The sequence below is a fragment of the Melanotaenia boesemani genome, chromosome 4 (assembly GCF_017639745.1).
Source record: "Melanotaenia boesemani isolate fMelBoe1 chromosome 4, fMelBoe1.pri, whole genome shotgun sequence".
NCBI classification, from domain to species: Eukaryota; Metazoa; Chordata; class Actinopteri; order Atheriniformes; family Melanotaeniidae; genus Melanotaenia; species Melanotaenia boesemani.
The window spans coordinates 23,382,133-23,526,311 of NC_055685.1; the positions used below are offsets into that span (position 1 = coordinate 23,382,133).

The 144,179-nt window shown below is 38.4% G+C and overlaps 6 protein-coding genes and 1 long non-coding RNA gene across 14 annotated transcripts; 3 read left to right on the forward strand and 4 right to left on the reverse strand.

Moving 5' to 3' along the window:
- Positions 1-268: 268 nt before the first annotated feature.
- LOC121638178 (bromodomain-containing protein 4-like) lies at positions 269-23,282 on the reverse strand. Of its 5 annotated transcripts, XM_041982754.1 has the most exons (23): positions 23,182-23,264; positions 20,754-20,905; positions 15,174-15,414; positions 14,991-15,083; positions 14,221-14,358; positions 12,240-12,372; positions 11,631-11,866; positions 11,349-11,570; positions 10,899-11,267; positions 10,529-10,657; positions 9,774-9,995; positions 9,408-9,631; positions 9,228-9,328; positions 8,838-9,095; positions 6,417-6,515; positions 5,904-6,296; positions 5,083-5,670; positions 4,256-4,353; positions 3,933-4,053; positions 2,976-3,109; positions 2,666-2,856; positions 1,438-1,681; positions 269-1,326 (listed from the first exon to the last, which is right to left on the reverse strand). In XM_041982754.1, exons 3-23 carry the CDS (start codon positions 15,300-15,302, stop codon positions 1,258-1,260), a joined length of 4,191 nt encoding a protein of 1,396 aa, XP_041838688.1. In that variant the 5' UTR covers positions 15,303-15,414; positions 20,754-20,905; positions 23,182-23,264; the 3' UTR covers positions 269-1,257. The 5 variants fall into 5 exon arrangements, with proteins under 5 accessions (XP_041838688.1, XP_041838687.1, XP_041838684.1 ...); XM_041982753.1 differs by having other exon boundaries at positions 6,417-6,512; positions 11,349-11,866; XM_041982750.1 differs by having other exon boundaries at positions 11,349-11,866.
- Positions 23,283-24,254: 972 nt separating this feature from the next.
- On the reverse strand, positions 24,255-33,956 carry akap8l (A kinase (PRKA) anchor protein 8-like). Of its 2 annotated transcripts, XM_041982957.1 has the most exons (14): positions 33,680-33,955; positions 32,893-32,931; positions 31,563-31,782; positions 30,100-30,230; positions 29,630-30,054; positions 27,958-28,072; positions 27,806-27,855; positions 27,633-27,663; positions 27,454-27,544; positions 27,176-27,317; positions 26,465-26,570; positions 26,239-26,369; positions 25,861-25,956; positions 24,255-25,397 (listed from the first exon to the last, which is right to left on the reverse strand). In XM_041982957.1, the coding sequence occupies exons 1-14, from the start codon at positions 33,702-33,704 to the stop codon at positions 25,014-25,016; spliced, it is 1,986 nt and encodes a 661-aa protein (XP_041838891.1). In that variant the 5' UTR covers positions 33,705-33,955; the 3' UTR covers positions 24,255-25,013. The 2 variants fall into 2 exon arrangements, with proteins under 2 accessions (XP_041838891.1, XP_041838890.1); XM_041982956.1 differs by having other exon boundaries at positions 29,630-30,230; positions 33,680-33,956.
- Positions 33,957-34,450: 494 nt separating this feature from the next.
- On the reverse strand, positions 34,451-39,597 carry LOC121638579. 2 transcript variants are annotated; one of them, XM_041983432.1, is made up of 11 exons: positions 39,551-39,597; positions 39,374-39,450; positions 38,902-39,195; positions 38,584-38,817; positions 38,379-38,483; positions 38,087-38,302; positions 37,624-37,959; positions 36,159-36,416; positions 35,757-35,850; positions 35,597-35,654; positions 34,451-35,518 (listed from the first exon to the last, which is right to left on the reverse strand). In XM_041983432.1, exons 2-11 carry the CDS (start codon positions 39,426-39,428, stop codon positions 35,489-35,491), a joined length of 1,680 nt encoding a protein of 559 aa, XP_041839366.1. In that variant the 5' UTR covers positions 39,429-39,450; positions 39,551-39,597; the 3' UTR covers positions 34,451-35,488. The 2 variants fall into 2 exon arrangements, with proteins under 2 accessions (XP_041839366.1, XP_041839365.1); XM_041983431.1 differs by having other exon boundaries at positions 34,451-35,522.
- A 5,138-nt stretch (positions 39,598-44,735) lies between these two features.
- On the forward strand, positions 44,736-76,323 carry LOC121638411 (zinc finger protein GLIS2-like). Its single transcript, XM_041983171.1, has 7 exons — positions 44,736-45,152; positions 63,416-63,607; positions 67,120-67,316; positions 69,312-69,488; positions 70,271-70,404; positions 70,786-70,904; positions 72,639-76,323. Exons 2-7 carry the CDS (start codon positions 63,442-63,444, stop codon positions 73,319-73,321), a joined length of 1,476 nt encoding a protein of 491 aa, XP_041839105.1. The 5' UTR covers positions 44,736-45,152; positions 63,416-63,441; the 3' UTR covers positions 73,322-76,323.
- A 3,041-nt stretch (positions 76,324-79,364) lies between these two features.
- On the forward strand, positions 79,365-86,690 carry LOC121638412 (beta-1,3-galactosyltransferase 2-like). The gene is made up of 2 exons (XM_041983173.1): positions 79,365-79,529; positions 84,605-86,690. Exons 1-2 carry the CDS (start codon positions 79,486-79,488, stop codon positions 85,698-85,700), a joined length of 1,140 nt encoding a protein of 379 aa, XP_041839107.1. The 5' UTR covers positions 79,365-79,485; the 3' UTR covers positions 85,701-86,690.
- Positions 86,691-104,027: 17,337 nt separating this feature from the next.
- LOC121638859 lies at positions 104,028-106,767 on the reverse strand. 2 transcript variants are annotated; one of them, XR_006010091.1, is made up of 6 exons: positions 106,697-106,767; positions 105,991-106,275; positions 105,741-105,815; positions 105,270-105,415; positions 104,720-105,143; positions 104,028-104,578 (listed from the first exon to the last, which is right to left on the reverse strand). It is a non-coding gene; the product is annotated as an uncharacterized LOC121638859 (long non-coding RNA). The 2 variants fall into 2 exon arrangements; XR_006010090.1 differs by lacking the exons at positions 105,991-106,275; positions 106,697-106,767 and having other exon boundaries at positions 105,270-105,753.
- A 17,509-nt stretch (positions 106,768-124,276) lies between these two features.
- LOC121638010 (beta-1,3-galactosyltransferase 1-like) lies at positions 124,277-135,804 on the forward strand. The gene is made up of 4 exons (XM_041982429.1): positions 124,277-124,358; positions 125,370-125,509; positions 125,607-125,761; positions 134,576-135,804. Exons 1-4 carry the CDS (start codon positions 124,277-124,279, stop codon positions 135,678-135,680), a joined length of 1,482 nt encoding a protein of 493 aa, XP_041838363.1. The 3' UTR covers positions 135,681-135,804.
- The last annotated feature ends 8,375 nt before the right edge of the window (positions 135,805-144,179 follow it).

Genomic DNA, 144,179 nt, shown 5'->3' on the forward strand with positions numbered 1-144,179 from the left:
GATTTAAAAGGGGGATAAAGGGAAATTAAATAGCAATAAAACATAGCCTTTAATATAAAGTGAAAAGAAGAGTCATTTTACATGTAAAAAAAAATGTGAACAAACTTTTCAGCACTCAATAGACTGGTTTTGGCATAGAGTTGAGAAGAAAAAAAACAGAAAAGGTGTGAGAGAAAAAGACAGATGAAACAATCCTCTCAATAGAATCATAAAAAAGTTTTTTTTTTCTTCATCTTTACAGTAAATTCTACAAATTCAAAACCAGAGCTGAGAGATGAACACAGAGACGAGCTTTGCTCACCACACCAAAATCCCTCTCATTCTTTTTTTTTGTTGACTTTGTCGTATATAATATATATCCATGTATCTATTTATATATAATATGTATAATTTGTAGGGTATGATCATTATTTTACAGGCCAGAGCGCTAAGGCAAGGGACACACTGAAACATTTAGACGTGATCATTCCTTCCAGACGGTTCTTTGAACATTAAATGTGGCTGAGGTGTCCACCTCCTCCATTTGGGACTGCAGAGAAGTAGAAGGTGGTGAAGAAAGGAAAGTGGTCTTAGAAGAGTGTATACAGCCAGGGTGTTTGGCTCCCACTGTGTCCTGAGAAAACTCAGATAATGACTGAACCTGACACACTTGACCACTCCACCCCAACCCCACTCCCCTCTTACAGCCTGACTTAAAACAAAAAAGAGATGAAATTGGAGAGAGAGAGAGAGAGAGAGAGAGAGAGAGAGAGAGAGAGAGAGAGAGAGAGAAGGGGGGGCACTTTGATGGTTTTTTTGTTTACCCAGTAATTTTACACCCCTGTCCTGTCTGTCCTGTAACATGTAAGAGAGAAAAAAAATGTTTTCGTGATTTTTGATCAGTTTATTAAATTAAATCATCCTCTTCATCGTTATTTTTCATTTAACTTTTATCTCCTCTTTTTTTTTCCATGATTCCTTGAGGAGCTGCCTGTGTTTGCTTGTCCCAGTGTTCCAGGAGATCAAAAACAAACAACCATAAACACTGAACTAGGAAAAGACTGCTGCCCATTTGAATCCCCTCCCATTCATGTGACACAAGCCAGCTGTTTCAACTACTGAGAGAAAAGGACAGTAACTATCAAGTCAGTGTAATGGTGTGGGTATTTGTGTGGCAGCAACCGTGTGTTTTATAGCACTGTTATTTATATGCATTTTGTAAATCTGCTCAGTTGTGAATATAGGTCCTTCTCTCACGCCATCTTCTCTCATTTCCTCTCAGAACAGATTCTCTTCAAAAATTGCCATCAGGTCACTCTGGAAATTTATATCAATGGTGTCCGCCATCTGAAAAAACACAATGACAACAATGAGAAATATTACAGATTATTCTAAGATTATATATTAATAAAAAAAAAAAAAGAAAGGGAGGGGTATCATTAGCAGTTTAGTTTGTACCGCTTCTCTCCTACGCCTCTCCTGCTCACGGCGGCGAGCCACCTCCCTCTGATGGTCGAGAGCGTTCTGCGCAGCTGAGGATGGTGGAGGTGGAGCTTGCTGTTGTGGAGGTGGGGCCTGTGGGGAGTGAGTGGGTGGAGTTGAGGCTGGAGGTGTTGGAGCAAGTGGCGACTGCTGCTCCTGACGACGGCGGGCATCTTCTTGTGCTCGGCGAGCCTGCTCCATCGTGTCTTCATCGTCACGGCTACAACACAGAATCAACGACAAAAGTGAGGCAACTGGTTGCTGCTGGTTTAGTCACAGAGCTCTAATGACAAACCACATTATAGAAGCTATGTGTAATAAATCAATATTAACAGTCAAGATACGGACTGAGTGGAACATGTAATGAGGACAAAGTATATCACTCAATTTAAAAGTAAAAAAATAACTAAATGGCTGATCTGTAAGTAAATCTTTTAACTTGATGTTTTTAATATTGTTTTTTCCTTTCTCTATTGTTTTTAATTTTAAATTCTGTTTATTTTCTGATGTGTCAATGTCTCTGTAAACCACTTGAAAAGCACCCTGTGCTATACAAATAAACTAGGCTTGCTTTAAATAGTTTTTAAGTCGTGGGTAATATAATATTGTATGTCTTTACACACAAATTAACAAGAGAACTGCATTTAAGAGCACAAACACTAGGAGAGATGGAAACAGGCATCTTTTACATACTGAAAGCAGTAAATTTGAAACAGAATTATAATTTACCTAAAACCCAAGCAAAGTGAGGAATTTCTAAAGTCACTGGAAGCATTTATCTATTGGACACTGACAGGTACTAAACACAACATTTACAAATTAACTGCCAGCTTTCATCTTCACAGTGTTATGATTTTTGCTGACTCTTTTTTCCCAAGAAAGGCTGCCCTCTGTTGGACATTTGAGGATTCAGATGAGTGAGCATTTTGCTGAAGGGTAATAAGAGTGCAGTGAACACTGGGGGGGAAAAAAAAGACAAACATGTCTCAAGGGACCAAGTATCCAAGTTGACTGTTACTTGGTTCAGAATTTAATAAAAGCAGCAGCTGCTTTGAATGTAATAAAATTAAAAACTGCTTCTTTAAGAAGAGAAAAAAAAAAGACTGAAATATGTACTACAATTAACAGTGTTTTCACCTCTTTAAACATGACAGAATCAGAGCCGACTGCATCTTTCCTTCTACACAGTTTTCCTCCCACCTACCGCAGCTTTTCTTGCTCTCTCCTGGCTTGCTCTGCTTGTGCTTTCAGCTGTCTCTCCCTCTCCTCCTTCTCCCTGGCCGCCCGTCTGAACTGTTCGAAGCTGTCGCTGGAGGAGCGCACCGCGGTAGCCGTTGTGGATTGGGACCTCTGAGCCAGGCTGGCCCAAGAACCCATATTCTTTAACTTTACATCCTAACAAAAAAGGCATAAAGAGAGGTGAGGGTAGAAAATGGCAAAATTAACAGAGAAATCAGATAGATGAGTATAATTCAGTGTGGCTCGTTATTTTCTCATATTACATTTGTACACACCTGTATCTTCTTGGGTGCAATAGGAGTTTTGGGTTCTTGTTTGATTTTGATGTCCTGTTGGGAGCCAGGTGGGGCTGGGGAGTCTGGGAAGTGGGGAATGGGGCGAGAACCATCCAATGGCTTTATATCTAACCCTGAGGGAAGCAATAAGATTCATTTTAAATATACATCTGGAGATGTCTTCAGATGTGAATATTTGAAGAATATGAAGAGAATTAAGTCCAGATGTATGATCATGACAAGAAATACAGAGACTTGAGTAGAGTGCAAATAAGGCTGGACATGATGCAGAAACCACTGTGGAAATCAGCTTTTTGTTTACAGCATGTCCAGACTGGCTGATGAGCCTCTTTAACTATCCATAATGATGCTTGTTTTGTTGTTGACATCAGTTGCACATGTATTTGTATATATCCATAAATATTGACAGTGAATATTGAAACTCGTGTCAGCAGAAAAGGGTATGATGCAGCAACCGTTAGCACACATACACACACTTTCTTGCAGCACATGCTATAGAGAATTATTCACTGTACTGATACAGCAGGTGATAGCTAATGTTCACAAGGAGTCCGGAGTGAATATATCTGATGTTCATGCTGACATGGAGCTCCTCTGGAACATGCTTACAAAATGTTAAGACTGCAGTAGAAGTATAGAAACTGCTTTTTATATCTTGACAGGAATCAAAAACATTGAAAAATGGGTTCAAAAACTATGAAAAAGCCATAAAAAAAACTTAATTCAAATTAACTCAAAGTAATTAAGAAATAGAATATTTGTCACAGCACAGCAGAGACAGAGAATCCACTGTTTCAAATATAAAAATGTCCAAAAATGTGGTTTAATATCACCAAAATTAGCCAATTTAGGGCCATCAGTCCCATTTAAGAGTAGTTTCTTTAGCTCTATATGAACAGATTTTAGAACTAATCCAACACATGACCGTGTACTCACTGTGTTTGCTGTCTGGTTTGTGTGTGTCTTGACGGATTGCAGGGTTGAATGGTGATGGGGGCAGAACCGGTGAGTGTGAAGGCTTCTCCTCTTTAATTTCCACAAGATTGGATCTCTGCTCCTACAGAAAAACAAATTTGTGCATTTACATTTTCAAAGATCCAAATACAAAATCAATCAAAATTTTCCACAAATCATGTTCTTCAAGAAAGCTCTTTTTGTAATGTGTGTGTGGCTCATAGTATACCCTTTCAGCACCTTTGTTTTGTTGCATACATTCACCAAAAACATGCATGCATTACAATGACAAATAAATTGCTTACATGCTTCTTGGTCTGGGAGGGTGACTGCTGTCCCATTGTATGGAACTGAGGAATCTGAGGAGAATGCATCAGAGGAGAGGGGCTTTCACGCAGGCAGCCTATATGAAAAGGAGACAAGAAGTTTTATACACTACAGTTTAATTTGATTCCAGATTTAATGAGCACAGACTCAGACTAACTAATGCGACAGCTTGGCCACAAGTAGATATGATTAATAGCACATTAGAATTAAGCCTCACATAGAGCAATGAAGTCAAAACAACAACAAAATCATGAGTATAACTTGGTTACTTATTCTTGCTCATCAATAAGCAATTATTCATGCAACCGGGCACACTGACCCCTTAACGAGGATGTGTGTGCTGCACTGAACATAAGCGCAACATAAAATGAATGTGTTTTGTCAGCATTTCATATAGAAATATTTACACAAATAAAATGTAAAAATGAAGTCCATACCACTGCATCATCACCAAGTATTTGCAGGCAAGCTATGATCCTTTGTTGTTGCTTTTTACTTTCGCACACGTTTTGACAGAACATGCACACTTTTGCAAAGTCTAACAGTGCACATTGATATAGAATAATTTGTGAAAACTGGACAAACTTAAACCAAGTTTAAGGGTATCAATAGATGTAAAAGAGGTACATTGTTTTTCTTGAGAAGCCATGTGTTTAACAAATGGTGTTAAGAAGTGGGTTATATGATATATTGTGCATACTGAACTTATATTTATTTAATGCACTTTAATTTGCTGAGTGTGGAGGGATGAGAGCTCCTGATTTTTTTTATCAGTGGAAATCCTAACACAATAAAGACATCTTACCGGTTGAAAAAGGCTCTGCTTTGTTTCGTGGTGAAAGTTGTTGTTGATGTTGGTGTAGCTGCTGCACCTTCTGCTGCAGGACTGCCCCCTTCTGCTGCTGCGACACTGAAGTGTGCATAGGCGGAAATGACTGTGGCAGGTGCCCTGAGCCTGGTCTCTGCGTGAGGGCAGGAGTGGTTGTCGTCATAACCTGTGTGTGCACCAGCTGGGGCATCAGCTGGGGTGAGTGTGTGTGCAGCTGCTGCGTCTGCGTGGTGGGTCTTGCCTGAAGCGACTGTAGAAGGGTGTGGACCTGACTGAGAGGCAGGGTTTCAGAATTGGTGGGTGTTGGCTCTTCATCGTCCTCCAGCAGAGCTTGGGGAGGCTGTGCTGAGAGGGTACCAAGGATGCCATGTGATGGCGGTGAAGGGACCCGTGGGCGCGGGACGGATTGGGGGAGGTTAAGGGAAAGGGTGGGTTGAAGCTGCGGTGAGGAAGATGGAGGTAAGGAGGGAAGCGAGGATGAGGGAGGTTGTGAGGGTTTGGGCGGAAGTGGTGCAGCACGGTTGCTAGGTCTCGATGGTTGCTGGGGAAGAGCATTATGGATCGCTGCAAGCAGAAGAAGAACAATGTCAGAATACTTGACAGCAGCAAAGGGTACAGGAAAGATTGGAGAATAACCAAAGACAAAACATGTTTAAGAGCTTTTTCTGTGTGAAAAATGTATTATAGTTGTACATCGATCTAAACTAGAGCAGGTAATAAAAACATTAACTCTACCACGTTAGCGTGTTTGGTATTATTAGAAATTTTCTGGCTGAGTGCTGCTCCAGCATATTTACCTGGGGAAGGTAGAATTGGATGTTGGTTTAGAAAAGGATGCGTCTCAGTGGGTGTTTGACTGGTGGGTGTGTTTGCATTGAGAATCCCTGTTGCAACACGTGTACCGGCAGTGGTAATGGTTGCACTGGGCTCTGTGTTCGACTGTGTTAAATGAGGGTTCATGAAGTGAGCCAGGGGATCAAATCCTGAGGTCATTAGCTGGGAGGAGTCCAGAGATGGGACTGAGACAGGGACAGGGGGAGGGTGTACGAATGGTGGCTTCGATTGGACCAGCTGAGGCTGACTCTGAGACGCAGAAGTGACTGGGCCCACTGCACTACTGAGGGGCTGGTGCTGAGGTCTTTTTGTGTCTTTGTTGGTTGGCATCTTCTTCTGTTGCTTGGGAACCAGCCCTGGAGACAGAGAGAAATGAGGAGCCAGAGAGCTCTATGAATAAGGATATAAATGTTGAAGAATTGCCGCTGGTAGCTAACCAAATACGACATGCTTGTTCACTGAAATCTGTAAATTACCATTTTCAGAGTCTTCACTATCAGAGGAGTCACTGCTGCCTGAAGATGAGGATCCTGTCTTCATCTTTGTCACATTTGTCATTTCCAGAGACTTCTCTACTGCAAAAAAGCCACAAAATTGAGAAACTCTATCCAGTGATGGACACGATACTAAAAAACAAAACAAAAAAAAAGTAATTAAGTATAGTTAGCAACGGAGCTACAACATTATAAAGGTAATTAAATACTCGGAAAAGTAAGCTGCGCACACTGAATGGGTCGGCTACTTTACCGTCAGTCAGGCGATGGGAGAAGTGATGATGAATGGTGATTAAGAGTTTGAGGAGAGGAAAGCGTTTGCCAGTGGAAAGAGGCTTTACCAAAGCAAAAGAGGCATTGATCTTTCAGGGCGAAATTGATCATAAAAATAAATTTACATAAAAAGTAAATAATGAAGCTATAATTTGTATGCATTTCTTTAAGTTTGTAGTCTGCAAAGAGCAACAGTGCCCACTGAAGGTCTCTTAACATAGAAGGAAAATTAGATGGATTGTAACAGAACTTTGCTGCCTAGAGCAGCTGAAAAGATTCATAAAATCAGCAGATGTTATTTGCGGAATCATATTAATGCAGTTTTCTATTAAATAAAGAGCCACACATGAACATTATCAGGTTGGAACATTTTCTAAGTTTCTCTGAAACCGACTCTGGTTTGTTTGTTCCACCAACGTGGAGCGTTCTCGCCGAACAAGCTGTTGGATCTGAGCGGGTCATCTGGCTGATTGCCTGGTTTAATAGAGTGCGATAAAAGGTGCGGACCTATTTCGATTGCACCTGGTCACTATTCTGCTCAAGCGTTGAGTGTATTCTCCAGCTTCAGTCATATCACTCGTGCAAAACCAAAATAAATATTACAACAATAACGCGTTGTCAGTAATGTTTCCTCAGTAAAGGAAACGCTGTTTTAACGATGGAAAAAGTAATTAGTTAGATAACACTGTTAGTAACGTCATTTACTTTAACACCGTTACTCCCATCACTGATAACAGGTGCACAAATAAATAATCTCTGAATATCAACCCTCCAAACCGCTGAGGTAAGAACTTTCTACAGAGTATAGTGAGTGTCAAGATTCAGTGAGCTGAAGCAGTGAACCAAGTTAGCGTCCAGGTAATGGTCGACGCAAACTGCGTGGGGAAAAAAAACACTTTTAATTTGTCTTTTACCAGCATGTTGATTTTGCTGTAGTATGGCTTTTCCTGCCTCTGCATAAATGTCAGTTAATTGGCAAAACGTGATAAAAACAAGGAAAATGTCCATGATTTGGTTTGAGAGTTGATCATGTTTTAATTAGGATAAGTTGCCTAATAAAGGCAGTGACTGAAGTTTAAATTACAACAAAGTGTCTTGAGATGACTGTCATTAACCGGGGTTACTTAAATAAAGCTAAATCAAATTCAATTACAATTAGTTGTAAGAAGTTAGTTGTTAAGAAGATTATATGCTGTATGCAGTACCAGTCTACTCATTCAAAATCAATGAGTGGATGTGTCATAACTTTTTATTGGTACTGCATTTTGCTACACAAAACAATAACAACTGTTCCTTCAGTGAAGTTTGTGCTCTTGAAACAAACTATTTAAAATGACTAAATGGGGAATTTCAAAGGATTACGATATAATTAACAAAAAAGTTTCAGTTAAAGTCTGATCGATATGATTTTTTCTTTTAAAGAAAGTTAGGAGTGGGCGTTGGGACTCTAACGTATGTTTTGGGCTTCAGAGGAATCGTACAGACCAGTTCATAAAATAAAATCCTCCAAACTTTCCAAGTCCACATGAATTAAACAAAAGCATGATGGTAACACAATTAGGATTATTGTTATTACCATTCATTAAACTAATTATGTGAGTTTAATTCAGTCTGTGGTGAGAATTGGATTTGGATTATGGATCATAATTCAACCAAAAAGCCATTTGATTTTCTGGGCTAGTCAAATACGACTTAATAATCACAGATAATAAATGTTGTTTACTGTTACTTCGTCTAATGGCTTAATAATACAAGACAAAGCTGAAGCATCACATGAAAACTTTGTACTTACGAGTCCTTAACCCCAGCACAAACAAATAAGATAAAGCAGCACTTAAACAAAACCTCAGTCTACTTCTGCAGCAACCTTCTGAGTCCTGTGCTTGTGCAGTGATTAGGATAACAAATGCTTTCTATGATAGCCTCTTAAAAACTGCAGGAAAGCTTGCTGCAAGACTGGACTGACTGGTTCTTAAAAAGGACTCAACTCACTGTTTCTCTGAGATGACTGACAGCCCAAATGAGAACATTTAATTACAAATTTGGATGCCAGAGCTTAATGCTACAGTTGATATATGGGATTTCAGAAGGGACCTTAAAAAGTACTGGACACATATACAAGAAGCTCACCTGTTGTTTTTTTCTTCTTTTTGAGGCAGCTGGAGACATATTTCTCTAGCTCTCTCAGGGTGGAGGGCTTCAGAGTCTCAAAGTCAATCTCGATCTCATCGGGATTTGAGTTTTTCAACGAAGGCTCACGGGTTTGGATTATGTGCACGACTCGACCCAGTTTGTCACCAGGCAACTTGTTTATGTCAAGGCTCAGCTGGCGCTTCTCCTCGTACGACATCGGCTTGCATCGGTCAGCTGACATGCTTTCAAATACATCTAGAGAGGAAAACATCATGATTGACACTGGAGCTTTGAAAAATTACAATTTGCAATGTATTCAGTATATATGCAGGTAATATACAAAAATAAATGCACGCATATTGTATTTATATTTTGTGGTATGCATACCCAAATCATCCTCTGCTTCAAGAGAAGCTGAAGGGACAAGAGGGACTGGGCCTGGTTGAGGGGCTGCAGCTGGGCGACTGTTTTTAATTCCCTCTTTCTTACTGTGATTGACAGATGATTAGATTAGCTCCAGCTCAGGCAGCAACAATAATATCTTGGTTTGTTATGGCTGTCCCCTACCTGGGCTTTTTCCTGTCCTTCTTTGCCATCACAGGATCCTTGCTGCTCTTGCTTTTCTTGGAAGTCTGAAGCATCCCAAGAGGTGGCGTCTCTACAGGTTCCTCTACTCCCATCTTCTTTTTGTGCTTTTCTTTCTTTTTCTCTTTCTTGTCCCTCTCTTTCTTCTTGGGCTTGCTGGCTTGTGGCTGAGAGAGTGCTGCCAACTGCTCATGGACAGCCTTAAGCTAAAGGTCACAAACACACACAGTTGTGGTCTTATGAGAATATGAGACCTACTGAAATCTGTGCGCTCCAGCTTTCACCCAGGTTTAGTAAAGCTGTTCTGCATGGCCCACCCACCTCCCCCTTCCAAATCCATTCTCTAACCTGTTCCTGTAACTCAGCCAGTCGCTGTTTCCTCTCTTGTTCTGAGTCTCCGCCCGAGGACTCCGATTCAGAAGTACTAGAGCTGTCACCTTCTGAAACAGCAGACGGAGGCGGAACTTGTCGAGTGGAGGGTGCAGGGTGGAGGACCGACGATGGTGTGGGAATAGGGGTGGGCTCCTCAGGATCATCAGGCATTTTAGCAAAACGCATTTCAAACACATCCTGTTAAGTGTGAAGACAGCATGAGAAATGGTGAACTCGACTGGAACCACAAATATATTCCACATATTCTGAATATTCTTATGACCCCAAACTACTAATTTACAGTGTTAAAAGGAAAAATTTGAATATCCTTCTTTACTTTTCTACTATTATGTTTCAGACTCATCTTAAAATTAATTCAGTTCACTCTGTTTCTTATCACTTATCACTCAGCATGTAGTGACATAACTGTCAGCAAAGGGGACATCTTGGAAAGTTTATGATTTTATGGATTTATCAGAAAGCACAAACTAGAAAAGTCATTTTCAGCCAAACCAAACATCTACAGTCTCAAAGAACACAGCCAGCCTGGCAAGTCGCTAAAGAATTAATGAGAAGCGATCAATGCTGCCCTTTAACCCAAGAGAGGGATGAATTTGGACACACTTAATTTAAACCCTGGACATCAACATGCTGTTAGGAACTTAATTTTACGACCTAGTCCCATTTTGGTGCACAAGTTGTCTACAATGTTTTTGTGAATTGTTGTTTACCTGTAATTTGCGCGCCATGGAAACCACATCATGGTCTGGAGGATTGTACTTGTAACAATTTGAGAACATCAACCTGACATCTGCAGCAAATTCTTGGGCTTCTCTGTATTGTCTGTTATCCAACTTTTTCTGTAAAAACACAACAAAGGAGATCAGAATCTTGTATGACTTCCTCTTCATTCATGTACTTTTGTAAACCGGAGAACTGGAAATTAGGAGCCTGAAATGTAACATATTAAGCTCAATTTAAAGATCTCAGAACTTTATTTAATGCTCCTTAACACAAATATTGTACTGGCAGCCATCAAAACCTATGTAACTTTAAAATCAGAGGTTTGTGCAGACTGGCCACCCATGCTTATAAAATCACCTTGATAGTGCTGAGATCCATGGGGTGCTTGATGATTTCATGGTAGTCATGTAGGCCAAGAGCTTTTGCATCAACAGGTTTATAAAAAGGCCAGGCATATGACACGTGTTTCTTAGAAAGCATTTCTTTAACAAGGCGCGCACAGGAGCGTAGCTGCTCCTGACGCTTTGGCGTGCTTATCCCTCCGGTCTCCACACCTCCGCCCAGGTGCTGCGAGTCTGGCTGTAAGGGGTCTCGTTTGGGTTGTTTTAATGGACGACTGTTTTCTCGGCGCAGCCGAGTCGCATCTGATACTGGAGGTGATTCACTGAGCTGGTCATTGGCTGTGGGTGTTGTCGTATCCGCTTTCCTCTTCTGGCTCTTCCTTTGCTGTTGGAACATGACAGATTTAAGGTTAGAATCTGATAATATTCTTGCACCTTTTTAAAGTTGCTATAGACTCATTCTTACCTTGATGAGAGCAGGGGAGCTCTGCAGCATAGGGGTGGGATGGAGGCCTGGGTGGGTCAAAACTGGAGGAGGAACTGATGTCATGCCTTGGCCTAGGACGTCTGGGGTTGAAAGAGGGAATGGGGTTAACAGATGTGGAGCATGGTTGGTGGGTGTGGGGGGCACACGTGGGGGCTGAGGCTGGGCTAGTGGCTGGACCAAGGGCTGAACTAGGGGCTGGACTAGGGGCTGGACTAGGGGCTGGACTAGGGGCTGGACCAAGGGTTGGACCAAGGGTTGGACCAAGGGCTGGACCAAGGGCTGGACCAAGGGCTGGACCAGGGGCTGGACCAAGGGCTGGACCAAGGGCTGGACCAGGGGCTGGACCAGGGGCTGGACCAAGGGCTGGACCAAGGGCTGGACCGGGGGACCACGGGACTGCGGAGTGGTTGATGGTGATGGAAAGCCTCTTGTATTTGGGGTGGTTGAAGGGGATGATGAGTCTTGGCCTGAATCTGACTTGTGACATGTGATCAGACCTAGAAAATTAGGACACAAAGTGTAAACATGAGAGGAGCACAACGATGTAATCAAGGATAAAAATGAAAAGAAAAAAAAAAAAAAAAAAAAAAAAAAAAAAACACAACAACAACATACTTGCTGATGCCTACTTTAGACCAGTTGGACAGTAAAGGATAAACCAGTTAGGCTTGAAACAACCAAAATCTAACAAATAATGTTTTGACAATGAAACAACTGAACAAATACGAGTACAAACTAGTATGTGTACAACATCATGATGTCAAAATGCACCTGCATTCAAATATAACTGGGGGTTCCTGATCAAAAAAAAACCTTGGATGATCATTTTTAAATTTAATAAAAAGAAAAGAAACAAAATCAAATCCATACCAGACTCCCGCCTGCCTCCACGACGGCCCTTGGTAATGACAGCAATCTCAGTCTCTTCCTGCGGCATCTCTGTAATCTTCTGGAGAAAGATCTTCTCCAAGGCCTCAGCCATCAAGACAATATCATCTCCAGGCTAAACACACAGAGGCAAATGGACAGGTGTAGGGGAGTTAAGCTCACAGTATAGACACTGAAATATGAAGCATAGCTTTCTAAAAGTAAAATGTTTGAACTTGAGGCAGCATGGCATTGAGCCACAACTTGCCAACATTTGCAGGCTTTCTTTAGGAGACTGGGACACACAACAGTTGTGGCTAGAAACACTTCAGTCTGTATACTGTGCTTTAAAGATCATTATGCTTTAACATTTGACCTCATGTGATTTGCCTGCTTTTAGTCAGCATATTCAGCTATAAATGTTTCTTCTAAAGAGATATTTATATATACACACGTTAGTCGCGTGTTAACGCAACGATTAATTAACACAGTTAACTTTTAGGTTTTTTTTGTTTTGTTTTTTTTTTGCTAGCTTTGATCACAGAAACATGGCATCCATGTCTCCTTTCCCTGCTGCAGCGGTGCGTCTGATGTAATCAGGGGAGACCGGGTTTATTAAAATGATGAGACATTTTCTGTCTGGAACTTAAGAAAGAAGAAAAACCGAAGTTTCTCTTTGTCTGTCAAAACCCATGCAGATGGGAAGAACATCGTGCTTTTTGGACAGGAAACTGCTCCCAAAAGACAATGAAAAACAGTTGCAGGTGCAGGTAAACAGTCAAGCTAAGAATGAAAGTTTAGAGAAATTATAGGCCAGAAATCTGGATAATGAAACACTGAAGGTGCATGGATGGAAGTTATCGTGCATATTGTGAATATTTCTCTCTCCTCACCATCTAGAAGCTGTGAGATTCTAATCCTGCTTTCTGTCTGTTCAACTGATGCCGATAATCATCACATATTGTTCCTTCTGTTTAGAAGGAAGCAGCTTCACAGCTTTAAATTCATCCTGCTGACTTTTTACCTTTCAGTTAGTAAATCCTGAACATTTCATCTTTCTTTCTCATAAATATTTGATTTTATAAATATATATTAAGAAATATTTTAACTGTTGCTGTTTAAAGAGAAAACTGCTGCTAAATGTTTATGTGTTTAGTGCAGGGATCTGCAACCTTTCCAATCCAAAGAGCCATTTTTCCCTCAGCCAGCTAAATAAAACCTGTTTAGAGCTGCAAATGTTACGACACTTTTCAAAAAGGCAACTTGATATATATTTTTAATGAAGAGCCACCATAGGATGTTTGTTATTTTTAAAGAACCACATTTTTATTTCTATTTTCAGGCTTTAAAATAAAGAAAATAAACCTTTATAAAAAGAGGATAGACAGACTTTCTTTTAAACGCTGTAGATATTTGTGGAAAATTATGTAAAGTAAAAATTTTTAAAAAAAGTTCATGGTTTCCAACCTAATGACAGGAAAGATAGATTTAAAATAAGTATTGTAGTCACGTATTTAGAGGTATTGTGGAAGGTCCATAGAGCCACCTGCAGCTCCAGGGTCGCAGGTTGGAGACCCCTGATGCAGTGTTTGTAAACCAAAATTTACTGCATTTTCTTTATATAACTGTAGGCCTTCTTTTAAAGGAAAGAGACGTTTTGAGTGTAACAATTCGATTAATCACAGTTAAAAAATTTAATAGTTGCCCAGCACTAATAAATATATATATATATGTATATATAATCAAACAGAATCTGGCTAGTCTCCATGAGCCTCACAAATTGTGTGTTTGTAAAATTCAGATATACAGGTTGACAGCCACAGATCAAACAGCTGATGTGCTTCGAACCTGGGCCATTTGTCTGTGATGTGAAAATCTTGTAGTGGAAACTGGCCATTAATCTGAGCGCTAAAACACTTGAGCGAGACACTGTCATTTTCTTTTTTGGATGTCATGTGGGATTACAATTTCTAAAGCGGCTAACCTTGTTGTAGATGTAGCAGTTAGTGAACATTGTGTTGAAGTCTTGGATACACTCCTGGGCATTCCAGTAGTAGTTGTTCTCTAGTCGTTTTTTTATCGTACCCATGTCCATAGGAGATTTTATGATCTTGTAGTAGTCCTTGATGAAGACAGAAAGCCGGAAAAAGAACATTAGATTTAGATGGTGATACATGGTTTCATACATGAAACAATAACCTTCTCTTTCTTCAGACCAAAACAGACTGCTGCGTTAAAACAGAGGCAATTCCTACACAGCCCTCAGTCCCAGCACTGAAGCACGTTAATGACGCTCCACAGTATAACATACAGTATATTTACTGTACAGCAGATTTCAAGCACTGTAAACTGAATGTTGCCTAACAGTTTTTGTCTTAAATATGTTTTTTGAGTCGTTTATGCCTTTTATTTCCTAATATTGACGTGAACTACTCATCAGTCGATAATAAAAACAATCTCAGATTTCACTTAATCTTCTTCTGTAAGACCAAACCCTGGAGAAACAAAAATTTACTTTAGTAACTATACATGCCTTCTTATTGACTGTGACAAGTAAAACGCACAGAAAGAAGTGTTTTAATGGAGTAAAAAAGGTAAATTGGTAAAAATGACGTGACAATAATTTATTCACTGCTGGACGTTGCACTGCTGTGTAATGCTTTCTATATAATGTTCATTTCTAGCTACAGCGCTAGTATGTGCTTTGAAATATGAAGTTTGTTTACAGGCATATGAGAACAAAAAATGACTCACAGGTAAATTGAGTTTGACTGCATCAACAGGTGCTTGAAAGGGCCATGCAAACTGATGTTTCCATAATGTCTTCAACACCACTTTAAGCAGGTACTGAAAAAAAAAATTTTTTACAAAAATAGTCATCAGTCAAACTGAGGACAAATAACTGGATTAAGTTGGCACACAGCAACGTGAACCAACCTGTAGCTGGTTGGTCTGTCGTTTGGGTCTGGAAGGGTTCCATGTTTCAGGGGGTGAAGGGTTGAAGGGGAGGGGCGGTGGGGCAGAGGGAGGGTTCTGGCTGCTGCCCGCCTCCAGTCCGTCTCCCATCGCAGCGGTAGGTTGCAGTGACTGAGCAGACAGTTTAGGCAGATTGGACCTGGCAGGGGCAGGTGGAAGCGGGGGGGCCCCCCTCAGGCCATTACACTCCTCATGTGACTCTCTGAAAGGATGATCATATAAAGTGTTATGTCTGCTGTCATTAGCATGAACGTGCATATCACAGAATCCAAATTTGAATCAACTTTCACCAAATAAACATCACATACATCATTGTTTATCAGACTAAGAAAACAAACCATTATCCGTAACTCAGTGTGTAGCAATGTCCTACATGCTCCGATTATCTGCCTTACTTTCAGAAGCTATTCTGCTTTCAGCTCAAACAAAGGACAAAGTTGACCCTAATTTCATCTTTGCGTTAAGCTGCGCTGACAAAAGTTAACCTTTGGGGCAACTTTTTGTCCTTATTCAATCTGCTTTTTATCAATGAGGCCACAATGTGTTTGTTTTCATGCTCAAACAAATGCATGGATATAGCTTTTTTTTTTTTTTACCTTTTAGACTATAAAATGACTTGACACAAAAGTAGGGGTTGGGATATGATCAAATTTTCTATGTACTGCGAAGCAGACGTGGAAAATTCTGAATCAATTCACAGTAAATCGATTTTCCATAAGTTACTGATAAAGTAATGTTGATGGAAAGCAAAAAGAACTCTGATCAGCTAAGTAAAGCATTTTTTACTCCTCAAAAGCCAGTTGTTCAAACATAATCTGATCGGATTTTGGATATTGGATTAAATCTTGAAAATGGGATGTCCTAAAGGGAAAGAAGGATTCTGAAATCGGATTGGATTATGTAATCCAATCCTAGTTGTGATCTGGATAAAGTCTTCAGTTTGTGCTGATTAAGTTTTGAGTAGGATTTGGATGACTTTGATCCAAGAAAGATTATCCTGATCCCAACAGGGGGTAGGATTTTAAGGCAGATTTCAAGAAGAAAATGTGATGAAACTTTAAATTTGAACAAATAGTATCTTTTTAATCAGTGCATATGCTGATATTTACATGCTGCATTTGACTTGTTCACCCATTACAGTGATGAAGCAGATAAAGTAGACATAGGCAACTTATTAAGCCTTTCAGCAAAGTACAGCAGAAATAAAATAATAACATGATCTTGTCGCCATGAAATAAACCCCCAAACAAATAACAAACACAGATAAAATAATCCATGTTCCTGTCATTCATCACTGCATAATCAGAGAAGAACCTGTCAAAAATAAAGTCTAACAATTGCATCCCTTATTACACGTCCAGTCAGGCCCTCATTCGGACAGAATGCCAGAGGCTGGTCTGGTTAGTCAACATGAGGCTCGGGTGTATTTTAACACTGTCACAGAGAGGGACATTGAGCCTTTTTTATTTAAGACGTTTCCAAAATATCCACAGTGTAGTTGTTAATAAATTTGTTTTATAATTGTTGTGGCTTAGATGAGAAGTCATAAAATTATAAGTCGAAGTGAATATTTATGATTTCTGTGTGTTGTTTCGAAATGAAAAACACTTAAAGTAACCTCATATTGGCTCTTCTACCTGATGTTCTTCACATAGCTGGTGGTCCACTTTGTTTTAAGTTCTGGTAATCCGGATTTGGTAATCCTGAAAACCGTGATTCTGGATCAGGGTGATCCAATCCGATGCGGCTTTGAACAGCTGGGATAAAAGTACGATGGATTACATGATCCTCCATCCTGAAAATGGGATTCCCGAATCCGGAGAGCTTTTATCCAGATTAAATCTTTTGAACAACTGGCCCCACAGGTTTTAGGGCAATATACGTTTTCACTTGAAAATGTAAAAAAACAAACAAAAAAAAAGACAATATATAGAATCATATGATCATAAAGTGTTAAATAATTGTCAAAGATATCACAATCAAATGCATCCCCATTTTAATGTTATTTTAATCCACTGTTAAGTCTTAGATTGGCTGTATTGAAGCTTTTGACCACCATCTTTTTACTTCAAAACTGACATTTATAAAGGCCATATCGCCCAGCCCTACTTGAAAGCAGCCCATCATACAGCAGGAAGCACATGAAAAGTAAACAACTATTTGTCACTTGACTGTAAGAGCTGTGCTGTCTGTCTGACATTGAAGGTTCCCTTCATGCTTGAGAATGTCTTTTTAAATATGTTAGTGTCCATTTGAAAGGTGTTTCAATCAATAACAACATAGTTAATGTAGTTATATGATATATGTAGAGTCAGGGCTGAATGATATATTGAATAAACTCAACGTATCCTGACAAGTTTCACGTGAGATATACAAAATATATATATTGCCTAGGGCTGCAATGATTAGTTGACGTTGTCGACAATAAAAATAGTCGCCAATGAATTTAGCCGTCAACCATGGTCAGCAAAAAAAAAAAAAAAAAAAACCAGAGTGAGACATCGTCTTCTAATCCTATCTCTGCTGAGAGTTGGACATGCGCAATAAAGTCCGCCAGGGAAAAAATATAGCGGCCGATCACGGAACAAAACGGCAGAGGATGTCAAAAATCTGGAATAACTTCACGTTAAACTTACAAAATAAATTAAATACATGTGAGATTTGTAAAGCGGACCTTGCATAGCATGTAAGTACGTCTACATGCTGGAACATTTAAAGATGAGGAACGTCGGACTTAAATAACAACCTAATGCAAGATTTAAAAGCTGAAAGTTAAATAAGAGCCATTTAATATTTATGAGAAACATAATCCTATTAGTCGACTAGTAGTTTTAATAGTCGACTAGTCGATTATCAGAATAATCATTAGTTGCAGCCCTTATATTGCCAACATCGGGCAAAAACTGTCACAGCAGCGTTTTAAGCCGTCTAAATGTGATTTTCAAATCAAATCAAATTTATAAAGCACTTTTCATTCTGAAGGCAACACAAAGTGCTTTACATGATTAAAAAAAATTCAAGCATATTTCAATTCATGCATATTAAAAAATAAATCAAGCCTCTAACACATCAAAATAGAATTACATAATTAAAAAAATCTTTCACACAGTCGCACGCACACACATGTAAACACATACAAAGCATCCCCCTCAGTCTCTAAACTTAATGTAGGTAGGCCTGTCACGATAACAAATTTAGCTGTACGATAAATTTTCTCAGAAATTATCGCGATAAACGATAATATTGCGCAGAGCGCTAATGTGTCATTTTGAGACCATTCTCAACTAATATAGTGACATATGCCGTAATAATGCAAGTACACATTTTCAAAGGTCAATAAACTAAATAAATAAAAGCGCCTTTTTCACTGTTGCATCTTCAAATAAACTCCAGACAAGTAGACAAGCATGCCGGTTTTAATGACGAACCAAACTTCAGCACTTTACATCGAACAAAAACCCGTGTTCTTCTTCTGCTCTTCAAAATCTACTGCTTGTGAAACAAAGTCATTCTGCCCTCTGTTGGCCTTATAAGTAACTACAACCCAGCAGTTAGCTGGGATACCACATTCACATACGCCGGGACACCGGCCCAAAAGTTATGCGGCCCACTGGGAATCCTCCCAAACCTCTCGATTAGCCGGCATTGCTCTTAATGTGTATTTTGTCATATACGGTAGTATATAGGCTGATTCTATTTGCGTAATGTGCCTGCGGATTACAGGGGTTATTACGGTAGACCAGGAAGTGGGGGCTTTGTACTGACGTCGTAAGCTAGAATGTGTGTGTTCTGCTTACATGTGGGAAGCAGCGAAACAATAAAAGAGGAGATGCTTGCATCTATTATTTACATATTTCAGCATGAGAATCGGAGGTTTAGCGCGAGAGCGTGAGAAGCCACTTAAATACGCAAGTCTCATGGCCATTGCGTGTTGGCAGCCGTGCAAAACAAATGCGGCTTACCGGCTCGTGCTGCAACATGCTGCAGTCAAGTGTGACACTAGAGAGATCACTCCGCAAGAAACCAGAGCGTTTAGTCGAAATACTCCATAGTGAAACCTATTGTCATACACAGTCTATGGTAAAGGGGGGACGAAAAAAAATTATCGCGGCCGGCAAACTTATCGTGCTCTTATTTTCTTATCGTTCAATTAATTGACTTATTGCTTATCGCGACAGGCCTAAATGTAGGTATAAAATATTAACAGTAATAAACATCTGGCTTGATGCCGCTGTGAGGAAACAATATCATGGGGATCCATCCACATCAGAAGCCAGTCCACCCATGTCCTACAGTGGCTGCCACCATGGCAACCACCCCCAATCAGGGCAGACCAGGGCCCACGCCACAGCCATCAGGCTGCTGTGTAGGGCCCCAGCCACCCAGACAATGGGCAATCAACGCGGCAACAACCCCCAGACTGAACAGGCAAACCCCCTAGTGTGGAGGATTCCCATGAAGAAAACACTGGAGTTAAAACAAAGATTAAAAGATTTCTTCATAGTTTTGCTTCTCTCACTCACAGCAGACAGACAACTCACTCCCCGTCCATCCAGAATGCTCTCCTGCACACATGCGCATTGTTGTTTCAGGTAAGACAGGAAAAAACATGGACACACGGAGTACGCAACTAGCTATTTAGCTAGCAAGAAGGTTTACAAGATGGAAGCTGAATGTAAAATGTCAATTTCAAGCAGAAATTCGCCTCAGAAATAATGACAATGACGAGGACACTGATTCAGCTGTGCGTGTTTCCCAATAGATATGGACTACTTCGAACATGGCTGGCCCGTCTGTAGTCCTGCCCAGTAGGGAGATCCTAGCAAGAACAAACTCATAGCAATCTAGAAAACCTGATATTTTCTGGGGGTTTACATGTTGGATGCTCTCCAGCTGTAGTCTAGTCTACCAGAGAAGCAGGAAACTCCTTCACCTGCTTCTCCTCCTCCAGGTGCTTCTATTATTGAATAAGAGTTGATTTTAAACCAGATATTTTTGTATGTTTTACAGGTGGTGTGCTCTCTGTTTGCTAGTGGGAGTGTAGCTCACGTGTGTGCACGTTGCACGGCATGTAGAGATGTGACGTAATTATATGTCAACTAAGAGTATGATAAATAAAACCAGGCTGTTTAGTTTTTATAATAAAAGGAAACAATATAAGCCTGTTCTAGAAGAAAGGGGACCTTAGATTACTTCTCTTGTGATCTGGTGCAAAACAGAAATAACCCAATAAAATAAGATAGTATTTTAATATAAAAATAATGAATTAAAAAAATATAAAAGATATTTACTGTGTTATTATAGAAAATAAAATAAACAAACCTGAATCTTTTAGGGGTGATGGGGATTGCTGTTACAGGGTTGGTTGCCCCCCTAATATAGTGGTTTGGGAAACACTGGTTTTTATTAAAAGTTGATCATTGCAGGTGTTCAAAAAAGTATGTAAAACATTGTCCTTCATTTGCATAAAAAAAACATTATTACACCCTTTCATCTGATCATAGCAATCTTAAGAAAACCAGATATTTTCTGGGGGCTTACATGTTGGGTGCTCTCCAGCTGTGGTCTAATCCACTAGGGTTATCATATCTCAGTTGGTGAGGCAGTAGTTTCCTGAGGGTACACGGGATGTTACTCAGTGACACACTGTTGAGGCAAGGAAACCACAACCCACCGAAAGCCAAGTGTCACACCTATGACAAATGGGAAACATAAGTAAATGCAACATGCCATCTATGGGTTGTTTATATCCAACATTAAAATAACTTAAAAGATGAACATCTAGTCATACATCCACAAGTATTTGCAGTCAGAGCCCATGATGTCTGCATACTAGAGAAAGAGGCTTTTCATGCAATGGCTAAAAACAGATTATGTGTTCTTCCATAACAAGCAATGAAGGCAATGACCCCATACTTCAAATAGATCCATGGACCAAAGAAGAGTGAATTGGAAAATACTTTCAAACTTTCTAATATTTTATAACCGGGGTAGTCCAACTTATCAGAAACCAAAAAACACAAAAACCTGAGCCTATGTAAGACGACCACTATTCTCATATTTGATTCTTTAAGATTTCTTATTTATCATAATCCATCGCTTTTGCTCCTTTCTGTCAGTTCAACACCTCTGTAGCAAGTTTGAAAATATAAGAAACCCTTGAAAGCATCTTTTGATTTTGACTCTTTCTCAATTAAGAATAAAAATGATAGCACACCCACAATGTGGCTATTCTGCAGTTTCTCAGCCTTGGGACGCTGCTGGGCAGAAATGTATATGATAAATGTCAATGTGGCATCAAACAAACCAGGAATGCAGAGTTTGGAAAGTTACATAGCGTGACTTTAAGAAACAATTTGAAAAGCATCTTTAGGCATTTTGTTACTAGCTGGTTACTGCAAAGATGTGAAAGGATGTTAAAGCATGTTGTACCACATACTCACTTCAAGCCCATCAAACTATGTTTTTCCCTTAAGTATTTCAGGTTAAGTTGGCACATATCAATAAATTGTTTCACCCCACTCTTGACAATACATACAAAAATGAGGGTGGTTCAATATATGTACATAGTGACTGCGTTGAGTAAGGGACAACTCCCCCTTCTGAGAACCAAAGCAATCAGGGTGAGATCGGATGGATGAATTTTTATAATCACACTTCAGATATATTGCACAAGAATTTAGGATACATTTTAAGTGACCTGTATGGGATCAGATTTAGCACAAGTAAAATTTCCTGCTTTTTTTTAAATATTTTGAAACATTTAGAACATTAGTTTATAATGTCTAGTAAGATCAATCGGACGGTCGGTCTGTCTGTTTGTCTCTCTCTCTCTCTCTATATATATATATATATATGTACACACACACACATATACATACACATACATATATATATGTATGTACACACACACACACACACACACACACACACACACATATATACATATATATATATATATATATATATATATATATATATATATATATATATATATATATATATATTTCAACATAATTTTAATTCACCGGCAGACCTAAATAGTACAAAAACTAATAGCCAATGCCTACTTTCTCAATATCGTGGAACATTTATACAAACAAGATATATTGTTTTTAAATATTACTTTTTAGTAATTCTATATGTGGGCAATGTAACAGAATTATATTGATATTAAGAACCGGGAGGACTTGCAATATATCCCAAAGTTCCAGTATTATTTTATGCTTCTTTAAAATATTTTAATTAGCCATTATTTCATGACAACCAGTACGTTATGTGAAAAACGACGGAAGACAATGACATGAAAGCTGTTACTTCACACGGAAATCAAGTCCACAAGAACAATTTAATGCAAAATACGTTTGATAAACAACTTTTCCTTGCTAACCTTCCATGTCAGTACGTCGCCATGTTCAATGTGATCGAGTGACAGCTCTGCACGTAAATGCCGTTTCAGAATACAACTTTGACCGGATTGATATTCTTGAAATGACGTACGTCGCGCTTCACATGAGTTTCTGCGCCATCGCGCGTAATCTACGCTGCTGAGAGGACGTAACTTATGTCACGAATACGGCCTACGGGGCTACAAACAAACAGCCTAGCAGCTAACTGGCTAGTATGATACCGACATGCAGCTAACGTGCACACTGACAGCACGTAGTGTCCATTGCCACAAAATTGACCTTAACAGAAGTACTGAGAGAAGAAAGACACAGCACAAAACATTCGCGAGGATATCTTATCGTGCACAATTAAGACATAAAAAAAACATATATTCCTTGTGCCCGTACCGGTGCAAGGCCTGAGAAGACAGCTCATGCTCCGCTTGCCGAAGCGCTCACTGACAGCGCGGGAAATACGGCACTAACGATCACGCTAATGCCTTTACTGGATCCCTGGGAATATATGCTTTCGTTTGATATACCAATGTCATGTATACAGAGGCAACGAATGTTACCTTTACCTTGTTTAGTCGGTTGTCAGCGGTCGCAGACCTTCCTCGCCCCAAATCCAGAACAAACAGTCCCGTTCCACGTCAATGACGTCAGACGCAAATGGGCAGGCTGAATGCATGTCACGCGAAATGTCAGCTACAACTCCTCCTCCTCCCACGGGTAACATCATGCAATACCCTGTAATCATTTCATCCTGAAGCAGATGGATTTCGGACAAACAAAACGAATAGGTAAAAATTTAATTAATTTAATTTAATAATTCAGTAAAAGTGTGCGTGTATGTGCAGACATTCTAAGCTGAAGAATATAGTGCTATTTTTTTCACTTAGATGTAAATTTTATCAATTTACCTTATTTCACCCATTTCCTTAAATATGTGACTCAACTAAGAAAATGTCTCAAAACAATTCAAAATGTGTGCACCTTTGCATTTTTTTTTATCGTGTATATTCAACACCCTTGAAAATCTGAAAGTATATGTTCACCGTGTTAAATACTTCACCTGTTCTTGTGTTGTATACTTGATGTTTCAGAAGAGTATCATTAAAAACACAAACTTTATTTTTATTTTCTATTTGCCTTTAAAAAAATAATGAAATTGAATATATATATATATATATATATATATATATATATATATATATGGCAATATGTGAACTCTACATTCAGAGTAAGTTGCCTTATTATTTATATTTTCAAGCAGGGGGCTAAACATGGTCAGTTACTATAGAAAATTTGTGTATGTATATATGTATATATATATATATATATATATATATATATATAAAGCATTTTAAGAGAGAATATCTTATTTTAGATCTCACCCAGCATTGGTACGTGTGGAATTATGCCTTAATAGAAACCTCATTTGACACAGACATAAGGAACTGTTAGTAAAGTTAAAGGTCTGTACAGGTGTTTGGGTTGAAGGCAATCAATATCCCACCTTGTGGTAGTGGATGGTGTAAATCAAAATCAGCTGTCAGTACAGGTTAGCGGCATTAAACTGAACTGAACTGATTTGATTATTGTATTTTCATGATTGTGAAACTTCTACCTAAAATTTATCTTGAGGACACACTGCTTTATTAAAGTTTATTTTCTTAAACCTGTTACACTAATTTGTATTCTGAAAGATAATCAGAATATTTGACAATTTTCCAAGACAGTCATTTTTAACAGCAAGACTAAATATCAGTTTGAAAAATCTTCCATTCTTCATCACAGTCCAACTAAATGCTAGGACATCTTGTAAAATCTTGAAAACGCACTACTCATTACAGTGCTTATTTCTTAAACTTAAAACATTTCACAAAAGGCACACACACACACACACTCACAAACATGGTAGTTTGACATTTTCAGCAATACACAGAATTGCTTTCTTCCCAAAGATGCAATTCAACTGTCTCTCATTAACAATGGTGAGCACACAGACAGGTAATAATTTTTTAATTAAGACTGGAAAAGGAAACAATACTTGCCAGACTGCCTATAATGTCCCCAAAAAGTCTACAAATATTTCTAAAGAGACTTGGCAGGGAAATCATGCACAAAACAGGTTACATGGTCTAACGTCTGATGTTTTTTTTCTTCTTAAAAGTTTGTTTTTTCTATCGTAATCCCAACAATATAGTGAATAATGGTATCCAAAATGTGAAACTATTTCTTTAGCAAAACATTAAAGTGACAAGCTTGGACTGAGACAGTGGAAAAATGATAGCAGAAGTATGTACACTTCTTTATGCTCTAGATCAAATAGGATTTTAATAGACCGGGCATGGGGGTCACCACCTGGTCCAGAAAGATATTAGGCAAATTACACAGAAGGTATAAAAAGTCATTCGTGATCCTCAGCTCCCTCCACATCATGAGCTCCCTCCTCCTCTTCCTGTTCACCTTGTGTTGCCTCTTCGCCAAGCTCATCATGAACAACATATCCCTCATCTTCCTCCTCTCCAACTTCGAAACCTTCCTCTTCCTCCTGGTTCCCGAGCAGCTCCTCCTCCATCTTTTCCTCCACCTCCGGTGCTGCTGTGGTCGTTTCTTCCCCTTCAACTACTTCATTGCCATTCTCTCCCTCAGGCACAGGGTCCTCTTGCACTGCTGCCGTCTCTGTCTGGGTGTCAGCTTTCACAGCAGCCAACTCCAACTCTGACACATCCATCGCCATGGAGTCCTCGGCATCTTGGTCTTCCTGGTTACCAACAAATGGGTTTTCACCCTGAAAAACCAGATTCATGATTGGTTAGGTATTAAATTTGAGATCTAAATTGTGCAACCATTTTTACTTAAGGGAGATGTTTTTGGTCTCAGGAACGTTCATCATTTATTTACATTTACAAAAAAAGTGTCCCAATGTTCAAATATTTACCATATTTAACAATATCATTCAGCCTTATTTAACATTCTTTCACTCCAATTTAAATTCCTTATGGTAGCCAGACCATGTGACCTATAATTAAGAATTTTAAAATTATGACTGGGTACGAGTGCCCCAGTCAGTTTGTCTACATCAAACTCGGAAAGGCTGTAACTGGTTGTACTTTCACTGTGCTTGAAACTTGCTCAACAATTAGGACAAAATTCCATTTTCTATGAACATTTGCAAAGCACAGTTAGTATCAGATTACATGAGTATCTGTAGAAAACCTTTATGTTACCAGGATACACATGAGTGAACATACCTTAAGGTAGCTCTCCAGCTTCTTGCCAATGAGTTTGTGGTTAAGAATGCTGCGAGCAACAGACAGACTGCCCCGCTTAGACTGCTCCATCATACCCTTAAGAAAAACACATTTCCAAATTAAACAACTTAAATATTCATAGAGTACACTTTTTTTTTTTCAAATTCCATGACTGAACAATGTGAGGAATTGCCTGCTGTTATTCAAGTGTGGCTGAAAATGCTCATGTCGTATTAATCACGATTCATCTTGACAGATCCGAGTCAGATCGTGTTTTATTCCATTTTAGTGTGTTTCTTTCTTTTCTTTCCTTCTTAATAGTAGAAAACTAAGCGAAAAGAGTCCATTTAATCAAATACTACAAAAGACCTGACGTACCTTCCGGTTGTAGTTATGGTCGGGCGACTTGATGTGTTTCTGAATCAAGTGGGGCTGCATGGGAATAAAGAGGTCACATGCTGCACAGTGAGCTGCTTCCACCTTCCTCATGAAGTGCTCCATGCCAAGTTCTACAGAGCAGATGGGAAATATCTGAGTGAGCAAACGCTTGCCATAGTTTGTTTTTGGGTACATGAAAACACACAAGGCTGCAGCTGTGGCTTACCCCGGGTAAGATCCTGCTCTCTGTACATCTGGCAGATGGCAGCACTGTGGTTTTCCAACTGGCTGACCCTCTCTTCTGTCTTCTTAAACTTGTTTTTCAAGTACTCCTTTAAAAAAAAAAAAAAAAAAAAAAAAAAAAAAAAAGTTTAGTTTAATATTAACTTTTTATGTTCACCTGCAACCCTTGTGTACTCCATATTTGTACTGACAATAACTCAAAATAATCATAACTACTTCAACCAGGACATCAAGTCATCTGCTGTACTCCCTCTAAAAAAAAGAAAAAAAAAAGGGAGGGGGGGCTAAAAATGTCTCGTTTCTAAAGACACATTGTCTGAATGACAATTCTTTAGGAGAAGAGTGATTCACCATGCAGAACTGTAAGCTGTGTACAGACTCTTGAAATCTCATAAATCAGGTTAAAGGAAGAAAACAAAAGTGCAACGCAACAATAACCCATTAGAGCAACCTCTGAAGGTATTGTGTCTTGATAAAAACAGAACAGCACAATGAGGAACTTGTGTTTTTGGATAGAACTGATTGCTACTTGGAATAACAATGATAAATGTGCAAAACTTTCTGACTGGCAGCATGTGCATTTTTCTGCTCCTGGGGAGAATCACAACATGTGTTCACAGTATGCATCTACTTGAAAGTGTGCACATCTGTGAATATGATGCACACACGAAATGCACAACAAAACTCGAGTGACCTGTAAGAAGTCTGTGGTGGGCTTGAACAACTGGCTGGAAAGGAACTTAAAGTGGTCCTTGTGGAAGCGACTTTCAAGATGCGCTTCCATTTCCTCTTTGTAGAATGAACGGAACTTGCAGACGGAACATGCAAACATGACTCTGGAAGAAAGAAAGAAAGAAAGAAAAAGAAAAAAAAAAAAAAAAAAAACACAGACCGTAAAATAACACTCATCTCCAATAACACCATGGTAGAAAATTTAAACGAAACTGTTCATTTTTAAGGGTTTGTCCTCACCGGTCCAGAAATCCTCTTTTCCTTCTCATTTTTGGATGCTTTTCCTGACCTTGGCCTGGGGGCTTCTTCTTCTCCTCCTGTTTGGATGCAGCTGATCAGAAGCACAAGAGATAGATATAAGCATTCCAACATTTTAAAAACAGATTCACCCAATGTGTGCTGAGTATAATTAAGCTAACCTTTATCTCCATCTTCAGCTGGTTTTGTATCCTAAGTAAATAAATAATAATAAAAAAAAAAACATTAAGCATAAAGACACCTACAACTTTCATTAAGACATAAATAATGCCATTTTTCTTAATGGCATTGTTCAGCTTATTATGGTGACTTTATGAAACTTTCAACGACTCACCTCAGTGACAGTCTCCGTTTTACTGTCGCCACCATTTTCCTCTGGTTCTTCTGTTAAAAACAGCACAGCATCATCAGGGATATACAGCAACAAATACATGCCAAGTTAAGATTGTTTATTCTCCATAAAATCCCCCTTATGTTAGAAAATACCTCTGACAGCTTCTGATTCCTCACACTCTGTCTTATTTATCTTCGACTCTGGCTCATCGGCTGCAGTCAGAGTTTGCTTTCTTTTTTTCTGAACCTCTCGTTGTGGCTTCACCTGCTTTAGTAAACAAAAATCAATTTGCACTCATGAACACCTAATCCAAAAATAAACACAGGTCATAAACCCAGAAATACTAAAATCAAGACATCTGTGAAATCAAGGCTTAAACCTGCAGTGTAGAGCTTTTGTCACAACCCTTTAGCAGTGAACTACACACAACTGATATGTGCTTCTGACGAGTGTCTTGGGCCATGTCTGCAAAATGCTGATCATTTTTTCCACCAGGACAAGCAGAAATATTTCTTAGATGCATCTTAGGGTTTTATGCTATATGCATCGCTGCAATTCCTAACTGGTATAATCTGCTCAGCCGTTGTGTATGCTCTCCTCTTGAGCTCTAGCAATCGAATTGTTGCTGGATGACACTAAATGCATCGCACTCAGAGCTCCCATGTAAAAAATGCTACCATTCACACAAAGTCTGTGTTTTCCTAAGGACGGAGAATTATTTTGGAAACTGCGTTATGTGGACAGAATTTATGAGGTCACAGAAACAGCCTTTAAAAGGTCCCATATTATACTTTTTTTTTTTTTTTTTTTAACAATTTCATATGGGTGTCAGCGGTCCAAAACCATTGTTTTCAAAGTGTATTACCTCAAATTCAGCCTTGGTCCTTAATTTCAGCCATTCTAAAAGTAGCTCTAGTGAGCTCTGCTGTCTGAACATTTAAATGTTCATGAGGGGTGCCTGTCCATGCACCCCTGGGAGAGGATCTGGATCTCGCTGATGCCCGCTCTGTGATTTTAGAGAGCAGGCTCAGCTAACTCGGGTATCAGGTCAATGGCAGTATCCATCACCAGGACAGTGGTTATTTCCCTCCGTGAGGTCATCAAGAGAAAGATCTGGGACTCACCCGTATGAGCACACATTTGCTAAAAAAGTGGAGCAAGCAAGCGGGAAAAGTGACAGAATTTTCTAATTTTTGAGCCTCATACACAGGCTATGCGGACACATTTGACTGTTAGAAAACCTTCAGAAAGTGAATTTTGCATAATATGGGACCTTTAAAAAAAAAAAAAAAAAACTGTGCAAACTTAGCCTTAATCAGTTTTATGTGAGCTTGTTTGGCTATGACATGCACACAGTTGGTGCTTTGACAAAAGTCTTACAATGCAGGTTTAAGAGCCAACTTGTAAAATTTTTCCTTCATACTATTTAATGTAATGTTTTAATCATTTTAAAAATTGCGCGGGACAAAAAAAAAAAAAAAAAAAAGAGACAAAAATAACAAAAAAAAAAAAGAACATTAAACTGTAGCCAAATAAGTTAAAAAAGGCAAAAAAAGAAAAAAGCATGTCTTTACTGTACAAAAAGAAGTTCCATGGGATATTTCAATCCACATTAATCAAGGGCCTGATGGAGTTAGAAGAGCAAGTGATATGTCAAATGCATTTCTTTATTCTTTCTTAATGTGGCTATGCTTTACATGGCAAATAGCATGTACTGGCAATTCAGCCTGACTTGCCCATTGGTTAAGGGTAGAAACAGGAGGGAATCAGAAAGGGCTTAACTTTGCCCAGGGTCTGAGGTTTTATTTGCCTGGAGGTACTTACTTTGTTGAGGGGTCTCTTGCGGCCTCGCTGCCGGCCAGCCCGTGGCCCCCCTCCAAAATGCCTTCCAGGAAAGTCGTGAGGCCCTGGAGTAGAACCCTGGAAACCTCCGCTCTCAGGGTACATGCGGTTGGACAGGAGGGATGGGAGCTTGCCTCTACCACCTCCAGGAGAGTAGCCGCGGTGGGACTGACCACCACCACCACTTCCCCGCAAGCCTCCACCCAATGGAGTGGGGTCAGACCTGCGGCTTCCAAACCCTCCTCCAGCTCCTCGACCGCCAGTACTTCCACCCCTTCTGGGGGAACGTCGGCCTGCTCCAGCCCATCCTCCACCTCCAGAACCTCCTCCCTGGGCACTGGTGAAGGACTCCCTCATATTCTGTCGCATTTTTGCGACTCCGTAGGAAGAGGAGGGGCTGTCAAAGCCTCCCCCTCCACCCCCTAGCCCCATTCCCCCTCCGAAGCCAGAGCCTCCTCGCTGACTCAACATGCTGTCCCCACGGCCATCCCCAAAACCATAGCTACTGCCGCCAGATCTGTAGAGATCTCGGGAGGAGGAGAGACCGGAGGTGCGCGAGTCGAATGACTCATACTGGTCAAACCTGCAGGAGGGAGGGATGGAGAGGGTTGATAGAGAGGAGCAGAGAGCAAGGGGGCAGGAAAGGCAGCCAGGTTTGGATTTCTCCACCTGCTATTCCTTCTCCTCCATCATCTTGCTTTCTCAAGTTTCCTTGTCACTTCATAAGCACATTAGATCAGAAAGTAATGATCCGCTATCTTTTATGATAGTTTTTTTTTCATTTTTAAAAAACATTTTTTAGAGACTCGTGCAGATTATGAAATGCATTTTCTTTAGATCTCCATTCCTTCATAAAAGATAGGCGAGGAAACCTTTACCAGATATGAGCATGGCCCAGCAAAACATGACACCTTGAGACAGGTGCAATAAGTTAAATATCCTTGGATGTGACTCAATTAAACAGAACACTATAGTGAGGAAACGATTTATAAATTGGACAGTTTGTCAAGCATAAAGGTTTTCTTTTTTTCTTTTTTTAAATAAAGCAAAGAAACCTTCAACAAACTTTTCAGCTTTATAAAGCAATATCAGGCCAGCACCTGCAAACTCATCTCTCTTGTGTAACCAAAAGCCAGAACACAGGTTAGGTCACATGGAGGACGAGAAACGTGTGTAAACACAAGTCAAGACAAAAGTGATGTTTGTAGAAAGCTGTACAGAAGATGAACTGACTTCACATGCAAGGATGTCATTCAGGTATAAATGGAAAGTTTGTTTTGTAATTGCACCCCCAAAAAGACCATGTCTTTCCCCAGCATCTAGGGTGTTAAGGAAACATTTGTTTTCGTCCCCAAATCAGATAAAACTCCAACAACGTGAATGGGGAGTAAACAGATTCCTTAGATGTTGATGCCATCAACTGCAGGACATAAGCAGCTCCCACCCTACACCCCATGCAAGAATTGAAACATATACATTTTCACAAGGACTGGTTATAGTGTAAACAAATGTTTCCAGAAAATACTTTTTTTTTTTTTTTTTTTAAAGAAGAAACCTCACTATTCTCAAACAATATCTGCTCCCAGTGTTTGCATGATCTTAGCTTTGGCTAATGAGTCTGTAGAATCTAAATCTAGGACAATAGTTATTAGACTTTTAAGGTATCAGTGGTATTAAAGAACCATGTCAATCTAATTCAAAACAAGCTACATTTGAACCGGTTAGACACTACAACATTTAGAGACAATGCTCCTCTTCTCAACTCACCAGCTGTCATATTACAATGTATGCAAGTTATAAAACTTGGTAGGACATGGAGACATACTGCTAGGCAATGCAGTGCATTCACTGACATGCAGTTGCGACAGAGGTATTTGATGCGACAATATGGAGCAGAAAAAGAAAGTAATGTTACCTGTCACCCCGAGGTCCTTTTAACCCTCCTTCCAGTTGAGTGAGCATGTCCAGGCGCTGGTTAATCTTGGCAATGACTGCATCTGCATGTGTGCCTGTGGATGACGAGATCAAAGATCCTGCCGACAGCCCTCGCTTCATATGGCCTCCTCCTCCATAGCCCCCAAGCCCAGACATCGAGTCCTTATAACCTCCCCCATACAGATCAAAGCCACCAGAACCTTAAAAAGTAAAGAACCAAATCACTGTCACAGCTACTACTTAAAAAGAAGAAGAAGAAAAAGAAAACCCCTAAGTTCTATCAAAGTGTCTTATTTTAATCGATGGGGAAAATGTCTATATCGGTGTAATGTGTAACTTTGATACAGTGAAAGGTTTGTTTTTATAATCTAGCTCTAAAAATATTTAGTTTGATGGTCTAAACAGGATTAAAAAGTTTATTCTATATTCTGCTTATATACAAAAATACAAATATATTCTTCAATCATTAACAATTGTGTGGGTATAATATTGTATCATGAGGAAACTTGTGTTTTACATCCCTACTGTGTGTGTATGAAACCACTGATGGTCGATCAAAATTATTTACATGAACTATTGATTATTGTGTGATGGGTGATTTGAAAACTATGATCACCTGAACCATGGCATCTGTCGTCTGAAAGAATTAACTTTGTTTTTTGGTTTAAGCAGAGTTCTTTTATGTCCATTACTACAGTGGTTCCCAACCTATCTATCTTCCTTGGGGACCCCCTTCATGCAAATAATAAAAAGCCATGGACCCCCTATTTTTCTTAAAATAGGGACAATGTGTGGACATTAATAACAATGGCTCTGAAAGTTCTAAAGCCTTAGGAACCCCTACTACTCTTCAGGGAACCCCCTTGGGTGGTCCCAGACCCCGCATTACCATTTAGAGCAGGGGTGTCAAACTCTGGTCCTCAAGGGCCAGTATCTTGCAGGTTTTCATTGTTTCCCCGATCTAACACACCTGACTGAAATTAATGGGTTATTTTGAAGAAGTTGACAAGGTGTTGGATCCATTTCATTTTATTCAGGTGTGTTGGAACAAGGAAATAACTAAAACCTGCAGGATAGCAGCCCTTGAGGACTGGAGTTTGACACCCCTGATTTAGAGAAAACTAAATGCACTTTAGAATACATATAGATGTATAAATAACCTTAAGCAACAAACTGCTGCAAAAAAAGGTTCAGCAGTATTCAGTGAAGTTTACTGTTTTTTTTGTCAGCACTGTTTTTTCTCCAGCTTGACTAAAGGACAAATGACCCTGTTCGACCATACAGTACATGCTGTATTAAAGTTTGCTCACCTCTACTCCCTGAGCCTCCACCTCCCCAACTGGAGTAGCCTGTACAGGAAGAGATCAGTTTGTTATGAGGGAAGGGAGAACTAACATGCACTGATATTTACTCTTAAAACACCCATATAATTTGGTTTTGAGTAGATAGATACTCTTCACTTGCATCTTATGACCTGGAAGATATCTCAATCAACAAAAAAGCTAATTGGATTTGTTTATCAGACAACCACTTTGCTTGCTTTTTGTAGCAGGTTTGTGCAACTTTGCAATGAACAGATCCAGCACGCAGATCAATAATAAACTAAGATGCGCTTAAAATAAGGCGGCCATTTTAATCAGCCTATTCTTTTTATACATCAGACTGCGTGTATTTTAAAAGAATTGCCCATTTAGCTCAGTAGCGCATTAAGCTATTTTAAAATATCCGGCTAACGGTTCCAAAAGTAATATTAAAATATATAAAAGGCCATGTTAGCATATTAGCAACACAGCGCCATAATGGCGAATTATTGGCCTAGCTAAACATTTTACGTTGACGGTAGCAGTGGCTAGGATGTCACTAATGTTCTTATAAAAAATAAAAATCTTTACTAAGCTTGTTGTAATGTTCCCAAAATCCGCAGGAACTTAACCGTTGGTATGTTTTAGCCTCTTTGGGTTAAGCTACAGTCGGCTAGATTGGTTTATGAAGTTGGCTAACTGCATATTAGCGTAGCTAAAAGCTAACGTGGTTCTGATTCTCGGTAATAAAGCATTTAGTAAATCGTAAGAATGAAAAAAATATATATATAATCACCAGAACCGTAGCCTCTACCGTCCATAATATCGTCGTCCAGTGAGCTATTTAAACAATACGATCGACACAAACGGCTAGCTGCGGAGTGCACCTCTTCCAAGAGAACGCTAACCGACCGGGTGTTGTTCAGAATGTGCTCGTCTCTGACACCCCCTCCCCCGCCCCCCACGAAAGACAAACACGTGACTGAGTGGCAATCAAATTATCTTGCGTTCAAAATTAAACACCGTATACCCTATTTTGTAAGCAACATGCTGTAATTCGCTCATAGTTTATATTAAAATATTGCGTGTGTAATATACACGTATACAGCAGCGAGCCATTAACCATTTAGTGACATTCAAACTTTCAACCTGCTCTTGTTTAGCACAGGGTCTCTGTTGCTCCAAATTAAAACACACCTTCCTGCAATTCAATTTATTCATGTCCCAGTTTTGTCTGCTTGCTATAATGACAGAGCGATATGTTTAGCACCACAGTATTGGAACTGATCAGCACGAACTCATTCCTTGACTGATAACAAAATTAAAGGAGAACTAAATACTTTTTATACCTTCTCATTTATACTTTAGGCATAAGCAGTTATTCAACATATTCAACATCTAATAACCTTATAGGGATAAGATTTTTTTTTTATTTTCGCATTTAAACAAACAAGTGTAAAATAATGAATTCTTGTGGAAATAAATAAAACTATGGGAATAAAAATAAAGTTGGCAAAATAAAATAGATTAATAAATGGATAAACTAATAGAAAATATAAAAAAGTCACATATTTAATTATTTATTTATTTGTTTTTGATTATGACAGTTAATAAGTAAATGCCCCATAAAAGTGGTCAACATAAGAGAACTCTATTCAAATACGGGTTAAAAAAACAACAACAAGCAAACAAATTAAACAAATTAAACAAACTGATCGAATAAACGAGACACAAGGGTGAACTTAAATAGTTGCTGATTAGAACAAACAAAAAGATACAAAGAGGTAACACACAAAAATCTAAGTGGAGAAAGGAAAATCTAATTTCCCCCCCTGTTGATGCTGGTGTGTAGTCTGGTCTGAAACAACTTAAAAGAAAATAAATTATAACATCACAATATAAACTAAAATGTGCGCCAATTTTAGAATAGATGTGATGTCAAACAAACTCATATACTGGTCTGTAAATTAAATCCTACATAAAAAAAACAAAACAAAATATAAATGTGTGTGTGTATGTGTGTGTGTGTGTGTGTATTACTGTTTATTACAGGTTACCATATGTGTGGCTGTAAACGCAGCCATCCAAATGTGACAAAGTTAAATTCTAAAAAGCCTTCTTGAAAATAGCTTAATGTAATTGAATGTTACATCCTATATTAGACAAGATCAAGACTACAAAAGCAAGAATAACAAGCAATAATTGAAAAAAACATGAAAAATATAAGAAAGACAGTCTTAACTTAAAAACTAATATGATATATGGTGTGCTATTTTTATTTTCTAAATCCATAGCAATTTGGATTGTTCTCTCAGGGGAAGCATCTAAATTTAAACCACTATCAGCAGTAACATATTCAGTTGATTTAAGAACTGTGTTGCTTAACTACAGACAAAAGAAATATGTTCAATTCAACCTAAAGTTATTTCGAAGGCCATAAAAAAAGAAGATAACAGAAAGGTTGCAGATACGGTTGATTTGCCTGTATAGTGTACTGTGGTATTTCCATGCCTTTGGTTATGCTCTGCTAGCTTAAAAGCAAACAGATATTACACAGTGTCTTCATGCTCCTCTTCTTTTTCTCTCTGTGATGGGACATTTGTGTTCATGAGTGCGATTCCCTCATATAGTGGGTCTGCCTGAAAGAAAAATAATACAAATGACCAAAGAAATATACACAAACATTAGTTTCACCTTTAAGTTTTATAGTTACCTGCTCAGTTTGTTCTTTTTCTCTTTGCTCAGCAGTGGCTGTCACAGTTTTCCTCTTTCTTGGATTTTGTGTAGGGCAAGAAGAAAGTTGACCATTTGAACAACAAATGAGTAAAGTTGGCAAGAAGACGCAGAATTTAGTATATGCGCTTTTTTCTTACCTTGTCATCAGGCAGAATTTAAATACTACTGAAAGGATCAGTAAAAAAACAACCAGTTTTACTGCGTTCATTATGGCCACAGATTTTACATGGGCTGTGGAGATATGAATGTCAAAATGTAAAAAAATATATATAAATTTGTATTTTGTGAGTCTTATTTACTTAAATCACAATCATAAGGACAGAAGACTCAACTTCCTGCTTTCACCAGCTCAGAATTTTTTACAACTAACATTATGTGAAAAATCACATAATAATAATAATAATAATAATAATAAATAGCACAACCTTTTAAACCCATCTCTGCATGTGTATTTCACATATATTTGAATGTAATTTTATTGCACTTTTTGTTGCAATGACAATGAAGTTCTAATCTTTATACTTTAAAGCCATCCTCACCTTTGACCATGAGAGCCTGCTCTGGTGAGCTAATAAACTGTGAAGAACTGACAGCACAGGAGTAGTTTCCCTCATGCTGAATGCTGACAGGGTCAAGCACCATGTGCTTGTTTTGGTTCACATGGATGCTCAGATTTTGATTGTTCAAAAACCAAATGTAAGTTATGTTTTCTGCCAGGGGACAGCTGGTACTGCAGGTCAGTGTGACTCTCTGACCCTCTGTCACCTCTGCAGAGGGAATTATGGTCACTCTAAGACCTGAAACATGAAACACAGTTAAAACATCACCAATCTAAATATGGTTGCAAGAAGAAATTACACATTAACACACGTTTTCTAATTATTAAAATACCCAATTTGGGCATTGGAGGAAACAAATTACCTCAAATCTAGCAATTGAATTACTATTATGATAATATGTCAAAAGCAACTTGAAGGGGAATAAAATATTTTCTACAACCCCTGACAAAAATGATGGATTCACCACTCTTGAAGGACGCTTATTCAGCTGTTTTATGTTGTCAAAAGCAACAAAGTCATAAATATTATAAAACTATTTTATTTAGTAACTAAACACTGTGATACCATAACTAAAAAAAACAACTTTTTTTCCAGATCAAGCAGTTCAACGATTGAATAATCTTGGAATTTGTGTTTGTAAAACAGATATCTGCTCAGATTAATCAATAAACGAGTCTACAAGAGTGTGTTTGCATGTTATACCTCGCTGATTTACAGAAAACATGGAAGGGACAATAAAACTAAATAAAACAAAATTCAATAAAAAGTGTGGCGAAATATTGATTGTCCCCAGGAGCAAACAAAAAGGGAAGCTTGTAAAAGAAACATACAGGTTAAAAAAAACGATGTCAAAGCATCAGAGGAGAAATCTCAGTCTGAAAACAAATACGCACAATAAAAGGAACTAAAAACAAATGGACAAAAACAGGTGTCATTTTTTATCTAATTGTAAGAAATTTCCCAAAGGAAAGTGGTTTTTATACTTAAACACAATAAATCAAGTTTACAGAGGGCTAAAGAGACACAGTCATGGACTGGGAATGACTGGATGAAAGAAATATTTGATAACTGCAACTCTGCATCAGGCAAGGAGATATCTTGATTAATACCTGCATGAAGCAAGGTTTCAGGATTGTAATGCATTTTTTTACAGAACATAGAGCATTAAAAGAATTCTTTAGAAAAGATCCACTCTTGTTTGAATTGTGTATCTTTTATTCATGTTTGAGATTCGTTTTATGAAGTCAGAATTAATAGAATAGTTTGTCACATTTGTGGTTTATTTGTTTTTGCATGCAGCAAACTAAAGCAGCTTAATGAACACTCTCTAGCAGTAATGATTACACAGTTTTTGTCAGGGACTGTATGCAACATGGCAGGATATTGCGGGTATAGCTTTTTGTGCAGGTAATAAACACATATTTATGTCAGAAAAAAATATTACCTGTAACAATTAACATCACTCCTGGTACAGCAGACCGTTTGCATATTTCATCTCCTTGGAGACAGAACATGTACTCTGCTGAGTCATTCTTCCTCAGGTCATTAATTCTGAGCGTGCTCTTGTTCTTCTCATCTGCATGGAACTCAGCATGGCCTGAAGCCTCAACCAGAGCTGCAGCGCCACTGTCCTCTTCAGCATTTCTTATTATTTTATACCATAATTTGGTAGACCAAGAAATGTATGAATACACACTGGAAATGTTGACAGAAGAGCCTTCCAGGGCACAGATTCTCCTGCTGACATAATTTTTATGCTCGCAGCTTGCACCGTAAATGCCTAAAATAAAAATTCAAGCCTTTTAGTGATAGCTAAAATGACATCTGTGCCATCCAAAAAAACTAACTGAGCATCTTAGTGCATCTCAGATATCAGCACATCATTCCACAAGCTAGATCATACTCACAGATTTCATCAGAGTGCAGAGCTTCATTGTCTTTTACAGCACAGGAGAAGATTTGCTCTTCAGACTTTGTCACTGTAATGTCTTGGCTTTTGCAGTGATTGAATAATTTTCTGTTATAGTACCACTCAAAGGCAGTGAGAGGGTCAGCCGCAGGACAGCTGGTGTTACACGTCAGTATTATATGTTTCTTCACAGAGGTAAGCTGAACATGTATATCTGTTGGGAGACAGTAAATATACTTTTAATCAGAGCCCAAAATACATTTTGCAATGAATCTTTGTGGAAAGGTCACCTTTGGCATATGTGATGGAGCATGGCCTATCCACTGATTTCAGGTCATCAGAGCAAATTTTCCCTTTTGCATACGTCACACTGAAGCAGTTTGGAGTGACAGAATCTGCACAAAAATCAAATCCTGTAAAATTTTTTTATTGTTTTACCTGAGTGTTTTTCTTAAACTACTGCATGCTTATAAAAAGCTTTGTGATGGCACTCACCCACTGAGACCTCAGGAGCTCTGACATTTACATAATCTTTGATTGCACAGGAATATTTGACTGCATCCTGACTGGTGACCAGCTCTTGGTACCAGGGAGACCAGTCCTCATAGAGGAACTCTCTGTTCTTGTACCAGATAAAGGCTGTGGGGGTTTCAGTCAGAGGACAGCTGGTGCTGCACATAAGAGTCACAGCATGTCTATCTGTGGTAGGAAACACCTTCACCTGCAGGTCTGAGATGATGGTACAAGTCAAAATAACTCATATACAGACGTCACTCTTTAACAGAACAAAACAACAACAAGCTTCTGTAGTACCTGCAACACGAAGTTTAATTGCGCTGTTCCAGCAGAAGTCTGTCTTGTCTGTAGTTTTTCTGCAGCAGTAAGTGTTTTCATCACTCTCTCTTACTTTTGTGATTGTTAGAGTAAAGTTATCGTCCTCACTTAGTTTGTATGCTGCATCATTTCCATTTGCAGAGAACTCATTTAGGTCAATGATGGAACCATTGCTGACATACCAGCTTCTTTTGGCTGTGTGTTCAGCTAAGCAGGTGAGATTCACCGATGAACCTCTGAACACACAAATGGTCCTGTTTTGTCCCACAGCCCCTTTAAAAGATGCAAAAACATCTTTTAAACATTGGATACTCACTATTTTATTCTGCCCTTAAGTTTAGACAGCTGTACACAATATAGTTGAAATTTTTAGTCGTAACTTATTATTCTTCAGATCTTTTTTCGATTACAGTCCGTCACTCATTATTTCTACCATAAAGTCTAAAAATACCTGAGATGCAAGCAATGAAAGCCATAACCATCCATTTAGCCTCTGACAATAGCATGGCCACATCGGTTACTCAGTTTCTATTAAAAAGCAAAGAATAAAAAGAAAGACAGGAAAAAATAGCATTTTATTGCAACATCTGTATTAAGACCAGACATTAAAATATAAAATAAGACTCACCAGTCCAAACTGACAGCAGCTCTGTTGCAAAGACTGGTTTGTGTGGATGTGGTGAACAAACCACATGTAGCTATGATTATCACTAAGCCATGTCTTCCTTCCTCCTTTAACTGCTTATCAAATGATCCATTGTGAGATTAATTTAGTCTCAAAATACTGATCCAATCAAACACTAAAAACATTGATTTTATCATTTAAATGTTGCATCATCAAGCGCACAATTTTTTTTTGCTCCTTCTTTGGCATTTGTTACATTAAAATGCTTATTTTAATTTATTTGCTGATATTTTTTGCAGTTTGATTCAGAATCACAGGAAATTGTGTTACAAAAATTGCATGTCACCCTGATAATATTGAAGAGATAAAAGGAAGGTCACATAGATGCGATGCTACTTGTGAAAAATATCTGCTGCTTTAGCTGTTTCCTGATTCAAAACAAATTATCATTTAGACCATTGTCGCTCACGTCACTACAAACAGATATTCTGCAGAAAAGTGAGATATTTTGGTTGAAAAAAACAGATCATTTATGTATATGCACTGGAACATTGCAACTTAATCTTTTTGTGACTTCCTCAGTCAGTTATCAATATTGCTGTGCTTATCCCGTTATCTGATTTCCAGTGTTTTTGTAGGTATGAGTCTACATGTCTTATTTGCTGTTTCTGCACTATAACAGATGTGGACTATGGACAATAGTGGGTCACACATTTAATTTCAGTTTTAATATACAGTAAGTAGTGATACTTCATTCTTTTAAACAGCTAAAGTAATAATTTGTAAAAAACAAACAAACAAACAAACGAACAAAACAAACAAAAGAAACACAGCATAAAGTACAATCCATTAACTGTCTGTGTTTGTGACATTATGGGTCACATACTGACAGCAGCACGATTTTCCCTTCAAAGCATAATTAATTTCAACAGGAGTGATCTGTTTTGTAATGTGTCAACAAATGTTTTGCCTCAAGTCTTAAAGTAATACTTCCTCCGCTGAGCTGTGCCCATTCTTTCCTGCTTCCTTTGACAGGATTTCTAAGCTAAATAATCTATTTTCTGCAGCTGAATCAGGATTGACTGGAATCTATCCCACCTGCTATCAGGCACCCTGGATGGGCCGTCAGTCCATTAGAGAAAACACCCTCACTCGTTTAAAATCACCTTACCCAGCCCAGTGCCTGGAAAAAACACACACATGCATGGGGAGAACAGGCAAACAGAAAGGCCTAAGCTGAACCAGGAACGTTCTTGCTGTGGGGCAGCAGTGCTATGAAAAAAGAAAGAAAAAAAAAAACACAGTATGCTTTTTCATGGTTTGTGATTTTTACATAATTTTATCATTATATAATAAATTGTATGATGTCTGTATAAAGAGAAAAACAATATTTCACAGTTGTAAGAGAGAGCGGTGGAACTAAACATGTCAGGCTGCAACTTTCAGTTTCAGTTAATTTCAGTTTATTTGCTGATATTATTTTCTTAATTTACTTTATAATTCAGTAAATAATCTTTGAGCTCGGGTATATCCCCAGTGCAATGTTCCACTTGTCCAAAATCTTAAAAAAGCTATGAAACAAAAGTGATAAAAAAAAAAAAAAGTCAACAAATATCAGAGATTTTTTTTTTTTTTATCTCAATAAAGTTTTGATTTGTTTAAAGAAAGGAGAAATAATAAATAAAGCAAGTAGTAACTGCATTTAGATAGAATATAATATTACTTTGAAATACTGTGGATTATAAGAAAGTGAGGCACATGTTTTTCAAGTGCTGGTATAAGTTACATTCTGTTTGTTTCCCCTAAACTAATCGGAAATTAACTGTGGCTTATTTTGATCATCATGTTCTGTCACAAGCTGCCACTGATGTACAGAATAGACAAGAAGCGTTTATAACCGCAACCTGTTGGACCTTTTTATATTAAAACATGGTTTTATTGTAAAAATCTGAAACATTAAAAACATGAAAAATTTAAAATGTGAGACATTAATTTAAGGTCAATGTTTTTTTCCCTTGGTGGCAGCAGTATGCATCGGTATTGTAAAATACTGTTACAGGTTGCTGGGATGTATTGTTGCCACCAAAAGGGGAAAAAATGTGACCTTATCAAATTCTAACGCTTTATTCTAAAAACGTAGAACTTATTATGTTATAACATGATGCATTTTATTGTAGAAATATTGTAAAGATTCTCCCCGTGTTGCCTCTAGTTTTATTTTAGTTTTCTGAAGGCAGCTGGGACATACATGTTAGCCAAGAGCAACAAACACACACACACAGTCTGATTGCACACAGTCAGGTGACGCATCTTCGCAATCAGGTAAGAACAATTAACAAATTACTTTTATTAAATTGTTTAAATGACCAAAATAAAGGAACAAAATGAAAACTGTCAAATGACAAGCTGTTGTATTTTAGTTAACTAGCACGAACAAAGTAGAGCATAAAGTTGGATGAGTCAATCACTTCCACCACTTTTGGGGCAAAGTACCTCTTTTCCTTTTCTGATTAACTGTCACGTGAATTTGTCCTGACCAATCGCAGTGCTCTGACAAGGAACACGAGCTCCACCTTTATTAACAAGAGGAGCATCCATACATGCATCCTTGACAAAAACAACTGAAAAGTTTCTCCTATTGGATCTCCATAACATTTTTAGATCACAACAACATACTCTGCATCAATATGTTGCAGGTTCTAATAATTAAAATGTTTAATGTTTTTACAATAAAACTATTACATTATAACATGATGAGGTCCAAAATTCACCTTGCATGGCAGCAGTGCTTCCATACACCACAGCTGAAGCAAACACTGCATTAAGCACTGCAAGATAATAACATTTCATTGTATTTCCATTCACAAGTATTTGTATAAGTGAAAATGACTACAATTTGTATTTTCCTCTCAGGTCATAAATGTTTTACCATCCTCTTTATCAGGTATAAAGTTCAAATGAAAAAAGGCTTTCAGAGAACCTCCGTGTCAAATATTAGGGCTGTAAATAACCATGATAAGGGAGACCACAAACAAAGATGTCAGTTTATCTGACTCTCCAAAGTTGTAAGTATACACAAATGCTAAGAATGAACACAGTACAATTACGTTAAAAGACTATTAGATGATTATCGACCTTTGTCTCTACATGGTCAAGCTTTATGCAGGGGCTGAAGAGATGCTCAGGCTTGATTGATCCACAGTTATATTTGGAAATGTAAAGGAGGAAAACCTGAAAATGTAGTGCCACTATCTGATCAAAATGCCAATTTGTCTAATGCTTAATGTGTTTTGAGCAGTGCTTTGTGCTGTGCTAGAAAGAAAACATGATGTAGCACAACACTCATTATGCATATTACCCGTTAACCGATGTCTTATCAAGTCTCCATAGAGATCAAACATTTTACCTTATCCACCAGTGCAAGAGTAAAAAAGGTTTAAGTCCCAGAGATACAACAGTACACATATAGACATCCTCCCTCACCAACAGTGTGACAGCAGCTTTTAGATTCTAGTGGGCGGCTGTAGCTCAGGAGGAAGCGCCGTCGTCTTTCAACCGGATTCCAGGCTTTGACTACATGCTGAAGTGTCCTTGGGCAAGACACTTAACCCCACGTTGCCTCCCGATCTGCCTATCGGGGTGGAAATGTGTGTGTGAATGAGTGAATGTGATAAGTAGTGTAAAGCGCTGTGAGTGGTCAAACTGACTGGAAAAGTGCTATATAAGTACAAGTCCATAGTTTCAGATATGATTTTTACATCTTGTCCACAAAAAATGAATCCCTGAACAGCTGTTCATTAATTAAACACGGGAAATAAATGAACTTTTATTTAGCTTACTTTATTTTATTTTGTTTTTTAATTAGTTTTAAACACATAACCTACATTTATAAAAGACATTTTCTTTAGCAGCAGTGTTGAACTCTTTGTGTAGCCTTTTGGTGACGGTCTGCCTGTTAACAGCTCAACTCACTTAACTGTAGAAGGTAAACGGCTTGGTCAGTGTAGGCGTGGTGGTTGTAGTGGGAACTGATTCAAAAATTGTATGAAACAAATTATGTTAACATATGAACTATAGATAAGTATTTAGATTTAGTCTAAAGAAGCTATTTAACCTCTATTAGAAAAAAGGGCATGATAGAATTTAAAAATAAAATACTCCCCGCTGATGTACAATCATTCAGAATTTTATTTCATTATAAGTACAGAATAAACATACTTTTAATTATTATTAAAGTAAGGTTTATTTCAGAGTGGTACATTTCCCATCATCACCACTAGAGGGGCCAAAAGTGAACAAATCCTACCAGTGCTCTTCTTCCTCAGTCATGCCTTTGTCAAAAAATCATCTTCAGCATACTGCTCAAGAATCGCATTGTTATTTGTGCATTAATGCAGCCATCACAAAAACGTAGATTAGCTTTGTCAAGGTCACTTTTAAAACCCCATATCGTGCACTGGCCTGACCATATTTTCTTGGCGTGAAGGTCCATCCCAGACGCCTCTGAGGACAGAGAAGTTGATGCCAACTCTGATCGATGTAAAAGAGAGGCTTATTATTTTGCAAAGTTAGGTTTTATGTGATATTATCTAATGCATCTTTGTGTTGTTGTGCTTTATAAAAGCTTCCCATTAATCCTTTGAGCATGTGATCATATAACCTATTGATGTGTAATGTTCCTTGATAGGCTGTCATCTGAGAAACAAAAGACCACAGAGTGTCCAGCTTCTGTGTCTTCCTTCACGCTGGAATACCTTCGTATTTTCTAACCATTTATGTACCCTGAAGAGGGAAACACGTATATCCCTTTGTTTCTTTTTTCTTCCAAAATTTGATTTTATTTTGGAACATGTATAGCTTTATTTAATAGAATATTGCCATGTGTTTCAGACCTGAAATGCAACCATAATTCCTAGAGTCCCACCTTTTGTTTTTCATTTGATGTAAGATGGAGACTGATTCGTTAAAAAGCCCACGGGTGTGTTGCTGTGAGGTTACTTAAAAGGAAATGCGCCGGAGTGGAAAAAAATGGTAACAAAAACAAAACAATTAGGTCTGAGTTAAATGACTTGTGTCTGAAGATTGAGCGGCTGTCTGAGGGGGCTGAATCTCCACCCCTTCTCCACCTCTTCTCCACCAGCTTCTTCTCCTCTCCCCGCTGCTGTCGGATCAGTTGACCAGCGTCGCAACTGAGCGATGCGCCTCGAGCAGAGCCGTTGTGCATTAAGGTTTGACAATCACATTAAAAAGTGATTAACATAAAATCTAAGTGTTAGTTCGGTTTTATATCTTTGTCTTTATTTTTCACATCAGGGTAATTTTAAAAAGAAAACTATAATCAGGACAAGGTTTTTGGTCGCGTATCTGAAAACTGACCACAGTTGTTTTTTTTTTTTCTCCTAAACGGTTCCCTGGACAGAGTTTGCAATTTGAATATAGAGTTATTTGATTTTGAAACCAGCCTGATAACTCAGTGGAAGATGGTAGAGGGAACGCAGGAAAATCTCGCTTGATTTTGGTGAACTGTGCGCTCAAAGGCTCTACATCGTCTTCGGGAAGACTTCCGAGGCAAAGGAGGCGGACTCAGTCCACAGGCTGTTATAAGGTAAACCAAAACATCTGTAATATAGGCCTACACTAGACAAATACGACAGCCATTGATATAACAACTGGTTTAAGAAATGTCAGTGTTTCTTAGCCCTGCTTGCTAATTTTATTTAACATGACCAGACCCAATTCGTGGCCGGGTTTTTTAACATGAATGTAAAAATACAAAGAAGAGGCTCAAGGATAGCATGAGGTTCTCATACTCACATGAGGATGTGTAAAATCACGAACCAGCTACTTTAGAATTAATTTAATACAGAGACCTAATAAAGTGAAAAGTTTGCAAAGATGTTGTCATCATTGATTAAATTTCCACGTATGACAGAAGATAACATCTCTTTGTGCAGTCAAAAACATCTGAGAGTCATTCTTCTACTTTTAGTTTGACAAAGGAAAAATATACAATAAAGAAAAGCCCCATATATGAAAGAATTCATGAGTGGTAACTGATTTTATAACTCTAAAATGTTTGTTAGATCTAGTTGTTTTCTTTCTTTTTAATATGAAGATGTTTTTATTAATAGGAAAATGTATGTTCTCTGTTCATATACTAAAACATTTAATTAATAGATAACAAAGATAATGAATTGACTTACTGACAATGAAAAAAAATTACATTTATAATTACATGTCCCCCTTACATTTACTCTTCATAAGTATGAAGGTTCTCAAGGATCTATCCTGGGCCCACTGTTTTTGCCCTTGAGGCAAACTGCATGAATTTGATAATCTTATCAGTTTAGTATTTTCAAAGCAATACCAGGTAGTATAGAACTTAAAAACTTGGGTATAACATACTATTTTAATTCACTGTCCAATTATAATACTCTGAATTGTATGCCACGGTGCATGACAAAAGTTCCTCAACTCTTTTTCTCGTGTCTTTTACTGTATCTTGTGGTGTGGTCATGACAGCTGAAGGAGATGTTATAGACACAACTTCATTTTGTTCATTGTTGGAACTGAGACTGTTCAACTCCCCTGAATGTGTAAGTTGTATGTTCATGAATGCCAAAACAAGCTATTACATTTAATAGCTATAATATGCAACCGCTCAACGTATTTTCCGAAAAGTTTTCCACAAGTTTTTGTAGGATTTGCTTTGAATTGCCAGTAAAATGAGAGATCAGTGTGCCTGCGCCGCCAGAGCATTTGTTCATCCTGTCTATTTAAAAAATTTGACAGACAGAAAACTATGGATAATATGCATTCACTTGATAAAGTTTATGAGAAAAAAAAAGTTTAAATTTCTTAATAAGCTATGAAAGTTTTTTCTCTTAAATTAGGTCATTTTGTGTGTATGTGTGTGTGTTGATTCACCACAAATATCCATCAATCCATCCATCCATCCATCCATCCATCCATCCATCCACTTTCTTCTGCTTATCCAGGTTTGGGTTGCGGAGGCGATAGACTTTCCCTTTCCACAGCCACATCTTCCTTCCTGCTCGTTTGGACACTTCTTCCAGCTTATCTGGCCGTTCCTATGAGTTCGTCTGGGGATAAATCCTGTTTCCCTCCTTGGAACCCTAAACCTGCTTAGGTTATGGCTCATAGTTAGGGATTTAGATAAACATTTAACTTGGAGGACTTATTCAAATCCCTTTTTGCTGATTTACCACCAAAACATGTTTTTTTTCTTTTGAAATGCTGCATGTCTAGCATTGATTATTTAATTTCCTACTACACTGCTATTGGTTGGTTTGTGTTGCAGCAGTTACACTGTGAAATGATCATCCTGAATTTCAAAATCTTTAGCCCAAGAGAATAACCGCAACTCATAAACTTCACATGATGCTGTAGGCCCACCACTTAAGAGCCACAAGAAAAGATTAAATTACAGCTCTTTGGCTCCTCATGACTAAATATGTTAATTACACAGGGAAAAATATGTACATACTTTTTCTTGAGATTTACAAATCTGTGTTGTCTTTATCGACCGTAGTCATTATAGATTGGTACATATGAACATAATTTCCACTGCCATCTTTATCTGCTTAATATACCATTGCTGTGTGACAATGCTGTTAGGACACGAGTTATTAAACACAGCAGGAGACACTCATAGGTCAAAAAGTGAAAAAGTAACATGTTTTGTAAAGGAGGTGAGTCAAAAACACTCTGTCAACATCAAGGGTAGAGGATGCTGGCATAAGATAAATGAGAGATAAGGAAGACAGAAATGGTCATACTACAACAGAAATCTGGGATTCCCCAACATCTTTACAGCAGCCATCTTCACACCAAACATGATCCACAGCAACTGAGGAAATAATTGATGGAATAAATTCAAGTACTCCCATTTTTTTTTTCATTTGAATATGCGTGTTAACAGCATATAGTGATGTAAACTGTAAGGTTTGAGTAAGAGGAGCATTCTGAAGAATTTTAATGGCTTGAAAGGCCTCGGTGAGGAGGTAGATCGAGTGGATGGAGGTTTAGGTATTCAGAATTTTCTAGAGCAGCAACGTTGTTATATGTTCACACATTAGAAAATCTCAGTAACTTTTATGTTGGTTTTATGATCCAGATTTGGACCTTTGCGTATGCGTATATTACCTCTCTGACTACTGAGCCACCATGGCACTGCTGCTTGTGCAAAACCTTAAAACGCTCCCTCAGTGTTAAAAAGCTTAACAAACTCCCTCATTTGTCACATAAAAAAAACAAAACAAAAAAAAACAAAAACAACCCAAAAAAAAAACAACAACCCTCCCTGTAGAGACAGAGTGGAGAGACATTATGAAATCCCATAGTCCTCCACCCTTCTCACACCAATCATGTTCATTCTCCCTGACTGTCTTTTAGAAACACATTCAACTTCCAGCAGTATTCATTCACTTAACCTTTAAATGTAAAGGGCCCAAAAAGGTAAGGTGGACAGGGAGTGACCTATGGGTGGATTTGTCAGTCTCTCAGAATTCCCCAAACCAAGTTTTCTGAGATGTAACTAGGGATCAGAAAGGAGCTTTCTTTTGAGAATGTGAGGTTTTTCATGTGAAGCCAGCTATGTGCAGGTTGCAGGCTTGTTGCATCATGCTGCTCTCCAAAGGCTGGGCAGATGCTCTTGGATGGATTTTAGAAAAAGCCTAGAGCCAAGCAAGCTCCTCTCCAGTCACTGGTGCATCTGTCTGACAAGCCAATTCCACCCACACTGTCTGATACAGGATGGAACGGCTGCGCATACATACAGGAATCTGTCTGTGTTTGTGCATGTGTTTGCATTATAGTGTGCAGAATGAAAGGGATAAAGGGGGGAAACAAGGAAATAAGGATCAGCAGTCAGAATTTATAAAAAAAACTTTATAAAGAAATTCAAATTTAAGAAAGAAGGAGTGTCAGAAGAAAGAAGGAAAACAGTTAAAGGTGAAGGAAAGAGGAAAGATGAACATGGGAATGCAAAGACTGGTGGAACAAAGAAAACTAAATGGACATTCAGCAAACATTTCTACACTGAGAGAAGTTCGCTAACAATGGTAGCAAGTAGCAATAATAATGTAAGCATGACAAAAGGAAGGATGACACAAAGATGTAATGGTAGGTGAGGTACGGTTGAAAAAGCAGTGGGGGAGGGATACCTGCTTCTCCGTCACTCTCCTCCTTGTACATCCAATGACCCCAAACCTAAAACCCCCTATGAAAGCCCCCCAGTGTGGTTGCTGGCCTTGGCCCTCTGTTGTCTCCATACTTTCCCTGCTGTTTGTACATGATGGGTTCAGTGAGTTCAGCCCTGCTATAAAAGCACCACTCCCCCTCTTTTTCCCCCCCTGCGGCACAGGCAGGAGCAGGCCTCATGTGGGAGGAGGGTAGTGTTGGAGGAGACCTTCCTGGTTCTCCTCTTCTACATAACTCTGTGTTTTCCTCTCCTCTCCACTCCTGGCTCGTTGACTGGTTGTGGTAACGTTTTTGGGCCCAGCCCTGTACCAGACATTCATTTTTCTCCTCTTAGTTTCAAACCACTAACTAACCACTGGCTCCCTGTATCCCCCTCCCCTCTTCCAGCTTAGGAATGTCTTATTCACCTCCTCTCTCTGTCTCCCCTCTCATTCTTACATGCTAAAAGCTGCCATCTGTTTGTGCCAACACCTGCAAATAAACGGCAAATACGCAAACACGCTTGGAGTGCACCTACCTTTGCCAATATTCTGATACACACAAACCCCCCTCATCAGTTTTTGCCGACCACCTGTGAGGGCAAACACACACATTCATAAACCTCCCTTTCTTCTCATTTTCTTTTCCATTATCCTCCTGAGAGCCCAGTGCCGGGCCTTTGCTTCCAAACCAAACACAGACCAAATTCCAAAAACCCCAACTCCCCCCCCCCACCCCCTTCATGTCTCCCTCCCACCCTCTTCATATTCCTTTTTTTTCCCTCCCTCCCATTCTCTGCCTGTCTCCCTTCTTCTTTTGGGTCTTTGTTTGAAGAAAGAGGAAAATGAAATGCTGGCTTAGATAAAAAAAAAAAGCCTGGAGTGAGCTGTGAAGGAAAAAGAGAGGAAAAAAGGGATAAAGAAAAAGGGGTCTTCTCAAGGTTGAGAATTATGATTGTAAGGAGGGGGTCAAGTGCCATGACAGATGGGTGTGGGGTCAGAAACTGGGCCTCATCTGTGTTAGACATGTGGACTACAATAGGAAGATTGTTTGCTTCTTTATTCTTGTGGCTGCTTTGATCATGCTGAATTACTGTTTGCATCAACAGGTTCTTATATAACCATTTTGAAATAGGTACATTCCAATTTTATTTTTTACTTTTCCACCATTTGATCATCTCATACTATACAAAACCTGGCATATTTTAAATAAGCCTTCTGCAAAAAAATAAGAATAATTGACTTCAGATTACGTGCCAATGATTAGAAGCTCCATCTATCTATCTATCTATCTATCTATCTATCTATCTATCTATCTATCTATCTATCTATCTATCTATCTATCTATCTATCTATCTATCTATCGATCGATCTAGATAGATTGATAGATAGATAGATAGATTCCTCATATAAAGATCTATTAAGTCTAACAAAATAACTGACTACAGTAAAAAGGCCTCTACAAAAGGTTTATAACTTACCTGTTATGGACTGCAGACATGTACACAGGGAAGCCTGCCTCTTGCCTGACGACCAGAGAGAAAATCTCCATGCACCCTGAAAGGGGTGAAGCATGTATAAAAACTGGATGTTTGAAGATATAAATGAATTGACCTGTTTAGTCTTATCCACTGTCCCTGGGCCAAGGAGATATAATTTGTTAATAAGAAAAAAAATCTATCTGTGTTTGTGGAGTGAAAATGCAACTCTGGACCAAATATTGTGGATTTGCTCTGCATTTGTGAAGGAATGTTGAAAATAGAAGTTTTATTTAAAAACATTGTTGTTCTTAAGCTAGATCTGAGCGCTCTGGGTAAAAAATATGTATTTTAAGAAAGTTTTGCTGTAATGATGCACTGCAGTCCACTTTTACTTGACTAATATTATGTCACCGTGCTATAGAAAGTTTTTTTTTGCCATAATTTACAAATTCACAAGCTAAATTTGTCAACATTTTCTACATAGTAGATCAAATTAAATGATAAAGAACATTTAATAACCAAAAGGTCAACATTACTGTGGCAATTGTAATCATTTTAAACTAAGGAATATGGCACATTTATCATCATGTGCTGCAGGCAATAATGTTTATTTCTGTTACAGCAACTTTAAATTTGAAATCATTCAAGTTTATCAAGTTTTGTAAATTAACTTAATTTGTTGCACATGTGAACTCAATTATTTTCTCAATTAACTTAGACTAATACATGTGACATGCAGCAAAGCTAGTAAACTCCAACCAGTTTTATTCATGTGTCCCTATATCAATAAAGAATTTCCTCACAGCCACTCAGCAAACATGAACTGCACCTCAGAAAGAAAAAAAGCTCCTATTATGCGAAACAACTGTAAATATGGATGCAAACTGCAACTTGGCAGGCTGACAATATACAAGGCAGTTTACCTGAAAACAATCAGATCCACACACATTTGAAAGCAATCAGATTTTTCACAGTGCAAAGAGGCGAACTTAGTCATTAACTGATTGATCTGGATGACAGGAGTTTATTTAAATCGCCTCCCCTGTAAGAAGTGCTTGCTGGTTGGATGGAAAAGTCTTAAGGTTGTTTTTCTGCTAAACGTCCTATTGAAATGTGTGCAAACTGGATTTTTCTCATGGCATCTTTTATGCTGATTGCCACTTGTACAGGTTTCAAAGTGTCTGTTAACATTAAATCATCATTAATTCTTCCTGCTCAACTCCCAGCTGACTTTCTTCCAGCTCATTACTCCGATATTTGATGGAGCTTTTTTCCTTTCCCTCCCTCTATGTTTCCCCACTGAGAATGAGAGGAACGGCCTAAAGTACAGCTGGGATTGGTTATTATTTACTGGCTTGGCACACACACACACACACACACACACACACACACACACACACACACACACACACACACTGTGGAAACAAATTAGGTGAATCTGCTCTGCACATAGGAATGTAAGGCACATGTGTTTGTGTGTTTTAGGTCTGGATGACAGCCGGAATGAGAAAGGGATGCTGAGAAAGAAAGAATGAAAATAGAAAGGAACAAACAAAAGAAAATAAATTTAAAACTAAGAAAGAAAAAGAAAATAATGGAATGAAATTCTATGAAAAAGGGATTGGTTTCTTAGATTTTGGGCTTCATTTGCCTTTTATGTATCGCTTTACAAGACTAAAAGCAAATTGTTACCATAGCCTCTCTGTCTCTGTCCACTAACTCCCTCCTTCCTCTTTCTGTCTTTCATTTCCTAATATTCCTTCCCATTTTTGGTCATTCCTTGCAATATATTTTTAAAAAGCAAAATGTACGGAATCCCTTTTTCAGCTTCCCTGGATTTCTCTCCCCTCATCCTTGTCTCCGTCTTTAGCCTTGTTTCTTTGCACCTCAGAGGGTTGCGGTGGATGAAAGCGATGGTGAAGGGGAGGGACCTGTTGCTCTGCGAACAAGGAATTAGAGAGAAGGAAAGCAGAGAAGAGAAGCAAAGAGGTTTCTGTGTTGACCTTGTCTTGCTGCCAAATGGTTGGATGGTGGTGTTGCAAAGAACTATGAGTGAGGAGAAGGAACAGAGGGAGATAAATGAAGACAGAAGGGAAAAAGGATGAGGGAAAGGTCTTCTTCTCTGGAAAGAAATAAAAACAATTAGCATAAACATGATTAATATGCTTCAAAAGAAACAATCGAGGAACAAAATGATGATTTAGCAACAGAAATAAAGAGTTGCTGTCGTTGCTCGCTGCACTAAGATCTGTGGAATAGCTGAAATGTGTTTGTCTTGTCAAATTCTTGTCCTTGGTGACATTGAAGAACCAGAAGAGTTTGGGTTTGTCTCTTTTCCACACTCTACTGACTGCCTCTATGTTAAAAAGATAAATATTTTAATCTTTTAGTGTAGCAGCAGAACTGATTATTCAAATATTTGCAAAACATGTGCTAAAATGTAAAGTGCAGGGCTTTTGCTTGGTTAACTTCAGCCACTAGATATCTACAAACCCCTGTACAGGACCTTTAACATGCCTCATGCTAAACCACCAATGAGATTCAGAGAACTTTGCAGGAAAAAAATGTGATTTTAGAAGTTGTTTTTGTTATTAATTGTAACGCTCAGTTCAAATGAAGGTTGTAGGGGGCTGCTGCAATCAGGTCTTTATCTGATAGTTATTTTTTTTTTCTATCATGTAGACCTTAAAAGGGGAAAACTTCAATCAAATTACCCTTCATCTAGGTTTGAGAATTTTCATGAAAACCCCTCCAAACTTCTCCCCTCAAGTTTGAGTGCTCCACCCTTTTAAGTTATTTGACTTTTCTTCCCAAAGAAATGTACAGAAAGTCAGGATAAAGCATTTTTCCATTGAAAACCTCCATAATACCCGTGTTGACAGGTTACTCCTCCACTCCTCTGACTCTTACAGCAGCCGACACACCCTTCCTAAGTGGTGAAGACGCCAGTGTCAGTGCGAGAGGCACTACAGGCTCCACTGGTGGCTATTGCGGACTCGCTCTGCAGAGTTGCATCATTTAGCATTGTCAAGATGCAAGAGAGAGGGAGGGAGAGTAATGCTGAGCCAAATAATGGGAAATGTGTGAGGGGAGGAAAGGGTGGGAGTCTATGTCTGACTCCCATAGTTTCTGCTTACTATTTGAGGTTTTCACCGCCCTCTCAGTCTCCCTGTACATTTTTCACATCCTGAGGGAAGTTCACTGTCCTGAATGCTGGCACAGAGAGCATGCGGTGAATCAGTGGTGACAAAACACAAAACAGTAGTTCAACATATTCAGAAGTAGTGAGTACTAACAGTAAAATTTATTTTCTCAGCAGTGGTGTCAGAAACCACCTAACTGGTGTTACTTTGGTTTTTTCTTCCATCTGATGTGAGCGTGTGTGATTTGTAAAGGATCCTGTTGTTTCTAAAACACCAGCCAATGTTTATATCTAAGTGAATTCCAGCATTTCTAATGAGTTCACCTCAACCATTATAGCAGGTCTCTTTCATGCTGCCACTGCCTGCTTCAAGCTCCTGAAAAACAAGCCTTATGTCATTGTCGCTGTTGCAGCATATTGCGTAATACGTTAGAGGACGTGGGCTGGAAAGATCAGAGGATGAAACTTCTAAAAAGTAAGCCTGACATTGGTACTGGAATGATGGGATATCTTATGTCTTGCCTTCCTCCTGTTTCTCTGCACCTACGTAAGACTGGGACTCTTCTTCAATGTCCCTTTCCTCCTTGCAAAATTAGAGCTTTATATGTGTTTTATGGAAACTTTTGATATGTAATTTTTTAGTGTGTCTTTCTAGGCAGAGACAAAAAAGAAAAAAGAAAAAAAAATGAAAGAGGGGAGCTCAAAAATGCACTGGAGAGTAAAAATGTGAGAGAAAAAAGTGGTGGGAGCTGCAGGGAACAGGAGAGGTATGCTCTGCTGGAGGACTGGGAGAGGAAAACCACAGGAAAGAGAGAGGGAGGGAAGAAGAGACTGAGAGAGAGAGAGGGGAGTAAAAAATAACTGGGAGGGAGAGGCCAGATCAGGGCGCTAGGGAAGCAAATGCTTCCTGTGAGAGGAGGGAAGACTCCCTGACGTGTTTGTATTTGTAAGGGTTGTACCTGGTGGGGAGAGTGGAGGGGGGGACGTCAGCTGTATGCATGTGAGTCTGTAAAGGTCAGGTGTGATTTGGAAGGTATTTAGCATGTTTAGAATGTATAAGCGACAGTGTATTAAAACACTCCAGTGCTCAGTAACACATTTGGTAGGAGTATAAACTGATGGTCATTTGCACAAGTGTGCATGAATGTGTCTCCTGTAAAAAGCTGCAGTTCTAATAAAAAGAGTGTGGCTAAACCTACAACACCATGAATCTACTGTATTGGCTTTTCATTGCCTCCTTTGGTTCAGCTTTAATTTTTAACATTGTAGTGAGAACATTTCTTACCTACAAGGACAGTTTTACTGATAGCCAGTACCTCAGATAACTTTGCAGCTGAAATCAAAGTCATTAATGTCTCTCTCAGAGTCTGAGGACAAATCCATGTGACATTCTCTGGGTGAACCAGCTCTTCTCTTAACATCTGTTTGGAAATGCACCATGTATGACAATGTGTGTATCCATGCACACATTAATGCACAAACACATATGTTGGCGTGCAAGACTGTATATAGTTAAAGTATGTGTTTTGTTAGGCAGCGAGGGAACCATAAGAGGGCCTGGGCATGTTGCCCAATCACAGATCATTGAGGGGAAAAAAAGTGGGAGGAGCAAGTGGCATGACTCTTGTCTGCATATGGTCCTGTATGTGCGTGCCTTCACAATTCCTCCAAATAGCTGCGTTGATGTGAGCGTGTGTGAGCGAAGTCAGCGAGGTTGCTGTGGAATGAGAAACCAGTGCGGTGAGGTAGCTGGCAAGCGTGCATCAGGACCTAAACACTGACTTCATTGTGGTTTAGCCTCTGCCTTATATTTTGTCGGAGGATTGTGTCAGTGATTATGGAAGAATTTGTGGCGACAGTGAGTTTAAGTTAAAGAGGTGTACATGTTTCTGGAAGGTTGCCGGTTTAATTCCAGCTAGTGAAAGTAAATCAAGGATGCACTCACTGCCAGATGTCATTAAAGAGCCATACAGTGAGACACCCAGTTGAGGTTTCTCAGTTGTGTCACAAAACTACTTGCAACCCATGCCTGGCGCCATTTAAGAGTTCTCTTGGAGGCCAACACTAAGTAAAAACTACCGTCCAGAAAAACAGATGCCTCTAAAGATTCTTGGTTGTAATGTTTCAAATGAAAATGAGAATTATTTAACATAGCTGTTAGTAAAAAAAATACACGTATATGGGTTTAAACTAGCCTTTTTCTTCATGTGTACATTGGGAAATCCATACCACTTTCCTTTCTGTGCTGCCTTAAGACATGTGTTGAAGTCTAGCAAGACTGTTGCATCTTTGATGCAAGATGGATTTCTGACTAAGGAACTAAGGTGGACAGGAGACTTGACATCTCTGAGCTGGCTGAGGTTGCCCTGACAGATGAATGAACATCTCTGTTCAGAGCTAGCATGGACGTAGATCACACTATGCCACAGAGTGACAATTTGTCACGCCCATGTCTCATGTGTGTGAATGACACAAGAAAATGTACAGTTAGGCAACAGTTACATAAAAAGATTTTACTCTCAACGGGCTGGTTCTTCTTTTGTTTTTGTTCTGGCATTAGAGAAAGGCTGTGCATGTTTGTATGCCTCTTTTTTTTTCTTTTTCTTTTTTGAAAACATGTAATTTGATGCCATATCAAGGTTGGGGATGTGTTGCAGGGGACCAAAATGTTCTCTCCCAAAGCATTCCACATCAGCTGGTGGTAGATTGGATCAGCTCGAGGGAGGATTTGTTTGTTCACCAAACAGCTGTGAATGGTTACTTGCTGTGAGTGAGCCTTCGTCATCATGGGATGTTAAGATCAGATTTAGACCTGCTTCCAGCGAACACTCACTGTGGTCTGTCTGTTTTTATTTTCAGCCAACGGTCCAATGCTAGTTTACTATGAAGAATCGTATTAAATGCCAATTAATACAATTTTCAGCATCACTGCTTTAATGTAATGATATATGCAGCAGAAACATTACTTTAAATGTTGGCTTATCTGCTCAGTTAGATAAAAGAATGACAAGGAAACAGTTGGCTTGCTGACTGCTGGCAAGGTCTTGAATTATATGTGAATCAAATGGGCCATAGAAGCAGGACAGGTACCCTGTACTTTCACAAGGGCACCAGCTGGGACATGGTCAAAGCCCTTCTCTGAGTCCAAACTCCTACTTTCCTTTTAGTATTTTCAAAAGTTCATGTATAAAAAAGGTCATGCACCATGAGTGCAGCTGGTTGCTGAGTTGATGAGAGTAATTTGATTAGAGTGACATGTTGCTCCACTATGACATAACAGGCAATGCCATATGAGACAAAGCTCTCTCAATATGAAGTGTTAAATAACAAAATTAGCAAAATGATCTCAGTACAAGTTACAATAATACAGTCACAACATCAAGTATGTCAACACCAAAGGAGGTTGAGTTATAATGTGCTTAAAAAAGGGAACGGATGAGTTGAAAGTAGAGATTTACCTCAGCTCTGTGCTGAAGTGTATTTGATGGTCACACATAAACACTCAGTTTTACTTGACTTTAACTCACAGGGATTTTATCTCCTCAGTCAAAAGGGAGTTTTTGGTACATTACAGTGATACTGTATCTTCACTGTTGCCGGTAGTATTCATGGGTGCTACCAGGATCTTTTCTCTGCAGTAGATTCATAGTTACTAAGTGACTAAGGAGTTGCTTATAAGTTTTCAAAAAAGAAAGAAAAAAAACAACACTAAGGAAACAGCAGCCTAATATTATTAATATTATCAAAACCATACATACTTACATATTACACAGTGATAAACATTAAATTTCTTACTTTGTTAACTCTGGAATCCAATGTCCCAAAGCAAACACACATTTACATGCTGCTGTCAGAGGGTGGAGCTTACTCACAGATTGATGCCAGACCATCAATAATGCATCTCTTGTTCTTGTTAATTTATTACAGTTACCCCGAACAAGCACCTTATTTATTGCTTTTATTACCTTTTTATTGCTACTTATTAATACAGTGTTTTGTTGTTTTATTATATTACTGGCATCTAGGTGTTCTTATGATCTATCCATGTGTGTCTTTTTTAGGCTTGTGTTTTTATGTTTCATCTGTTTATATGTGGACAATGCTTTGAGCTTCTTGCAACTGTTTTCCAATGTGTTTTTTTTATACTGCAAATGGCAAATAAACTGAACTGAACTGAACTGTTGAAGACAGTAAGGGGCCAGTAAGGGGCAGCACAGTCTTTCATTTCATAAACTACCTGGCTTATATCAGGTACAGTGGGGAGGAGGTCACTGCAGCTGCAGGACACTGGTTGTGTTATTGACCGGAATGATTTTTATCTTCTGGTCACAATGTTTGTCTGATAAATGCAAACGTAACACCAAAGCCCCCTGACTCTGTTTACATGAACTAGCGTAACAATTGTTACCTATTGTGTCACTTTAAACTAGATGGAAACATGAATAAAAAGAATTAAGTCCTGGATTGACAACTTTTCACCTGAATTTAACGTGTGATTGTTGGGAATAAAATCAAGTGTTTCCTCTGCTATATACTGGCAGTGTTCCGCCCCGATGCCGGCACACTACCATAAGCCAACAGACAACGTCAACCACAGCCCCCTCAGTATCAGACAGCGGCAATCTTAATGAATAAAGGTCTGTTTCTTTGTATTCACTTGTTTTGTTTTTCTAAACTACATTTAAAGTTTTCCACTGCTTTTCAAACAGTCATGAACTAAACACATTCTTCCAGATCTCATCTGTTCTACTCTAAAATGGCTTTTCAGTTGGAAGCTTATTATAATATAATTTATCTAAATTTCTATAGACCACCAGGGCACTGTGCAGAATTTTATGATGAGTTTATTGATTTTAATATCCATGTAGACAACCCTCAGGACAAAGCGACTAAAGGTCTGGGTAACAGTCTGGAGAGCTTTGGGCTGACTCAGCATATAACAGAGCCCACAGACATTAAAGGACACACTCTAGACTTAGTGATTTCTAAAGGGTTTGGATGTTTCCATGGTTACTGTGTGTGATGTGGGCCTGTCTGATCATTACTGTGTTTTCTTTGAGTGTACAGTTCCTGTTCACACAAATGTCTCAATGGAGGTGATCACAAAACGATGTATAACTGAAAATACGAGTGGAATGTTTAACCAGATCTTCTCTTTAACACCTGCCCTATCAGGGGGTTCAGCCAATGAACTTGTTGCTAATTTTAATGCTAAAATGTTAAATATTATAGATGCTATTGCTCCTATTAAGGTGAAGATTGTCTCTGGAAAGAAAAAGTCTCCATGGAGAAATTCCACAGTGGTGAAGCATGGAAAACGAGTGTCAGAAAGCCGAGTGTAGATGGAGAAAAACAAATCTACAGGTTCATTATTACATGTATAAAGAGAAACTTCACTCTTATAATCTACAACTAAGGAATGCAAGAAAGTCCTATTTCTCTGACATTCTTAGCAAAAACTATCATAATGCTCAGGTCTTATTTGCTGTTGTTGACAGGTTAACAAACCCTCATGTGTCAGTAGCACCTGAACTCTGTTCCACCAAGGCCTGCAATGAGGTTGCCAAATTTTTCACAGAAAAAATCCAGAATATCAGACAAGCAGTTGGTTCATCAACAGCTGGTTCAACAGACATACTGTGTCCATTGAAAACCAGTTTAAGCACCATGACACAGTTTAATCCCATTAACAGCAAAGATCTGGGCGACACCTTATGTCAGCTGAACTTCTCCTCTTGCTGCTTGGACATCCTGCCCACAGGTTTCCTCAAAAAGGTCTCAAAGACTCTGGAGCCAGATCTGTTACAGATTGTGAACTTGTCTTTAATTTCCGGCATCTTCCCAGAACTTCTAAAAACAGCTGTAATCAATCCTCTGCTAGACAAGACACAAATGAGCAACAACAGGCCGATCTCAAATCTTCCTTTTCTAAGTAAGATAATCGAAAAAGCCGTTTTTCATCAACTAAACGACTTTTTAACACAAAACAACTGCTACGATGTCTTCCAGTGAGGTTTTAGACAGCACCACAGCACTGAGACTTCTCTGACTAAAGTCATTAATTACATATGTTTGAACACAGACGATGGAAAAATGCCAGTCTTAGTCTTACTGGACCTCAGTGCTGCATTTGATATAGTCGACCACAATATATTGCCTAAACGACTGGAGAACTGGGTGGGCTGCACTACACTGGTTTAAATCCTATTTGGAGAATAGAAAGTACTTTGTGTCAATAGGTAATTTTACATCTGAGCAGACAAGAATTACATGTGGAGTTCTTCAAGGTTCCATCCTGGGGCCTCTTCTCTTTAACATCTACATGCTCCACTGGCAGAGATTATAAAGAAAAACAAAATTAGTTACCATAGCTACGCAGATGACACACAGATATATATTACAATGTCACCATGAGAGAGAGGCCCCATACAGGCACTTTGTAAATTCACTGACGGGATTAATGATTTGATGTGTCTGAACTTTCTTCAGTTAAACAAAAACAAAACTGAGGTGGTGGTTTTTGGAGCCAAAGAGAAGCGGTTAAGTGTCACCACAGAGCTTCAGTCTATACACCTAAAAACCACCAACCAGGCCAGAAATCTGGGTGTATTTATGGACTCAGACCTTAACTTTGAAAAATACATTAAGGGAATTACAAAGTCAGCCTACTATCACCTTAAGAATATATCAAGGGTAAAAGATCTGATGTCGCAGCAGGACCTGGAAAAACTAGTCCATTCTTTCATCTTTAGACGGCTTGATTATTGTAACAGTGTTTTTTTTCAGGTCTACCTAAAAAATCAATTAGACACCTGCAGCTTATTCAGAACTCTGCTGCTCAAGTCCTCACTAAGACCAAGAAAGTGGACCACATCAGTCCAGCTCTAAGGTCTTTACACTGGCTGCCGGTTCGTCAGAGAACAGATTTTAAAGTTCTGCTGCTGGTCTATAAAGCTCTGAATGGTTTAGGACCAAAATACATCAGTGACCTCTTGACCCAGTATGAACCTGCCAGAACCCTCAGGTCATCTGGATCCAGTTTCTTATCATTTCCCAGAGTCAAAACCAGACATGGAGAAGCTGCATTCAGCTTCTATGCTCCACATGTCTGGAACAAACTCCCAGAAAGCCTCAGATCAGCTGAAACCCTTAGTTTATTTAAATCCAGGTTAAATACCCACCTGTTCTCTGCTGTATTTCAGTCATTTTTATTTAGAAGTCAAAATCTACATCTGGTTCTTTTAAGCTGGAATCATGTTTTAATATTATCTTTCCCCACACTGTAATTTTATTTCTTGCATTTTATCTATTTTATTTTAGCATCTTCATTCTGTTTTTATTTCATTAATTGCATTTCTTTTAATCTTTTTAATCTCTCTTTTTTAATGCACTTGTATTGCTTTTTGCACCCTGCAGAAATGTTTTATGTAAAGCACTTTGAATTGTCTTGTACATGAAATGTGCTATACAAATAAATTTGCCTTGCCTAAAATGCACAGAAATGCCACCTGTAAGCTAAAAGATTGGCTGTGACATTGTTTTGGTTTATCTCAGTTTCTTTTCATAATAACAACAACAAACCATATATCTTTTAAATAAACATGACTGGATTTGCCTGGCAGCTTATAAAGTGCGAAAACTCATGAATTCTCTGTCAACTTTTCTAGCAGCTGTCACGCATTTCCCTGCAGATTTTTGTCCACTTTCCTCCAGTGAGACTTTCTTGTTGAAGCAGAAATGTGGATCTTGAGTCATTTGGACTAACAAGAAGACATGGGATGAGTCACAGACTGGGATTGGTTTGTGTCTCATGCCTCATCCATAGCATCAAACCATCAGAAGTAGAACGCTGCTGTAAAATGTTGTTTAGCCCTGCAGGAGCAGACCACAGAAATGCATAAGCACACAAAAAACAAACCAACACCATGATACTTCTCATAAGGGTTGTTGCTCAGTAACTGAATTATAACAAAAAACAGACAACAGGAACTTCTCTGTCTCTCTTTCGTTCTCTCTCTCTCAGTCTCTCTTTTTAAGCACGCATACCAGATCAAATGAAATCTATTGGTAATGTGCTAAAAGTTTAATGTACAATAATCTATTATAGTTAATACTAATTATTTGTCATCACATACAGGTAAACCCTTTGTTATAACCTTGTAACTATTTTTCTGGATTCTTCTAAAACCATACTGACAATAAAGTCATGTATAAAAAAAGACTTACATGAATGCAAATTTACTGGATATAAAATACAGAATACCTTTCAGTTTATGAAAATTCAACACAGTGTGGTTGCTTCTACAACAAATGCTGACCTCATATCCCTCAGCTGCTCTGTTTGCCAGAATCGTAGTAATAAATCTTACTGTTCCTTTTAGCACTCGTGTAAGTTGTAAAGGGGTGCAAAGACACTGCGACCCCCTGATTGGTCATCCTCCTACTGACTGAGGTTGAAGTTGTTTTCATAGCTGGCAACCACACATGTGATTTGACTTATGAATTTGGATTGCCTCATTCCACTGGAGGGATGGTGAAGGGCCTCCCATCACAGTTAACACCCACATCAGACCTGTGGATCCCTGTTAGAGGGAGAAGAGGGAGGAAAGGGGGACGCTTTGAAGTGATTACATTCAAACCTGAAGACTTTTTATTTTTAAATTTAAAAAATCTTTTGAAAGCCTATCTTTCTATTAATTTCTTTTCATTTATTTAATTTATATATTTATATAGATTAGTCAATTATATTTCTAGTAATTTGATTAATTGATTAATTTCTACCAATTTAATAATATTATTATTAATTTATTATTATTATTATTATTAATAATAATAATAATAAATTAAATAATGAACATGGTACTTTTTTTTTTTTTACAGTGATTTACAGAATGGACTATGAACATATTGTCCAGATGAATATGGGCACTAAATATAGTCAACTATAGACAGAAACTATGAAGATAATTTACAGTATGAATATATACAGATGATAAATTATGCTATGCAAAGTTACAGATATCTAGTTTGACACTCAGCGTCCTTCATTAAAGTGTAACTCAAATGATCAGTTGACAGGCAGCCTCCAGTGAAGAGAAACTGACTGAATATTATCATTCTATATTTATAACATAGGCATAGTGAATGCATATTGCTATCTTTTTCATGAACGTAGGAGTCTCAAATGGTTGTCTCTATGTTAGGTTTGAACTTGAAAAAAAAAAAACTGGTTTGAACTGGTAGGTGGCATTTTGAACCATTTTTAACCTGCAAAAATCGTGATTTTTAAGAATATTTTTAAAATTCCAATTTTGGCAAGAACATAGATGGTTTTCATAAAAATGAAACCATACAATGTTGTTTACAACTTAAAAAATATAGTTTACTGTAGGGTGCGCTACCCCTTTAATAGGTGTTTACTTAAAAACCTAAGTGAGCCTCCTGATTTAGGTTGTATTATTTCATAGTTGATTATGTAAGCAAAAAAGAACAATCAAAAGCCAATTTGACCTCCACATGTGTGGAGAAAGACAGATATAAGTAAAAGAAACTTTGGTGCACGAAGAAATTTCTAGGTATAAAAAACAAGAAATTGCAAATGAAAAGGAAAACCAGGAAAATATAAAAACATTGATGCTACATTGCGCAACATCGCAAAACATGCCTGTGTTTTCCTTTGCAAATTATAACATGTTGACATTGTCACAAATTGAGCAGGCAGGTTAATTTGCTCTCAGTCCCGGTTGGTCATAATCAGGTATGGTTAGGTTCAAATATTAACACATGGTTACAGGCTTGCATTGCGTTACAACACATTTTTGGGGTTCTTTTGAACAAACTAACCTATGGCTTGTTTTCATTTGGACTAAAATGTCAACATGTTGCATCACCATTACAACTTCTGCCATCAAAAATACAAAAACTACATACAGATGCAGTACATACAGTTGTGATGTGTTTTGTTTAAAATATTTTCTATATTCAATCAGAATTTGAAGTTGAAAGCTGTTTAAAGTGGTTTGTTAACCTGCTTTTCTCTTGTCAGGTTGGCAACACTAAACAGCCGCTGCCATGCTGTCACTGGACGAGCCGCTGGACTTGAAGCTTCCCTCCGGACGACCAGGTGGTCCAGTGATACTGGAAAAGAGGGCTTGTTCTTCCTCAGTCTGTGGCCCCCTCAGCACCCCACGACCACACCTGCGGTGTACAGCCTTTCCATCACCTCCCTCCTCACCAGGTAAACTGAAGCACGGCATGCAGTATTTTTAGCAACAGACACAAAGAAAAGGTCGTCTCAAATTCACCCATGACAGTGATGATGTTGTTTAGCAGAGTTTAAGTCCATTGCCATGATAATTCAATAGTATAATAAGATGAGTCTCTGTTCTCACTTTCTCACTAACCTAATATTGCAAATCTGATAAATGGTGGCTCTTTTCTGTACCCAAACTGACAAAGATTGTCCCCATGTCTGTCAGAGTCATCCATAACAAGTGGAGCGTGACACTGACATGCAGTGACCCCAAGCGAAAACCACCGCCTACAAACAGAATGAGCTGATTTTAACTTCATACCTGACCAAACCTAAGTGCTGAGAATTGTCTAGTGTGTGTGTGTGTGTGTGTGTGTGTGTAGGTGTCTTCTTGCTGTCTTCCTGGTGTTTCTAATGGAACAAATAAAAAATAACATAAAAAAATTTTTTTTTTGTCTCATATATGGGAGATGTGTCACTAGGAAAACCCATTCATGTACAGTTTCCTTCTTAGATTACTGAAATAATGTGCTGGGATAATGTCCTTTTGTACCTGCAATAACTACACTGTACATATGAAGATAGTTTTCAGCACATGAAAAACAAAAAAGAAGCTGCTAACTCCAGAAAGTATTTAGACCCCCTCAATATTTTTGCACACTGTAGAAGCTGTATGGAGTTCAGCAGGGGCAAACAGGACAGATCGTAGTTAAACAATGTCAGACACTTTCCACTGAGTTTCTGGACAAAAATAAAGAAGCTTTTGAACTCTCCATGAACGTATAGTTGTAGAGAAGCAAAATCTGAGCAACTGTATAAATATACAAATAAATTTATTATTATAAATTCACCAGCTGCTTTACTAGCTACACATTCCTTGTACCAGGTTGGACCTCCCTCTTGTCTTAACAACTGCCTTAATTTTTGGTGGTTGGTGGTTGGAGACATTGCTCAGAGATTGTGGTCCATGTTGACATGATAGCATCACGCAGTTACAGAGGATTTATCATTTGTATATTTATGGTACAAATCCCCAGTCCCACCACATCCCACAGCTGCTCTGTTGGATTAAAATCTGGTGACCGTGGAGGCCATTATAATTCATTGAACTCATTGTTATGTTTAAGAAAGCAATTTGAGATGATTTGATCTGTGCCATGGTGCATTATCCCGCTGGACTAAGCCGTCAGAAGATGGGTACACTGTGGTCATAAAGGGGTGGACATGGTCAGCAATAACACTCAGGCAAGCTGTGGTGCTTGAATAATTGGTACAAAGGGGCCCAAAACGTGCCAAGAAAATATCCCCCACACCATTACACCACCACCACCAGTCTGAACCATTGACACAAGGCAGAATAGATCCATAATCACGTCGTTTATACCAAATTCTGACCCTACCGTCTGAATGACGGAGCTGCAATGAAGACTTATCAGACCAGGCAACGCTTTTCCAATCTTCTATTATGCCATTTTAGTGAGCCTGTGTGAATTATAACCTCAGTTTCCTGTTCTTAGCTGACAGAAGTGGCGCTTGGTGTGGTCTCAGTTGCTGCAGAAACTATGAATCATGTGCTTCAAGGTTCAATGTGTTGTGCATTCAGAGATGGTATTCTGCATACCTTGTTGTTGTAAGTGGTTATTTGAGTGTTGCCTTTTTATTATCACAAACCAGTCTGCATTTTTTTTCAGGCATCTGGCGCTCGCAAGATATTTTCCCTTTTTTGGACCGTTCTCTGTAAACTGTAGAGATGGTTGTGCATGAGAATCCCAGTAGATCCACAATTTCTAAAATACTCAGACCAGCCTGTCTGGCACCAACAATCACGCCACATTCAAAGTCACTTAAATGCCAGTTCTTTTGCATTCTGATGCTTGGTTTGAACTTTAACAAGTTGTCTTGAACATGAGTACATGCATACACTGAATTGCTTCCATGTGATTGGCTATTTGTGTTAACAGACAATTGAACAGGTGTAATAAAGTTGCCAATGAGTTCATGTCTACACTTTTTCAGTGTTTGCAGAAAAATGTGATTCCTTTTTGTTTATTGTCCAGCTTAACTAAATAACCTACCAGTAAAGTGTTTTTTGTTCAGGGAGGTAACAGGGGACCAACCAATACAATCTCAACACTAAAAATGTAATACATACTATTTTCAGACTACAAAAAGTTACAGATTCACAATAAAGTTTCTCTCTCACAACAACAGCTAACACTGCTCACTTTTACATAAACACCTGGGGATAGGCGTAGCCTGACAGATGGTGTTAATTCATGGACTTTCATACACCAGCTCCTGCATGGTGTTTTTCAGAAGCCTTTTCTACTTCCCGAATTTACAGTTTTGTGATCTGCTCTCATCTGCAAATGGTTAGGATAAGGACAGAGCTAGGGTTAGAACGTATCCACATAGTTAGTTCTGCATGCTCAAAATGCAAATGTAAAGTTTTTTTTTTTAACAACTCTTTCATTTTAACACCGATGATTGGTGATTTCCGTGGTGATGGCAAACATCAGCTTGGAGATATGTTGCAAGTTGCAGCACTTCATCGATACCATGGCGGCATCGTATCATAGAGTGCCTCTCAGTAGTAACAGGGATTAAGGGGGTAATTTATGTAACTGTATAAAAAGATGCATTTGAAGATAATGTGATCTGACAGACCTTTCTGAGATTGAAAGGAGCCTCCAGAAAGAATGTTAGAAATGCATGTTATCATAAAGGCTTAATGCAAGAAAATTCAAAACTATACTTTAAGGAAATTCTACAAAATACTGAATTCAGTGTTTGAGTACTTTGCTTAGAGATGCAATGAGAGATTTCAGGTTTTTATACTTATACTTAAGTTGTAAATATATATAAATCACTTTTTAACCCATTAAGGCCCGACCCAAGAACAAATGTTAAGAAAAGTCAATTTTTTTAATATGAGGTCTTTATTTGGCCCTTTAACAAAATTTTTGGGAGGGATATCTACCATTTATTACCATGTGATACATTAAAAATATTATAATGTGGTTTTCCCCTTCTGGGTATTTATTAGGGTACAAAAGACAAGTATCAGATTGTGCTCAACAGGATTTTGAGCAAAGTTTATACCATAAATTGAAGCAAAATGTCTCCGAAACTGTATGTAACATATATGTCACATCAGGCTCTTATGGGTTAATGTATCATTATGGAGTATTAAGCATAGCTTGATGGGAAAAATGCTAATTTTCATAAAATAAAATGACATGTGCAATGTAATATAGTATGCAAAACTGTGTTGGTGATTGTACATCTATTTAAAATTTGTCCAGAGAGAAAAAGAGTGTGACAAACACTGAAGTCAGAAAGTTCTTATACTATCACACATTAAAAGCACAGTTTAAAGCAAAAGATGCAACTGCTGAAACTAGGATCATGATTATCAGAGGAGCTCCAGGAGAACGCTAACCTACAGGAAACTACATACAACATCATTGTAATTTTTACTCTTAACTTCACTTTAGATTCCCAGTCTTCCTCTCAAGAACGACCCGGGTCCTGCTTCACTCCTCCGGCTATGGACCTCAGCCTGTCACCTTCCTCCCGCCATGCCTCTTCGCTCTCACCATCTCCCTCCTCCCCCTCTTCCTTCTTCACCCCTTCCTCACCCCTGGAATCCCCTCATAGCAGCAGCAGCCCTCAGCCCCACCACTTCTCCTGGGTAAGTCCAAGTGTTTTCAAGGTAAAAATACACCAACATACGCTGTGGTCGAAACACAGCAGCTACATACTGTAAGCACAGCCAGGTCAGATGGTGGCAGCATTTCAGCACAGATTTTGATCTCTGACTTTAAACATTTAATTCCCATGTGGTTTCATGAAGCAGAAATGTTTAATTGCCTTTATATCCGGTTGAAAGATCTCATAAAAAAGAAGAGATCTACAAACTGTTTTATCATGGCAGTTGTGAGCACCATCACATCAGATTGACCAGATGACAAATGACAGTTGCTACCTACAGGTTTCTTTCAAGGACAACAAATGAGGCATCTGTTTTGATGGGTAAAACAAGCCAAAAGGACAGGAAAGTAAGTTAGTATTTGTAAAATTCAATCTTGTGTATCACAAAGTATCTTCTTTAGAATTCAGGTTAGTCAGCTGGCATTTCTTCCTTTGAGATTCAAAAGAATGTTTAGACTGATGCCATGGACAGTTTTCTGATTGAAAGGCTTCTTTAAAAAAAGAAGAGCACATCTATGATCTAAGGGTGTGTTGATATGTAGACTGAAGACATCTGGGATCAAAACAGCAACTTTCCAATTAAAGAACAACTGCTCTACCTGCTGAGTTATTGCTACCCCCAGGCTATTAGATGATGCTAAAGTTATTTCAGGCAGATGGTTTACTTAGCATACTACAAAGACTGGAACAAGGAGAAACAACAGTTTGGTTCAGACAAATGGTAACAAAATCTTTTATTCAAATCAGTAAAACTTACATCATCCAGTATGAACTGTCTGTTGGCTACACTATAGCTTTGCTTTCAGAGTAAAGAATGTCTCATCTAACTCACAGCATGAAAACAAACAATTGTGTCTCTAAAAATGTCTTGCTATTGCTCTAATGTGAGCCAAGAATTGAGAATGCCAGTGTCGTTATTGCATTTCCCACACTGGTGCATCAATGCCATTACAACTGGACCCAACCTTTTGATTTTAAATACGGTGGTAATATTAGACTTTTTAGTAGACATACGCCTCAGTGAAATGGCTCATTGTAGGTATGTCATCATGTAATTTGTTAATCTGGTTAATCAGTGTGACCCCAGTCATCTCAGAATAACCCAGTTTGGGACTAATTGCAGCTGAATGAGCTCCACTCTTCTTCAGCAGGACTGAATTCAGTTGGGATCCTGGGAGTGAATCTGATTTGTCTGCACACAGCCCACATAGACTGTGTCCAAATCTAATTCTAACCATGCTTGAAAGGTAAAACATCAAACACGCAGTTTACTTTGTTAGAGCTCTAAATCTCCCATCATGGTAAAGATTATCCATTTATCTCTAAAAGTACCTCTTTTTTAAATGGTTTTAAACATTGACCAGACACCTTTATTAGGTTTTTCACTGACACCTTTGATGCTTTTTTAGTCTGTACTAGACTCACTTACTGACCAGTATGAATTTTAGCTTCAGTTTAAGACATGCTAAACTTCAGTTCCCCATTTATGAACATGTATTTGATCAGTTTATCTGTAAGTATTATTTTGTATTCTTTTGCTAAGACCCCAGCAACTCAAACTAATTTGCATATTAACAAATGAACAAATTCGACCAGATTTTATGTAGTTTCTGCTTCTATCTGTCTAGGTGTAACTTTGAGCATGAAAATCATAATGAATATTTTCTTCTCAGCTTGCTCTGAATATATCAGTGCTTAATTTTTTTCAATAAAATGTCTTATAAGTGTATCTCTACCTGACATAAATCATTCAATCATCAGTAAATTGCGAGGTATTTGCTAGAACTGACCCAATCTACTGATAAAATCTAGGATGGTATTATGTTAAACAGTTTTATTCATCACAGTTTCTGTTCAACAGATATAACTAAAAGAGCAGGTCACAGTTTTCTTCCAGTTGCAGACTGACTTTCTGAATGAATAGATTCTCAGGCTGTGACCTCTGCAATATTTCTCCCCATCCTCTTTCTTTCAGGAGGCGGCTCATCATTGTGGTGTTGAAGGTCAGCACGTTTACCCATTTTACCTCCCGGTCAGAAACCCACCGGGTGGCTACAGCTTCCCTTCCTCCATGTTCATTAGTCAGCACAGAGAGAAGCCAGTTTCCCCAAAACACTCGATGGATGGTCAGCTGGCCTGCCGCTGGATGAAAGTAAATAGAAAGATGAATATCCTCTGTCTAGTTTGTATTTATTAAATCTCATCTGCAGGTGTCTGACTACCTATCAAAGTGACAAAGAGATGGTAAACACCAAAAAAGTATATAAATTTAGTCATAGTAAAACTAGCAGCTGCTATCATAGTTCATTATTGAATAGTGACTGCAGTAATCCATTAAACGCTAATCTGTCAGGAAATGGTTAAAGAACATCTGAAGGTATTCTACAGCATTTGATACTGCATCTCAGCAACTAATCCTATGGGTTCTGCATGTTGTGATGTGGGGTCTTTGTGGGTTGAACTGGCTTCCCACAGATGGCATTAGACTGGATTAAACTGGTATCTGAGGATTTTCCAGGTTAGGTGAACACTACAGACTTTTTGCTGAGTTGCTTTCATGCACAGAATATGAAGCAATTGCTAGCTGTCATGATGTTATGGCTGATCTGTGTTTGTATCATCAGTGACACATTAAAAATCAAGTAATGCAAGATCAGATGTAAAATTCATAAAAATGTATACCCTTGTGTTGATGTGAGGAATTAATAGGGGTATAACTGGTGGTCGGCACTTCTTATATTCCAACTATAGGACAATACACTTATGTTCCAACTTATCCAGCATGTTGGATTTTAATTATTTAAATATTTGAGTTTTTGTTTTCACTGTGGAAGATTTTGCTTGTGTTGTTTCCCTGTCATTTTAGACTCACTTCATCTTTTCATGTAATTTAAATTCACTGATTTCAGTGTTCTCTCTTTCTCTGTGTTTCAGTGCCACCTGCTGTTCAACTCACTGCAGGATTTGGTGGATCACATCAACGATTTCCATGTCAAGCCAGAAAAGGATTCTGGGTACTGCTGCCAGTGGGAGGGCTGCGCTCGAAACGGGAGGGGCTTCAATGCTAGGTACTGTGTGTGCACACAATCAGAAAACGATCAAGACATTTCATGAGAAGCTTTTTAAATCTGGATGTCTGCTTTGAAACTGCAGTGAATTCAAATTCACAAGTTATGCGCTGACTGGCTCCTGCTTTTTAATATTTTTAATATTTTGATTGAAAAAATGATAAAAGGCATTAGTAATTCATGCTTGAAACCGATTTGTTCATGCCACAGAAGAAAGACATATTTATCAAGGTTATTTATCTAAAAACAAAACAAGCTAAAACCTAAGAACAAGTTGGTTCTCAACCTGTTATATCCCAGCAAAACTAGCATCATGGTAGTTTCAGGTGACTCATTTAACAGAAATATGTGTGACTTTGTTTAATGTGGTTTGTCTTACAGGTACAAAATGTTGATTCACATCCGCACACACACCAATGAGAAGCCACACCATTGTCCTACCTGTAACAAGAGCTTTTCACGACTGGAAAACCTCAAGATCCACACCCGCTCACACACAGGTGAGTTCCAAATAGCTTTAGAGGAAAAGTTTCTTTTTGCCATCTAATTGAATAAAAGATATCAAAGCCTCATCTCATCTGTAAAATTCTATAGGTTATTCCTTTCTGTCACAGGCCTCTAGTGAAGAATAATTAAAACACAGCACCATCCATCCATCCATCCATCCATCCATCCATCCATCCATCCATCCATCCATCCATCCATCCATCCATCCACCCACACTTTTTGTGACACTGCCACCTCCTCTGCTCTTCCTGAGTGAAGAGTTCACAGAAATCACTGAACACTTGTTACCAACTGGCACATGAATGCTTCAAAATATCTGCCTTTAAATAACATTAAACATCACAGTTTTGTAATAATGCCAACACTGCGATATGAACAGGATCTGCGTAACACAAAGATCCTGATGAGTCTTTCATGAGCGTCATACCCAGCTTGTGCAAATACATAAAAATGATTTAACAGAAATATGAGCTGCGGTTATCTTCACCATGGCAAATTTGTGCAATGTTTACAGTCAGTGATGTGTTTTATTTAATTATAATCATCTTTTATTTCACTTTATTTGTTTTTGATGGTGAGTTACCGTAAATGGTTTAAGGATCTGTATGACATGTTTCCAGTAAACTCTCTTTGGATCTGAACACACCTTTCAGGTGTGTACAGACTCAGATCAGTTTGCTCTGTATTCATTGTGTGGATGTATTATTTATACATTGGACAGATTTGCACTTCAATACTTGTACTGTTAATACACTTGCACAATCCTTGCAAATTACTTATACTTATTCACCTACTTTACCCACTACCTGGCTATATATTATCTAAAAGGTTTTGATGGATAAAAGACTTGTTGTAGACCAACTATTTTACTGGACTAGTTTTATGGGACATTTGCTGATATATCAAGACTATTTTTGTTGTAGTATAATTTGCTACTGGAGTACAGTATGGCTTCAAAGATAAATTGCATTGGCAACTTGTGAGAAATTAGTGTGATTGATTATGATTGTAGCCTGGAGTAGTATACATCACTCAAATGTCAATAATCTTAGCTTTCCAATAGTGTATAACATGTGTAGGTACTTTGAAGGGAGACTGAGTAAAATACATATTTCATGAAATCAAGGTACTCTGCACTCCTTCTGATAAAGGCAATAGCTGTATCAGGTTCTTCATAGCTAAAAGACATCAAACTTGAAAAAAAAACAAAAAGAACTGGAGCTCACTGATGGAGTTACAGCTGAACTTTGCACAATAAAGCACCATCAGTGAGCTCCAGCTCGTTCTGATTTTTTGTAAAATACATATTTATTTGTCATATCCTGCCCACTGGATGTCTGGTACCAAAGGGTTAAAGGCCAAAAATGGGAATTATGGAATAGATTTAGAGAAGTCACCACTATACAGATCTTCCTTATTTTCAGAATGTAAATGGAACATGGTAACAAGAGGGAGTATTTGTTTAATGTCAGGATTACATCAGTAAAAGCAGCACTTTTGATGTGATAGATGGTATTAAAGCTCCAAACAAACTGAGACTATGTTAGGCAGACACCATAACCACACAAATGTGCAGTTAAAGTGGTGCAAGATTTTTTAAGAAAAAGAAACACAGAATGTTGAAGTAAAGTTTGTTCTGTGATTATTCCTTTTTTTCTCCCTCTGTTTTCTTTGTTCTCTTTTGCCTCCCCTTATTCTTTCTCACATTTCTTTCTCTCTTCCTCCAGGGGAAAAACCCTACATTTGCCCATATGAAGGCTGCAGCAAACGTTATTCCAACTCCAGCGATCGCTTTAAGCACACTCGAACCCACTATGTGGACAAGCCTTACTACTGCAAGATGGCAGGCTGCCTGAAGCGTTATACAGATCCCAGTTCACTACGCAAGCACATCAAGGCCCATGGGCACTTTGTTTCTCAGGAGCAAGGTACCTCCAACAGGCTGGGGACTGGGCTCAGCTTCCCTGCAGAGCACCGAAGTGCTACTGAACTACCCTCTGTAGGTGGAGGGCATGTCATCATCCCTGGGGCTGCTGCAGCTCTCCTTGGGGGTCTTGGAACTTCCTTGCCACTCACTGCTCTCTACCATGCCAGAGCCCTTGGCCATCATGGAGCACCACTTTTCTCCATGAGTGGAGGAGGAGGAGGAAGTTTGAGGCCACTTGGCCTTTCAGAATCCACACTGTTACACTTTGGACTCTCAGCTGCATCAGTGTTGGGGCTGGGAGCTCTGGGAGGTCTTGCCCAGGTGCCAGGGATGGAGCCAGAGGACAAGGAGGAAGAGGAGGAAAGAGAGGATGGAGAAATTTTAAACCTGTCTGCAGGTGTGGCCCGTGGACAAAGCAATCCCTTGTCTTGGGTGGTAGTTCCTTCTAGACCACTCTTCCTTAAACCAACTGTTGTCAGTTAAAATGTGCTGCCTGGCAACCTGTTTTGTTAATTTTGTTTTTTGTTTTTTTTTTCATGCACGTGCTCTGTTTATGAGGAATCAAATGTTGCTGTCGGAATAAGTGCCAAAACAAAGCGTGCCAATCATTCCGGTCCACTGACAACTGAAAATTATGGCCAACTTTGTAAAGATTTTGCTGTTTGACATGGTCAGCTCACCTAAATCATAAAGAAGATAAAAGACACCCATTATGGCATCTAGTCAACGAGGATGACTCTGGACCATCTTAGGCAGCAGGGGATGGCAGTCTCTCATAAGAAAGGCAGTAGGCAGCACCAATTCTCTGATCATTTTAAATACCTCTGCTGTTAACAAACCTTTCAAAGTTCCTTCCTGAGATACTCAGCATGATTGGTTGATCCTGTTGTGCATTGTTCCATCTCTAAAAAGATAACCAATGTGAAAGAGCAGTGGTGATGGCTTTGATTGTGGCTAAAAACAGTCTTTCTATATTAGACAGTGAGAGGCGTTAAAAGAACAGCCGTGCTTGTTTTCTAACAGCGTCAGAAATTTCAGACAATCGCTTACATACATGTGAACATGTTAGGTCAACTAACATTGAGTAATGTTCAATTTATTAACAACTTTTAATCATGCTGTATGTAGACTTCCAGAGTTTCTTACACTGCATCCCCAGAAGTTGGTGTTTTTCCAAAATGTTTTAACAGACGAAGGGAGCAGTCAGGCTCCCAATTTATATCACCAATAAAATTAATATATGGATGCAAAATGATATCAAAGCTTGTGCTTGCATTAGCTTTTTAGCATTGCATTCACTTATCCCCTTTGGGCTCCAGACAACCAAGATGTTAGCTGGCAGATGCCAGTTTTTAAAACTTATGTAAGTCGTGAGCATGTTAGCATACTAATGGCTGCTTTTACTTCAAAGCAATGCGATAGCTAATTAGGAGTTAGCTTAGCATTGGACACAAAAAGAAAACAGTATTAGATCTCAGCATGGATTAACGTCAAATAAGTCGGATAATATGAATGAATTAGGTGAACTGACCTGTCAATAGGCCTTTTCTTCATCTTAGCCTTTATCTTCCAAACATTTTCAGCAGAAAATCTTCTGCATTATATTCATCAGACCATGTCATGAAAGTTTCTGTTCTTGACAAACCACCATTGATTGCTTTTTGATGCAGATTTTATGCTTATAAAGATGGACAACAGCAATTTTGAGGAACATTCACTCCACAAACAAACATTTCACCAAAATACATACCATAAACTCAGTGAATATCTACCTTTCCTACGTGTTTGTGTTTGACACAATCTTCGAGAAATTACTCACATTAAAAAACACATGTATTTATAAAACAGCTGTTTACGAGATATTTATGTTTGGAAAAATAATAGTGAGAAAGATTTTGCACATCTGTATGGTTACAGAATTAATTTAGATCAGTTCCCTTGGTGTCATAGCTTTGCCATGAAAAGATACAACAGTACAGCTTAAGAGATTCCCCTCATTTGTTCCATTGCCATGCCAACAAAGCAACAAGCTCCCTTGAATAAAACAAAAGGCTTATTGACACACCTGACAATTTATGACATATCCAGCTTACTCATTTAACAGAAGAATAGTGATATAATGTTCAGATGATCAGTTTATTTTAGGTACAAGGGAGTCATTGACTCAGAAATCATTCACTACATTTATAGTAGTACAATGTGTAATGAAGGCTTAGAATCCACATGGAGCAGTGTGGCTGATGATGTGACTTTCAAGTGACAAAGAAAAAAAATTAAGAAGGTTGACGCAACTGAATGTAAATTTGATGTTAACACATTTTATATATACTTGTTTGTTTTTCTATTACTCATTCAAAGACAATGATCTACATAGGATCTGCTTTGTCTCTTTACATGGCTGAGGTAAATAAGTATATTGGTAGCAGGAAGACAAACAAAGGTGTGTATTAGTACACATTTGCTATGGATGAATGTTAAAACTCAGTAAGGTACATAAAAGAAATAAAAAAAAAGCTATTAATCCTCTGGGATCTCTAATGGTGTGAAAACATCTTCCTTACAAAAAACAAAACAAAAAGACAAAAAGAAACAAGTCTTTTGAAACCCATCTGCAAAGCTAAAATGTTACTGCATGTTAGAAATTTTAACAAAGTTTTAATATATGGGCTTACAATAATAGACTTAGTCAAAGTTCCCAGCAAATATTTGTAAAATCATATAAATTATTATGGCTAAAAGTGTAGATTAATTGCCATTGATTAATAAATATAGCAAGTGACTGGAGACACTGATAGAGTTAAGATCCCAGAGGGTTAAAAAGCAATCTCTGTGGTATTTTTGAAGGGGAAATGTTAGACAATAGCCACATGTGGCCGGTACATTTACAATGATTTATCTTATGTTACTGTTTGCACACTGATTTATCCTAATCAGTATTTCAAAGATGTCTAAGTGCCTTATATATCAACCTAAATATATCACACAGTATCTGAAAAATATGTATTCAGGTGTAAAGTGTAAAAATGCACTTTTTGTAACATTTTAAAAACTTAACAGCTTGACAACTGATGTTATTTGTACATCAGGGCCCCTGCAAGACTTTATATGGATATTGCCAGTGTTGTTGCTATGACTTTGACATTATGTCAATAAACATAAAAAAGACAGTAAAAATGTTCTATCTGCCATTGAATTTTACATTAGTGTGTATGTCTGTGTCTGGTGTGGATAAAGTCTATATTGTCAGCTTTCATGTGTTCATTATTTTGTTTTTTATTGCTAATTACAATAACTGTATGCCTTTTTAAATGATTTTGTGTAATTTGGGCTTAATTGAACTTTTTGTAGAACTTAACATTTAGTTTGAATTTTATTTAAGTCAGTTTTATTACACTTAAATGGATAAATGTATGGCGAAGCATAAGTCTTCATGAGTAGCTAAAGGGGTAGTGCACCCGAAAATGTGGTTTTTGAGCTGTAAACAACACAGAATTACTTAATTATGATGAAAATGACATATACTGTTGACAAAATCTGTATTTTTTTAATTTATTTTAAAACAGGATTTTGTAGGTAAAAAATGGCTCATAATGCCCTCAACAGAGTAAAACCAGGTTATGTGACATAAAGAGGTTGTCTACGTCACGAGAAAATTAAAAAAAAAACCACAGCCCCTCCCTCCAGATGCAGAGAGACGGGTCCTCACCTTGCAGGCATAGAAAACCACGCCCCCCAAAAGGGATGAGAACTCATCTGGTGTAGATTTGATTGTTTCAGACTTCTGGTTCTTTCACAGAATTTCTGATTAAATATTCCTGCAATGGGACAGATTTGTGCTTTTGAGGGGTGCAAAAGTAACACCAGACTTTTTTCTTTACCTGCTGATCCTCATCTAACGAAGTTACTTTAGTGATGTAAGGATATTTTATTTATAATATGTCTCAAAGAAGAATACCTAATGCCACTAAATCAACACTCCAAGTACATTTAGTTAACAAAGTATTTGTTTAATAACAACTTTAAAATATGTATGCCACAAACAACAGCGCCACCATAACCAGTAACACCCGAAACAAAATGCAACACAACGTGTGATCCTTTCACTCCACCCCAACATATTGGATATCAAATGAAACTAAAAAAGCTGCACTTTCATATGATACCAAGCATAAAAAGATATTCACCAAGCACCTCATGTCAGTCTCAAAACAAACACAATGCTAACCTTCGCATATCACAGCAAGCCTTGTCAGATAGCATGTTTATCAACAAATACAGCACCAAATCCCAAAGCTATTCTCACAAACAGCAACATTTTTTATGTCCTTACCGTTTTCTGGTCATTTTCAGTCTATCCACACGGTTCTTCGACCAAAACTCACAGCGTAGTAATCCATAATCGTGAAACTGAGTCAAGCGCTAACATGTCATATGCTCCCATTCACAGCCATTTTGTTGTCTTGTGTGGGGGTATTTTTCTATCTTTAATCAAGAGCGTAATTGTTTGCTTTGAGAGCAAGATTTCTGGTTTTCACACTCAAATATCATCTTGCTCACTCTCAAAACTCTGCTCTCACACTCAGAAAGTCCCCTCTTGCTTTCAAAACTCTGCTCTCAGACTTGGTCTCTTTCACCCACACTCAGACACTTTCTCTGCTCACTCAAAACTTTTGCTCTTCCAGAACTGGGACCTACAATAGAGTTTGATTGCGCATTCACACCTCCCCAAATAAACCAGACTTACCTAGCAAAGAGCTAGGATTCAAATCAGAAGGACTGATGTGAATGCATCTTTGAATAGAATAGAATAGAATAGATTAGAATAGAATAGAATAGAATCACGTTCCTGATTTTAGAATCTCAAACTGACAGGAGAGAGGGTGATCTCAGTCTGTTCCTCTTCATGCTCTCATTTTAAACATTGACAAGAAATACACTGGGAGCCAATGTGGTGATTTTAAGGGTGCATTGACTCTGTTCCACTTTAACGGATAGAACAGTTCATGTGGAGTAGTGTTAATGATCATTCGCACTCTGGTGCAGACCAAAGAAGCAAACTCTGTTCAGCTTAAAAAATGAGGACCTAGGTTCACTTGCAAGAGAATCCTGGTGTGATTTGCTTACAGTTACCGTTTGCTTACAGTGATGGGCAATCAAGGAGCTCATTTTTGCTGGCTGGCAACATGCAAGCTGATGTATTTAAACTCTGGCTACTTCACATTCTAAACTACTCTGTAATAAATGTGAAGAAAATCTGAAAAACTGTAAACCAATCTGTTCACAATAAAAGGTCCCTTCAATTTATCTGACACTCTGTAACTTGTAATGCCAACAGTGGGGTTTCCTTTTTGTTTCAAAGCTTTGCCATGTCGCTAAATAACTTTCTTCACTATTGCTCTTAAAAATGAGCACACAAGGAACAAAAAGCTCCTTGTTGTAAATGAACATCTGCATTTTGACTTATTTACACAGGTTAAAGATTCACCAGACTCACCAGCAAAAACCTGGCAGAGAGTTACACAAATGTGTGAAGAACCACCAACTAATGTGAATGCTTCATTGTGTTCGAAGACACAGTGTGGTCTGATAAATATATATAATATATTAATATAGTCCTTTGAACTTACAAAAGAATGGTTTTCTCATAATGTAACGTCAGTTACACAGTGAGGACTTTGTTAGTGACTGTCTCCTATTTCTTTTGATAATTACGCAATACAAACTTTGAGTACTCAGGAGCACGGTGCATATTATAAACAAGTTATTTTGTAATACTATAAGTATAAAAAATCTATTCTCATAAATATGGTAGTTTTCAGCTAGTTAAACAGTCTAAGAGGATTAGACTTTTCTGTAAAATGTTTGTATTTTAATATTAGCTAAAACACTATAAACAGTTGAGGCCTGTGGGAATGTCACCAGTTTTCATGGTATTTAGTAAAATGTGAAAGACTGGCAATAATGTAGCATGTGATGCAAAAATGACCTTCAGATATTTTGGTTGATAGATTCCTTTATGATATGTAAACTGTTGGTAACATCCTTTTTTAATGCAAGTAATAAACAATCTTCTCATGTGTAAGGCAGAAAATAATGCATTTACCAGTATTGTTGACCTAAAAAACACAAGTGTTATTTCAGTCTCTGAGAACCAGTTTGTTCTCAGTTGGAGATCAGTGAAAATGAAATTTGCACTCCTACATGCTTGTTGTACAGTAATCCAACTCAGGAAAGTTACATTTATGGAGACATAAGTTGAGTTAAACTTTGGTTTATTACAAGTCCTGTATATGATGCTATCTCCTTTTGAGAACTATTACGCCATGTATGTCGTTAAATTGCGCAGTTTGATATTTTTTCAGTTTACCTTTTCTAAAACCAAATGCGAACTCACCCTCATCTCATCACAACACCTGTAGAAAGCATGAGCTTGTACACACTTCTCAGGAGCCCTCCCTGTTTTAGAGTCCTCCTCTTCCTTGTTTACCTCCGTCTTTATGGGACATAGCATTCAAGTTGGTAAATATAAAGTGTGGTAGTTAGGCTGTCTTACGTTTGCACTGATTCAGTGGAGGATCAGCTTCTGGCTTTTTTGACTGAAAAGCAGCAAATAGGGAGCAATTAAAGCAACAAGGAAGCAGGCAGTCATGGAGGATCAAAAGACAGGCTTAGGTGGAAATGGACTAAAAAGGTAAGGATTTTAAATAACTGAAATTCATGCAACCAAACAGACTTAGTGTCATGGAAATAATCACCTTGTGTGCGTAAAATTTATCATCAGTCACCTGACTAATTGCATGTCATTAGAAGAACTTTACTGTATTGTATTTTTGGCCAAATAGTCCATGATGTAAAGCTCAATGGGCACGACTGTGAACTTTAACTTGGAAAATTATAAAACGCTTGTGGTGCCCATACTCATTTCCGGGAGTATGGAGAACCAAAACTGCCAAGATCAAAAATTAATACAGAAATATAAAAATGGCTAAAAAAAAAAAACAAAAACCAAAAACAAACAAACAAAAATCCATTAAGAAACCAATAAAATGTGACATAAATTCATTTTTCTTTTGTCATTTTCAACTGTTTTAACTTAACTTTGTGTTCATACGCTTACCTTTCCATGTCATTTCAGATCAGTTTATTTATTTGATTTTTTTCCTCCTTTGTTTTTATTTCTGTATTTATTTCTGTATTATTTTCCTTTTACATTGTCTTATCCCAAAAATGATTTATTTCTGTATTTTATTTTCATCTGACATTTTATTTATTCATGTATTTATTGACACCTGTGTTTTATTCAGTCATATTTACACCCTCATTATTTCCATTCTTGCATTTTTTTCCTCTTTTTATTTCTCCAAGAGTATTTATTTTTGTGTCTCCTTTTTATATTTCTGTATGCATTTCTGCCTCATTATGTAAAAGGAGGGATGGGGGGTGGGGTTTCAAGGTGCATCTTGGGGGCAGATTTTTGCCTGTTGGTCAATCAACACTGAGCAGGATATAACTATGCAGCAGCCTGCCCTTGTTCTGTCTTCCTCACTTGTGGCCTCGGGAAGGAGATGGAGGTTTTAAGCGGGTAGAACCTCGACAGAAAGCTTGTTGAACAGGATCTTAGGCATGTCGCTCTTTTAGCTGAAAATCAGACAATTGTGACTGATGACTGTGATGACTGTTTACTGTTTGGTGTGGACACAGTAACTCAGAGGCTGTTCCAGCTGAGGACATGCACAACTAACAGGTTGGTGAAGCTGGCTGTGATGGTCAAAGAAGGTTACCTGGGTCGTTAAGATGAAAAATTTTCTAAACGTTCCCTGAATGTCACAACTAATCTTTGTAGAACCTTCCCAGTACCACCGTTTTCCTTCCTCTTCTTCTCCCTGGTCCGCTGCAGTCTTGTATCGAAAAGTGTTTCCCTGTCAGGGTCTGTTACCCCTACCCCCGCCCGCAGGAAAAAGGGCGGAGTCAGTCGGGCTTTCAGGAAACAGGCACATCGCATGGCACATCCCCGCAATGTTTGCTCTATTTCTAGCTCCGTGCTTCTACCACACTCATGCCACAAAGGGTCAACGGATACCACATTGTCATGTTCACCACAAGCCGTCAGAATGCGTTTCCCCCTGTTATACCTACTATATATGTATGCATATATACAGTGGTCCCTCGTTAATTGCGGGGATTATGTTTTGAAAACACCCCGCGATAAATGAAATCCGCAAAATGACAACCTTATTAATTATTCACAATTTAAATGAATGTTAAGGCCTAATTATCCCTCCTCGGAGTGTTTGTAGACCTTTCCCAAACTATAATGAACATTTTCAACATTCTCACACACTTTATACACTCTCAAAAACCTAACTTGAATTTCTTAATAATTACTCACCCCGTAATATATATTACAGCTTCTCTGCTGGCGCTGCATCCCCACCCTCGTCTGTAATGTTATTTTTCACACATTTTTTTTCAGAAAAAGACAGCACGACACGAAGTAGACTGAACAAAGTCCTTTGGCCAATCAAGACACAAAGCACAGTGGGCTGATTCCTACAGTAAAATTTGGACATAGAATGGTTGAAAAAGGATTTACATATACTTAAATATGCAGTGCTGCATACAAAAAAAATCTGCGGAACAGCGAAACACGCAGAAGATGAACCGCAATATGGAGAGGGACCACTGTAGTGCCTAAAAAAAATGGACTGAAAACAAATCAGTAGAAACACTCTGATAGATGTGGGAAGATCTTTACCCTTTAAACACAGGGGGAACGATATCTGAGAGGTAGACCTGAGCCGTCAGAATGGGTGTCCCCCTCCTATAATGAACATACTTTGTGTTAGAGGGATGAAACTCTGAGAAGCTACTGCTGGACTGAAAAATGTTAGTAGAAACACTCTGATAGATGTGAGAACTTCCTTACCCTTTAAACACAGGGGAACAGTATCTGACAGGTGCGCCTCAGCCATCAGAATGCGTGTCCCCCTGGTTATAATGAACATACTTTGTGTTAGAGGGATGAAACTCAGAGAAGCTACCAATGGACTTAAGGCAAGTCAGCAGAACCCCATCAGATATAGTTTCCCCTCAAGAATTTGACTTAACAGAGCTCTCCCTTGGCAACATTTTTGCAGCTGCATTCCTGCAGAAAGATTGTAGCCCAATACAGTAAGGAAAACACACACAGTGTGCATTTCTGAAATGGTAAGTCAAATACATTTAAATAAAATTTTATTTGAATAAACCTGAAGTTTTCATATATAACACAAATAAACACAAGTGTGGTTCTTTGTTTATAACCAAATCAAATACTGTAGGCTTTCTTCTCACAGAGCACCTAAGACAATGTTGCAAATGATATAATTATGAACATAAGTCTTTGGTTATGTTAACACTGAAAAAAGCACAGCAACAGAGAGCCAACATTGCGGGGATGTGCCATGCGATGTACCTTTCCCTGAAAGAGTGACTGACTCCGCCCGTTTTACTGCGGGTGGGGGTAGGGGTAACAAATCCTGACAGGGAAACACTTCTCAATACAAGAGCTCTCCTTTCAGACTTTGAGCCTTCCTCGATTTTGTCTGGACACTGTGTGGAAATGCTCTTACTTTCACTATAAAACACAGCCCTGAATGCTACTGGTGTTTTAATTTAATTGATTTCACCAAACGTTAAAGTGACTGTCGATCACAGTCATTCAGGACTTTTTTTCCAACCACATTTCTTCCTGTAAGACAATGGCTCTCCATTATTCTTCCAGTTTTCAATAATGAGTCGAACAGCTCCTAGCTCAATTTTAGTAGTTTTAGCAATCTCCTCAGGTGTTTTCTGTGCTTGATGCACGTCAATGATTTGACCCTTCTTAGATAGACTGGTATCTTTTCCATGACCATGGGATGTTTAGTGCTGAGATGAAAACTTTTCTAAAGGTTCTGTGAACGTTTGCAATTAACCTAAGGATAACATTTCAAACTACACTTTCCCACCATAGCTGCCTGAGAAAAATACCCTTCTCTCGGATTGTAAAGCATATCAGAGCCTTCTTTAGTTCTGTACAGAAAAAATCAACACATTCAACTAATTAATGGTTATGTTTTATTAGTACAGCTGTCATTGTCCAGCACCAGTTTGGAGCATCATCTCATCGGTTTGGTCACATCTGTTTTGGCTTTACAACACTCAGCAGCACCATCCATCCATCCATTCTTCCATCTGTCCATCCGTTTCCTTTACTGGCTCTATCCAGTTCATTTAGGCTTAATGAATAAAACTAATTTGTTTGATTCACAAAACATTACAGGGTGGTGTTCTGTCATTGTCTGCAGGACTTTTCTGGATCTGAAAAAACAACATAAAAGACAGAAAATGCAGAAAAAAATGCTTTTAATGTCTCTATTACAATTTCGGTGTTTTGACTATTGTACACTATGAACGCTTTGCTTTCTGATAACATTCTGATAACATCATATTTTGTATGTATGTGTGTTTTTTTTACATAATTTTGCATGAAACCTGACCACTGACTCATATCATTGTTTCATATATGTGACTGAAAAGATCATTTTTATCTTCTTGTTAATTAATTCACCACTAATATTGGTAATAACAACAATAGTTGAATGCTGAACAATCAATGAGGCACTTGCATTGAATGGGTTCCCAATTAAGACATTCTCACTCGTTTGAATGGACATTTTCCATAGTAATCAGCCAATTCGTATGGGACAATGGGCCGTTATAATTTATCTATATCACTGATCAGCAGCACTGATACAGGAAGACTCCTGATGCTACTCGACTGGAGTCCAGTCTGCTGGCAGACCTCAAATCCTCAGCATTATGACGTATTTTCAGGAAAAATGACATAAAATCAACACATTTAAACTATGACTATGAATAAAACAATAATTAAAATGTTGCTTTTTTCCCCAATGGATCTCAAACAAATTACTGAATAGAAAAACTAAACAGTCTTTTGGCGACATATTCTGATATTTTTAAATACCATTTTTCAGTTTTTTTTTCTCAAACTGAATTATGTTTGGACATTTTTCTTTTTTTTTATCATTGTTATTTTTTTTTTTAGTTATTCCTGAGGTTTCTTACAAAATTTTACACCATATACTGTAAGACACATGCTTTTCTTGGTCTGACTCTTTAAAATGGTCAGATTTAATTTTCCCTGCAGGTTGTATCCCCCTTTACCTTTAAAAACATCTTCTCTAAGTGGTCAGCAATGTTGTGCAAGTTCATAAAAAGCATGAACTTGCACAACATTGCTGAGTTCACTTCATTTCAGCTTTTTTAAGTTAGAACTGAGAATGAAAGACTGAAGTAGAGGAACCTGTAATTAACCAACTAACCTGGTGCTGGGAAGTCATACAACCATGAAGGCTGCAGGTTGTGTGATCTGGGTTGTTTGGTTCTCAGGGGGTTTTGCACTTTCTTAATGGCCATTTTTAAATGATTTGCAGATTTCTTCTCAAAATTGATGGATGTTTCAACTCCACATGTATCTTCGAATTAGAAGTCCATCAGGCTGATGTTTGACTTGCTTTTTAGGTGCAGGCTGACATAGCTTGCATAAAAATGTTATACTCTTACTGTTTGAATCTTTTGCAGACAGTACAATTATTGTTGTCTGTAACTCCACCAAATTGCTGAAATTAAGTGTTTTTAACTTCCAAAGTAGTACTCTTGTGTGTTTCTGATATCCCCTTAGGACTGATGTACTCACAATTTTTATTTCTTGTCTCTTTTTAGACAATCTGTTGAGAGCCAGTGCTGTCAGAAGAAGCCTTCACTCCACTTCTGGTTTATTTTCCTGCTTCTGCTTTGTCTCCTGGTCTTCATTTTGTGTTTTTACCTGTCCAACGGCTCTTTGTCGTGGTGGAGATTTCCACTGCACAGACACTACCAATGGTTTTTCAACAAGTCCAATCAAATTAATGTGTCAGTTCATCCAAAGTACGAAGTTATCATTCCTGAAATCTACGAAACCACAGACCCTCCTACTCTGCGACCTAAAAGTATCCAGTACCACCAAGCCTATCCACGCAACTACCATTTTATAATTGATAACCCAGAGACTTGCCAAAAAGAAACCCCTTTCCTGGTCCTGATGGTTCCAGTAGAACCAAGTAACGTTCAAGCTCGGTATGCAATCCGGCAGACATGGGGAAATGAAAGCCTGGTTCAGGAGAAGTTGGTGGCCACTTTGTTCATGTTGGGTCGATCTGGTGAAGATGATTCTGAGAAGCTGAAACAGGAGAATTTACAGCATCATGACTTGATCCAGAGTGACTTCATGGACACGTATGTTAATCTGACCATCAAAACCATGGTGATCATGGACTGGTTGACCACACGCTGCCGTAATGCAACCTACGCCATGAAGATTGACTCTGACATGTTTCTGAACATTGACAATCTGGTGATCATGCTACAGAAAGCAGAAATCCCCACGAAGGAATACCTGACAGGGATGCTTATGTGGAACAGGCCAGTAGTCCGTTCAAAGGATTCAAAGTGGTATGTTCCAGAGGAGATGTTCCTTGATTCTGAATACCCAACATACACTCTGGGAATGGGATATATCTTTTCCAATGATCTTCCAGAGAAATTTGTAAATGTCTCAAAAGATATAAAACCTTTTAACGTAGAGGATGCTTATATTGGAGTGTGCATGAAAAAGCTAGGACTTTCACCCACATCTCCACCCAATCCGTCCCAGTTCAAGACTTATAACACAAAGTACAACCGCTGTGAGTACTCGCAGATAATCACCTACATTCTTGGATCTCCACAAGAGTTGGTGAACTATTGGACAGATTTAAAGAAGCCTGGACCACACTGTTAGGATGATATATTATATAGAAGCACTGAGAAATTGATTGAAAGAGTTGGTTTATTTATAGTAAAAGAGACACTTTATGGCGAGCAAAATGCACTGTAGTACAAAAAGAAAACTTTAAAAAGATAAAGTTTTCTCCAGAAGTCAGGAAAGTGGGAATAGTTTTCATGGTTATATCCCTTTTTGTGTTCTAATGATTTTAAACATTATGTACAAAAGCAGCTTCCATTATTGAAACAATGACAAGTAAATAATATAAGGTCTAATAAAATAATTTCCAGGAATCATGTGCTAGAATAAAAGTTGTATCATGTTGGCTGTCTTCAGAGCACACAGGATGTTTTGATGAGTGAAATCTAATTGTCTTTCATGTTACACAACAGGTATGTAATGTCTGGGACTTTTTCTGTTGTTTTAAACTTCCTTGCCAGGGAACAATTGCATTATATATAAAGAACATCATGTCCTGGGACAAGATGTTCACAGACTACTGGCCTGTGTCCTGGTACACCCTTGGACAGTAAACTGCAAAATGCAGAAAGAAAGAAAAAGAAATAATTAAAATAAACCACTGAAAGAACTGTGTAATTTGAGTTAAATGTACTGTATGTAGCTCATTATGAGAACTGGACATGCTATGCTGTTGACACTGAGAACAAGGTGACCTCTAGTGGTGGAGAAAGCTTATTACAGTAGAGATATGTGGCTGATACCTTTAATAAGGAAATATATTCTAGTAAAACTAACCGTAGGCATCTTTTAAGAAACTGAGATCAACTAAAACTGTACTCTCAAATTTAATGAACCCTTATTAACCATTTTAGTTATGTTTGCAAAAGAAATAATTATACGACCAACAGGTAGCCTCCTGTCTCTTTTACATTATTATGATAATGATATTTTATTTTATGTATATGAAAAAAATTTATTTATTTATTTTTATTTACAGTAGTTATTGAACACACAAGTTCAATAGTAATACCAACACTACATATCCAATCACATATTTGACTAAAGTCACTGGGTTCATACAGTTCATTTTGGCTTTGCAAACCATTGTACTGTTTAAAGTCTGTCTTTTCTCTTCCAGTAGTTATTTTTGTTCTAAATGTTCTAGTAACAAAAGCAAGTAAATGAAAAAAGCACTATCCTTGCTAAAGGTGACAAAGATGCTTATGAAAAACGTGCTGGACCATCTGGTGTTGATACAGAATATACCAGCATCAAGTACAATGTGTTCATATTCACTCTGCAATTAGTTGATGGAATACATATTTTTATGCAATAGCAATCTGGCTAAAGTAGCAATATTAAAAATGAAGATAACTCTTTTATTTTCAATAACGTAGTTCATTCTTTGTGACTGGTCTTTACATGGACAAACCTTAAATGCCAAACTGCAAGTGAACGCAGTATGTAATATGTTTCTCTGTTATGTTCTACACTGAAACTACAATGTTCTTCATCATAATGTAGCATTTATACAACATCATCTCACCAACTAACTACTTTGGTGATAGCATTTGTCCATCCAAACTGTTCACAGTTTTTTAAGAGGATGTAAACATCATAAAACCACCAGATGGGGTTACTGTGCAAAATTAAACAGCCAATGATACCAAGAAACACTGATAAAACCTATGATTTGGTTCAGTTTTTCTTTGTGCAGCATTGATTAAAGGTATTGCTTAGCTGTGTCTGTAATGTGCATCACCAGCATTTTGCTGTTTTCATCCTTGTTCTAAACAGTTCCACTGATGGAGTCAGTGTCAGTAAACACCCAGCTTTAGCAATAATATTAAAATGGTTGAACTGAAATTTCAGACAGACAGGTCTCATTCCATTCAGTGTAGACTACTGACCACAGAGAGATGTGTCTTGTCATTCCAGTAAGATGTAAAGGCTCAATTTGAGCAAAATATACAGGGCACAATTACTGCGATAGATAGATAGATAGATAGATAGACAGATAGACAGATAGATAGATAGATAGATAGATAGATCGATCATCTGGAATTAAGCTGGAATTAAATAAAATCAGCCAGCAGTTAATGTAAAACTTTTAAAATCAAATTCTTCTTGCTTTTTAAATAACTTATTGTGAATTTTATTAATTTCAAATTGTCATGTAATTTGAAAATATACGTTTCCATTTAAAGATTGAAAATGCCAGCCAGTGATCTGGGACAGGCTGGTGGAAATGTGGCCACCGCACCAGCAGGCTCTGCAACCACCACCAAACATTTGTAATGGGTTAAGTCTCACACCCAAGGACACACCAACAGATTAACTGGGGGAGTGGGATTTAAACTGCCAACCTTCTTGTTACTGGACGCCACCTTAGGCACGTTTGCCCCCAAAGTTTTAACCCTCAATGATCAAAGTTAAGGTTACACACATAGAGACAGTTTTCCCTACGAGTATCATCCAGAGTCCAAGGCTTACATCACTGCTGGTGCAGGAGACTATTGCACAGTGTTGCCATGTCCACTTGTTATTAAATACTTTGGATTTGTTTTTCTATAAAGTCACTTAGAAGTATCATCAGTCTCTGGTTGTAGTTGCTTTTTTGGGCTTGTCCTGGTTCCTTTATAAAGCCCCCCTTATTCTTTCTCAGCACTCTGCAATAAAGCAATAACCCCTTGCTGCAGATCAGGAAACATAAATGCAACAGTCCTTTTTATCAGGAACTACTGTCCACAGGCCACATGAGGGTATATTCATTTATTTTTGGAGGTGGACAAGAGGACTTTTTTGGGGCATATTTTAATTGAGCTGGTTGTTTGTTTGTTTTTTTTGCAAGATCTGGCAGCACTGACTACACAGCAGCTATGTGGGGTGGATACCTGGAGGACATGTACTATGCATCTTCAATTTGTCTATTTTTTTTTTTTTTTTGCTTTGTTTATGTTCCAGTGTACAATGAGGAGTAAGATTTGACAGTATAGTATGCCTTTAGATAATGCATGTACCTTTAAAACGCTGTTCATATTTTAAAAATGTATTATTGCTTTATTCAGTGGTTTTCAATACTAATACACTAATACACTAAAGTGACATCCGACTTTAACAACTGTGACTTGTCTTATTCTTACTGTATAATTTACTGCTATGAGCAACCAGAAGAAGCTGCCAAGAAAAGCTTTGAAGCTGTTTGGCAAGATGTGAGTCATCTCAACACGCACAGTGCTACATAACGTGGAATAACATGGAAGATAAAATCTATACACAGTAATTCTAAGAACAGAAGCAACATTTATTCCAAGTATTAGGTGCTGAAATATGCTTTGTTACCCAGTCCAACAAACTGCAGAGCATCCATTTAATGTGACTTCCTTGTTCGGCTGATATCAAATACTCGCTGCTATATCCCAGTACGCTGAGGGTAATGGTAAATGGAAAGCCAAAATTCTTCCGCAGTTTCAAAGAAGCCGAAATTTTCTTTCAAGATTCTCAGACGTCCATGGATAAGTGAAGTAAGTGAGCGTTTTCTCAGTGTATGCTCACTTAATGATCTGTGACGCAATTACTCTTTGTCCGTGACTGGGTACAGTTAATACTTTTGGAAAAGAAGTGTAAAAATTTAATTTATGTAGCCCAGAAGCTACATAAATTTATAGAAGACTGTATTTGCTTCAGAGGAAAAATAAATAAAAATAAATAAATAAAAAGGGGAAAAAGGAAAGGAAAGGAAAGGGGAAGAGAAAAAGAAAAAAAAAGAAAAAAAAAAAACCAAAAAAAAAAAACAGCAATTAAATTTTCTTTAATACATTTTACTTAGTAGTCAACGCCTGTAGGCAATTTTTCTTTATATCCCTTCATATATTATTTTTTGTCTACCTGCAGTGTGTGTGTGCTATGTGTTTGTCTTGTCTTGTGTTTTTTTTTTTTCTGTCTGTCTGTGCATGGGCCTTCTCTCTGACCACATACCCCTCACCCCATCCTTTCCATATACTGAGTTAGTTTAATATGTACAGTGATAATAGTGATAATTCTATATCTGAGGATGATTCTATAGTAACTATTAACAATGATGAGTTAGAATTTGAATCCTTTCAGTGCATTGATTACAAATCTCAAATTAGAACAAATGATATTGATCCAGATAACAACATCTTTAACAATATGAGCAATAACTGTACATATTACACTGACACCATATTCAACGAAACTGTTAACGTGGAGGGGAAACTATCATTAATCCATTTTAACAGTAGGAGCTTATACTCTAATTTTGAATGTATCAAAGATTATTTGGGTCTGTTTAAAACACCTTTTAGCATAATAGCCTTCTCCGAGACATGGTTAAATAACGATAAAGGGACCGATTTCAACATGGATGGTTATGAAATGATTTGTAAAAATAGAGAATACAAGAAAGGAGGGGGTGTCGCTTTGTTTATTAATAGAAATATGAATTGGCAAACTATAGAAAGTATGTCATTAACTGTGGAAGAAGTATTTGAATGCATAACTGTGGAAATCGCCGTGCAAAAAAAGAATAACATAATTGTAAGCTGTGTTTACAGAGCGTCAGGATCAGATATTAATTTATTTAATGACTGGATGGAAAGATTATTCAATACAAAGACCAAGAAGGACATTTTTACATGTGGGGACTATAATATAGATCTTCTTAAAGCAAAAAAACATAATTCGACTAAAGAATTTATTGATACAATGTTTAGTATGAACACGTACCCTCTAATTACAAGACCTACTCGAATAACAGCTTACAGTGCTACCCTGATCGACAACATATTCACCAACAGTCTTGACAACAGCGTAATTAGTGGTATATTATTAAATGATGCCAGTGACCATTTCCCGGTTTTCATGGTGTATGATGTAAACGACAGAACAAATATTAACAACGGTGGTTTAAAATACAGTAGGATAAAAACAGAAGAATCATTAGCAGCTCTCAAGAACGATTTATTTGCTCAAAATTGGGAATTTATATACCAAGATTCGGATGTAAACACAGCTTACAATTCCTTCCTTGAAATATTTATCACATTGTATAACAAGAATTGTCCACTTAAAAAGTGTAGGAAAAAAGACCACACAAAAACTCCATGGATAACAAAAGGATTATTAAATGCATGCAAAAAGAAAAATTACCTATATAAACAATTCATTAAATACCGATCAAAGGATCCTGAATTAAAATATAAAAAGTATAAAAATAAACTGACTAGTATTATGCGTGATTGTAAAAAAGATTATTATACTAAACTACTCAACTGCAAAAGAAATAATGTTAAAGAAATGTGGAAGGTCCTAAACAATGTTATTGGAGGAAGAATGAAAAACTTCAGTTATCCTGATCATTTTATGGTAAATAATAACATTATCAGAGACAAACAGCAAATTGTGGATGGTTTCAATAGCTTCTTCGTAAACGTCGGGCCTGAATTGGCTGAGAAAATACCAACTAATAATGAGCCAATAGAAAACTCACTAGAGATCAACTCGAATTCAATGTTCCTCACTCCTGTTGAGGAGAAAGAAGTTCTTGATACTATAAATAAGTGCAATAATAAAACATCAAAGGATTTTAATGATCTCGATATGAAAACAATAAAGAAAGTCGCAGAAGCTATAATCAAGCCATTCACTTACATTTGCAATTTGTCTTTCAAAAGTGGACAATTCCCTGCTAAAATAAAAATAGCCAAAGTTATCCCGATCTTCAAATCAGGACATAAACACCTATATACAAATCACCGCCCCGTCTCACTTTTGCCTCAGTTTTCCAAAATTTTAGAAAAACTATTTGAGATCAGAGTTCATAATTTTATTGAAAAATATAATTTGTTATCTGACAGACAATATGGATTCAGACGCAATCGATCAACTAGCCTTGCTTTAATTGATTTAATAAATGAAATAACAACCTGTATAGATAAAAAGAAATATGTAATGGGTATTTTTATCGATTTACAAAAGGCCTTTGACACCATTGATCATCGCATATTAATGACCAAGTTGGAAAAGTATGGCTTTAGAGGAATCATCAAGAACTGGATACAGAGCTATTTGGGGGAAAGACAGCAGTTTGTACAGATGGACCAATATAAATCTGAGCAGAAGATCATTATATGTGGAGTACCTCAAGGGTCAATATTAGGTCCAATACTGTTTTTACTGTACATTAATGACATTTGTAATGTATCAGAAGAAATGAAATTTGTTTTGTTTGCGGATGACACAAATATTATTTGTTCAGGGAAAAACATGGAGCAACTTTTGGAAGAAATAACTCGGGGAATTTGTAAGTTAAAAAACTGGTTTAATGCAAATAAATTATCACTAAATATATTTTATTTGGAAATCGGAAAAGTAATGTACCTGTGCAACTAACTATTGAAAATATCGTAATTGAAAAAGTCCAACAAAATATATTCTTGGGAGTTGTACTGGATGAAAAGATTTCTTGGAAACCCCATATTAGTTATTTACAGATAAAAGTTGCTAAATGTGTAGGTGTAATGAAAAGAGCCAGTTTTGTTTTAAATCAAAATGCTCTGGGCATACTGTATCATTCATTCGTCATGTCATATTTAAATTATTGTATAGAGGTATGGGGGAACTGCTATAAGACACATCTAATACCATTAGTTACTCTACAGAAAAGAGCAATTAGGATCATCCATAATGTCCAATTTAAGGAACATACTAATCCACTTTTTGTTAAATCATTCGAGTTAAAATTAAGAGATCTGGTTGATTACAAAACTGCTCAAATTATGTTTAAGGCATCAAAAAACTCTCTTCCTGCCAATATCCAAAACCTCTTTAAAAACAGAGATGAACACCACAACCTAAGAGGAAATCAGACATTCTATCAACCAAGCGTAAGAACCACTCTAAAATCTATGTGTGTCTCGGTACAGGGAGTCATTTTGTGGAATAATTTAGCAGAGGAGATTAAAAACTGTACAAATCTTGCTCAGTTTAAAAAAATGTTTAAAAAAGAAGTGATAAGGAGGTATCAGGAGGAGAGAGATTGATGCTTTAAGCAGTGTATAATGTATTGATGTATGTCACAGATGGAGGGTAGGGTAGTGGTCGGTGAGTATGTGGGCCTGTGTCTGTGTGTATTTGTCTTGTCCTAATGTTACTGTGTTGTGTATGGATGAATGTTGGTGGGTTGGGGTGTGGAAATTTAAAAGCATTGCTTCTTCCACTCCCTTTTCAAACCATGCAAACTGGTATATGTAGTTTGCTTGTTGTTTTCTGTTGTATACTATGTCTGCAACTTGTTTGAAATAAATGTTGTTGAATCTTGTTGAATCTTGAACCTAAAAGACAAAACAAAGAGGACAGAATGATAACCAGAATGTTTTTGTAAATAAACACATCCCAGTGACTGAGGCATCAAGCACATAAAAACGTCCAATTAATCTTAGAATAGAGTATACAATGGTGTGTAAGGGGATCGTAGTTGGTAATGAATCTCAGTGCCTCATGGTACACACTATTCACGTAAAGCACTTTGAAATGTCTTGTACATGAAATGTACTACACAAGTAAACATAGATGGATGGATGGATGGGTGGATGAATGGATGGATGGATGGATGGATGGATGGATCTACCTTTGACCATTGTTAACACTCCTCTAAAGTTCCACCCTGCCAGTACAAACAGGTAGGAACTTTAAAGAAAGGCACTTCCTTTCAGATCTGCTTAGTGCAGGTCCAGCAAAAGGAAAGAAAAAAAAATCTAATTACTGTGTTACGCCTGATATACACTGTGCATTCTTTAGCTATTTCGGGTTGAAGATGACCCCTACATACAATGTATAATGTAAGTTAATATTTATTTATTCATTTATTTCTTTAACCTGTCTTGTCCAGCATCATGACAGCAGAATGATGGTCTGGCTGCCGTATTGTGCTGAACACATTTACTCAGCCAAGAGGAGCCTTTTGGATATGGGGCTTCCATTGAATCTCACATTTTATTCTTTATTATTATTTTAAAATATGTTTTTGTTGTAACCGCTGGTCCGGACTGGACAAACAGAAGGAAAAAGGTGGATAGAGGAGAAATAGGAAGAAAAAAAGAGAGAACAAAACAAAAAATAGAAAACAAACCACAACTGCACTTGAAGCTAAACAGAGAAACTAAACAGCTGCTACGCCTGTAAAGAAACAGTAAACCTCCTAAAGGCTTCTAAGAGAACACAACAGACAAACTATAGGAGCGTCTGTGAGAAGAAAAACTGTAAAATCCAAGAACACCAACCAACACAATAGAAACTAGTTTAAGTGTGTATGTGTCTGTGTGCAGGGGTGTGGATGTGAATGTAGGTGTGTGTAATAAGCATTAGAGGTGAGTTGTGCTGAGTGATCATGCAAATGCAATCATGCTACTTCCAAGGATCAAAGGCAGACTGAGAGGGTCCCAAGCCACGTACAACCAGCAGCCACCACAGAAAACAGAACCAATACAGCCCACCACAGGAACAGCAATGTGCCTTCTGGACAGAAGGAGGCATAGGAAGGCTGCAGCCGGCCCTCTAAAATTCACACCTCAGAACACTGCCCAACCCATCCCACCTTCCGCTAAACTGTTTCACTTCTCCAAACTCGTACCCCATAAAGCAGTTCAAATTGAAAAACACTGAGGGGCAGACAACTGTGTAGCCCTCCAGGAAGACCACCCAAAGAGACCCGCCCACCATATACCACACAGCTCGCCCCCAAAAGCCTTGTGTGTATGTGTTTTTGTAGTATCATTGTTTTAATGTAAAGATGACTAAGTGTGGTTAAAACTGAGAAGCAAGCCATATCAGGGTGTAGGAGAAGCAGCCACTGACGTCTCCTCCACCCCACCCCGTGCAACATGGACGCTCCCCAAAGCCCTAAGTGTGTGGATGTAAATGCAATGTAATATAAGTTCGTGAAAATTTGTGACAGCTTGATTTTAAGGTTTAGTAGTTTATAAATGTCTTAATGGGTTCTTCTTTATCTGTTCTGCTTTTAAATTATGAGCCCTCGCAGACCCCAAGGTACTGGTACTGGTACTCTAGGACTGGCCTTTTAGTGGCCAGTACCAGGCTGTTGATGTTTTTAAAAAGAGGGTCAAGATCCACCTTCTTAGCTTAGCTTTTAATAATAATAATAATAATGGATTAGATTTATATAGCGCTTTTCAAGGCACCCAAAGCGCTTTACATTGTGTGAATCCATTATTCATCCACTCCTCACTCATACCTGGTGATGGTAAGCTACGTGTGTAGCCACAGCTGCCCTGGGGCAAGCTGACGGAAACATGGCTGCCAGTCTGCGCCTACGGCCTCTCCGACCATCACCAAACATTCATCCACACATTCATACACCAGCGATGCCAACACTGGAGGTAAAGAGGGTTAAGTGTCTTGCCCAAGGACACAACGACAGATGACTGCGGGAGCGGGAATCAAACCGCCAACCTTCCGATCATTGGACGACCTGCTCTACCGCCTGAGCCACTGCCGCCCCAAACTGAATTTCTATTCTTTTATTTTTTGTCTTTGTCTTTCATTTTTAATTTGTGTTTTATATGGAGGACTGAAACACATGCACAATAAGTTCTTTATTAATTTTTACCCATACAAACAGTTGCAATAACTTATACGTGCAATAGTGAACTGGGAATCTGTCCCACCTCTACTGTGTGCAATGCTTGTTTATATTGTTTTATTTAACTTATCTTATTGTTACTATTGTTATATTTATTGCATTCTATTTGCCTCTATTTTGCTTTGTACCTGTATATATTGTGTCTTGTGCTTGTCCTGCTTTACTGTTGGTGTTGTATTGCTACTGGTACCCAAATTTCCCTGAGGGCTCTCTGAAGTGATTAATAAAGTATTTCTATTCTATTCTATTCTAAACTGCCAAAATGAAAAATAAATACAGAAACATAAAAATGGCTCACTAAACAAATTGATATGCCAATAAATTACACAAATATTCATTGCACAATGTTTGAATTACCTTCCTTTGCCTATTTACTTGCTATGCTGCAATGTCGATAGGTGCTAGGTGCTAAAGGTAATTTCCTCAGAAACCGAAGATAACAATCCCACAATTATGTCACTAAGCGAAATGTTAACACTTACCAGAATGAAAATGTCTGGAGCTCACTTTCATTGAGCTTGGGATATTAGCAAAGTGTATGCACATGCTTCTCACGGCAGATATCCACATCATTCGTCCCCTCCTTGTTACATCAGACACAACACACCCTTGATTTTGTTTCCAAGTAGAAAACAGAGAAAAAAAATTTGTTTCCCCTGTCGATCTTGTGCACAGAGAATGCCACCCGCTGCACAGCAAGTTCTCACCATGTCTATCGAGGTGCCACCATGAGGCTAGTGACTTGACGTCATGTTCCCATTCCCTATTAACATGGCAAGGCAAATTTATTTGTATCGCACATTTCATGTACGGCACAATTCAAAGTCTTTTACATAAAACATTACAGCAGGGTGCAGAAAGCAATACAAGTGCATAAAAAAAACCAAAGATTAAAAGAATTTATTTAACGCGAAAGTTATCCTTTAAATTTGTATTGACTCTGTTAAATGGAGGATCAGATTGTGTCTTCCATGGGAGAAACGGGCAAATAGGGAGTAATTAAAGAAACAGCTAAGAGTGGGTCGCGGTGGCCATGGGGGACCAAAAGACAGGCTCAGGTGGAAACAGACTGAAAAGGTAAGAACTGAAATAATTTAAACTGCATGCAAACAGACTTTTAGTGTTGTTGAAATCAATAGCCTCCTCTCTCTTTAGCTTAAAGTTGACTTTAAGTTCCTAATATTGTCTCGTATTTGTTGCTGATATAGTGTTTGATGTAGAAAATGTCCACATGGTAATTTCTATCCCTTTCAATTATAACGTTAGCATATGATTAATATTTGGACCCACAAATAAACTGGCCCATATATGTAAATATGTGTATATATATATATATATATATATATATATATATATATATATATATATATACACACAAATAATTGTATACACAATAATAATTATTGACAAATAAAAAATATGGAAGAAAGTTTCTGGGGCAGTCAAGAAATAAAATTGGGAGTGTGTTTATTGAATTTAAAATTACACTATCGTTCAAACGTTTGGGGTCACTTCCCTATTGAATCCCATGGCAAAGTGACCCCAAACTTTTGAACGGTAGTGTTCAAGTTCAAGTTCATTTATATAGCACATTTTCTGCAACAGCAGTTGCCCAAAGTGCTGAACAACAGAACAAAAACACTCCACAGTTAAAATAAACACTACACAATAAAACAATAAAAACCAATAAAAATAAAAACAGAAATAAAAATTGATAAAAAGATAAAATCTATAAAATAATAAAAACAACAAAACTAGAATTAAAAACTAGAATAAAATTAAATAATAAAACGAATGTCAAGCTGAGTTTTGTTCAAATGCCAGTGCAAAGAAGTAGGTTTTGAGTAAAGACTTAAAACCAGCGACAGACTGAGCCGCTCTAACGTGAAGGGGAGGAGCGGCAACAGAGAAGGCTCTGTCGCCCCTGGATTTAAGTCTGGCATTTGGGACCTTCAATAGGAGCTGTGAGGAGGACCTCAACGTCCTTGCTGGAGCATGCTGGTGTAGCAACTCTGACAAGTACGAGGGAGCCAAACCATTTAAAGCTTTAAAAACAATTAATAAAATCTTGTACTGGGTCCTAAGCATAACAGGAAGCCAATGCAAAGAGGCGAGCACAAGGTATATGCGAGGCGAGGGTAGTGTATATGTCTTGGTGTTCCTGTAACATAAGTTAAGCTACATTTGGTGAAAATGTTGTGGAGAGGATCGTGTCCTATATAAAAATTGCAGCACATCTAAAAGGAGGACAAACAGTAGAATCAGGAAGGACTAAGACAAAGTGAAACAATGATATACATTCTTTAGTGACAGTAGTTAAATTTTATCACCTCTTTTTATCAGTAATACAGATTTGACTAGAGCAGTCATGCATTCATGCTTGCAGTATTTTAAAAAAGTATGGGTGGTGGTGAAGGGACCGGCAGCTGCTGCAAGTTTCAACATGTTTCAGGGACTGTTGTTGCATGTTAAAAGTAGTTCACATTCCATAATGAAAATATTCATTACTTTACAATACTATGAGTAGCTGTTAGGTCGTTTATAAGATAAATAGCTTAAACTGGTGTTCTGATGGGGGTTAAAAATTTGCAATACATTAAACTTCATAAAATAATCATATTTATTTTACCAAACTATGTCTTAAATGTGGACATCTGCAATGTGTCATTTCTGTAGAATGTTCCCGATTGAAGACATCTTACTTAACTTGTCAGTCATAACCACATATGTATGAAAAATATTCCGGGGATTGTAGTTGGTTCTTTTAAGGAAAGAAGGAACAGGAACAAAATAATGACTCTTCTAGCAAATGTGTAGAAGCACAGAAACGGAAACGGGCTTTGCTTGAGAAACATGATTATAGCCAGTGTTGACAGATCTTACGAGGAAGCAAACAATTCGCCTGATGAAAACAAGCCCTAGAGAAGTGAGTGCACACCTCTCAGTCTCACCCATAAACACACCCCAGTACCATCCTTTGCAATCACCGAAGCCCCACTCAGCCCCTTCAAACCCCTATACCCCTTCTGCCCCCTGACCATATCCTGGGTCCCGGTCCCCAAACCAGACACCAGGGCATGGGCGCAAACCAGGGCAGGTCCAGACCCATCAACCTCTCCAACCAAAGAGAGGGGGCCATCCCCTGGCACCAGAACCCAGAACTTCCGCCCAGCCCGCCCCAGCACAGTTTGACCAACCAGCCCAGGGCTGACACCCACTGACCCAAGCCCCACCAACGGCCACGCCCCACTGCCACAAGGCGAACCAACTGCAGAACCCCCACAGCCCCCGACAAGCCTGGACACAGAGCCGTCCCCACTGCAGAGCAGCCCAGATCCCCACTGCAGGAAACCACAAAGGACACGCAGCCATCAGGCATCCCCTGCCCCCAAAGTGATGAGGTGACAATCCTTTACCTACACTAAGTGATGGGGGTAATCACAGGGGACCAGAGGGAGTGAAATTCAGTCTTTGAGGAGGCAGACATTGTTTCAATACTCATGTGGTCTGATAAGAGATTCCTAAACTGCTGAATACATAATAACAATAATAATAATAATATAATTATTTTTGGTTCACAAGGATAGTTTCTTTGCAATGCATAAGACCATGAGGATCATGTGTGCAGAGTCAATTACCATGTTAATGTCACCCAAGTCACTCAGTAGGCACAGTTAGCAGGAATATTACATTTAAACCATGTTGACATGTCTTCACATATCTGAAGCCAGAACGACCACAAGGCATGAAAGTAGTTGTCAATCATGCTGTCAGTGCAATGTGAGATTGTGTGAGATATTTGATTGTGGCAGACCCATCCTGGACATCCTTTGTCCTGTATATGAATTCAATGAAGAACTGAATTTGAATTGTATTAGCTGCATATTTGTCATGTTCTTAGTCATGTTAACATTTTTTAATGATTATTTCTCTCTATGCTCATGTTATTAATGGCAAGTTGTCTTTTTATGCTTTGTTTTATTTTTGCATGACTATTCAAATAATTGCTAAATAAAGGTGCAAATTGGAGTGAACTATTTATGAAATGTTTGATTCCTCATCTAACTCTTTGAAACACTTGTTTGTGTTATTTGTTGTCAGTAAAGGATCAAATAATATCCCAAGACTTGTCTTTTAGACATACATAGGATCATTAGCTGCTGCCTTGCTGACACTTTTGATGCCATGGCAGAGGAGGAGGGGAGGGGGTTTAGTTTGTCTAAGCAGCTGGTGTCACAGAATTTCCTTCTGGATTGATAAATCCTGTCTTATTTTATCTTATCTTATCTCTCTTATCTTATTTCTCTGATAATTTCCTCGAGCCTGTTGTTCAAAAATTTTATTCCGGATAAAAGCTATCCAGATTTGGTAATCCATTTTTTCAGGACGGCGGATCACGTCATCCGGCTTACTTTTACCCCAGTTGTTCAAAGCAAAATAGGATTGAATCACCCTGATCCAAACTCATGTTTTTCATGATCACAAAATCCAGATTTCCATCATGTAGATCAATGCACGCTGCTGGCCATGTGAAGAACAACAACAGGTAGATGAGACAGTTTGCGTGCTTTGCGAGTGGGACCATCGGGACCATACGTGGGTATTGTCTTGCATAACATTGTGACCTGGTGGAATCTCCCTCTCTGTGACAATGTTTTCAGGATGGCGGATCACGTAATCCAGCTTACTATTTTATTGATTTAATTGTGATTCTTGCTATTTGTTGCTGTCTTTTACTATTTCTTAATATCTGTAATGCTTTTGTTTTATGTAAAGGAATTTAAATTGTCCTGTTCATGAAATGTGCTATACAAATAAACTGCCTTTCCTTAATGCTGTACCTGAGCCCCATGTGGAGGTCCCTATGTTAACCTCTTTATCACTGTAACGATTAAACACCTGCTAAACCATGTTGAATAAATCCTTTCAATTCCAGTAGTAGTATTTTTGCCCTAACTGTTCCAAAGGCCACAGGTGGTCACTACCTCCCAGGAGACAAGCCTGTAATTATTGGTGCATTTCCATCAAATGGTGTGGTACAGTACAGAACAGTATGACTCGTTTCTGTTTGGGTTTCCATTGTCGGTAAAGCCATGGAAACAATACCATCTGATACTTGTTTGGTTCTACCTCAGCTGACAATGGCCATGCTTACCTGAAAGTTTCAATTCCACTTAATTCAGAATAAAAATTAAATCCTTTCTTAAAAGATTTAAAATGGCCTTGTAAACATTTAGTTCTGAATGAAAATAACCATTCTGAATTAAATTTAATTCTGCTGCTCTATTCCAGTTTTAAATCTGAACTGAATAATTCCTCGGTCATGTATACTTTCATTCTGCTTTAAATTCATTCCGGTTGTTGTGCGCATGTTCCTTCCCTTATCCTGACGTCATGATGCATATACAATATTCTCCCTTCTCCTCAGCTGATGAAAGTGAAGTAGCATGCTAGTGTTTAGCTACTGCTTCAAAGCTATAATCAAAGTCAAAGCGAAAATGGTATTTATTATGCGGTCTTCCATGTTGTAGCTGAAAAGAAGCAGGAAGTAGAGTTTGTTCTCTTGTTTGTTCTGAATAAATAATTCTAAATGATAAATCATCAAGTAACCGTGGCCATTGCAAGTTTGCAGAGTCAGTACCTATGATGTTTAAGCACTTCTGAAAGTGTTGATTGATCAGGAAGCCATCGCTTGTGGATTTAAATAACTCTCATTTGAAAGTCCAACACACAATTTACAGTAAAAATTAGGAATATCTGTGCAGACAAATTGTACACTAAATACACAAGCACATTTATTGAACTTGGATTTATATATTTTTCTTCTCTGCTGATGGAGCTGAGTCCTGCAGTGCTCAGTTGTTATGATATTCATCATATACTCAACTTTCTCTAAACTAAAAGCCAGTTGCAAACTCATTCAGTATAAGACGTTGATAGTTATCTATACCCCTCACTTGTCAGTCACCTTCGATTAAAGTGTCTGCAAAATCAATATAATAAACACAAACAAAGTTTTGTGGCCACCTCAAGTACAGAGTGACAGCTGTATCGGCCTGGTGCCCTATGCTGTGTATCATTTCCTGCTCTCTATTAACTCATTTCCTGTCAAGCTACTGTCAACCATAGACATAATAAAGAATAGACGCTGCATCAACCGCTACTGCTACTAGCCCTGACGAGCCGTAGCGCCGCCATCTTGGACCGGTACCCACTCTACTAATGACTGGCCCAATAAAGTGTCTGCGCATGAAATCAATTGTAACTGAATACTTAACTGATGTTCAAGCTTTTTTTTCCGTTTTGGTCCAAATTTCGTACATGTAATTATGATACAGAACAAAGGATTTAGCATATTTAGTATTAATTACCGCTAATGTAAAATTCTGATAGAAAAACTATGTGTGTTTATATATATATATATATATTTATATACATAAATAAACCTATATAAAATTATAAACACACCCACACAGAAAAAAAATATGTATATATATATATATATATATATATATATATATATATATATGTGTGTGTGTGTGTGTGTGTGTGTGTGTGTGTGTGTATTAGTGCTGGGCAACGATTAAAATTTTTAATCGCGACATGCTGCGATTAATCACATCGTTACACGCAAAATGTATCTTTCCTTTAAAAAAAGGCCTACAGCTATAAAAAGAAAATGCAGTAAGTTTTGGTTTACAAACACTACATCAGGGGTCTCCAACCTGCAACTCTGGAGCTGCAAGTGTCTCTCTGGACCTTCCACAATGCCTCTAAATACGTGGCTAGAATATTTTTTCTTTCTTTTACATCATTTTCCACAAATATCTACATTCCTTGGCAGAAAGTCTGTCTATCCTCGTTTTTTTAATGAAGGTTTTATGTTTTTATTTATTTTAAAACCTAAAAACAGAAATAAAAATATGGTTCTTCAAAAATAACAAACATCCTATGGTGGCTCTTCATTAAAAATATATATTAAGTTGCCTTTTTGAAAGGTCTCGTAACATTTGCGTCTCTAAAGTAGTTTTATTTAACTGGCTGAGGGAAAAATGGCTCTTTGGATTGGAAAGGTTGCAGACCCCTGCACTAAACACATAAACAGGTTTAGCAGCAATTTTCAGATAAAATATTTCTTCATATATATTTCTAAAATCAAATATTTATGACAAAGAAGGATGAAATGTTCAGGATTTACTAACTAAAAGGTAAAAAGTCAGCAGGATGGATTTAAAGCTGTGAAGCTGCTTCCTTTTAAACACAGAAGGAACAATATGTGATGAATATCAGCATCAGGTGAACAGACAGAAAGCAGGATTAGAATCTTACAGCTTCTAGATGGTGAGGAGAGAGAAATATTCACAGTAACTCCCACCCATGCACCTTCAGTGCCTAATTATCCAGATTTCTGGCCTATAATGTCTCTAAACTTTAATTTTCAGCCTCCGCTATCGGGAGTTAAGGGGTTAACATCTCGTTTCCAGGTGTAGTGTCAGGTCTGTAGATGTAACTATACACATGTGTGGTATCCACAGAAAGTCCAGAATCTCAGCTACCAGCTCAGTAAAACCATTTCTATCACCAACAAACACAGTTAAGACAAATTATTTAAAGAGCAGCTACACAAAATCCGAAAAATATGTAAACACAAATTATGTCTCCCCTCTCCACCCACGGCATGAACATGAACAAACGACTCCTCTACTGAAAGCTCACATCTCACAGATTCCACAGCTTTAAGTTTCATGTCGCTATGACCAAGATTTACCGAACCAGAGGTAGAAGATGACCCGATTTACGCTTCACGTTTGTAAAAGTCAGAAAGCATGTCTTACCTTTGCTGTCCTGCATAAATTAAAACCGCATTTAATAAAAAAAATTAATAATAATAAAGTTTCCCGTCCAAAAATTACGATGTTCTGTCCATCTGCATGTATTTTGACAAAGAGAAATGTTGGTTCTTTTTTTTCTTCTTCCTGTTCCAGACAGAAAACATCTCTTTATTTTAATAAACCCGCTCTCTCCTGATCACGTCAGACGCACCGCTGCAGCAGGGAAGAGAGACATGGACGCCATGTTTCTGTCATCAAAGCCAGCGGCGTTAATTAAAAAACATTAACGCTGTTAATTAAGAGTTGCGTTAACACGCTTTAACACGCGATTAATACACATATATATATATGTGTGTGTATATATATATATATATACACACACATATATATACATATATATAGATATATTCACACACTAATGTATAATAGAAAAGCAGCTAAGTCAACCACATTATTAGGAGACAATATACGATTAGTCTTTTAAGATATACATATAACAATTTCTGAATACTTCATATTTCTACATAAAACATAATAGATATAAGCAAATGAAAATGTATACAATTCAAATGTGAACTATCAGTTTAATTCATATATATGTAATTTATCTGTATCTATCTCTATATCTGTCTATTACTGTAACTACTGTATCTATCCTTATATCTATCTCTATATTTATCTACTTTATCTATCTATATCTACTCTATCTATGTCTTTATCTATCTTTATTTCTTTCTATCTCTATATATACATATATACATTTTCAAGAAGAGGAAAACATGAATACATCAGCATATCAATATCAGTCATATATGTACATAGGATGTAAGATGTATGATTAGAAAAAAGGAAAACATACAAATCATATACAGCGTATCAATATCATTCATACAAATGTAGATTAAAGATCTATACCAGAGAAATGGAAAATGTATACAACAGTCATGCAGAGAACTGATTTACTACGCAGAGAAAAAGAGAAGCCTTTAAGGCTGTACAAAGCACATAGAGAATAAAATGTAATGCACATGTATATTCTCAAGTTAACATATGAACACATCATCCTCATCTCAAACCATATTTACAAATGTACAAAGTATCGCACAGAGGCTTTAGAGCTAAAACCCCTGAAAGAGGACTGTTTTGCTCATTTTTTTCCTTGTGCTACCTTTTTGCAGTTCAAGGGTAGACAGTTTGGCAATGTGGTGCAGCCTTATATTGAGAAACACAAACACAACCAATGGCAACAAGTTGGAATGATGGTTGTCAATACCAAACTGTGTCTCCTCAATGTGCTCCCCAAGCAGAAAAACGTTGTCCGTTCCAACCTCTTCCTGGACTATGTGTGTGACTGTTGACACCTTTGGAGCTCGCTTTGTTGAAGCCTGGCGAATGACCCTTTCTGCAGCTCTTAGCACCTTAAAATCATAATAGTATTGATAATATTACAATATACTTATGTAATGCTCTACACATTGCTAAAAGACACTTTGAAGAATAAATAAAATAAATAAATAACAAAGCAACTTCAATATGCAAAGAAAAAACAACAAACAAACCTTCACTGTGCCATGTGATGGAATTACTAAGCCGCCGTTGTTTTTCAGGGCTAAAAAGGTGGTAGCTCTCATCAAATGATGATGGTCCAGCATCTCTGACCAAGCTTGCATGGCACATCACAGGACAGCTTTCGAAGAATCTGCCGGACTACAAACCCTGCTATGTAGACCAGAGCATTTTCCACCAGACCATCAAACCGAGTGGGAAGATAGCTGTGGTCACACAAGATAGCTGAAATGTTGGCAAATGGAGATGGGTGCTCCTCTGTAGTTTCTTCTGTGGACATCTCTACAGCAGACAGGGACACAGTGTCATCTTGAGAAGCCACATTGCCGGTCTCACTCGGTGAGACACCACACCGGACCATTAGACGGCGGAAGATGGCCTGGAACTGGCGTGCAGATGGATTGTTATTCCAACCGCCTTGTATTGAAAACAGACACACAATACATAATTACTCCCAAGGCATATCATAAAGATATTAATAGCGTATCTTTACTTATTTATTGTAATCGGAATTTATCGTAATCAAAATAACATCAAGCCGACCTGCTGCTCTGATGAAATTAAATAGGAGCTCCAAGTGATCCTGGCTGAACCTGTAGGTGAGCACATACCGCTGTACTTGGAGGAATTCAGGAATCATCAGCATCAGAGTGTCAATATTGATGACAAATCCAATGACAGACAGGTACCTACATAAGAAAAAAGTATCATTACTCTGATGACTGGAAAACAAGACACCCAAAAAAGCACCACAAAATTTAGTTCATTCAAAGTGGTGAAGTGAAATTTCTGTTACATCCAGGCAACGATGAAACTGCAGAACCTGGAGAACTTGAGAACAAGAACACGTGCAACAAGTACAATTGTGACACTATAATGTACTTGATTTTGTGTAATACATACCATTTAGAAGAACCTGGGCTGAAATACACTAAGTACAAGACAATTCTAACAAGCACAAAACTGCATATTGAAAAGCATTTTAACAAACGATGATGATATGAGCATACATACCATCCCTCTGACATCTGCATAACGTTGATCTTGTGTTATGCAAACCATTTAGAAGCATTCAGGACCTGAAACACACTGAACACAGGACAAATTCCAACAAATAAATCTGAACACTGAAAAACATTACAAACCAGTATCATGTTAACATACATACCCTTTCCTTGTTAGACACTTATTTGACTGATTACAAAACATTATGAACAGAGACAAACCTCAGGAAAAAACATGGTAACGGTGACATAATATCAACCTGATATAGAGAATGCAGCATCTTAGGAACTCGATGCACAAGGGAACAGTGCGACATGGAACTCATGTCATGAACTTTTCATGCATGAACAACAAGCAATATTCTATTAGACCTCTTGGATCTGTGAAGGGGTGTTCCATCTCTTGTCACTAAAGTGAGCAAGTACTCCCTGGCTCTTGACAAAACTGCTTTTTGCTTCACCCAATTTAGAGCACCAAAGGGAGCTTTGAATCCTTTTGCACGAGGATTGCGCCTATTCATTAGGTCAAATAGCCTGTCGATCATCTATAAATAGATATTGACGATCATTACAGGATTTAATTAAGTATCACATACTTTAAAAAAAAAAAAAAAAAAAAATCCTCATGTATTCAAAGTATACAGAAAACAAAGTACTTATTGCTAAACTATATGCTCAATAAGTTCATATTTAAGCATTATTGGCTTGATTTCCTTATTTCTAAAGGTCTGTTTTGTACTACAGCAAATTTCAGCTTTAGCACTCTAAAATCTGTGAAAGTACGAGGTTACGTACAAACTTTTGTATTTATGATGAATATGGAAAATTACTGTTTATGACAACATTAGCATGTTAACATTTTAGAATATTAGAGGAGTCAGGAATATCAACTAACTGCTCCTGATACTCAAATTATAATTCATTTTTAAAACGTGTACTTGGTTCCATAATGATTAATAGTATCACCTCAACGAATTCTGCCGTTGCCTCACAGTCTTTAAACTGAGAGTACCCAAGATCCCTCATTGCGCGGAGAGCCACTGATACAGAGCGGCTCAGTGTCTGTGCAGCCAGGGACACCCTTATGGTGTCAGATTTAAGCCATAAGTCTAGGGGGCGCAGTAACACACCCACGATAAAATGACACTCTCTCACACGCGTAGATATTAACTTTGCGCGCACAACCTAACTGTCTCACACACGTAGATATGAAGTCTGCGCACAATCTAACTCTTCAGACGCTACACTACAGGCTGCGAGCGAGGGTGTCAGCTCTGCGCAAGCAGGACTCCACCTGCGCGCGCTCTCTCTCTCGCCGTTTATGCTCGCGAGGTGAAGCTCTGCTCGCGCGGAGAAAACACTTTTGACACTTGGGTATGGCGTTACATCGCTGCCAAATACCTTGATGAGCGTACCAAATACCCTTGTGAGCGTATTTATTAATTCAGCAGCGCCTTTCTTAATCGAGCGAGCGCATTGCTCTGATCGCAGGAGTTTTTAATTACTCGCGGGGCCGTGAACGCAGCACAGCGAGCGTAAAACACGCCCCCCCACACTCACCAGTGCGCTCTCGTCGGAAAACTCTGCTCGCTCTCTCTGTTCAGCGGGCGTATTTGTCAGTCGGGGGCGGTAACCTTCTGATTAATCTGATTGGCCAGAATTTTCAGTTCCAATTCGGTGACAGCACTGGACTTGGCTGCATTCATATTTTTTTTTTTTTTTTTAATAGCTTGGTTCATCTTTATTGCCCCAAAGGTACAGAAACATTTACAAACACGACAGTTTAACCTGAAAGTAAGCGGAAAATCCTATTGGAGCACCAGGAAGATTCTAAATTTAGCTTTTGTGGCTAATTCTGGCATATTTACTGTGAAGCTTTTGCTCATATGTTGATTAATATTCATTGTCCAAAAAAAAAAAAAAAAAAAAAAAAAAAAAAAAAAAAAGAATATGTAAATGCTGCATTGCAAGTGTGATTATCTAGTGCTCATTTTAAGTGGATCTTATCCTTCAGCTGTAACATGACATGAATGTTCAAGTCGGTGGTATTTGCGTTTGTTGCTAGCAGTCCTTAAGCAACCACAGAGATCTAATCTTTTTATTTCAACTGATTACAGTAATAGATCTTTGAATCTATATGATGTATGAATGTGATAATAAAACAGTACATTAGAAATATCTTTAAGTCTGAGCAAATATAAAAAAAATGGGCACTCAGAAGATTCACTTGTTTTTTAAAGTGGGCCCCTGGAAATGTAATAAAAAATGTAAATATTCAAGTGTTAATCACTTATTTTGAACAACTTTGCAAAGCATATAATAAAATGCAGTTTATAAACACTGATACTGACTGACAGGAGACCTTTAACTTAACATGTCAATTGTATCTCTTCAACTAGTCATACAAGTCAACAATGGTACCTCAAAACCTACTGAAATCATAACCATGACAGATGGCTGTAGTTAAGTTGTTTTCAAAATCACTGTAGGTACTTGCATGACGAACTGGGAATGTGATGGCTACTGCACATGCATTTACAATGGGGTAGCAAAGGCTATGTGCCCCGTAGTGAGAGTCACAGTCATGGTCAAAAGCAACCATTATTTTAAATGCCTCTCTTTCAGTTTCAATAAGTGGGATGTGGGCTTGCCCTGTAACCCACTGGAAGAAGCTCTGGACTGAGATGCACTGAAATCCACCCTGATCTAAAAGGCTTTTTACATTCTCAAGAAAGTAACAGGTTGCTGTTTCTGTAGAGTGATGTTTACGGAAACCGAATTGCATTGGATGGAGAGGGGTACTACCACTGTTTAGATGTTCAATTAATTGAATAGAAACCCACTTCTCTGCTATTTTTGATACAATTGGTAAAATACTTATTGGCCGATAGTTCTCTGGCTTTGTCTTGTCCCCAGCTTTATACACTGGGGTAACCCTTGCAGTCTTCCATGTCAATGGAACTTTAGTATGGTTTATTGACAAATTTATTAAATGTGTGATTGGACTTGCAAACACCTCCTTATGAATCTTTAAAAAACTGTTTGTGAGTCCAAATGCATCTCTTGCTTTTGAACTTTTTAGAGATGAAATTATTTTCAAGACATCTGGGACAGTTATATTTTGGATATTGAAGATTGGTATTGTTTCATCCAGAGGCTTGTATTGGAGGTCTGGGCATTTAAAATCAGCTGTCAGTTCCTCAATCGATCTAATAAAAAATGTATTAAAACTATTAACAATAATATCTAAATTGTCAGTTAGTGTGCCATTTTCTTGGAGCTGCAATACATATTCACGACACAAGAGGTAAAGGTTTCTCATGCTTGTGTCTCCATTTTGTTCAATCAACATTTGAACCTCTACCATCTGTTCATTCAACAGACTGTCAAATTCGGGAACTACCAGCACACCATCCACATCTTCGCCGTAATCAGATGCTATGTCCCAGTCAATGTCAGGTTCTTGAATATCCTGTGTATGAGACAATTACATAACACTGAATTAGGCACATTTCCATATTTACAGAATCTTATGTAATCAGATTTGTCCCAAAATCAGCTATTTTGGATCCATCCAATGCCACATTAATTCTGCAGCTTGTTTTAAAAAACTGCTATACTAATGTCTATGCTAATGTGATGTAGGAATCATTTCAAATGTAAAACAGGAACCTCAAGATTCTCTGGCTGGTTGATTGGTCGAAGCATCATTCCCACGCACCATATCTGCTCAGGGGTGAAATTCCTTTCTGTTCTCAGGGGGTGGTTATTCCAAGCTTCCACAAAAGCCACTAGGTCAACCTTCAGTTTGGGAAGGACTGTCAGGTGGACTGTGAAAAGATCCTCTGTAAAGGACATGACCATGTTCACAGATCACTTTAAAATGTGTACCATACAAGAAAACACTATACATTTAATTACCTTTTGAAAATTAAATATTTCACCAATATATTTATACTTTCTTTACTGATTTGAACTATTTCACTACAGACTGTGGCCTCTGCAATTAGTTTGTTATTAATTCATTATTAATTAGCCTTTTGTTTTAGGAGAAAGAAATCCAATCTGGTAGTCCTTGTATTTACATGTGTCTGGATGACACTATTTTAATCATCTACACATCTAGATTTTAATCCATCCATCTACATTAATTTTCCCTGATGCATTCCAACCAATCTAATTCAACTGAAGGCCAATTTCTTTCTTGGTTTCTGCCCAACAAAAATTGATGACCATTACCTCTGGAGGACACGTCAAGGAGATGATCCATCTCTAGGACCCGGAGTTCATTGTAATATTTTGATGTCACGCATGTCCTAACATCCCGCCACAAGCGTTCAATTCTATGGAAAAAGACAAAATGTTCAAACTTAACTCTATATACAACACACATATTAACCTTGGAAAAGTGAAGAAAATAAAAAACCTCTGATTATGGACGCTTTTTCCTGACATGAAACTTCCACGATCAGGTCCACGAACCATGAACATGTATCGGGCAATTTCAACATTCTCCACACCCTGATCACCCCTCACTCTGTTATGGAAAAAAAAAGATCAAATGTTATAATTTGTTTGGACACACAAAACAACAACAAACGAAACTGAGTGCTACATTTCCTGTCAAAGTGTGTCTGTCTGAAACATGAGACAATTTGAAATAATTACACTAACTTAGATTTGACATGTAATTTTGACATCGCAATAAACATCCAAAAAGTTTGTTCCTGCAATTTACAGTTTAAGTATTCACCTTGAGGGTATTCCGTGTAACTCGGTTGCTTTTTTGAAAGCTGCAAATGCTGTTGATGCTCGGTTGTTTGTTGAAGCCTCCAAACACATAATCTATGATATTGTAAGAACATTTTAGTACACGCATCCACATGTATAGAATAAAACTTAAACAAAACATGACTGTCTAAATGTGTAGAAGCAAAGAGTGTAAACTTATGCAAAGAAAAATCTTACCTTTCTGGAGTAGCCATCAACTGCACCAAAAAGTACAATGTTGTATCTGGTGGACATGAACACTACATAAACGCTCTCTTTCTGGAGTTACAATTTACAAAATAGCATGACATGTTAACATGTTGTTAATGTGTGTTGTTATCAGTGTATTTCTCATAGCATCAGACAATGTGTACAACTGTACTAACCTTATCAACTTATGGTTAGTGTCCACATGCCAGAGAGAAAGGGGCCCCCTCACAGAGTATGCTGTGCGCACAACACAGCCAAGTCCAGCCAGTCTAGAAAGCACCCCAAATGAGTCCACTCGGTGCATTGATGCAGCCACTCTCCTCCACTGGACGTTGATTCCCATTGTCTTGAGCCTCCCTTTGACCATACGATATCCTGCTGTTGGCATTTCCTTTTTTATAAGTTGGACTGCATCATCCAGCTCCTGGTCAGTGACACTGCTGTATTTTTGTTTAGTGGAGAGGTTATATTCCCTCATTCGTCGAGTGAGTGTCCTGACTGACACACCAAGCAATTTGGCAATACAGTCCACAGTCAGATTCAAGTCCAGGAGCTCAGCAATCCTTTCTCTCTCTATAACGTACCTGGGACGCCCCATCTCTCCAGCTACAGTTTCAACAGTGTTGTTATTGAGTTCTGTATATTCAATGTGCTCCGTCACTAGCCTGAGGAATTCCTTTATGGCCTGTACAAGTTCTGGGGAGATATTTACATGTCTGGAAAGTGCTTCCCAGAGGTACAGCTCTTGCCGACATGTGAACTGTAAAAAATCCAAGTCAAGAGGTGCTCTTGAAAGGGCTGACTCCAGCTTTGTTAGGAGCCTGGAAAGAATCTCATGTCTGACAATGGCCTGCACACACAGAAACATATCACATAGAAATACACACATATATACACATATAAAGTTATTATTATTGAAAGTACATATTAGCAGATTAAAAATGCCAAACACAACAGGGAATTATTGTGTCTGTAAATACACCAAAATGTTAGTAAAAAGAACAACACACAAGAATAAGCACATAAACATAGCAGCCAGACATAATGAATTATATTATACTATAACTGATAAAGTCCATATAAGAGAGTGTTTCAGTAAAATGTTGGATTATAAACAACAACTCTAGAGTAATGTTAGTATTTACCTTTAACTCTTCATTTGTTGCAGTCATCGTCGCTATGTTGGAACCGCCACACACACAAGTAAACACAGTTAGCCGCTTTGCTCGTAGTTCCTCATTAATCTATAAATACACGCATCGGTTGAAAATGAAAAATACCGGATAATGACATTACAAAAGAACTTCACCTAATTTACCTAGCATCAATGGAGAAATGCCTCGACACTTGTTGCTTGCTTATTCGCCGCGTTTTCTTCTTCTTCTTCTTCTTCTTCTTCTTGTCTATGACCGGAAATTGTCTTGCAGGAAAAAAAATGATGTCCGTGAGGGCGGGATCGGGGCTGAAAGTGACCAATCATAAGAAGGACAAGGCTCAACCCCCCCACGTCTCCTGATCCGCCCCCAAGTGTCAAAAGTGTTTTCTCCGCGCGAGCAGAGCTTCACCTCGCGAGCATAAACGGCGAGAGAGAGAGCGCGCGCAGGTGGAGTCCTGCTTGCGCAGAGCTGACACCCTCTCTCACAGCCTGTAGTGTAGCGTCTGAAGAGTTAGATTGTGCGCAGACTTCATATCTACGTGTGTGAGACAGTTAGATTGTGCGTGCAAAGTTAATATCTACGCGTGTGAGAGAGTGTCATTTTATCGTGGGTGTGTTACTGCGCCCCCTAGACTTATGGCTTAAATCTGACACCATACACCCTCATCTTGTGGTTCTCAAAGTAGACATGTTTGTCTGTGATTTTATTAGCAGCATGCAGTCCATCTTTCTTTTGGACATCACTGAGATGATTGATGTACCTCCAATTGATCTGTCCGGTGGTTGTTGCAATTGGACTGTATGCCTGCAGGATAAGAGTCAGTCACTGCTCAACAAGCACAAATAGCAAAATGAACTCATCACACCAGCCATAACTGGTATTTATAAGGCACACTAACAACAACCTTTAGGAACCAAGGTATTGTACATATAAAAACATGCAAGGAACAAATAAGAAATAATAAAGGTTTAAAAGCTATAAAGAAATAATAATAATAATAATAATAATAATAATAATAATAATAATAATAATAATAATAATAAAAGACAGGCATGATAAAGTCTTTAAACTTATCCAGCAATTCTAATATTGCAACGCTGGATCGTCTCCACAATCCTCTTCTCTGGCATTCTAAATATATTAATATAATAGAAAAAAATGCATTATCTTAGTCGCCTTTCATGGTGTCTGTGCCTCCTCCTTAAAATTATTACTGCAGCCATTGCGCGTATACTGTTGTGCCAATTAGCACCTGCTTTTCAGAAACGCTATTTTTAGAGCAAACATAAACACCGCAAACTATTTGCGGGCTACATGAATCCCACTGCTGCGCAAACCAGATTTATTTGCATAGTCTCCTCCCACTAATGTGCACTTTCTGGCCGGAACGCCCATAATGCATATGCAGTAGCTTCAGAAACGCAAAGTGGAGAGCGGCGCAGTTTTGCCAGGATAACTGACGCAGTTCCATGTTTGCGGCTTTGATAGATAAGCTTGGGCCGATTTTAGCGGAGCAAAGCCGTCTGCACCTGTTTTAGTACACGCAAAGCGTTAATAGATCAGGGCCTAAGTATATAGAGCTCCACTAACAACTCAGTAGGGGTTTTTATTCTGAGAAACTACAACAAGGGAACAAATGTCTGTGATGATGTCATGGCAATGTCACCCTTTTAGGCTGAGCCCAGCTGGGTCCCAGCCACCAGGTGCGTGCCTCCTTGCCCCACCCTTCAGGCCTGGCTCCAGAAGGGTCCCTAGTGACCCACAATTGGGCGAAGGAAACCTGGATCCATTGATTTGACTCAACATAGGGATGCATTGAGCCCTGCTTTGGCTGGTCCCTCCTCTAGAGACCTGTTTGCCATAGGTGACCCTACCCAGAATGTTAACATAGCTCCTAGGATCTCCAGGACACGTAAACTCCATCACCATAGTCCCGTTGCGGCTCAGGGGTTGGGGTCTTGTTCGTGTTTAAGGGATGGATGAAGTGGGAGATTAAGAGGCTGATCGGTGTGGCATCTTCAGTGATGAGGACTGTGCACTGGTCTGTTGTGATGAAGAAGAAGAAGTGTTTAAATTTTTTTAAAAATATCTTAGTATTTTAATTGTGTTATAATGTGATTGTGCCAGCATCAAATCAAATGCTGTATATAACAGATTGTGTTTGCTTTTGCAAGTTTCCCTCACCCTCTCACTCACTACACAGATTGTCACATAAATACTCTGATATTCATACACTAACATTCATACATTCACGACACACTAATATGCTAAACTAAATTTACAAATACATGTCTGCGTAATATGTGTTTGTGTGTGTTATTTTATGTAAGATGTATGTAAATATGTAAATCAATAGCCTGTGTATGTATATGTCCCAATGTAAGCAGTGCTTAATTTGTAAAGTGGGAGGTCCTGGAACGTAGAGGGGGGGTGGTTCCGGCGACTCAAATGGGGGATTTTAGGGTGACATTTAGATTTAGATCTAACATTTAGATATAACATTAAACATTTAGATTTAACATATAACATTTAGATTTAGATTTAAAATTTAGATTTAGATGTTCTGTTTGACCATTATACATGTGGTTAAAAGTTATGTTAAATGTAGGAAAAATGTGCTAAATGTGAGAAAAGTGAGATAAATAATGAAAATGTGTGAGCTACAACTTTTCTACTGAATTTTTACACTTGGCGCCCCATAAGTGCAAAACTGTATAATTAGCTATTTGAGTGTCAAAAGCATTTACGAGTAATGAAATGGTCCTTGTCAGTTTTTCTGATATGTATGAAGATTTACATGAATATCAGTGCTGAATTATAATGTCTGCTATATTTTACTGCTGCAACACTGACCAATTTTTAACCACTTACTACTGTTTTGTAGCATAATCTGCAGCAATGAGTCATATTCTGTAAGATTAAAAAGGTGTGGATATTGTGGGAATGTGTTGGGTTTATTAGCATTAGCAATGGACTGGATGGTCTCATCCTCTGCAACACACCAGCAGCGTCTTCAGCCAAGGGACAGCATTTGGAAACACCACGTGGATCTGCTTGGTGACAGAGAACCTTTCCAATATGAACAATAACATTAGACACAATTCAATTTTACAGGTCCACAATAGATGGATGGATGGATGCTTGTTGGTTTTTACTCCAGATAACACACCAGACTCAAATTAATCATTCATTGCACAGAACTTCATAGGCTGCTGGATTTATAGGCTTCACAGGCTGCAGGTGAGCTAAAGCAGAAGGCTTGAGATGCATTTAGTTGGTTTCTTTTATCTCGGCTTCTAAGCATTTTGCTAAATTTCCCTTTTATGATGTCCTTTCTTTGGTCAACTAATTCTATAAGTAGGAGTATCTCCTCCTCTTTCCAGTTTGGTTTTCTTTTTGATTTCATGTTGGTTTCAGCTATGTTACTGTGACTGCAGTAGAATTAGAGTAGATGAATTAACCGCACACTAGGTTCAAGTCAGTTAATTAAACTAATTAACTAATTAATGAATTGGAAAGGAAAGGAAAGGCAAATTTATCTTTAGCACATTTAAACAACTAGGCAACTCAAAGTGCTTTACATGAAACGTACATCAAGTAAAATCAACAGATGCAGCATAGAAAGACATAAAGTACAATAAAAAAAAAAGTTACATTGGAAATAAAAATTGTATATATTTTTTAAAGGAGTTAAATTAGGAAAAATGTATTCTTTAATCATCAACAATCTGATTATTTTGTATAAATGGTTAAATGGTTCCATTCATTGATTGGTTAATTCAGTAGACTTTGAAGTGATGTCATCTAGAATTTCCTTTATGGCACCTGGTACTGTCGTAGTCCCGCTCTGAGACTGACACTTAAGATTAAGTCCTACACTTCGCTAAAAAGTTACTTGATAAGTAACTTTTAAGTGCAGCTTTTAGTGAGGAATTTTTTTATCCAAACGTCAACAGTGTTCTTAGAGTAATTCTAAGAAGTTTGATAAATACGACCCCTGAACACAAAACACCAGTTCTAAAATCTTTTCACTGGCTTACAGCCAGTCAGAATAGATTTTAAAACCCTTCTGATCATTTATAAATCTCAGAACAGTTTAGGCCCACAATACATCTGTGATATGTTCAGAGAATATAAACCTAGCAGAGCTCTGGTCAACTAGTCCAGACCAGAGTCCAGAATAAACATGGAGAAGCAGCATTTAGCTGTTATGCTGCAAACAAGTGGAACAAACTGACAGTGGAGATTAAACTTTCACCAAATGTAGACATTTTTAAATCCAGGTTAAAAACATTTCTTTTCTTATGCACCTATGCATGAAATCTGCATGTTAGCTTTTTAAGTCATCTTGCTTTTAATAATTTTAATATAATTTATGTGATTCTTGCTATGTGTTGCTGCCTTTTACTATTTCTTAATATCTTTAATGCTTTTGTTTTATGTAAAGCACTTTGAATTGTCCTGTACATGAAATGTGTTGTACGAATAAACTGCCTTTCCTTCTATGCTAAACATACATAACCTACTGTCCAACATTGTAAACAAAAACTAATTTAAGCCTCTCAAATTCAGCTTTTCAAGATTTAGTGTGACTGTGTGTGTAGGTCTGTTTGCGTATGTGTGTGCGTGTGCGAGACTTTGTGTGTGTGTGTGTAACTGTCAGTGTGTCTGTGACTCACGTTCCCTCCCTATGCTGCTCGGCCTGGCTGAAGCTTGTCCCAGCCCCTGGGGCAGCCACCTCCCCCTGCCTGCCCTCGGTGGGGTGTGAGAGGTCCCCATTGACTTGCTTGAAAAGAATTCATCTCTTGAACAATTTTGCTAAATGTATAAGACAGTGACTGTTTGTGTATGAGCTGCAAAACATTGTTTGTAATCAGTTCCCAAGGTATGAGAACAGCATGACATCGTACCAGATTCAGCCCCTTTTCCAACTGAACCGTTTCAACATCTCTGTTGATAGCTTGTTTCCCGCTCGTTTTGTTTGTAATCACTTGATCCAAAATGTTAATTAACTGACATATGACAAGGTGTTCTTGCACATAGGTTACAGACTTTAGACAGTAGTTGCCCATTATTATTTTATTTATTTATTTTTTAAATTTATTTTGTTTTCTGTTAAAAATATATAAAGAATTATTATCATACATGTTCCCACCACCTCCCAAAAATGTCCACGGCTTCACACATCACCGTTCCAAAAGTCTGCGTTGCACAAAGCCTTCAACAGACCAACCTCTCCTCTGGTCAACCTAAAGAAAAGCTTATTGATTTTATCGTGAATGCGTTGGCAAAATTGCAGCTTGTGAAGAAAGACCTCACAAAGACCAATGACCCTGTGTTCAGATACATAAAGATAGCGTTTTTCCAAAGCTCTCTGGATAGTGGAAATAAAACGATTGGTACAAAATCTCTTGTTCAACTCTTCATAACGAGTCAGGTAGAAATACTCTGGAAGATCTGCATCTGACTTGGATGCTTCATCTGACACTGTTCTCTAGCCTGACAAGTTAAACAGTTAATACATATTTGGCCTGCACTGTCCCATCTTGCCATCTTGCTCATCATTCCATCATTGTACTCTACAGTGAATTTCCACATGCTTCCTTCTGTGAAGCTAAAAACACATTTCATTTTGACCTTCAGAGAACTTTCCGTAAATGTCACTGGGTGGACTGGTTCACAAAAGTTCCCTCCCTATTAAAGTACTCCCTCCCCTTGTTCTCTCAAACAAAGTTTGAAACCGAAAGTTATCCTTTAAATTTGTATTGACTCCGTTGATTGGAGGATCAGATTGTGTCTTCCATGGGAGAAACTGGCAAATAGGGAGTAATTAAAGAAACAGCTAAGAGTGGGTCGCAGTGGCCATGGGGGACCAAAAGACAGGCTCAGGTGGAAACAGACTGAAAAGGTAAGAACTGAAATAATTTAAACTGCATGCAAACAGACTTTTAGTGTTGTTGAAATCAATAGTCTCCTCTCTCTTTAGCTTAAGGTTGACTTTAAGTTTCTAATATTGTCTCGTATTTGTTGCTGATATAGTGTTTGATGTAGAAAATGTCCACATGGTAATTTCTATCCCTTTCAATTATAACGTTAGCATATGATTAATATTTGGACCCGCAAATAAAATGGCCCATATATGTGTATTTGTGTATATATATATACACACAAATAATTGTATACACAATAATAATTATTGACAAATAAAAAATATGGAAGAAAGTTTCTGGGGCAGTCAAGAAATAAAATTGGGAGTGTGTTTATTGAATTTAAAATTACACTATTGTTCAAACGTTTGGGGTCACTTCCCTATTGAATCCCATGGCAAAGTGACCCCAAACTTTTGAACGGTAGTGTATATGTCTTGGTGTTCCTGTAACATAAGTTAAGCTACATTTGGTGAAAATGTTGTGGAGAGGATCGTGTCCTATATAAAAATTGCAGCACATCTAAAAGGACGACAAACAGTGGAATCAGGAAGGACTAAGACAAAGTGAAACAATGATATACATTCTTTAGTGACAGTAATTAAATTTTATTACCTCTTTTTTTATCAGTAATACAGGTTTGACTAGACCAGTCATGCATTTATGCTTGCAGTATTTTAAAAAAGTATGGGTGGTGGTGAAGGGACCGGCAGCTGCTGCAAGTTTCAACATGTTTCAGGGACTGTTGTTGCATGTTAAAAGTAGTTCACATTCCATAATGAAAATATTCATTACTTTACAATACTATGAGTAGCTGTTAGGTCGTTTATAAGATAAATAGCTTAAACTGGTGTTCTGATGGGGGTTAAAAATTTGCAATACATTAAACTTCATAAAATAATAATATTTATTTTACCAAACAATGTCTTAAATGTGGACATCTGCAATGTGTCATTTCTGTAGAATGTTCCCGATTGAAGACATCTTACTTAACTTGTCAGTCATAACCACATATGTATGAAAAATATTCCGGGGATTGTAGTTGGTTAAGGAAAGAAGGAACAGGAACAAAATAATGACTCTTCTAGCAAATGTGTAGAAGCACAGAAACGGAAACAGGCTTTGCTTGAGAAACATGATTACAGCCTGTGTTGACAGATCTTACGAGGAAGCAAACAATTCGCTTGATGAAAACAAGCTCCAGAGAAGTGAGTGCACACCTCTCAGTCTCACCCATAAACACACCCTAGTACCATCCCTTGCAATCACCAAAGCCCCACTCAGCCCCACTCACCCAAGCCCCACTTAGCCCCCCTTCAAACCCCTATACCCCTCCTGCCCCCTGACCATACCCTGGGTCCCGGTGCCGGTCCCGAAACCAGACACCAGGGTATGGTCGCAAACCAGGGCAGGTCCAGACCCATCAACCTCTCCAACCTTAAGAGAGGGGGCCATCCCCTGGCACCAGAACCCAGAACTCCCGCCCAGCCCGCCCCAGCACAGTTTGACCAACCAGCCCAGGGCTGACACCCACTGACCCAGGCCCCACCAACGGCCACGCCCCACTGCCACAAGGCGACCCAATGCAGAACCCCCACAGCCCCCGACAAGCCTGGACACAGAGCCGTCCCCACTGCAGAGCAGCCCAGATCCCCACTGCAGGAAACCACCAAGGACACGCAGCCATCAGGCATCCCCTGCCAACATCCAACCCCCAAAGTGACGAGGTGACAATCCTTTACCAACACTAAGTGATGGAGGTAATCACAGGGGACCAGAGGGAGTGAAATTCAGTCTTTGAGGAGGCAGACATTGTTTCAATACTCATGTGGTCTGGTAAGAGATTCCTAAACTGCTGAATACATAATAACAATAATAATAATAATATAATTATTTTTGGTTCACAAGGATAGTTTCTTTGCAATGCATAAGACCATGAGGATCATGTGTGCAGAGTCAATTACCATGTTAAGGTCACCCAAGTCACTCAGTAGGCACAGTTAGCAGGAATATTACATTTAAACCATGTTGACATGTCTTCACATATCTGAAGCCAGAACAACCACAAGGCATGAAAGTAGTTGTCAATCATGCTGTCAGTGCAATGTGAGCAGATATTTGATTGTGGCAGACCCATCCTGAACATCCTTTGTCCTGTATATGAATTCAATGAAGAACTGAATTTGAATTGTATTAGCTGCATATTTGAAATCTTAGTCATGTTCACATTTTTTAATGATTATTTCTCTCTATGCTCATGTTATTAATGGCAAGTTGTCTTTTTATGCTTTTTGTTTAATTTTTGCATGACTATTCAAATAATTGCTAAAAGGTGCAAATTGGAGTGAACTATTTATGAAATGTTTGATTCCTCACCTAACTCTTTGAAGTACTTATTCGTGTTATTTGTTGTCAGTAAAGGATCAAATAATATCCCAAGACTTGTCTTTTAGACATACACAGGATCATTAGCTGCTGCCTTGCTGACACTTTTGATGCCATGGCAGAGGAGGAGGGGAGGGGGTTTAGTTTGTCTAGGCAGCTGGTGTCACAGAATTTCCTTCTGGATTGATAAATCCTGTCTTATTTTATCTTATCTTATCAAATCAGTCCATTGTTGACGCTTGTCTTATCACTGGCTCTGTAAAGTTCTCTCTTTCCTTTCCTTGATTTCTCTGATAATTTCCTCGAGCCTGTTGTTCAAAAATTTTAATCCGGATAAAAGCTATCCAGATTTGGTAATCCATTTTTTCGGGACGGCAGATCACGTCATCCGGCTTACTTTTACCCCAGTTGTTCAAAGCAAAATAGGATTAAATCACCCTGATCCAGACTCATGTTTTTCATGATCACAAAATCCAGATTTCCATCATGTAGATCAATGCACGCTGCTGGCCATGTTAAGAACAACAACAGGTAGACGAGACAGTTTGCGTGCTTTTGTGAGTGGGACCATTGGGACTATACGTGCGAACCCCTCCTCCACAATCCTGCAGACAATGATAAAAAAAAAAAAAAAAATGAATTAGAAGCAGCTTGTGCAAAAATAAAAGATTACATGACTATAGTGACTTTATAAACTACATGGCCAATCATTTTTTGAAATGTAATTTTATAGTACTAACAGATAATACTGATTTTTGTATGTTTTTAAAAATTGACTAATGCTCATATCTATTAGATTTACAATACCTCCAAATTTTTTTATGATTAATGACAAATGTCTTGAAAAGACATGGTTTTAGACAACTGAAAGATACTTTTTTTGTTGTAAAGGTGACAAGGATTTAGGATTAGTAATGCTCCCAAGCAGGTATTTTACTATGTTTAAATCAACATTCATTCAGATTTTCTTAAAGAAGTGCAGTACGCCAGCAAAATGTTCAACTTCTGCTGCTTTTTGCTTCTGTTATTCTTATGTGACACCAAAGACATTAACAAGAAAATGGTGTTGTGCCTTGTCCTGTCACTGGAAACTGCACATGCACAGTTGAATGGCTCATTTTTTATGAATGGTCTACACTCACTAATGACGGCATATAGTCCTTTGTTGGTTGGACCTTTGGTGAGGATGACTCTGATGGGGACACCACTATTGTGGGTTGGACCACAGCAGTTTTATCACCTTTTTTTTTTTACATTCGGTCAGATGGAAAGTTGCGTCATACAGATTATAGTCTTGTCACAAAAAGGACAATAGAAATGACCTCCAACTCGGCAGGACAAATTACACCTGCAGATGACGTTTTCTGTAAAAGGAAAGTAATCTGTCTTAAAAATGTTTATATTACTGGCATCTTGCACCAAAAGGACTTAATATGGGCATAGAACTTAATTCAAGCTATTTAAAGTGGAATGTTTGACTAGGTTTTATTAATATAGTTTAAATTTGTTTGAGTTAGTCTTGAGCCCTGGAGTAGGGTAAGTAGGACTAAATGAGGACACCTGGTCTGTTTTTAATCTGGAGTGATTATAATAGCATGCCAAGCTTAGAACTCAACGCAATAACAACAGTTAAAATATGACAGCCTTACACAAGCAATAACAAATATACCAATTCAATATAACTGTTACATGTAAAATGTATAAGACCAGAAACAGATAATTCTTAACATACCCTGGAAATGTATTGCATTTGCAGTGTGGTTCCTTAAGTGCCTCTCAATCACCCCATCACTCGCAGTCTTAAAATGAGGGCAGAGAGGACACCCAAACCCAGACAGCAACCGGTTTCGCTCCAAATGGTTATCTTTATTAATGATTGATAGATGCATCTGGACAAGAGAAGGTCAACATAATACTTATTAGTGAACAGCTTGTAATACAAGCTGGCAGGTTGTACACTGTTAATCCTTTACCAATACAGAAAGCAAATTGGGGAGGAATTACAACTGTGTATCCACAAAATTAATAAAAACTGATATTAGCAGTATTACGTACGTTATGCTATTTGTTTACACCGATTAAGTTCAGGTACTGGAAGTGACTGAACACAAATATATTTTATACCACAGCCCACCAAAAAGCAGATTAAATTCCCATACAACGTTGCCAAGCTTCTGATTAAAAGGACAGCTATTTAGCTAAGCTAACGTTAGCCCGGTCCACCGAATCGGAAAGTGCACACTCGCTTTAGCAATGCTAACGTTAGCCCAGTCCACCGAATCGGAAAGTGCACACTCGCTTTAGCAAAGCTAACGTTAGCCCACATCGTTGTATAAATCTCAAAGTAGGACTTTGTGGAGAAACAGCAGCTAATGACCCCTAAATATTTGATATGTTGTATTTGTATATACCAAAAAGAAGAAGAAAATAAAAAAAAGCATATTAGAGACGATACCACTTGTTAGATAGATGATAATTAAAACACTATTTTACTTACGTTCTTTCTCCGTCACGTCTCGCTTCCAGTAGAAGAAGAACTTCTTCCTCGGGTTCTGGACGCAAGCGCGTGTTGCTGCCACACGAAGAAGAAAACTTTCCGGGGTCGAGGTCTACTTGCATTCCGGAATAGAGTTGAGGTATGGCGGCGCTATGTCCGCCATCTTAACTGCAGTTGGGTGCCTCTCGAAAAAGGAGAAAAAAAGTGACCATGATGGTGGCGGTTGCATTTTATAAAAGGATCTATTTTAGCGGGTGTGGAGATAATTGCTTACTAGACAAACGCTTACAACTCTAAAAGAAAAGAAAAAAAAAAAAAAAAGCTCACAAATTGTTCTGTAATCTATATTTTTCAAACAGGAAAAAGTCATTATTGTGGCCACTACCTAGTTCTAGTCCTAGTCCTAGTCCCAGTCCTACTTCATCATAAATACTGCTCAAAAGTACTCAACACACTAAGTATATAGAGCTCCACTATCTTGTCTTGTTCATGTGACGGATGAAGTGGGAGATTGAGAGGCGGATCGGTGTGGCATCTTCAGTGATGAGGACTCTGCATTGGTCTGTCGTGGTGAAGAAGAAGAAGAAGTGTTTAATTATTTTTTTTTAATATCTTAGTATTTTAATTGTGTTATAATTTGATTGTGCCAGCATCAAATCAAATGCATCAAATGCTGTATATACCAGATTGCGTTTGCTTTTGCAAGCTTCCCTCACCCTCTCACTCACTACACAGATTGTCACATTAATACTCTGATATTCATACACTCTAACATTCATACATTCACGACACACTAATATGCTAAACTAAATTTACAAATACATGTCTGCGTAATTTGTGTTTGTGTGTGTTATTTTATGTAAGATGTATGTAAATATGTAAATCAATAGCCTGTGTATGTATATGTCCCAATGTAAGCAGTGCTTAATTTGTAAAGTGGGAGGTCCCGGAACGCAGAGGGGGGTGGTTCCGGCGACTCAAAAGAGGGGCTCGACGTTACGGAACACACACACAGACACACACACACAAACTCGGCAAAGGTACTAATCCCTTTTAGTAAATCCAAACATCACTGTGTGGATAACAGTGCAATATTTATTTTAATTTCAGAACAGTGGCCTAACAAAAAAAAACAAAAAACAAAAAGAAAACATGACCACCACATCAGCGTTTAGACAGCACTGGGTGCAAAATGTAAAAAGATAAAATAAAAACTAGGCCAACACCACAACATTGCTTTCATAAACAGCAATAGCAATAGTATTTTTCGACCTATTAAGTTATACAAAAATCATGTGGATGACACAACCACTCCACCATATAATAACAATGTAAAAACAAAAAAAGCCAACTCATGTTGCAACTTAGGCAACTTGTGGGACGTATACAATATAAAATTATGTACACACAGAAATTAAACCCCGAGTTATAGGTGTGTGGCGTTTTCCATTCTACTGGTGAGAGGCTCTGACAGTATTTTACATTTTTTATTGTTTTTTATGATTCTTTACGGCTTTTAATTATTTTTTCCAGTATCATAGCTTTTATTGAAGCCGTTTTAAAATTTTAATCCGTCTCTCTAGACACCGGTGGAAACAAAATGCTTCCGTCGCTGTCCACAACGGACAACCTGGAACATTCTAATACTGACAGGCAGATCACTAACTTCAAAGAAGACATCCGTAAACTCTCTGATGAACTCAGGTCCAAGAACGAACTGCTTGATAGCCTGCTGGACTTCTAGAGATGGGATTAATGGCTCTTTGAAGGGAGCCGGATCTTGAGGAGCCATTCCTTTCAAAGAGCCGTTCAAAAGACTGGCTCGTTCTCACAATATCTTACAAAATTTCACAATATATAAGAATGACAAACAATGGAAATATGTACCTATATGAAATCTACTATACAAGTGTAAAAAATTATAGGAAAAACATAGATAAAAAAGGATAAACCTGAGCAGTTAGTGTAAATTCTAGTAAATGTTTTGGATAGAACTCACAGTATTTGTTTCTGAACAAGTCTCTCTGTCCATAGATGCTTCACATGAATAGAGCATGTTGGACATCAGACTTCTATGATGTCACATGTTATTTATTTTATTTTCATTTTACTCAACTGTACTACTTCTTATTTACTTATTTATTTATTCATTCATTCAGTCATTTTTAGCTGGAAACGGGGGGGGGGGGGGGGTTTGGGCTTGGCGTTTGTGTTTGTGTATACGTGTGTGCGTGTGACTGTGTGAAAGATTTCATTGAGTGTTTTTATTCTTATGTTTTTAATCATGTAAAGAACTTTGTGTTGCCTATGGCATCTATGGCATGAAAGCGCTTTATAAATAAAGTTTGATTTGATTTGATGAAGGCAGTGTCAAAAATTTGTCTATATAAAGAATGGCTCGCAAATGAACGGCTCACAGCTGTGAATCGATTCCCATAGTTCATTTAAAAGAGTCGTTCAAAAGAATTGATTTGTTCATTAACGCCACATCTCTATTTTGCCTCACTGAAGGCGGCTCTCCTGAACACAGTACCTTGGGATCATAATCCATCGCCTCAGCCTCTGAGCTCAACACCTCACTCTTGTCCGAAGTTGTTTGCCGGAGGAACAGGGCCTTGGACTGTGGCAACCTTGTCCTGTCAAACTGCTTTAACGGTCTATCAGTACCTGTGTCCAACCACCATGTCGTCCAGCTGTGATCTGGAGGCCGAGGGACTTGGCACTGAGCGGCAAACGCGTAGCTGCTGCTTCGGTCCACGCTCACACCAACGGGGAGTCCCGGCGCTCCCGGAGGTCGTCCTCTGCAAAACGCCGGCAGCTCCTCAGAGATGCGGTGAGTAAACACTCTAGAGCACGGCATCGCTCTGCCCGGGAACGTTCATCTGCGTTGGCTACAAGCAAGTTATCCCCCTGCGGGGGATTTCCATCAGGAGGACCGCCGGCTCCTCTTCCATTGTGCCTACAGCAAGAACCTCTTTGATGCATACTGCGTCCTCCTTGGCTGTGCCTGCCTCTGCTGCATCCCCTGCGTCCACGCTGACAACCACCTGCCCCTCTCCCCTGGTGCCTGCAGCAGGAACCTCAGGTGCACTCATTAAGGACATTACTGACTCCACCCACATGCTCTCCTATCAACACTCTTCTGTTTCCACATTTATTGTCCATACTGGTACAAACGACATGAAACTACAGCAGTCAGAGACCCTCAATTGCTCGAGGATTAATTTTAGCAAAAATATTGTTGTTTGATAATTACTCGTCATTTGAATATCATGTGTTTGTTTTTAGCAACCCACCTATTTTATCTGTGCCAGTTTATAGACCACCCAAGCCTCGCTTCTGCTTTATACAAGAATTTTCCAAACCCACACCACCGTGGAGGAATGAGCAAATCAAAGAACTCAAAAGACATTGCGGGAGAGCAGAGAGGAAATGGAGGAAAAGAAAATTAATCCTTTATTTAGAAATTTTTAAGGAACAACTTAAAACCTACAATAAAACAGTTAAACAAGCCAGAACCCTTCATTTTTCCAATCTTATTACAGAAAACAAGAATAACCCCAAATTTCTTTTTAAAACAATAGATCTTTTAATAAACACAAGTTTTAATAAGTCTTCCATGCCTGCATCAGATGCTGTATGCGAGGACTTTGCATGCCACTTCAGAAGTAAAATCAATGGCATTAGATACAGTCTTTTATCTCAACAACATTTTGATTTAAACAGACCTGAAGCTCTGCTTTTACCTGAGGAAACACTGGAGAGTTTTGTCCTGGTTGATGCAAAGATGCTTGGTCGAGTTTTCTCCCAACTTAACACAACCACTTGCCTTTTAGACCCAATTCCCACATCACTTTTAAAAACATTTTATGGTTTCTTTGAGTGTGAGCTTTTAAACAGTAAATTACTCTCTTCAGACGGGTGTCTTCCCTGCTTCCTTTAAAATGGCAATGGTGAGGCCCCTTCTGAAGAAGAGTAATTTAATCTAGACATTCTTGATAACTACCGACCTGTATCCAACTTACCTTTTTTAAGTAAAATTATTGAAAAACAATGTTATGCAATTACATGAGTTTTTGCATAAACATAATATTTTAGAAAAATATCGATCTGGTTTTAGGACAAACCACAGAACCGAGATGTCCCCTTTAAATATTGTTAATGATCTTAGATCTAATGATCTTAGTGCCGCCTTTGATACAGTTGATCACCAGATTTTACTAGACAGACTCAGAAGTCTGGTGGGCCTCTCAGGTACTGTTCTTAAATGGTTTTACTCTTATCTCACAGATCGAAAATTCTTTGTAAGTATGGATACATGCTCCTCAAAAATCCATGAAGTCAAGTGTGGGGTTCCCCAGGGATCAGTTTTAGGCCCAATACCTCTTGGGGATGTCATCAGGCGATCAGCATTGATTTTCACAGATATGCTGATGACACACAGCTTTACATTGCCATGTCTCCTGATGACCTGGAGCCAGTCAATGTCCTTTTAAATGTCTTTTAGATATAAAGTCATGGATGGCAGAGAACTTCTTACAGTTCAATCAGCACAAAACTGAAGTTTTAATTATTGGTCCTGAAGACAAGAGAGAGATCATTTTACCAAAACTACATAATTTTAATCCCTGTCAGTGTGTGAGAAATCTGGGTGTTCTTTTCGACTATGAGCTTGATTTCATTCCATACATCAGAAGTGTCACAAAGACAGGATTTTATCATCTCAAAAACATCGCCAGAGTCCGCTCATTTATCTCTCTTGCCAGCACGGAAGTGCTGATGCATGCTTTTATTTTTAGTAGATTAGATTACTGCTCTCTGGTCTTCCCAAAAAGTCCATTTCAAACCTACAGCTACTTCAGAACTTGGCAGCACGAGTTCTGACGAGGACCAGAGGGCGGGAACACATTACACCAGTCTTACAATCGCTGCACTGGCGTTTCAGGATTGATTTTAAAGTTCTTTTAGTAGTTTATAAACATCTTAATGGTTTTGGGCCCTCTTATTTATCCGACTTGCTTTTAGATTATGAACCCTCGCGGACCCTGAGGTCCTCTGGTAGCGGTCTATTAGTTGTTCCAAGGGTGAGGACCAAGACATATGGTGAGGCCTCTTTCCGTTGTTATGACCCTCGTCTGTGGAATGGCCTGCCAGAGAACCTCAGGGCTGCAGAGACTGTTGATGTTTTTAAAAAGAGGCTTAAGACCTACCTTTTTAGCTTAGTTTTTAACTACATTTTATTTGAACTTAAGCTATTTTAAAATTTTATATCTTGTTATTTACTGTACCGTATTTATTTTATTTATTTATTTATTTACTTACTCTTAGCTTATTGTTTCTTAAGGTTATTTAATATTTGTTTTAACTCCAGTGTTTTCCTCATGGAGATCCTCCACGCCGGGGGCTCTGCCTGCTCAGTTTGGGGGTTGTTGCTGTGGTAATTGCCCTTGTCTGGGTGGCGGGGTTCCTATACTCTAGCCCAGGGGTAGCCAACGTCGTTCCTCGAGGGCACCAATCCGGCAGGTTTTCCAGATTTCCCTGCTTCAGCACACCTGACTCAAATTAAATAGATCCAACAGCCTATAAGTATCTTCACAATGACTCGTTAGTTTAAGTCAGGTGTGTTGGAGCACGGAAATCTGGAAAACCTGCTGGATTGGTGCCCTCGAGGACCAACGTTGGCTACCCCTGCTCTAGCCTTATGGCTGTGGTGTGGGCCCCGGTCTGCCCTGATCGGGCTGGTTGTCGTGATGGCAGCCTCTGTAGGACATGGGTGGACTGGCTCCTGGTGTGGATGGATCCCCATGATATTGTTTCCTCACAGCAACATCAAGCCAGATGGTTATCACTTTTAGTGTTTTATACTACTTTTAGTACAGAGAGAGAAATCAAGGAGTCATATTCCGAGGGGGGGGTATCTGCTTTGTGTGTATATATGCATGTTCGTGCGTGCAAGTGTAACTTTTCTTTTCTGTTATGTAATTTCTTTTTGTTTTAATATGCATAAATTGATTTTTCATGTTAAGCACTTTGTGTTGCCCCAGCATGAAAAGTGCTTTATAAATAAAGTTTGATTGATTGATTGATTCTGAGCAACAGACCAGAAAATAAAACTGCGGGTAATTATTAATCAAAAATATTACTAGTGCGTGCACATGCATGCACGTTTCATCAAACCATTCTGTTTTGCGGTTATTTTGAGTAACCATGAGAGTAGTCTACATTAACTAAGTTTTCTTGCTCAGTATACTGCAAAGATCTAAAATTCAAAGGCAACAAAAACACAGCAGAGAATAATTGCGAGGTCTTCTTACCATCATTTTAGTCTGTTTATCCAAAACAGCCCATACAGCATCCATGGAGTCCCCACACTCCTTTCCCCTGCTTCTTTCTCTACTCCTAGTGTCCTGTGCAGTTCTATGACCTTTTGCAATCCTTGACCTCACATATGGAATCGGGTAAGCGGTGGGCCGATGAGGCACAGAAAGAGTAAGGAGGAGATGGTAGATGGGAGAAGAGACCCTGTTTTCTGTACAGATTAAGTTCATCTGGGAAAAGCATCTTTCACACGCTGCACTTGAGATGGGGACAGTGTTTACCGGAACTAAGAGGTCTTTCAGTCCATCTGGGATCAATTCCCTATCATTTTCCCAGTATTTCCTGACTGCCCTGATGACATTTCGTGAGCCATCGATGCAAAACTGCTGTCAGAGCGTCTCAACTTCACCTTCTTCAAACAGCTCGCCTGCATCCCGTGGCCAGTATTGTGGATAAAGCACCTTTAAATCCTCGATGAGCTTGTTGTATCCTGTTTGGTCTTTTCCTTGTGATAACATGCGTTTCTCCATATTTATTGTAAGGCTCCCAAAACACGCCCTCTGGTCCAGGGATTTGTCAGTTAACCGCCCTGTGTGTGCAGGGGTACACCTTGGAAAGAGTTTTTCTCGACCCCGCGCTGGCTCAGTAGGCAGTGTCGACTGGGCCGCTCAGACATGGCCTCGAACACCATGATCTGTCAGCCAGTGGTTTTATGTGTCATTATGATATTAGATTCTCGATTTTGGAGCTCGAGAGACAGCTCCGACAGTTCTTACAGTGCATCATACATGACTCCTAAATTGTTTACAAAAGCATGGAATGTGATGCGCTTTGTCAAGCAAGTGTAGCTTTCCCGAGTTGTGTTGTCACACACAGAATCCTGTGCTGGATAAAATCTGTGGGTCTGTGGAGTGCAGGTTAATTTGTCCAGACAGCCTCAAACGTTCTGAGACTAGATGCCACCCATCTGTTGTCAAAGACCCAACCAATTTTTCACAACTGAATGTCCAAACTGTCAGCACATACTTTGAGCTCCGCTTGGTTTTTGTTTGATGTGCTGTATAATGCATAGTTTATCCATGAGGATTTTGAAATTATTAATAGCCCCCATTTCTTTCATCACATTGGCAACCGCAAGTTTAAGACAATGTGCTGAGCAGTGCCATACTATGATGTTTGGGAAGCAGGTTTGGAGTCAAACTGCCACTCCGCTCTTACGTCCGAGCATCACTGATGCACTGCCACGTGAGACCGACGAGGGTTTTTGAGAGGAAGACTTCGCTGAAGTTTGCATTATTTAAAGCATCTAACAGTTTGTGGACAATGCCTTCTGCGCTCAAATCATCCGGTTCCATCTCTGGCAACTGCAGTCTTAAATATAATATTAAGGTGCTGTTTTTATTTAAGCTTGTGGCCTCATCCAGCACGATTCCGATTTTTGGAGCACAAGTAACAGTCTTCTCAAGCAATTTTTTTTCCCATGTCAGTTGCAGTATGCTCCTGTATGTGAGAACATGCAATGTTAGAGTGGAGTATCCCTCCCCATATCCAAACCATTCATTTCCTGACAGTCTATTTCATGTTCAAACACTTAAGGTGGCCTATGGCGCTTGGCTTCCTTGTAAGCAGTTTGAAAAATTCTGGCAGTCGTTTGCACCTGGTTGTTATGGCCATTATATATATATTTATTATAGCGTTTGTCAATCTGTCTTCGCTACACCTATCATAAATATTTGATGCCATTTCATGTGCTTTAGTACTGCACTGCTCAAAAATCTTTTCACTTAAGTCTCTTTGTTTTTTCTTAACGTCAGGCGCAGATGAAGTAACTAACCCTGAGATCCATTCTTTGGCAAGATTCATACCTACAGTTTTTCCAGACCCAGTGACCTTATTTTTTTAAAAATGGCACAGCCCAGTCCAGTTTGGTTCATTGTAAGCCAGATATAACTTTTTTCTGAGCATCCATCCAGATTTTTCCAGTTTGACTGTCATTGCCATCATAATCTCTCACCGATTCAAAGTCCTCGTTTGCCATCTTGTCATCTTCTTCCCCTTCCTGAGTGGGTCATCATTCTCGCTAGCAGGCACCTGACTAGCATTAACACTGCTGCTGCTGTCTCTGCACTGTTGATCCGCTGATACAATTTTGGCTTGTTTAGGATCTGACTGGCCAGCTAGTTTGAAAAACTTTAGGAAACCGTGTCTTTTTGACATTTTTTTTTCCATCTGAGTGAACACTAACTACAATCTCAAAATCATTGTGCGCCTGTGTAACCTGATCCTTTCCCGCCCTCTGATTCCGTAGCCTAAAATTCCCCTTAGAATACCTCTAAATTATGCAAAGACAAGATTTCTTTTTTTTTTTTTGTGTAACCACAATGGGGAATATACAGTAACAAAACAGAAAATTATTCTAAACACGAAACAAACATTTAGTTATATATTTTGTATTTAGGCAATTTGTTAATAGTGACACAGCGGGTCGCGGATCCAATAAAATAGGTTCCGGAGCCAAAGTTGGAGGTGCCAGAACGTGTTCTGGCTGGATCCGGCTCAAATTAAGCCCTGAATGTAAGGTTAAGGATGTATGTCAGCAGATGTAATAAAGCAGTAATTTTACCTAAATCTCACGTTCCCCTGTTTGTTAATCAATGAATCAATATCAATATGAACGCAGAAACTCCTTCTCTCATAATCCCACAAAGTTTGGATCGACTTTTGCAAAGAAAGATCGATGCAAAGTTGTGTCTTCTGCGCGAGCTTAACAACTCTACTTGTAACTCTTTTTTTCTGTCTTGACTGAAAAATCTTGTAAAATAATAACCTCATTTAAAACTTTTCTGTTGAAAGGGCTTTTAAACCTCAGTCCCCAAGGACCACTGTCCTGCAGATTTTAGATGTTTTTTTGCTTGCACTCAGCAGGCCCAAGTTAATGGCTCATTAAGAAGTTGTCCAGAACCTAAGCGCAAAATCTGCATGGCAGTGGCCCTCAAGGACCAGTGTTAAAGAATTCTGGTTTAAACAAAGTACCAACTGTTTTGTCAGTAGTGAAAAAAACAAGGTAGTCTTTGAACAGTCATATTCAAACTATTTTATTAATGTTTTTCTTCCCTATATAGGCAGTCCTTACAGAAACTTATTTAACTTTCTACATGGAGAGATAAAAGGCAGAAAACAGCCTGGAAATTTATATATTTAATAAAAATATGAACTTACTGTAAAGCTCATGATTATTAGTAGACATCACCGCTAAAAATGCCTTGAGAATGAAAATGTATTTGAACGCTTTTGCTGTCAGAATCTCCACACCAACAGTAATACCAGTCAGTTAAATATTGGTTGAGGTAATTTAATTGACAATACCTCAAAGTAAAAATACTGCAATATGAGTTACTGTAATGTATTCTAAAGTTCAGAAAACATACACAAGTGCAAAACTGTATAATTAGCTATTTGAGTGTCAAAAGCATTTACGAGTAATGAAATGGTCCTTGTCAGTTTTTCTGATATGTATGAAGATTCACATGAATATCAGTGCTGAATTATAATGTCTGCTATATTTTACTGCTGCAACACTGACCAATTTTTACTTACTACTTACTACTGTTTTGTAGCATAATCTGCAGCAATGAGTCATATTCTGTAAGATTAAAAAGGTTTGGATATTGTGGGAATGTGTTGTGTTTATTAGCATTAGCAATGTACTGGATGGTCTCATCCTCTGCAACACACCAGCAGCTTCTTCAGCCAAGGGACAGCATTTGGAAACACCACGTGGATCTGCCTGGTGACAGGGAACCTTTCCAATATGAACAATAACATTAGACACAATTCAATTTTACAGGTCCACAATAGATGGATGGACGGATGGATGGATGGATGGATGGATGGATGGATGCTTGTTGGTTTTTACTCCAGATAACACACCCGACTCAAATTAATCATTTATTGCACGGAACTTCATAGGCTGCAGGTGAGCTAGAGCAGAAGGCTTGAGATGCATTTAGTTGGTTTCTTTTATCTCGGCTTCTAAGCATTTTGCTAAATTTCCCTTTTATTATGTCCTTTCTTTGGTCAACTAATTCTATAAGTAGGAGTATCTCCTCCTCTTTCCAGTTTGGTTTTCTTTTTGATTTCATGTTGGTTTCAGCTATGTTACTGTGACTGCAGTAGAATTAGAGTAGATGAATTAACCGCACACTAGGTTCAAGTCAGTCGCCTAATTAATGAATTGGAAAGGAAAGGAAAGGCAAATTTATCTTTAGCACATTTAAACAACTAGGCAACTCAAAGTGCTTTACATGAAACGTACATCAAGTAAAATCAGCAGATGCAGCATAGAAAGACATAAAGTACAATAAAAAAAAAGTTACATTGGAAATAAAAATTGTATAATATCTTTTTTAAAGGAGTTAAATTAGGAAAAATGTATTCTTTAATCATCAACAATCTGATTATTTTGTATAAATAGTTAAATGGTTCCATTCATTGATTGGTTAATTCAGTAGACTTTGAAGTGATGTCATCTAGAATTTCCTTTATGGCACCTGGTACTGTCGTAGTCCCGCTCTGAGACTGACACTTAAGATTAAGTCCTACACTTCGCTAAAAAGTTACTTGATAAGTAACTTTTAAGTGCAGCTTTTAGCGAGGAATTTTTTTATCCAAATGTCAACAGTGTTCTTAGGAGTAATTTTAAGAAGTTTGATAAATACGACCCCTGAACACATCACACCAGTTCTAAAATCTTTTCACTGGCTTACAGTCAGTCAGAATAGATTTTAAAACCCTTCTGATCATTTATAAATCTCAGAACAGTTTAGGCCCACAATACATCTGTGATATGTTCAGAGAATATAAACCTAGCAGAGCTCTGGTCAACTAGTCCAGCCCAGAGTCCAGAATAAACATGGAGAAGCAGCATTTAGCTGTTATGCTGCAAACAAGTGGAACAAACTGACAGTGGAGATTAAACTTTCACCAAATGTAGACATTTTTAAATCTGTCTCAGCCTGTCCTGCAAATCCTCCGTCAGCACTCCCCTGATCCTTCACACCTGTGCATGTTCCCATCACTCCAATGGAGCCTAACCAGTCACACCTTTCTCCCATTGGCTCACCAGTCTTTATATACCCCAGCACCACAGTCACTCCCTGTCAGACCTTAACCGATGCACTGCATGGACTTATCCTCTTCCCTAGCTCAGCTCTGTGATTCCTGTGCCTCTGTTCCACCAGTTTTCCTCTAGCAGTAAAGCTCATTCATCTTATCTTTGTCTGTTTAATAAAGTCTTGTTTTATTCTGTCTCTGAGGAGTTCATGCATAACAAAATCCAGGTCAAAAGCATTTCTTTTCTCATGCGTCAATTTTTGCTGTCTGTTGCTGCCTTTTACTACTTTTTAATGTTTTCTTTGCACCATCTGTAAAGCTTTTAATGTCTTATGGAAGGCACTTTGAATTGTCCTGTACATGAAATGGGCTATACAAATAAACTTGCGTTGCCTATTAACATAACACTATTGGGGGAAAAAAGAGTATTAGTGATATACTCACTTTTCTTTTTTTTCTCTCTTTTTAGACAATCTGTTGAGAGCCTGTGCTGGCAGAAGAAGCCTTCGCTCCACTTCTGGTTCCAGTTCCTGCTTCTGCTTTGTCTCCTGGTCTTCATTTTGTGTTTTTACCTGTTCAACAGCTCTTTGTCATGGCAGGAGAGATTTCTACTGTACAGACAACAATGGTTCTTCAATAAGTCCAATCAAGTTAATGTATCAGCTTATAAAGTTCATCCAACGCACAAAGCTGTCATTCCTGAAATCTACAAAACCACAGGCCCTCCTACTGTGCATCCTGAAGGTATCCAGCACCACCAAGCCTATCCACTCAACTACCGTTTTATTATGGATAACCCAGAGGTTTGCCAAAAAGAAACCCCTTTCCTGGTCCTAATGGTTCCAGTAGAACCAAGTAACGTTCAAGCTCGGGATGCAATCCGGCAGACATGGGGAAATGAAAGCCTGGTTCAGGGGCAGTTGGTGGCCACTTTGTTCATGTTGGGTCGATCTGGTGAAGATGATTCTGAGAAGCTGAAACAGGAGAATTTACAGCATCATGACTTGATCCAGAGTGACTTCATGGACACGTATGTTAATCTGACCATCAAAACCATGGTGATCATGGACTGGTTGACCACACGCTGCCGTAATGCAACCTACGCCATGAAGGTTGACTCTGACATGTTTCTGAACATTGACAATCTGGTGATCATGCTAAAAAAAGCAGAAATCCCCACGAAGGAATACCTGACAGGGAATATTATGTGGAACATCCCAGTAATCCGTTCAAAGGAATCTAAGTGGTATGTTGCAGAGGAGATGTTCCCTGATTCTGAATACCCAACATACACTCTGGGAATGGGATATATCTTTTCCAATGATCTTCCAGAGAAATTTGTAAATGTCTCAAAAGATATAAAACCTTTTAACATAGAGGATGCTTATATTGGAGTGTGCATGAAAAAGCTAGGACTTTCACCCACACCTCCACCCAATCCTTCCCAGTTCAAGACTTATAACACAAAGTACAACCGCTGTGAGTACTCGCAGATAATCACCTACATTCTTGGATCTCCACAAGAGTTGGTGAACTATTGGACAGATTTAAAGAAGCCTGGACCACACTGTTAGGATGATATATTATACAGAAGCACTGAGAAATTGATTGAAGGGGTTAGTTTATCTATAGATTTCACTGTAAAGGAGCCATTTATTGGGGTTCCAGGATTTTGAAGGTGAACAGAATGTACTGTAGTACAAAACGAAAACTTTATCTTTTTAAAGTTGTTTTTGTGTTTAAAACTCTTTCCTGACTTCTGGAGAAAAATGGGAATAGTTTTCATGGTTATATCCCTTTTTGTGTTCTAATGTTTTTAAACATTATGTACAAAAGCAGCTTCCATTATTGAAACAATGACACCAACTAAATAATATAAGGTCTAATAGATAGATAGATAGATAGATAGATAGATAGATAGATAGATAGATAGATAGATAGATCATCTATGTTTATTTTAAAAAATAACAGCTTACTCTTGAGGTAAGCGAAGCTAAATCTTCTGCAACACAGTTTAGAGACCGTTTTCCCTACGAGTGTCAACCAGAGTCCAAGGCTTACATCTCTGCTGGTGCAGGAGACTATTACACAGTGTTGCCATGTCCACTTGTTATTAAATACTTTGGGTTTGTTTTTCTATAAAGTCACTCATCATCAGTCTCTGGTTGTAGAGTTTTGAGCTTGTTATGTTTAGTGTAGTTGCTTATTTGGGTTCTTTTTTGTTCCTTTATAAATTCCCCCTTATTCTTTCTCAGCACTCTGCAATAAAGCAATAACCCCTTGCTGCAGATCAGGAAACATAAATGCAACAGTCCTTTTTATCAGGAACTACTGTCCACAGGCCACATGAGGGTATATTCATTTATTTGAAGGTGGCCAGGAGGGCTTTTTTGGGGCATGTTTTAATCGAGCTGGTTGTTTGTTTTTTTGCGAGATCTGGCAGCACTGACTACACTGCAGCTATGTGGGGTGGATACCTGGAGGACATGTACAGACTTGTCAGGGAACCAGAACTATGCATCTTCAATTTTTTTTCTTTTTGCTTGGTTTTTGTTCAAGTGTACAATGAGGAGTAAGATTTGACAGTATAGTATGCCTTTAGATAATGCATGTACCTTTAAAACGCTGCTCATATTTTAAAAATGTATTATTGCTTTATTCAGTGGTTTTCAATACTAATACACTAATACACTTAAGTGACATCTGACTTTAACAACTGTGACTTGTCTTATTCTTACTGTATAATTTACTGCTATGAGCAACCAGAAGAAGATGCCAAGAAAAGCTTTGAAGCTGTTTGGCAAGAGGTGAGTCATCTCAACAAGCACAGTATAAAATCTATACACAGTAATTCTAAGAACAGAAGCAAATTTTATTCCAAGTATTAGGTGCTGAAAAATGCTTCATTGCCCATTTCAACAAATTGCAGAGCATCCATTGTGAAAGAAATTTTGCTGTATATGGTAATCACTCATATATACTCATATAATAATCACATGTATATTCAGTTTTCTTTATTCATTTATTATTGTTAATCCATTCACTATTACGTTTTCATATTGTGTGTTCTCATTTTACAGAATACTGAAGTTACAGATTTCATTGTGTATGCGTGTGTGAGGTCAGACTGACCACTTTCTTCCCAGAGCTCTAATATGGCAGAGTTGAAACTGGTTTTCGCACCTGCTAGATAGCAATTGTTGTTTGGGATATCAGCTTGTTGTGGTATGCGGGCTTTGTCTGAAAACTGGAAGAAAGTGGCGCCACTCAATCTTCTATTCCTCATTTATTATTTTACTGTTTGACCTTCTTCTGGGGACCAGCTGAATAAAACTGTTTTTCTTTGATGAATCCCCAGAGTCTCTCCCGACTTCACGCGAGTCGGGATGACCACTCGCATTACTTGCAAGTAATTCTTTATTCAATACTTCTCCTGTAAATAAACCTTATATACTTTTACTCATTCCAGACTCTTGGTAATTTTTCTACAACACCATATATTGTGACTTCCTTGTTTCGTTAAAAAACAAAACAAATAGGACAGAATGATAACCAGAATGTTTTTGTAAATAAACACATCCCAGTGACTGAGGCATTAAGCACATTAAAACGTCTAGTTAATCTTAGAATAGAGTATACAATGGTGTGTAAGGGGATCGTAGTTGGTGATGAATCTCAAGGCCTCGTGGTACACACTATTCACGTAAAGCACTTTGAAATGTCTTGTACGTGAAATGTACTTAACAAGTAAACATGCTTTCTGCTACCGTCAGCTTCAGGGCCAAAACAAAGAATAGTAGTCATTCCAGTCTTGTGATAACTGAGAAGTACAGAGCTTTGCAAAGATTTAGCTGTTTGAAAGTTCAAGGTTTAAGGAATTTTTATTATCCCATGAGGGTAAATTGCTGTACAGCCAGCAGTAAAAACAATCAGTCAAAATATTTAACCAGCAATCTGACAACAAACTGATACATTATCAAGAAAAGTCAACCATAAAACTTGTTATGTGAAAGGAGATTTGTAGAATGGATTTAGATCGTCTTTGGCAGCAGAAAATGACAATCTTTTCCAAGAAAGGCAGAGGGCAGCAAACAACCCTCTGACCATTGTTCACACTCCTCTAAAATTCCACCCTGCCAGTAACTTCCTGCTTACAGACAGAAAGGAACTTTTAAAAAAGGCACTTCCTGTCAGCTCTGCTCAGTGCAGGTCCACTAAAAGGAAAGAAAAAAAATCTAATTATTGTGTTAAGTCTGATATAGACTGTGTATTGTTTAACCAATTTGGATTGAACATAGATAGAACATTTTCCCTTTTTCCACATCCCTGAAACAGTCATCACTCATACCATTAATTATTTACACGAAACAGGATGATATATAATACAGGTTTATAATACACACAAAACAGATCATTAGTGTTCAGTATGTGAGCTTGTTACATATTACATGACATTACCAGTCAAAAACTCTTTGCTTAAAGCACCAGTATCAAATCCAGCCTCTCCAATTAAAGTCACATGGAGTTTGTAAGCTGGGGAGGCCTTCTTCTGTCGTCGTAAAGGAAGCTTCTCTGAACAAGGTCATTTCTGGTGAGGCATATAATAAAATCTCTACTTGTATCTACCTGTCCTGCAAGCCACTGTAGCACACCATCTTCACTAATGCAAACTGGGAAAAAAAAGAAAAGAAGTTGCTAAACTGGAAAGTAAGGAATACCTGAAGAAAACACAAGTAGTGCTAAAATGGCAGGTATTAAAATCACCTCGATAAATCATTTGGGAAGTATATAAAACTGCAGAATGATTGTCCATATTTGATAATTCCCATTTCAGGTCACTGGACTCTTTGTTCACAAATGGTGTATTAATGAATATTTTATTAATAAACAATCATTCATAAAATATAATTGAATATTTATCTAAAATAATTGCAGTTCTAAAAGTGATTGTTTTTCTTATTTTCGGTTGATATTGTTAATGTTGCAGCTGAGTGCTTGTGGAGTAACACCTGGATGGCCGTAATAAAAGTTTATTACGAGCTGCTTCACAGTGTTGAAGAAGACTGCCTACTAGATTCTTCGAACAGTCTACTCTTACTCTGTGCTCCATACGTTTTCGTGAAACACCTTCAGAAAGACATTGACACTTTTTCTGATGCGCTTTTTTAGAAACTATAGCAATGTTGTATATAATCTAATGTATTTTTTTTTGTTTGTTTGTTATATATTATTGAATGCACAAGTATTTGACATGCTTTTTCTAGCAGCTAAGCCTTACATGTTTTCTTATTTAGACTTAACTGTCTTGTTTTTGTGTGATATAAATGTTCTGCGTGCAACATGGTTATTAAAGCCAGTTATAAAAGTGTCAAAATTCATACATGGTTTAATAAATGGTCTTGTAAGTTTATAGTAATAAATTTAGTTTTTAAAAGTCTGTGTTCAAGTCAGAAAAATTACAAAATTATATACAGTGCCAGTCAATGGTTTGGACACACCTACCAATTTCTTAATGAGTATATCCAAACTTGAGGGGTTTGAACAGTGGCCTTTCTGTGCAGAGTTTGCATGTTCTCCCCATGTATGCGTGGGTTCCTCTCTGGGTACTCTGGCTTACTCCCATCGTCCAAAGACGTATATTAGGCTAATTGGTTATTCTAAATTCTCCCTAGTAGTGAATAAATTATAAGTGGTTGTTTGTCTCTCTATACCCTACAATGAAGTGGCGAGCTGTCCAGGGTGTACTCTGCTTCTCACCTGTAAACTGCTGGGATAGGCTCCAGCTTTCCAGTGACCCTGAATTGGACTAAGCAGTATAGAAGATGGATGAATGGATGGATGGATGGATGGATGGAGTAGATCCAAACTTTTAAGTGGTATTGTATGGCCATTATGTCTTATGCAGACATAGCATGCAGCGTTTGGCATTTTTTTAAATTCAGTTGCATCAGAAGGCAGTGGAGTAAGATCAAGGTCCTGCTGAAGTGGAATAATGTAGAAGAGGGTCTTCCCAACACCTGAAACAATGCAAAGTGTAAACAGTACGTTTACAGCCCTCTGATGGTGAATTTGGTCTGTAGTTCATTTGTTAGGCCACAGTTAAGGTTCAGATAAAAAAAAAATCTGGACTTTGTTCAGCAGTGTGATCATACTGGAAGTAGCTGAAATCAGACAATTTAAAATGGAAATTTACTTCAGCCCTGGAGGACTATATGTTACATCCACATACATGATCTTTTGAAATCAACCCATCTTTAATGTCTGTATGAGAAGCAGCAGGAATTATCTCACAGAAAAGAGAGACATTAAAAATGTGAAAACAAACACAAACTTCTGATATTAAGCTAAATTAATGCCTACTGTATGGGATGCATTCTGCTTCATCACAGTATTTATGTGTCTATCAGTTTTAGATTTACATTACAGTATTTGAGTTATGGGCATGCTGGGTGGGGGAAGTCTTGTCACAAGGGGGATTAATCAGTACAGTACCAAACTCAAACCCAGTGAAGAATCCAATGACTTCCAGCTATTAACAGCAGGTTATATTGAGGAATAACAGGAAAATGACATAGATAGATAGATAGATAGATAGATAGATAGATAGATAGACAGATAGACAGATAGATAGATAGATAGATAGATAAAAACTTTATTTATCCCCAAAGGGGAAATTCAGGTGTCCGGCAGCAAACACAATCACCAAAACCACGCACACACATAAATAAGTATAAAAAGTGTACAAATACAAATACAATGCACAGATAAAAAAGTAATCAGTTCAGACATATCTGTTGAACAGCCTAATAGCTGAAGGAAGAAACGACTTTTTAAACCGTTCTGTCCTGCTGTGCAGCGAGAGAAGCCTGTTGCTGTGATTACTCCGCTAGTTTGTTATTGCGACATGCAGTGGATGCTTGGTATTGCTCAGAATGCCCTGCATTAGTGCCATCATCCTCCTCTCCAGCACAGCTCCCACATAGTCCACTTTCCTTCCCATCACCGAAACACACTTATTACTCAGCTTGTCCAGCCGATTGCCATCCCTTGTGGTCATACTGCTGCCCCAGCATACAATCCCAAAGAAGACAGCACTCGCCACCACAGACTGATAAAAAATGTGCAACACTTCACTGCATACGTCAGAAGCCCTGAGCCTCCTCAGGAATAACAGTCTGCTCTGTCCCTTCTTATACACGGCACGTGCATGTGCTGACCAGTCCAGTTTGTGATCAAGGTGTACACCCAGATACTTATAGGTGCTGACCACCTCAATGTCCTCCCTGTTAATGGTGACCGGTTGATGAGAGGGCTTCCTGGAGAAATCAATAATAATTTCCTTAGTTTTTGTTACATTAAGAATAAGACCATTGTCCCTGCTCCAGGTGGTGAATTTAAGCAATGAGTTCCCTGTATTCCTTCTCGTCCCCATTCTTCACACATGCCACAATAGCGGTGTCATCAGAGTACTTCTGTACGTGGCACGCTGCTGATCTATATGTAAAGTCAGCAGTGTAGAGTGTGTATAAGAACGGCGAAAGAACAGTCCCCTGTGGTGCCCCGGTATTACTCTCCAAGGTTTGTGAGACAAACTTTCCCAGCCGAATTAACTGTGACCTCCGAATGAGATGACTATGTATCCAGGTGATAAAAAGAGGATCCACCCCCAACCTCACAAGCTTTCCCTTGAGTAACTGGGGCTGGATGGTATCAAAGGCGCTCGTAAAGTCGAAGAACATCAGCCTCACGTAACCCCCTGCAAGAAGGAAAGAGACCGGTGGAGCATATGGAGGACTGCATCATCCACCCCCACGTTCTCCCGAAAGGCAAACTGAAGAGGGTCTAGTGCCCCCTCTACTTGGGGTTGTTGAAACCGCTGACGAATATTTACCCTATTGTCAGTTCTTTGACCGACCTTTCAGGCTCACGTCCTGTTGTTTCCTCTCTTGGATCTTTAATGACCGGTGAGACTCCAGTCGCGAAGTGATGGGCGAACCTTTCCACCTCGATTCTTTTGGCGCGAGAACAAGCAATTTTACCCCTTTAGAATTCCTGGTTATTATCGTCCGCTCATGCGGAGGTAGGCCTGAGGAGTTATTCAGGTAGATAAGCCAACCTTTGGGTCTAGGAGTATGAAGCTACCGTACTATCGTCCTAACAGGATCAATACCTGGTATCGAAGTAATAACCTAGCAAATTCTAATGTCTCTTCGGGCGTTGGGGAATCTGGGGCTCACCTGCTCGTTGTGTTGTCCTCTCCTCTCCTCAGTGGATGTGGACAAATATAAGAAAAATAAGTTTGGTTGGGAAGTTAACCGAAGTTAACTATAACCCTTTTATTCAAGTTTTCTTTTATTGGTAAAATACAGAAAAAAAGAAAAAGAAAGAAAAAATAATAAAATTCCCTTTTCGGGCTTCCCTTTCAGTGAGGGCTAAAAAGCAGAATATAAGAAATAAGTATAAGGTAAAAGTTTCCCTCAATGGGTGATTCCGCGTTCGCGGTCTACATCTTCTCTAATAATGATTCAATCTCCCTTGGTAAGAAGTGGAAAAAACTATCCCAGTGAAGGGATGAAGGTCGAAAAATCTCTGCAGATTCTCCGCCGCAGCTCCTCAAAATCTCCGTAAAATCTCCGGACAATCCGACTCTCTTCACAAAATCACCAGTATATATACATAACTTAACAACCATCCCATCTGGTACCTTCCCATTAGCAGAAAAACACCCAAAACCAACCCACTCAGTATTTTTCCATCAACAGAAAACAACTCAGAACCAACCCACTTAGTATTTTTCCATCAGCGGAAAAAGCATATGTGGGCATCCGCAAAGTGGTCCCTCGTTCTGGGTTGCATCAGAGCTGAAGGAAAAGAAGAAACTTTTCCCTGCCCCATTATCTATCTATCCTCAACAGTTTTTTTTACACAAAGGCTGCTTGATAATATTTTCTGAGTTTGCTGGGGAATTCCGCTCTGCTTCGGAGCAAGCAGATAAGGAGTAACTCCCTTCTTAGTCTCCCAGACCTTCTGGGCCTCTCTCCACTTCTTCAGCAGTGTAAAAAACTCTGTCTCTTATTTGCATCTTATTTGTGAATGCACTCTCTGTAAGCTGCAGAATAATAACAACTAAGCTGTAGCTCTATTAATCAAAACCAAAACCTAATGAACATCACTAAATCTAAGGATAATAATGTAAATAATAGGTAATGAATAGGTAATGCATAACACATAGAAAAACATAACTGAGTATTGATCAGGCAGTCCATAAACTCAGTTTTTTGATTAAAAACATCATCTCACATCATGCGTGCCATAACAGTCATAGATTCAAACTTTAATAAAACTTCTCTCCCTCCTTCACTCACTGAGAGCAAAAGCGGGGGTTTCCAGCAGGTGTGAGTTATCTGTCGAGATAAGGGCCTCTGCTCCCTATCCGTTGCCTTAGCAATGGCTCTCTGGCCTAGAGCAGTGTTCACGCCATCATTGAAGAGCGCGGCCTTCACAGGGTTTAAGCCGTCGGAGTAGTAGTCTCTCCAAAGTCTTCATTATAACAGATGTGAGGGCCACTGGTCTGTAGTCCTTTGGCCCTGCCGGCCTTGCCACCTTAGGCACAGGGACAAGGCACAAGGTTTTCCACCGGGCAGGGACACGTCCAGATTGAAAGCTACGGTTAAAGAGGGTCTGTAAAAGTACTGCCAACTCTGATGGACATTCCTTCAACAGCCGTGGTGATATACCATCAGGGCCAGCAGACTTCTGGCAACAAAGCTTTCTCAGTTCCATGTGCACTTCCTCCACAGAGACAACGGTCACTTCAGCATAGGTGTAGTCGCTACTGGGTGGAGCAGGGCCGGAGGAGGTCGTAGCAGCAAGGGTAGAACAGCCACCAGGCGGAGCCGAGCAGGAGGAGTTCGTAGTAGCAGAAGTAGAACAGCCACTGGGTAGAGCAGAGCAGGAGGAGGCCTCAGCAGCAGAGGTAGAACAGCCGCCGGATGGAGCAGAGCAGGAGGAGGTCTCAGCAGCAGAGGTGGAGCATCCGTCTGGAGGAGCCGAGGTGAAGGAGGTCCCAGCAG

Excerpts from the sequence above, each read along its gene's own strand:
- LOC121638010 (XM_041982429.1), top strand. The coding sequence starts at position 124,277 with ATGCTTCCGTCGCTGTCCACAACGGACAACCTGGAACATTCTAATACT. Across the intron at positions 125,510-125,606 it reads GGCAGCTCCTCAGAGATGCG|GAGGACCGCCGGCTCCTCTT; the intron begins GTGAGTAAACAC and ends GATTTCCATCAG. Across the intron at positions 125,762-134,575 it reads GCCTGCAGCAGGAACCTCAG|ACAATCTGTTGAGAGCCTGT; the intron begins GTGCACTCATTA and ends CTCTCTTTTTAG.
- LOC121638412 (XM_041983173.1), top strand. The coding sequence starts at position 79,486 with ATGGAGGATCAAAAGACAGGCTTAGGTGGAAATGGACTAAAAAG. Across the intron at positions 79,530-84,604 it reads GGTGGAAATGGACTAAAAAG|ACAATCTGTTGAGAGCCAGT; the intron begins GTAAGGATTTTA and ends GTCTCTTTTTAG.
- LOC121638579 (XM_041983431.1), bottom strand. The coding sequence starts at position 39,428 with ATGCTATTGTCAGAGGCTAAATGGATGGTTATGGCTTTCATTGCTTGC. Across the intron at positions 38,818-38,901 it reads AATTAAACTTCGTGTTGCAG|ACCTGCAGGTGAAGGTGTTT; the intron begins GTACTACAGAAG and ends CCATCATCTCAG. Across the intron at positions 37,960-38,086 it reads TCTGCACTCTGATGAAATCT|GCATTTACGGTGCAAGCTGC; the intron begins GTGAGTATGATC and ends TTTTTATTTTAG.
- akap8l (XM_041982956.1), bottom strand. The coding sequence starts at position 33,704 with ATGGACGGTAGAGGCTACGGTTCTG. Across the intron at positions 30,231-31,562 it reads AAAGGACCTCGGGGTGACAG|GTTTGACCAGTATGAGTCAT; the intron begins GTAACATTACTT and ends TCCCTCCTGCAG. Across the intron at positions 25,398-25,860 it reads AGCTGGAGAGCTACCTTAAG|GGTGAAAACCCATTTGTTGG; the intron begins GTATGTTCACTC and ends CTGGTTTTTCAG.
- LOC121638411 (XM_041983171.1), top strand. The coding sequence starts at position 63,442 with ATGCTGTCACTGGACGAGCCGCTGGACTTGAAGCTTCCCTCCGGACGA. Across the intron at positions 70,405-70,785 it reads GGGAGGGGCTTCAATGCTAG|GTACAAAATGTTGATTCACA; the intron begins GTACTGTGTGTG and ends TTTGTCTTACAG. Across the intron at positions 70,905-72,638 it reads CCACACCCGCTCACACACAG|GGGAAAAACCCTACATTTGC; the intron begins GTGAGTTCCAAA and ends CTCTTCCTCCAG.
- LOC121638178 (XM_041982751.1), bottom strand. The coding sequence starts at position 15,302 with ATGGGAGACGGACTGGAGGCGGGCAGCAGCCAGAACCCTCCCTCTGCC. Across the intron at positions 15,084-15,173 it reads GACAGACCAACCAGCTACAG|TACCTGCTTAAAGTGGTGTT; the intron begins GTTGGTTCACGT and ends TTTTTTTTTCAG. Across the intron at positions 5,671-5,903 it reads TCCAATTCTACCTTCCCCAG|CGATCCATAATGCTCTTCCC; the intron begins GTAAATATGCTG and ends TTCTGCTTGCAG.